Raw genomic sequence first — 144,179 nt, forward strand, 5'->3', positions numbered from 1 at the left:
ACCCGTTGAGAGCTCTTCCGCAGTTCAGAAAAGCAACGTGCGCGACCCGTTGGGAGGGGCGCGACCCGTTGGGGATTTCTCCACAGAAATTTGCCAGTAAGCTGCCAAATGACCCCAAATCTCTTCAAGGTTGCAGGTAGGCCTCTGATCATCAAAGTATTTTGCTTGATAGAGAAAAATGAGCATGGGAAATGTGTTTTAATGCCATCAAGTTGAAATGAGAAGTTCATGTATATTTGCTTTAAAAATGTCAAAATGCAAGTAGAGATAGGGTTTTGTTTTGCTGCTCTCAAGGTTATCCCTTTCACCCCCTGAGGTTGTTCATGAGGAGGGAAGGCCATCACAGTAGCATGATATTCTTGAGACCAGACATGTCAGCTCTCCTCCATTGGTTACTTATCAGAGAGGCCTAAGGGCCTTATTTGCAGCAGCTAGGCGAGTACTATCTCCACAGCAGGTGGAAGGGGTCTCGCCTTCATCATCAGCTCAGCGAGTGTTATCTCCACATCAGATGGAAGGGGCCTCGCTTTCTTCACCAGCACAGGTACCAGGGAGGGGCAAGCAGCCCATGAGTCATGAGGGGCCATCAGGAGTTCCAGATATTGAGCTTGTGGATCTTGAGACCAGTTCTCCTAGCCAAGAGGCAAAGGAGATCATTCAGCATCTCAGAGCTGAGAATGATGCCTTGCAGAGGAAGTTAGAGGGAGCACAATGGACCATCACCTACCTTGAGCAGCGCAACAAGCAGTTGGAGGAGGAAAAAGTCCTCGATGAGCTATGGAGGATTCGTAGTGACCGAACCTTGAACCGAAGAAGGCCCGGTGACCTATTGCCTAAGGAGAGGGAGTCTATGCTCATCCGGGTCAATGCACACTTAGAGAAGCTGTTGGCAAAGGCCAAACAAGACAAGAGGCTGCTAAGAAACATGAAGAACCATTACTGGGCAAGAATGCATGTGTGCAAGGCCAAAATGAAGATGTTTCAAAGGCGGTTGACCGAGGCTCTAAAACGGAGAAAGAGGCCAAATCCCCTCCGTATCTTGGCTGAGGCTTCACTCAAGGATCATGGCACTCATTAGCCTAGCTACAGCTCAAATCCCAAATTTTTTTGAGAATTTTGGGTAATTTTGGCATTTTTTGGAAATTTACAGGTTTTGGCTCCTCAACGGGTCTCACCCCCGGTGAGACCCTTTGTCATCGTAGCTCCTTTTTGCAAAAACTCAGCATTTCTAGATTTGTCATGCAAAGTTACACATGCCTATGGATGGACTTGAGTTTTTATGGGGATTTGGGTTTCCAGAAGGTCAAAATACCGGCAAAATTTGTCTTTCTGCCCCTTTTTTGAGTTGCAGAAGCAGTCTTGGGAGAATTGACTTTTGACTGGGCAAATGACCTCCAAATCCAAAAATTCCAGTTGGGTTGGAAAGTAGACTCAGAGACCTTTCCAACGAGCTATCCTGCACCTAATTCTGACACCGGGAAGGCCTCCAAACAGAGCTCCAAAGTGCGCGACCCGTTGAGGAAATGTGCGCGACCTGTTGAAGAAACTTTGCCAGATTTGACCAGTTCAGCCCAGAAAACGCAGTTTGGCTCCAGTTTGACTTTTTGAGGTGGATGGTGGTCCTCTTGGATGTAATTGTGACACTTTTTGGATATTTTTACTTTTGTTTAACTCTTCTAGAAGATTCTTGCATGTAAAGGGTAAAAATTGAATGTATGAACTGGTTTCCAAGTTTATAGAGGCAAGTTGTTTTGACTGCCTATTTTCTAGTGCTTAGTTTAGAAGTGGTTCAAACAGCTCCTAGGATAGTGAGCTCGACCCATGGAGGCAGGGAAAAATGTTAGATCATCTATATTATGTAGTTTCTTGCTCATTTTCATGGTTGGACTCTTGAGGGAGAAGCTATCACTGTATTATTTCACTTGTATCTCTGCAATTTTTGGCTAAGGAAGACCAGGGTTTTGCAGTCATCTTTGGGATTCTTGTGGACTCATGTGTTGATGGTGTGTTTCTCCATGTTATTGTAAGCTTTGTTATGTGATTCATTTCCTTTCTATACTGCTGCATATTAAACAAATGAAGTGTTAAAGTAAGAATTCATGCTTGCCATGCTCTGCTTTTAAATTTGTTTAATTTCTATGTTTTCTACTGTCTAAAGAGAATTCAAATTCATTGTTTGCTCTCTTTAGCCTTCTTATCTTTCTTTCCTAATCATCCACTTCAGCTAAAGACATCAATGCAGGCTCCTACCTCGCCCCAAAGACCCCCCTGCAGAAACTGTGTCCAATCCCCGCACCCTAAATTGCAGCTCCTCAATTTGCCACCAAAAACCCCAAAAACCCCCAAATCAACCTTTATAATCAGTTTACTAGCCTAATATCAGTGTTACCTTGTTGGTCATCTCATCCCATTGAAGATCTACCGAGATTGACCGGAGAGAGCCTTCTCCTACCCCGTAGGGCTAGCTACGAGGCTGAATGGTTTGATGTAGCCTTGAGGTTTACCTTTCTCAGCCTGAGGTGAAATTTCAAGCGCTAACATGCTTAACATGCTTTAAATGTTCTTCCCACATTTTGCTAAGTATAAGAATGTCATCCAGATATCTGATATACATAACAAAATCATCAAGAAAAGGTCTGAGTACATCATTCATTATTCTCATGAAAGTAGCAGGAGCATTAGTTAAGCGAAAAGGCATAACTAGCTATTCATACAATCCCTGCTTTGTTTTGAAAGCAGTCTTCCAAGCATCTTGTTCTGCAACTCTGACTTGATGATATCCACTATGCAAGTCTAGCTTGGAAAAATAAACAGCTTCCTTTAACTGATCTAATAGATTATCTATGCGAGGAAGGGAATAACAATTTTTGATTGTTATCTTATTCAGTGCTCGGTAATCAATGCACATTCTCCACGAGCCATCTTTCTTTCTCACCAAAACGATTGGTGACCCACATGGTGATGTGCTAGGTCTGATGAACCCCTTCTCGAGCAACTCCTGCACCTGCTTCTTGATTTCTGCATTCTCTAAAGCGGACAACCTGTACATCCCAATGTTAGGCAATGGAGCATCTTGCTGCAAATTAATATCATGCACTATTTCCTTTTTGGGTGGCAGACCTTTAGGTTCTTGAAACAAGACATCATACTCTGAAACAACTTTTTCTAAATCAGCTTGCTGTTTAGCATCATAGCCCTCAAATACATTGGTTTTATCAGGTTTCTTTTCCTTTACAACCATCAGTAAAAATTGTTTGCATGAATTTACAATTTGTTTCATCTACCCTGAGTTTATGAGAGTATAATTATTCTTGAGCTTATGAGCTCTTACAAAGTATTCGATTCCATCTTTAACGAATAGATATTTGTTCTTAGCTCTATAGAAAATAGCTTTTCTATCATACAAGTAAGGACTTCCTAAAACAATTCCACATATATCCAGAGGAACTATATCTAACTCAACCTCATCTACAAATGTTGACCCAAAAGAAAACTTAAGTTTACATTGTCTAGTCACTTGTAGTTGTGCTTTATCACTTAACCAACCTAATGGGTATGGTTTCTTGTGAGGTGTAGTTAGTAATCCCAACTTCTTTACAATTGCTTCAGAAATTAAATTTACTTGTGAGTCACTATCAAACAAAGTGTCAATCTTTTGATGTTTGGAAATAACTTGAATATGGAAAAGCTCATGTCTTTTTCTCTCATTTTCTTCATCATTAATAGATTGTGCAGAATTACTAGTAGATGCTTCAGAATTTTTACCTTTTATACCTGTGGCTGCAATGGTTGTTTCATATCCTGAGTCTAACCCCAAATCTTTCTGAATCGCTGCAACAGTCTTCTTCTTCTTGCCCTTGAACTTCTCAGGTCTCAGCTCTGGATGCAGAATCCAATAGTGCTCATCATCATGTCCATCCTTTTTATAGTGAGTGCATGAAGACTTTGTCTTTTGTGCAATATTGGCCTTTCTTTTTTTCAATTTCTGTTTTCTTTTTTCCTTATTTTAGCTTGCAATGGGTTTGGATGATCCCCCAACTTCAAGATTCCCATTCTTTCCTCTAGGTTCTAGATGCGTAACTTGAATAGATACTTCATCTATACTAGTGGGATTAAACATGAGGATAGTGTGCCTCATGTAGCTGTGTAGACCCCTATGTACTTCAACAGAGTCTAATGAAATTCCTAGAATCAAAGCTCTCTTCTTAAATTCTTGGGTGTAACCCTATACACTTTGCCCTTTCAATTGGCGAAGAGTTTGCCAACTCATCATGGCTTGCTACATGTAAGCTAGTGGATAGAACTGTTTTTTGATTGCAGCTCCAGATAGAAAGAATCTTACCATGTTTCTTCATGTCAGCTTGTGTCCTGCCTTCCCACCATACCAAGGCAGTCCCTCAGAGGCGTAGGCTGGCTAGCTGAATCTTGCTCTTGTTTGAGTCAATACTCTGCACTCTGCAATAAACATCAATTTGTCTGATCCAATTATCCATCTTATCTGCATTCAACTCTCCATCATATATGGGTAAATCAAATTTAACATCTAATTTAATCAAAGATGTCTTCTTTTTATGTTTAGGGCTATTAGGAGTTGTGAGAAAGCTTTCTTCTTTCCCTTTCCCTTTTGAGTGGTCATAGAGGAGAGATTCTTCTTCTCCTTTATCTTGCTTGGAGCCTGATGAATCTTCATCTTTATGTTTCCTAAAGTCTTTATACATTTCCTCTACCATGGACCTCATGGCCAGGAAACTATCTATGAATTGAGGGTTTGGCCCCAAGGGACTTTCCTCTGACATTTTTTTTCTGAGGATAGACTCTTCCAATCTCCAGGTTAGTTTTGACCAACGCTCCTTCTCCTAATTTAAGCTTTGATCTAGTTAGCATTCAACAGCAAAATCTAGCACAAGCTTGTCTAACCTTTAACAACCTAAGAGCTCTGATACCACTTGATCTGAAAATCACTCGTGAATGATCTCAATTAATTAATGAAGGTATTACAAACTCATGTGTTGGGGTGTGTCTATGTTATTTTAGGCAACGGATCGATAAGATTGCGAAATACACAGACACTTGAAACAGTAAGAGAAACATAATAAGCAAATACAGAACACAACAAATTTAATAAGGAGTTCACCCAATCCTCCTGGGCTACGTCTCCTGGTCCAACTTCAGTGGTGGCCTTTTCTATTGTGTCTTAAAGCAAAGATTTTACAATAAGGAGCTCAATTTGAGTCTCACTTAACAGATGATGATCAATAGGGTGGTACTTGGATTCCCCAAGCCTCTAGAGTACACAGACTCCCCCTTACTGGATCTCGACCTCAACTGGTCTCAATGGTATGAGCCCAATTTGGTACTCAATACCGGACAGGTATACACAGAGGAGTTGCTTGAACCTCTCAAGCCCTCTCTCGAGTTCAAAAACTCTCGGACACTCTGTCTTTGTCTGCTTGATGCTGCGTTTGCTTTGTAGGTCAGCTCGGCTTCTCTGTTCTCTGCAATTCGCTTCTTTCTCTACTTTTGTTCCCCCTTTGCTCTGTGTCTGTTCGTGGCTTAAGGCCAATCTGCTCCCTAACTGTTCCTTTCCTCTTCCCGACTCTTTGGATCGCCTGCCTCTGTCCGTTGGAATTCCTTGCTCTGCGTCATCCTCACTGTGTAACGCTGCACAAAGAGGTGGCCACTTGTCGCCTTGCGAACTGAGTGTCAGTTTTCTTCAAACGGTTGTTATTTTCGTTACTCCAGGATTTGCCCGCAAAACTGATTCTTCTGCCAGCTCATCGGTCATGCCGGACCTCAAATCTTTATGCGCTTCAGTCTATTTTCCCGTCGAATCCGGTCATCCATCGGGTTAATTCCCCGTCGTTGGTCTGGAGCCTCCAGATCCTACGGTCTTTGTTTATATCGCGCGGGTAAGTTGCTCGACCATTACTCACGCGATGTAAGTGGTTTTCTGAAGCATAAAACTTCTGATACGCAGAATTATATGTAAAAATATTTTATTAAAAGATGAATAGACAGAGGATGATTGATTACAATGGGGATTCTGGCTTATATACCACCATGGACACCCTTTGGGAAATGGCATGATCTTATGATCGTGCCCTTTCGTCTAACTAAACCTAAAATTAAATAATAACCTAAAATTAACTAGTTTTTTACATGACATTGCCTTCCTCTCGAAAGAATGCTTTGTTCTCAAAGCATACGCAACGACGGATGTTGTTGACAAGGTGCTTCATTCTCCCAAGAAGCGTCTTCTTTGGTAAGTCCTTCCACTTGATTATATATTCCAAGATGATCAAGGTCCCACATTTTAAAAGGTCTTGGAATAATCTTGCAATTTCCGTTTTTTGGTGATGTGGATATCGGTATGGCTTGATGTTGACGGGGTCTGATCTTACCTTGACATCTTCATAGGTAGGTCCTGAAATACTTCTTCATGTTTCTTAATTAGATCTTGTATCTCTGGTGACTCCTCACTGGTCATATTTGCAGATGACATTTCTAATTGGTGACATTGTACTACATAAGCAGGTGCTCCATTTTGACTTAGCTTCATCATCTGGGATGATGATGTAACTTGATTTTCTGGTGCTTGGAATCCGTGTAGCTTGTACTTCTGACCTCCCCATTTGAATTTTATAAATTGTACTTGATGGTTGGCAGCATAAGTACCTAAAGTTCATAGCCTTTGGATACCTAAGACTACATCTACTCTTCCTAACGGTACTGTGAAGAATGGAGGCTCTAGATTAAAGTCTTGAATCTGCAAATTGACCTTATGGCATTTCCCTACCTTTTCAATCTTCTTACCATTAGCTACCATCACTTTCATGTTTGGTAAGGGAAATGAAAAAATATTGAGTCTCCTTGCCACAGTTGCATCTAAAAAATTGTGTGTGCTACCTGAGTCGATGAGAACCACTACGTTGTTATTCTTTATGTGTCCTTTTAATTTTAACGTCTGAGGTTGTGATATACCTGTCATAGCTGATAATGACACTTGCGGAATACTTCCGTCATCTAATTCTGGTGAGAATTCTGGGGCATCTTTTGTGTCTTCTATGTCATAATCTTCACTGTTTGAATCATTGGTTGCTTCACAATTATATAGGTTCTTTGGTTCTTTTCCTTTAGCACATCTATGTTTGGGGTCCCACTTCTCACCACAACGTTTACATTTACCCTCTTTTATCCTTTGCATTTCCATATTAGATTTTTCATCTTCACGATGATGTGGTGGAACATATCTTGTATTATTTGAGTTCACATACTGGGTATCCTTCGTCTTGCATAAGTTTTTTCCGCTTTTGACCAAAATATTGGTTCGGATTTCTTTTCGGCTGTTTTTGCTTTTCGTCTTGCTACTTCTATAGATGTAATGTCATGCATCTCAAGTTCTTGTAAATGGGTTTTGAGTCCTGAGATGTATGACTGAATTAGACGAGATTCTGATAACCCAGGTACTCGTGTTACTAAGGTCTCCCATTCTTGAGTGTATTCATCCACACTTCCTTTTTGTCATAATTTGATGAGTTTTGAAAAGAATTCTTCTTCCTTTACACCTTGGAATCTTTTGAAGAATGCATCTTTAAATTTTCTCCAGCTAATGACGTGTGTTGTCTTTTTCCACCACATATACCAGTTATATGCTTCTCCTTCCATTTTCATGGATGCATGCCTAAGCTTTTCGTCATTGTCAATGTCATATATCTCAAAGTATTCTTCTGCTTTATTTATCAATGCAACATTGTTTTTTTCGTTTCCATCGAATTTAGGCATCTCGACTTTTGCCCTTCGCTGGTATGTTGCTACTGGTTGAGCGAAAAAAGGGTGTTGATTGGTAAAGTTATCCCAGAGTTGCTTGTTTGTAAAGGCTGTGTTACTCGCTTCTTGGTGGGGTGTCGCTGATTTTTTTGGGGATTCAACTTTGTCATGAGAGTCTGTGGACTTAGTTGAATCTGACGAGATGTGTTCTTGATTCTCTTCACCTTCTTTTAGTAGTTGTTCGGGTGTACAATTCGACCTTTTACACAGAATTTTCAGCATTGTTAAGACCTCTCTGATGCTTGCTTCTGTCTGGACATGGTAATTTTCCATCTTTATTTCTATTCGATTTGTCGTATCGTGAAGATTTTTGATATCATCAGCTTGCTCCCCAAGCTTGGTCTGGAATTCATTTAATCTTTTATTGACCTCATCGTGGTTGCTATTTATCCTATGCTGCGCATCCAACAATTTTTTTTGGAAATCCGCCATTGTCATTGTCGACATGGAGCGGGTTTGCGGGGGCGTGTATTTATTTGCCAGCTAAAATATTTTTCCTCCCCCTTTTTTTTATTAGCTAAAATAAATTTTATACATATAACTTTTAATTAATTAAAATAAATTAAATTAACTTTTATATATATATATATAACTTTTAATTAATTAAAATAAATTTAATTAATTAACTTAATTTATATATATATATATATATAACTTAATTAAAATAAATTTGATTAATTAAATTATATGTATTATATATAATATATAATATAATTATACATATGTTATATATAATATATAAATTAACGTTATATGTATATATTTCCCGTTATATATACAAATAAATGCTATATTTACTTGAATATATATTGGACGTTGTATATAGTTTCACTGACCGTCACGTGAATGTTGGATTTCCCACTCAGAGCAGTTACGTCGATTGAATGTTTGATTTTTTTTTTTAACGGTTCAAAACTTAGGAATTACTACCGCAGAGGTGGTCGGACGGCGGTAAACATTGGACAACAGAAATTACAGGCACGGCGGAATGGACCGAGGGTTTGACCTATCACAAAAACACCTTCGAGCAGATACACGGTCGATCTTACACCGTCGACTCACCGCAATGGAACCCACAGATATCACTGCAGAGGGTTCGACTTTTGAATAGGGATTGACGGACAGAGGTTTCGATGGATGATTGACGTTTGGCCGGTGCGAACTGCGAGAGTTTTTTTCAGGATTGGCGGCTAGTTGATATGTTCGTTGGAAAGGGAGATGACAGCAGGGGGTCAGCGGGAGGAATGTGGTTGGAAGGGAGTTGAGGGTGAAGACAACGCGAGAGGGAGATGAGGTAGGTTGAAGGAACGATATCTAGGGATAGCGGCTCAAGGCTCAGTGTGGGAGGAGAGCGTTTGGATGCGACAGGGGAGTGAAAAAGATGAACAATGAGAGAATTTTTTTTTTACAGTGCAAGTGGTTGGACGGGGAATTCAGCGGTAGAATTGGAACAAGGGAAGAGTGGTCAGGGATTGTCGATGTCTTGAAGAAGGGTGAAGTTCTGGGCTAGGGTTTTTGGTTGGAATAATTTCTAAGGTCTGCTGGTTTGAACAGGCAGTCGGATCAACAAAACCCGAGGAACGAACTTGCTCTGATACCAATGAAGCATAAAACTTCTGATACGTAGAATTATATGTAAAAATATTTTATTAAAAGATGAATAGACAGATGATGACTGATTACAATGGGGTTCCTGGCTTATATACCGCCATGGACACCCTTTGGGAAAGGGCATGATCTTATGATCGTGCCCTTTCGTCTAACTAAACCTAAAATTAACTAGTTTTTTACATAACATTTTCTCTCTCATCTGTTGGACACGCGTCTCCCGGTGTATGGCATCGCGCTGAACTCGACCAAACCTGCTTACCGCTCGAAGTGCACGCAATATCCTGCTGGTTTTGGGCACGGAACCCACCTTCTGACGTTTTTCGCACGGTTTCCTGTTTTCCCTAGTGACAGAGCGCTCGGGCCTTTCCTTCTCTGAGGGTTTTTTTTTGCGATACGTGATTAGCGCTTTGCGTATCAGAAACTGCCTCTGTTTTTGGATCCGGGCTTCCGATTGCCAATTTGCGTCCATGCGTGGTCTCCATGGGCCAACGGTCAACGTGCTTTGACCGAGGGTCCTCGTTGTTCCGTGCTAGCCACAATTGCCATTGTCCAGAGGTCATTTCTGATAAGCTTGTTATTCATAAGATGTGATCTGACAGAATTTGAAACAGTCATGAGAAATGTTTAAGGATCCAATTCGGATCAGGAGCTGAATGGGCGCGATATGGGCAAGGGCCGTAGGATCTGGGGGTGCACGATCCAACGGCCATCGCGTGGCGCAGATGCACAGCGGGAGATGGGGGCGGATACTAGCAGGGCCTAGGGGTTAATTATATTTAAGTGTAATTAATCAATGGAGAAATGCAAGGTTATTCTGTAATGTGGGTTTATGGAGTATAACGGATAAAAGTGAATTTGCGGGGTTAAATGGGTTTGGCGGAGGTTTAACTTTATAAAGTAGAGGGAGGAATAATAGTTAGGATAAGAGGTTTTAGTGGGGTTTTTTGGGTTTTTAAGAAAATTAATCAAGGGAAAGTGATTTTTTGCATGGGGAAAGGGTTTCACACTAGGGAAAAGGAGCTTTTTGGGTAGGTGAATAAATTTGGATGGTAATTTGCTAGAGAATGTGTGAAACCAAGGGGGAAGGGAAAAGGGGTTTACATAAGAAATGAAGTGGTGAAAGGGGAAATTAGTAAGTATGTAGTGAGAGGTGAAATGGAATGGGGGAAGTTAACCAAATGAACTTATGAGCATCCTTTTTCTTTCATAACTGCTCCTGCACACTGAAACACATGATTAAACATGATAGATGTGCTTATGCCTCAAATAACTTGTATTTCTGCAACCTTTCTTCTACTTACCCTTTTACGTACCCTAACATTTTTTCTTCATTTTATTGGGTGCACTTAAGCTAGCAAACCCTTTTCTTTCCTTTTTCTTTTATGAAACAAACTATCTACTTCTAACCTTATATCTTCCAAGTGCTTAGATTAAACTGATGAGCTCTTTTTATTTCTCAACCTATTTACTGATTTGCCAAGATTAGATTGTTTGGCTAGATCTTTATTCTCTAACTATAAACATGAAATTCAAATCATGAAGTAGTCAACATTAGACAGTTTGACTATCATGGGTTTTGGCATGTATGACAAGCTGCACACAACCATTATTTTAGACAGTAAAGTAAAGAGTAGTGGGACTTGGACTTGCACACTTTCATGATCTGTTTTTGTTTGGAGTTCATATTTTTTCATTTTTTTGATCTTTTTTTATTCTTTTTGTCCTTTGATATTTCTTTTAAAACATACCTTCTTTACATTTTTTAATTTTAATATGGAAAACATTTGCAGAAAGCAAAGGTATGTACAATATTACAAGACTTAACCTCAACCAATTCAAAATTATGAATCCTTTCACTATAGGACTCTAACATTGGCTCCACATGGTGATGGCATTTCCTGGTGAAATGTCAAGAACTCTAAAAACTAGTAGCCCTTGAATTGTGACTGAAGTTACCTTGTGGACTGTCATTCTGTGATTCTGCTTTATTGATAGCTATTATAGTAAATCCTTCAAGCTTAGGGCCTTCTCTGCGGACTTCAACTTCAAAGAATTGCCATCCAATCCAATCTACACTCTGCAATGTTATGTACAATGATGCAAAGTAAAGTGAACTATTGTGAGTCAGTGGAAAAATAATGCTTCAGCATTCTACCATTAATAGGTCCTCTTGGTAGATCTGATCCATCTATCTCTCTCAAGAAAAAGGCATTGTTGCCCCTGTAGCCATAAATGACATAAGGCCCTTGCCACAAAAAATCAAAATTTCCATGCTTGCCTTTGTCTTCTCTCCTTGAATCCCACTTAAGGACTTTATCTCCTATGTAAAAATCATCTGCTTTAGTCTTTTTATAAAAAACCTTCTTGATTTTGTCCTGGATTACCTGTGATTTTACATATACTTCTTCTTTGGTCTGCTGCAGGTGTATGGTCTGATTTATTCTTTTCTAAATATCATTTGTTTCCACCTGTAATTCCTGGATGATCTTCATCACTGGCATTCCCAAAGATGATGGAAAGACTGCATCCATCCCATATATTAATTGGTAGGGAGATGTGCCAATGGACTTCTTGGTAGTTAGTCTGTCTGCCCATAAGGCATTGACTAACTTCTTGTTCTATGTCTTTTTGTTATCTTCCAACAATTTCTTAGTGATATTGACCAGGCGTTTGTTAGATGACTTTGCTTATTCCATTACCTTGAGGGTAATGGGCTGGGGAGTGGCCAAGGGTGATGTGGTATTTTTTACAGAAATCTATCATTCTCTTGGATTTAGAGGCAACTGCATTATCAGTAATGAGCTTCTCGGGACATAGAAATCTTGACAGGATATTATTATCTAAAAATGAGATTGTGACAGTGTTTGTGGCTTGCCTAGAAGGTATGGCCTCTATCCATTTGGTGAAATAGTTAGTAGTTGTCAGAATCCATTTGTGCTGAGTTGAGGAGGCTGGGTGTATTTCTCCAATGAAGTCTAACCCCCATTGTTGAAATGGCATTTCAGTGGAAATTGGTTTAAGAGGCAAGGGTAAAAGTTTTCTCTTTCCCTCAAATATCTGGCATTTATGATAGGAGGTCACATGTTTCTTAACATCTGCAAACAAAGTGGGCTAGTAGAAACTAGCCCTCAGGATTTTGTCAGCAGTGGTCTTCCAGTACACGTGTCCTCCACAATCCCCTGCATAAAACTCTTGCATGATTTTCTCAACTTCATTTTTCAGGAAACAATTCAAAAGAATACCCCTATTGTCTTTCCAAAACAATGCATTATCTATGATACAATACTTTAATGACTTCATCTTTAAAAATCTAGCTTTAGTTCTTGTTAAACCAGGAGGAGCTTGTAAATTTTGTAATACAAATATAATATCTGCATACTAGGGTGAATCAGTAAAAGGTTCACTGATCGGTGGAGTCACCATCTCTTCCTGATCATCAAGGGCACTAATGAAGTTTATATCAAGGGCCTGACAGTTCGATTCAGCCATGAGTTTGGCTAAACCTTGGCCTTTGATAAGCTTAGTTGGCTTTATCTCTATGTCATATTCCAATATTGTGGCAATCCACTTGCCTCTTTTCCCTTTAGGTCCATTTTGTGTCAAAATGTCCTTAACTACAGAGTTTGGGACATAAGTAATAATGTGAGAATACATAATGTATAGTCTGAAGTCTTTGATAGCCTTTACTAAAGCTAATGCTTGTTTTTCCATAATATTGTATTTGAGTGTGGAATCTCTTAAAGATTCACTAAAAAATGCAATTGGTTGTTCATATCCTTGGTTGTTCTTTTGCAGCAAGATTGTTGCAATGGTGTGTTCTGAAGCAAAAAAAAAAATTATAAAATCCTTGTTAAAATCAAGACTTATCAAGACTGGAGTTTTGGTTAAGGCTTCCTTGATGGCTTCAAAGGATTATTTGGCCTCCACTGTCCATTTAAGTGCTGAGTCCTTTCTTAGCATGTTATTTAATTCTCTAATCAGTTTTACTAGATTTGAAATGAATCTCCTAAGAAAGTTTATCTTGCCTACAAATCACTGTAACTCTCTAATGTTTCTAGTATGGTTAATTGTCAAAATGGCCTCTATTCTAGCAGGATCTATTCTAATCCCATTTTTAGATATGATATGCCTCAACAGTTTTCCCTCTTCCAGACCAAAGAGTGTCTTTTTGGGATTTAAAGAAATCCCAAATTTTCTACATTTGATAAATACTATTCTCAGGTGGTCTAGGTGTTCATTGTTAGATTCAGAGAAGATTGTGATGTCATCTTGGTATACTACTAGGAAGTCATGGATCTCCTTGGAAAAAGCTATATCCATTGCTCTTTGAAATGTTGCACCTGCATTCATTAATCCAAAAGGCATCTTCAAATACATGAAGGTACCCCAAGGAGTAGTAAATGCAGTTTTGGCTTGGTCCTCAGGTTGAACTAAGATCTGGTTATACCCAGAAAATCCAATAGCGAAACCCTAGATGAGCCCACTACCCTCTAGAGTATATGGTCCATTTTTGGTAGAGGATAGTTATCTTTTAGTGAGACCTTGTTTAAATTTATGAAATCTACACAAAGTCTAATTTCACCAGTCTTTTTCCTAGTAGTGACTAAGTTTGAGATCCAATCTGAGTATCTAATGGGGGCTATAATTTGCGCATCAAACATTCTTTTAACTTCTTTCTCAATAGACGACATAAGAATTGGGTTTATTCTCCTAAGTTTCTGTTTGAAAGGTTTATGATCTTCTTTTAGAGGTATTTTGTGTCAGATTATGCTGGTGTCATAAGATTTTAAGTCTTCATAACTCCAGGCAAATACATCCTAGAACTCTTTAAACAGATTGATGTATTTAACCTTTTCCTCTGGAGGTAAGGCTTTTGATATTTTAATGAGTTTTGGTTTATCCTTAGTTCCTATGTTAACCTCTTCTATGTCAGCTCTCAAAGGTTCCATTTTGGGTTTCCTAGCTACATCATTAGAGTCAAACAAATATTCTAAAGGGACTAATCCCTTAGGCAAAAAATTAATTTTCAGATTAAGAATTTCAGGATCATCATTCATAATTTCTTCAATCTCTACTTTCTCTAAACTATCTATTTCTACTCTAGTAAATTTAGTTGGTTTAGCTATATCTAAAATATTTACATCTATGTTATTTTCTATATTATCATCTACTGTACAGTGTGTATCTATCTTATAATTATGAAATTCACCTTTATTGTTTGTGAAATCATAAATCTGGGAACCCGGGGAGAAAATCTGCTAATACTTCAGGTTGTTTGGTATAACAGGCCTATGTCTGACTTCTGCAGTGCATTGATGGTTGGGTTGAAATGGCAATTTACAGGTACTAGCAAATGTGGCCAGACTGTGGGCTTGCATGTTTTGTTTTCTAGGAATTGTAGCAAAGTTTGTTTCAAGGATGTCTTTGATTAAGTCTAGAACAGATTCCCTATATTGACCAAGTCTAGGATTGTTCACAGAGTATTCACCATTAATCTGTTTAAGAATCAGCTCTGAGTCTCCCATGATGGAAACTCTTTTGGCTCCAAGTTTCCTAACCAACTGTAACCCTATAATTAGGGTTTCATATTCAACCATGTTATTGGTACACTTGAAGTTCAATCTGAAAGCATGCCCCTTAGCATGATTATTCTCCATATTATGGATCCACACTCCTGCACCAGCCCCTAATCTATTGACAGACCCATCAAAGTCTAGATGCCATAGTGACTCATGAAATATGTTCTCACTGTCAGCTGTTCTGTATTTCAGGTCTTTAGTTGTGATTTCCTTATTGTCATGTTTTGCATTGTACAAGATAAAAGAGTCCATATCTGAATGCATGGAGTATATGGGAAAGTTTTGTGGTTTTTCATCACTACTCACCATGTATTTCATCAAGGTCTCTCTATATAGTTTTCTTGGTTGGCCAAAAACAAATATGGTGGCATAAGACATATCTAACTGCAAGGATCCCTGCAGTTTTGCTGCCCATGAGCGAGATAACAACATTCCATATTTCGGTGGGTTGTCTACAACTACATTGTCCATTGGAATACTTCCAACAGAATACTCTTTGCAGGGCACTGGACAAGAGTAACACTTAAGTCTTTGATCAAACCAAGGCATTTAACTTGGCTGGAGTCAAAAGAAAACAAATCCTTATATGGTCTAGTAATGTCTAGGTTCAGTCTCTCCATGATTGCCTTTGGCACCAAATTATGGGATGCCCCTGAGTCTAACATAACATTATGCAATATTTTGTCATGAATGTGTAGGCTAATTTAGAAAGGAGGAACTCCCCTTTGCTAATGAATACCATTGGCCTCAGGGCCAAAAAATAATTACGGCTGATTGTCATTTAATTAACAACATCCTCTCCCTCTTCTATGTTTAAAGTCTTAGTTATCTGTGACCTATAGGATTCATTGTTTACTAGTTCGGTCAAGGGAATTGATATCTTTAATTTTTCCATTTCAGTTTTGATGTTGAAAGGGAGCTGAGGTTTGTTTGTTTGATTTAGATCTTCCTTAACATGTGCAGTTTGTGTGTTCTGTTTCTCAGTGTTAGGCATTTCAGTCTGTGTTTTTACTGTTTTGCCTTGATTTATCTTATTTTGATTGTTTTTAGTAATTGTCTCTGTTTGAGTTTCAGTGGAGGTTATATCTACAATCTTAGGGGTAGAAGTCTCCGGTGTTCCCCTCGGGAGGATTTGTAACACTTTGGCAACTGGAGCTTCTTTTATTATCTTAGTCTGGGTCTGGATGGATCTTTTAATGGGAGTCTCATTGTTCTTTTTACTTCTTAAGCTATATTGTTTGTGTACCTCATATATAGTTGACTCATATCCCTATTTAAAATCAAAGGATTCACCAGATTCTAACTGCAACTGCTGCAGCATATATAACTCTTGTTCTTCTTGAGTAAGAAAAACAGTGTCTTCATCTTTGGTTTCTAGTAAGTTAATCTGGGTATCATCCTCTCCTTCTTGGTTCTGTGAATCCTCAACATAGTTCTCTTGGAAGGGGAGCCTAATCTGTTGATTTGGTGTAGCATTCTTTCCAAGATTAGGGTTCTTCCTAAATTGGGGTTTCTTATTGGGGTGGTTATTGATTCTCCTATTGATTTTTCCTCTCCATGTTTTCTAATCTGTCCATTATTCTCTCTAAACTCTTAGCTAAAATATCTACCTTTCCATCCGAAGTCGAAGTTTCCTCTTTAAATACAACTTTCTTTTCATTTCTCATTCGGGCTTTCTTGGCTAATAGGTTGGCCTCTACACTAACAGCGTTGCTTTGCAATTGTTTTAGTGTTTCAGGGTTTCTTTCCCTTAATTGGTATGATATGTCAGCGTCAAAACCATTAGGGAATTTAATTAATGCAAGGTCAGGTGGAGGCTTAATATTCGCTGGAATTGCATTGTAGATACTATTGAACCTAGTGCAATAGTCTTGAACTGACTCATTAGGAGCTCTTTTAATGTTTTCATATTCAGAAAGTATTTGCAATGAGTTTTTCTCTCTCCCATCTATCAATGAATAACCTATGAAAATTAGCTAAATCTGCTATTAGCAGGAAAGGCTTTCAACCATTTCTTGACATCCCCAGTTAAAGTTTGGGTAAACAACCGCATTTGGATATCTGCTTCATCTATCTCATGCAACTCAAAAAAGTCAGACATATTATTTACATGTTGCTGGGCAGTGTAATGACCAGTAGCATCAAACAGGAGGATTTTGCTCTGATAATCTGCGGGCATGACATGGAGTTGTGCAGGTAAAATTAGAGGTGCATATCGGTTTGCCATTGCTGTGATTCTGGCTTGACTAGGGGGTAAAGTTGTGGTGCTTGAGGAAGGGCTTGAAACTGATGGAGATGAACTAGATGATGGTGAAGATGGTTGATGAATTATTGGTTTAGGTGATTGGATTGTGGTAGATACAATTGGTGAGGTTGTGGTAAAAGAAGGGGTATTTATAGTGAGTGAAGTTTGTGCAAAAACTTCAGGGGCAACAGTAGTAAGGGCAGCTATTTCAACAGATTGTTGAAGGTAAGAATCACCTATATTACTTATCAATTTAGAGGCCGAAGCTTCTATCTTGTCAAAAGTCTCTACAACAAATTGATCTAAATCTAAATGAATAATCCTTTTTGATTCAATGAGTTGAACAAACTCAGGGTCTAAGACTGTTTCATGGATTGCATTCTCAGATTTACTTCTAAATAATGAGAGGTCAAATGACAAATCAAAAGGGATTTCCTCTAAAGTTGACAACTCCTCAGGGAGTGAATTGACTCTGACTAACTGGCTACTACTGGCTTGAGTTTCTGTTGTTTTGGGTTTTCTTAGAATTTTGTCTAGGTCATCAACTATAGTTGCAGGGTTTGGATCTGGGTTTGCCCTGGTATAGTGAATCTTTTTAGGAGCCAAAATTTTAATTTTTTTCACTGTTTTTTATGAAAATTTTCAAAATTGATTTCAGAAAATGACCTTAAGGGGCTCAAGATTAAATTTAAGGTTTCCTTAAAGTTTTATGAGATTGAGGATTGAAGTCCCCAGTATGGTCGCTAGAAATGTTATCACTCTGATATTTCTTTTGAAGTTAATGAAGAAAGAAAAGTCAAAGGTAACCACAAACCACTTTTGGAGATTAGATCCTAGCTTTTCTAATGTTCAAAGAGGGCTCTCTCTTTATAATTTAACTTTGTTTTAGTTAAGATGATTTTAGGCTAGTTATTGCTTGCACTTGGGTTTTGTGTTGAAATTGGGTGGTGGGATCACTTTACTTAGATGAACAGAGGTTTGGCTTTTACCATTGGGCTATGGAGTCTAATGTCAGACAAACAAGATTGGATTCAGTTCTAAAAACAATGTCTTCAGGGCAAGATAGATGAGTTACTGTAGATCTCAAAGGCTAAATGGCAGAATGGTTTCAAATTGGATCCAGTGAGCAATTAAGGGTTCCCTAGGTCGAACTCTGCAAGGAATGAAAGAAATCAATCAGGATGGGAGAGCAATTAAGGGTTCTCAAATCCGGGTATCAGAGGAAAACATGTAAATGACAACTGTGCAAAACAAAGTGTACTTAAACAAATCCTGAGTGATATTTCCAGTTAATTCATTCAAATTTAGAACACATTTAAGATTATGAAACACAAAAGATGGTAACAAAATCACACAAAGAAGATACTTCACTGCAAATGGCTCACCCTATGAACCCTGTAGCGAAATGCTTTTATTACTTGCTCTAGTCTGTTGACTTGAAAATGGTACAATCACCCTTATGTTTCAAGATCAAAATAACTCTACAGATGTAAAATAATCCACCCGATGAAGTATTTATACAATAGGAATTACAAAATATCTCAAATTGCATTGAGAACCAATCTAGGAAAAGAAATATCTTCATGCAAGAAGATAGAGATAACTATTGAACTGCTGTTTGGTGTCCTTGTCATTTAGGTTCTGCTGGCTTTGCTCTTTGATCTTTTGCCCTTTACGCTGCTTGGCTGTTTGGTCTTTACGCTAGATGTTCTGTTTTACTTTAACCTTTCACCTGATACACTTTAACCTTGCTGACCTGTCAATATCCTTTTACTGTGCTGTTTTACTTTTTACTGTAGACTTATATTTTACTGTGTTTTTCCTACAGTAAATCATTTAGGTTTCCCCATCTCTCTTCATCTGGTAATTGGATATTGAACATTTTTCTGTTTATCTCATCTGCCTTTGTATATTTGGCAAAAGTAGGCTTACTAATAAATAAGTGTTTTACCTCATGCTGGAGGTAAAACAAATTTTCAAAAGTTTGGTACAACACTTTCCCTGTTGGCATGCCCTTCATGGATGAAATGATTACCCGTTCTTTGGTCACTTCCCTGATCTTCTTGTTGTAATCTGTCTGTGTCATTAGCTTATCATTTATAACTAAGGGATTAGGTAATCCCTTTTCCTTCAAAAGTACGAACTTGGCCATGAACCTGTGAACGGCTAGTTGCATGTTTTTACACTTATCTTCTACTTTTTTGACTTCCAAAATTGTACCTGTCTTGTCAGGTATCTCTAGTTCTTGCAGTTCATACTTATTCTTGGAGTTGAGGAAGTGGATGATTCTTGTTGCTTCCTTTGGCATATCTCCCAGTTCTGCTTTAACCCTTTCAATGGCTTCTGTAGCCTGCTTAATTAAATCAATCTATTAAAAAATGACCTGGATGGATGGCCAAATATCATTGACAGAGTCAATGATATTGGCCCACAGTTGTTCTTTAGCCTTACCTATAGGTTCACTCAATGTCAGTTCTTTCTCCAGGCTTTTTATCCTTTCATTCATCCTTGTAGCCTTTTGCTGCTCTTCTTTATGCATGATCTGGGCAAGTTTGCAATCTGTCTCAAGGCTGGTGACTTTCTCCTTAAGTTTGTTCATCTCATTGGTCTGAATGGACATTTCTTCCATTGCTTTGACCAACCTATTTGCTTCATCACTTGTGGAGGCTGTTGCTGTTGATCCTGTTGTTGATGTAGTCAGTGTAGATGTCGGTAGTGCAGTGGCCATTGGAGCAGTGGGAGCTAATGATGCTACCAAAGTAGAAGGTACAATTGTGGTCACTGTTGGAATGACAGTTGCAGGAGCATTATCAATACTAGCTTGTTTGAGATGAATCAAGCTATCCTGCTCCTTCTCCATTTCCTTTAACTAGTCATTCAGTTGCAGCACTAAGTCCATCATTTCCTCATGATTGGTTTGGCTTTCCAGGATTTCTTGTCTGTATGGGTGCTGCAAATGAGGCAACTTGAGCTGTTTCTTGAGGGCTGCTATGTCCTCATTCTTCTTTTTGATTAGTTTCTCTGTGGCCTTAACATCACTTGGGTCATGGCCCAGTTCAATAACCAAGTCCTCCAAGGACTTTATCCTGGTGTCTTTAGCCTGTGAAGAGGCTTTCTCCAATTTGCACTGAGCTGTTACACTGTCCAATGAATCTTGCAGCTTGTAAGCAGCCATGGCCTTTGCTGTGAGGGTGGAGTAGATCATTTCTCCATCCTGCTTGTGAAACTCTATATGATCAATGGGATGAACATCCCTGGGCAAGACCTCAAAATTAGTCTTCTTGTAGTCTGCTGAGGTGTTCGGTTGCTGTACAGTAGGCTACAAAAATGAGACCTGCATTTTTCCTTCTTTGATGCCAAAGGCTGACATCAGTGTAGTTTGGTTTGGTGGTGTGAGCTTGAGGTATTGGGAATATGTCTTTGCCTGCAGTTTTTCATTCCTCATTTTTATCTCTTTAAATCTGTCTTTGATATCCTTTTCCTTGTCAACTGGCCTGACAAGAAATCTCCATACTCTACTGTCTATCTATCAACTGTGTGTTGGCTGTTGAGGGTTGCTGTGTTTCCTCTAATGCAACCGCTTCTTTACTTCTGTGCCCCATTGCCTTAGTGTCAATTATTTCCTTTGATGCAATGTTTTCCTCCTGTTCAGAGATAGGATTCAACTTGGGCCTCTTTCTTGGCTCAATCAGTTGATTAGTAGTCTCCATGGCAGAGCTAGATGCCTCATCCCTGCTTCTATTAGGATTCTTCTCCTCATTTAGTGGAGTTTGTATGACAGGGGGAATGTTCATTGGCCCTCCTTGTTTTGGAACCTTTAGTAAAGAGTAGTGATCAAATTGTCTTTCCAAATCAATAAGTGTGTTCTCTACATCCACAATAGTGCTGTCCATGTCAATCAAGGTGTTCTCCACCCACTCATCCTGGTTAGCAAACTGTTCAATGTCAGGCCTTGGGTGGTGGATGTATGCTCCCAACTTGACCTTGAGTTTGAGCTTGTTTATGACCCCATGAGGGTCATAGGCCAGATGAAATTGTTTCTGAATTTCATTAGTTGAAGTAACTTGTCGGCCTCTGGTCCAACCTCTCTGTTGTTGCAAATAAATGGGACCATTTGGTTCTTCACTTTGAACTTGGTTTTCTTCCTATAAGTTAGGAAGTGGATCTCATCAAAGCTGATGATTTGTCTGAAGTACTCAAGAGCAAATATCCTCATAGGGAGGTATTTGGGCAACTTATAGGGGGCTAGCTCACAACCATAAATTCAGATCTCAGTGTGGTTTTGGTACAAGTACCAATCTCCCACCTTGCTGTTCTTGGCCTAATTGCAGTACTCTCTTGATCTCTAGGCTGATTCTGGCTCAGTCTTAGAAGTCAGAATGTTCATGACTTGGTATACAAAAGAGCCTATGAAGTCTTTATAGGTGAATGATGTGGAAAACTTGTGGACCAAGGGTGTCCAGTAGATGACTGATCTCTCCTTTCCCTTGGTGTCCAATTTCTGGATCCTCAAAGGGAACTTATCTGTCTGGTAATACAAGAACATATGAAACAACACTGAAGAGTATTTGAAAACTCTTTCAGTGGGCAGTCTAGTGAATTGTTCATGCATTCTGTCTGCAATGAACTAGGCATAATCATACATAATAGCAGGAGGCTTGCCTAGAAGAAAATGGACAAAAAGGCCATGATGATGTCATCCACATGCTTATCTGATGTGTATTCTAGGATGCATGAGAGCAAGGTGATTATTCTCTTGCCAGTCTCTGAAAAAATAGTGGCAGCATAGGGTGGAATGTTTGTAGGAGTATGTCGTTCCTCAATGATGAAATTTTGGAAAATTTGTTTGATTTTGACTGGGTCTAGTGTGATGTACAGGTCCAATAGGTTTCCAATGGACAAAGGAGTCAGATTAGGACTAGGCTGGATTTGCAGCATCTGGTTGATGGATTCAACAGTAATGGTGAATAATAACTCATGGTTTGGTGCCTCAATAGCCCTTTGGCTTGGAACATAACAAGCATGACAAAAATGTACAATGTCTGGGAATGGGTGAACTTCTGGGAATGTATACTTGGGCAAATTGGATTCCCAAAGGTTGATGTCATCAACATGGTTTAGGAACCTATCCTTACTCCAACAGTGGATTCTCAGAAGGTGGCCTGGAGTAGCAGTGTCTTTGATTTGGAAATCCCTGTCTGCCAAGGCCAAATGGTCAATGTCTAGGTGAGGGGTCGAGACCGGTCTGACATCCAAAGAGGTCTGGGCAGCCATCTTTGTGATAAAATGTGGGAATTGGGCTTATACAGCTTGTGGAAATGAAGTCTGAATGTGTCTTGTTCAGAGATAGGGTATTGGCAGTTTGTAGGATAGGGGTTTCAGTATTTTAAGGGGAAATACTCTCAATTCAATGGAAATTTATTAAATTCAATTACTTTAATGTTTGAATTTATTGTATACTTTTGAATTTGAGAGGGCCATTCTGGTTCTCTGTTGAAATACCTGGAATTTGAGGTTCAAGATGTGAACTGGTTTTGAATGGTGGCTGCAGAGGGTTCTGTGGCTTCAGTCGCGCATTGGAGGGTTGGACTGGGCTTCCGGCGCGTGTTCGGGAGGCAATTAGTAGTCAGAACCGGTTGCAAAAGCTCGGGGGCGCAAGAAAACATAGGACACATTCATAGAGAAAATAAGCGAAAAGAGTGAAACTGGGGGTCTGCAGGCTTTTAACCGAGAGTGGTGTAAAATTGGCACGAGATTAAATTAATGAACAGTGAGCGGTTTTTGCTTTCGGCGGGGAGGTGGTTTTGGGAGCCATCGCACCGCTTTTGAGCGATGGGTGGTATTTTCTCGAGAGCACGCGACTTAACGCGTTGCCACGACGTAGCCCAAGGGGGCTCGAGCAATACCGTCCATATCGTGTGCTCTCGGGCCAGTAAAGGTCGGGAGATGAATGGGCGCGGTATGGGAGAGGGCCATAGGATCTGGGGGTGCACGATCCAACGACCATTGCGTGGCGGAGATGCATGGCCGGAGATGGGGGTGGATATTAGTGGGGCCAGGGGTTAATTACATTTAAGTGTAATTAATCAATGGATACATGCAGGGTTATTCTGTAATGCAGGGTATGGAGTATAACGGATAAAAGTGAATTTGCGGGGTTAAATGGGTTTGGCGGAGGTTTAACTTTATAAAGCAGTGGGGGGAATAATAGTTAGGATAAGAGGTTTTAGTGGGTTTTTTGGGGTTTTTAAGAAAATTAATGAAGGGAAAATGATTTTTTGCATGGGGAAAAGGGTTTCACACTAGGGAAAATGAGCTTTTTGGGTAGGGGAATAAATTTGGATGGATATGGAGTATAACGGATAAAAGTGAATTTGCGGGGTTAAATGGGTTTGGCGGAGGTTTAACTTTATAAAGCAGAGGGGGGAATAATAGTTAGGATAAGAGGTTTTAGTGGGTTTTTGGGGTTTTCAAGAAAATTAATCAAGGGGAAATGATTTTTTGCATGGGGAAAAGGGTTTCACACTAGGGAAAATGAGCTTTTTGGGTAGGGGAATAAATTTGGATGGTAATTTGCTAGGGAATGTGTGAAACCAAGGAGGAAGGGAAAAAATGAAGGGAAAAGGGGTTTACATAAGAAATGAAGTGGTGAAAGGGGAAATTAGTAAGTATGTAGTGATGGGTGAAATGGAATGGGGGAAGTTAACCAAATGAACTTATGAGCATCCAATTTCTTTCACAACTGGTCATGTGCTCATGCACACTGAAACACATGATTAAACATGATAGATGTGCTTATGCCTCAAATAGCTTGTATTTCTGCAACCTCTCTTCTACTTACCCTTTTACTTACCCTAACATTTTTTCTTCACTTTATTGGGTGCACTTAAGCTAGCAAACCCTTTTCTTTCATTTTTATTTTATAAAACAAACTATCTACTTCTAATTTTATATCTTCCAAGTGCTCAGATTAAACTGATGAGCTCCTTTTATTTCTCTATCTATCTACTGATTTGCTAAGATTAACTGTTTGGTTAGATTTTTATTCTCTAACTATAAACATGAAATTCAAAGCATGAAGTAGTCAAGATCAAACAATTTTACTATCATGGGTTGTGGCATGTATGACAAGCTGCACACAACCATTATTTTAGACAGTAAAGTAAAGAGTAGTGGCACTTGGACTTGCACACTTTTATGATCTGTTTTTATTTGGGTTCATATTTTTCATTTTTTTGATCTTTTCTTATTCTTTTTGTCCTTTGATATTTCTTTTAAAACATACCCTCTTTACATTTTTTAATTTTAATATGGAAAACATTTGCAGAAAGCAAAGGTATGTACAATATTACAAGACTTAACCTCATCCAATTCAAAATTATGAATCCTATCACTATAGGACTCTAACAGAGTTCACTTCCGATTCGTCATCATCACATCATCGTTTTCTATGACTTCTCCTTCGTATACTCCATCCCATATATCATAGAAGATGAGTGTGTTCTTTATTTTTTTGACCCACTCTGCATGGTTCTCCTTTCTAGTTAATGCTACACCAACTATGGAGTTTAGTGAATAGATTTTGCATAACTTCGGAAAAAACTCCAAATTTCGTCTCCAACTTTATATTTTCATCAAATTTTAACAACCTTTCATCGACTTCTAACAACCTTTAAACTTTATTATTTTAAAACTTCAACTTTGAAAATGGAAAAATATCCCTTCCTTTATTTATTTCTCCCTTTTTTTGTAAATTAAAAAAATACTCTCACCAGGTTCAAAGTTTGCCTTTGGGACCATTATTCATGCTTCATAGTTTCAGAACAATGTGGATTTCGTGGCACAACTATTCATTAATGGCAATCCTCGTGCAGTTGTTGAGTTCAACAAATTAAAAAACGAGCATTATAAAAGCAAGCATTAGGTTTAGTTGATCCGTATCTTGTGCCAACAGAAGCATAAGGTAGTGCGGGTATGAAAGCTAGAAAGAAAGCTAGTCGCATAGGTTCAGGCATTCCTATGCTTAGTGTCGGCTCCATAAAGCATGGGATGTATAAACCCATGTGAATCCCCGAGAATCACTAAAAAAACACATACAAGTGCAAGAACTTAGTTGGTCCAACGAATTTCCTAACCACTCTGAGAAGTTTCCCAATCAGTTCAAGGAGGGCTCTACAGTAATTTGTCGAAGAAGCACAACCATTAAAAAGAAAGGCCACTACTTAAGGCAACAATTCAAAGTACTTCTCGGTAGCTATTCTTAGATGTTGTAGACAAAGATTATATCCGTGTAGGATTTTCGAAAATGTAAATTATTTGTGTACTTTTGCAAAATAGGCACACACTGGGCAACAATATCTACCGCCTAGCAGGAGTTTTCCTCGATGAGGAGCTTTTTTAGTGTTCCAACGGAGGAAAAGCATCTTGCTAAGCAAAGTTATGCAAATACATCTGACTATTAACTTCCAAATCTACTGAAGCTACCTTGTCTATGGAGATCCTTGAACTACTTCAATGCTTTTTCATCTCGTGATGGTCAAACTGCTGAACCAGATACTCGACTGCTTCTTGTGTAGAAATCTGAGCGATCCAATTGGCCCATCGCTTCAGTGCTGCTTCTAGATACTCAACTGCTGCCTGCAATTGCTACAGGAACTTTGCGTAGATGATTACCACAAGGCTTTAATTTTTTTTTTTTACAAGAACAAGCAACAAAAACTGCAATATATATTATATACATGGAATCATTTGGCCACATCTGCAACTCTGCCTGCTACGTATCTTTAATTTTAAAAAATGTGCTATGAAATTTAACCATTCCATACACGTATATTCCCAAACTTTAACAATTTTTCCATTGATAAAATTAATAAATGACAGCCTCATTAAATTAGCATTCGTCCAAGAAATTTCTTACGCAGAATAAATACCACAAAACTAGAGTGCAAGAAAACGAATACAATTACCAACACTAAATTCACAGTTGACATGACATTTATGTGAAGAACACGTTCACATTCATGTTCAGCCATAGACACCCTCTCCTTTCTCTCCTGTGTGGAGCACTCAACTTTGATACCATGTCAGATTGAGGATCGTGTGAAAAGCTCCCATTGAACATTCATTATAATGAAATGCATTTATTACATGGAGAATATGTGTGCACTGTCAGTTTTCCCAACGAACTATTCGTTACTACACCCATTTTCAAACCTTATTACATTTTACCATAACCTCAGAGGATTAAGGTGTCTAACACTTACTAATGATTTTCCAATAGTATATTCAAGCCACTGAAATCATTGAATAATTACACAGAAAATCTCAACAATGAATGCAACAGAAACTATAAAGCTCATAGAAAGACATCCATGCACAATAGACGCAAAATTTCTCACTTGGGAAACCCAACCTTGGGAGAAAACCCAACATCCTTTTCTTGAGGAGAAATTGTCTTACAACGAGGTTTAAAAATAAGAAATTTTGTCTAGAAATTTGTGCCAATAATCCAAGTCAAATACTAGTCAAACTTGGTCAAACAATTGCTAATAAACCAATCAAATCAACTCGGTTAATGTTGGTCAAACAGTCAAACTCTGCGGTCAACTTGGCTTGGTCAAATTGGACCTGCTCTCAAATCTGCATGTGCAGTTGCGGTCAACCTGTGGCCAAACTTCACACGTGCGACCTAGTCAACTCGATCAAATGCGATCAATGCGGCCTAGTTAACTTGGCTGGTCAAGAGTCATTTCTGTCTCACACGTGCGACCTCCAAGAGAGAGAAAAATGATGAAGATGAACCAAGACAACAAATTTCTCCTTTAGCTGAATTTCTCCTCCACTAGAAAAGATTCAATGAGCTTGCTATGTTGATCATTTGCCTCTCACATGCTGTCTATTTATATAGAGCTCTAATATTGAGTGGAGCCCATCAAGGTGGCTTCTCATCACAAGAAACCCCTTCACTAATGGAGTCTACATCACAACTCAACATTAGACTAGAATTGTTTACCCCATTGTTGGGTGAAAAACCTCAATCAATAAACAATTCAAACCTGCTCTATAAAAAATAGATCACTCCATCCTGGAGCACAATGTGAGCATCATGGGCCATTAACCCCTAGCCAAATCAGCATGGCCCCATGGGTGAATGTATCAATCTCCCCTAGTCAAATCAGCATGACCCCAGCCCTTGGGCCATTCATCTCTAACCAAATCAGCATGGCCCCATGAGTGAATGTATCACTCCCCCACTATTCAAATCAACATGACATTGTGGGAGAATGTTGACCCGATGTTGCAAAGACAACAACTCTTCTTGGATGTAGTTGGCCAACTTTTGTCTATTAAGCAAGAGTTGAATAAATTGATTGAAAAGGATATGTATAGACAATGCATTTGGTTCACTTGTATTGCCCCATCCCCCTGAGAGCCTCAACCCTAAGATGGCCTTTAACTTTGAGCACTTTACGCATTTGAGTGATGGTCTTGTTATCAGATATGTGTATACAGAAAGACATTGGATGGCGCAAGGATCCTTCTTTTCTAGTATAGAGTATGCTCTCGCCAAATTTGGATTGAGATAGATCATCGCATCTTGTAGTCGAAGAGGATTTGTTAGCTATGTCACCTGTTGACCACTACGTGTCAACGACCCATAACAGTACACCCCCTTTTTTGCGAAAGGGATAGGGCCTAATCGATGTGTTCGTGCCATCTAGCTATCATCATCAACTTGATCATCATCTTATAATGTAAACTCAGTCTGCATGTGTATAATGTAAATAATTTCAGCAGATCCGTGTTGTGTATGTAGTCATCTAGGTAAACCTACTTTTCTGGTGACGATCTACATTCCAAAAGGTTTTTTGTTTCACCAATCCATTCTCGGATGGTCAGCAGAGTTTTCCTTCAGCCTTACCCCAAAGCCGGAATGGATTTTGTCACTGGCATCTTAGGGGAGTCCTAGTGTTCTAGACAGAGTCTATGTAACAGTAAAAGTGATTTGGGAATAATCCTAACTATTTGGTTAGGTTATTTTATTACAAATTGCTTGATTTGCTAGATTATATTTGTGTCGCAGAACTGGGTAGCCTGTGAGGGTCTTTTGCAAATGGGTTTTTCCCCTTGAGATTTAAAAAATGTAAAAAATCATGATGTAAAGTGTCTTGAGGGTTAGAAAAATAATTTATCCTCTCATAGGTCCTAGGTCCTAGGTAAATTTAAATTTTCCAGAGGTACGTGGATCTTTAAAAAAATTAAATCTTAGCAGGTCCAAGGACTAAGGTTAATTGATTATTTTGCTAAATTTTATGCCTTGGGTCTTTGGGGTTAAGTCAAAGTCAAAATTTTGAGGAAATAAATGCAAAATTTTAATTTTTGAATTTATTAAAATGCATTTAATTGAAAAATTCGAAATTTTTTCAATATTTAAAATTTTGGCGGATGAGATTAAAAGAAATTTTGATCCTCATGAACGGTCGAGATCACTTTGACAAGGATCACTCGAACTAGCCGTTGGAGGATTTATCTTTAAATAGGAGGTCATTTGTCAGTCAGTATCATCCGATTTTTTGATCGTGTACTAAGCGAAAAGCTCTCTTTTGTAATCTTTTTATGAGCAATAAGAAAGACTTTGGGGTTAATTTTTGCTGGTGTTACTCTTCATGGAAATGCTGTAAGATGTATTATTTTCATGCATATATTTTTTTTTGGCCATTAATATAGCTTTCTGAAGAGTGATTTGAGTACAGGTATCTAGCTCGGTCGCTGGGGTTTGAATGGTAATTTAAGTTTTGAATACAATAGCAGATATCTCTATTAAATCTGAATTTTATTATCGTTTTCTCGCTCTATGTTGATGGTTAAATTGAGTTTTGCAGGAAATCCTTGATTATTAGATCATTGGGCGTTTGAGGAAGTTCTCAGCTGAACCAGCCAACTCTCGATCCGTGTTTTCTGAAGAGCCCAGTTTAAATTTGATCCCGGGCTTATCATAAGCTTTTTATTTATTTATTTATTTTATTTTTTTATGTTCTGCTATGGGTGATGCATGAAGGGTTTTGAGCTTAGTACCTCCTATAAAATTGAAAATTTTTTAATTTTTTTTTTGTGCTAAATCCTTAGATCTGGCCTCTGAAAGCCTTAGATCATCAGATTTGGGAGCGGAGTCGGACTCACACTCCCTAGATCTGATAGATCTGCCATTTATGTACATAGATTTGTAATTAATTTTAGTTTTCTGACTTTGGTTTTCAGGGTTTTAGTGTTTTTTGGGTCATTGTGTATATCGTTTGGGTGTTTTTTGTTGTATTGCAGCTACAGATCTGAAGCTGAAAGTTGTGCAGAGTCCAGATCTAGGCCCTGGAGGGTAAGATCTGGGTTTCTGGTTTTCATCAACATCATTTTGGCAGGGATTATGTCCAGTTTTTGCAGTCCAAAGGTTTAAATTTAGTTTTCAGATCTGGAATTTCAGTGAGGGTTTCAGGGTCAAATCTGAAGCAGATGGATTTGATATTTTAATTAAATCTGGAAAATTTTTAAGGGTTTCATTATTAAAGCAGAAGAATTCAACATTTTAAGTGAGATTCCCGAGTTTTGGGCTATCATTTTTTGCAGATTTATTTGCTGCTTGGTTTCAGGGTTTGCTGTTCAAATTTTGATTTTTTTTAAACCCTCATATCTGCACTGCCTGCTCATTGTCTTCAATTGCTGCCAATCTCTGGCAATCATCTTCTGCTCCATTCCGCTATCCTCAGATCCGCAATCCATCCCAGGCTGCCATCGAGCTTGCTCCCTTCCGCTTTCATTCCCGTGGCACCCAAGTTGCTCTCCCATCTCTCTACGGCTTATTCATACCCCTTGCTGCCACTTTCACGCAAACCCTCCTCCGTCCCTCCTTATACGCACCCTACAGCTCCTCATCCATCTCTGCGTCCATGCTTCTACAACTCCTTAGCACGCAGCTACCCCTCATTTTTGTGTACTCTCTGCCTATCTATGCAGCTCCCTTCGTCGACCTCTTCATCCCATGCACGCTGTTCGTTAGCCCGCAGCTCCATTCCCTCACGCAGCTGCCACTCATTTCTGCGTACTCTTTGCCTGCGTCCTCTACTCCTCACGCGAACGTGCAGCTGCAAAACCACAAACAATATATTCCATTTCATTGCATATATGTGTTAATTTGACTTAGTTCTATTTATTATATAAATTTTGTTTTCATTTAATTTCTTTTGTATATTCGTTGGGTTAGTCTAGGGTTTAGTTAGCATTTCGATTTTTCATTTCATTTTTTTTTAAGCTAGGCTTTATTTTCATGTTGGGTTTATGATTTTAATTGTGTTTTTATTTTTATTTTTTAATTTAAAAAATCTAAAACATATAAAAAGGGTTTTCGATTTTGGTTTCTCTTTTTCACTTTGATTTCTTTTTTTCTAAAAAAATTAAAAAATCCTAAAACATCTAAAATATTTAAAATCCAAAAACATTAAAAGATTAAAAAATTCCTTAAAAAAGGGGCTGAAAGGGACTTCACATTACTTGTGACTTTGAGAAATCCTAAAGTATTAAATCAAAATAAGTTTAATTTCTAAGGTTTTAAATTTTTTATGTGGCCTCTGGCCCATTAATTTTTTTTTTTTTTTTTTAAATTTATTAAATCTTTTGCGATTTATTTCGGTCACATTTAGTCTTGCTTAAAATATCAAGAAATTAACCTAAGGAATAATTAAGTTGTCAATCTAAAATTTCTTTTTGGTGTTTTTTGTGCTAAGGTAAGATCTAAAGGTAAATTTTTGTGGTATTTGTCATTTCTCTATAGTTAAATGTGCTTAAATTTTTTTATATTTGAAGATTAACTATTTGAAAGTGGTGAATTGTTAGCTTTTAAATTTTGTGGTTGATTAAGGTATTTGTATCTCTTGAAATTAAATTGCTAAGACATTGTGCATCTAGTGAAATTGATTGTCATTGCTTGAATCATTTAATGCTCATTACATGCTAGACATTTTGCAAATATTTTCAAGCGATTGTTAAAGAGTTTTATCGTGGAATTATATCTCTGTTTCCTAAGCAGCAACAACTAATCAATTACTTGGTTTTCATTCTATCTAGCGAGATCATTAACTCCATAAGGCAATGGTATTAATCATTTAAAGTCTAATCAAATCTTAAGTCTTGTTAGGCCTTAATCAAGTATTTAATAGCCTCGCTGTGTCTCCGGAACTCGTTGGTTCCCAACGAGTTCTCCTCCATTCCATTTTTCCATAGGGTCTACCCCCCTTAGCCTGCTATAGGGAGACAATTTAAATGGAGAGATTGAGGATCAGGGTGACAGTGCCCAGAGCGTTGTCGCGGTGCCTAGACACTCTGTGCGACAACATCACCTACATGTGGTTGGATTGGAGGAGCACCTCATTTTCAGATGTTCCATCTACTATGAATGAAAGGGAGGTTCCACTCCCTATATCAAGACTTGTAGGGTTTCTTCACTACTTTCTTCCTCTATCCAAACTAGTGATGCCTAGCTCTTTTTATCCCTGATGTGTTAGGACACATTGCTCAAGTCTTATGGGGACTTCCTCGAACAAACTCCATGCCAAATTACTTTTTTTTCTTTTGTTTCATTTTCCAGTGGTAGCAAGTAGTAGGTATAGACCTAGGATATTTTCAACTCTAGATTAGTGAGATTGTAGACTTCATCTTGACCTTTGGTTGATAGACTTGCAACAAAGAGGATTTTAAGGAATTCTGGTTTTTGATAAAACTCTGCATAGATCTCACCTTAGGTCTTAGCCACACTCCACCAAAGCATCAACCTATGAATAGGGTTTTTCCCATGACATTAAGTGTCAAGAAAGTCTCAGTGGATTGCCCCTAATTTCCTCCTAGGGTTTCACAGTTGGGATGTCTTGGACTTTTTCTCTCCCCTAATGTCGTTAGACAATGTATTGGCTCCTTCTTTGTGGTCAATGGTTCAACTGGTATGTTGCCTTTCTCTTCCTCCTTACTTCCATGCCCACCATTATTTTTGATGTTGGTGTAAGGATTTCCTCTTTCCCCACCCATTTTGCACCTATCTCTAAATTTTGATATTATGTACCTTTTACCTTCTTGTATATGGGCCCTGGGGTTACAATTTTGGTTACCTTTTATTTCTAATTGTGGTTTAGCTTATTTCATTTTCTGCTTTATCTTTTAGTTTATATGAGTTTCTTTGACCTTCCTTGAGAGTGTTACTACTAGATCGCCCTTTTGAGTATATGACCTATTTTTGGTCATGGGCAGCCCTTTTGAGTATATGACCTATTTTTGGTCATGGGCATGAATAAATTTGTCTTATATTGTCTTTAGTTGGTTTTTTCTTTGCAACAATGAATGTGTCCCGACAGTTTTACCCATAGTTTTTAAAACCGGCCCAGAAAACCGGTTACCGGTCTAACCGGCCGGTTGGAGGGCTGGCCGGTCCGAACCGGCCCTTCTAACCCGGTTTACACCCCAACGTGCCCAAAAATAGGCCCTAACCGGTAAAAACCGGCCGGTTTAGGGCGGAACCGGCCGGTTTATAGCAAACCGGCCGGTTCCGTCCTAAACCGGCCGGTTTATGGACACTGTTCACTGTTACTTCTTATGATCAATAATATTGTTGCTAAAACCAAAATAGGACAGTCAATATCTTGTTGTAACTTGTCCTACATCATTTGAACTTTCCTAATAAATACAAAGTCACCTTCTACAAAAGACTTTCTCAAGATACACTGCTACTTGTCACTGTTAGTGTCACTGTAAATGATGAAAACCCTTAGTCATGAACTGTGTAGTTTTTAAAATTCTCACTGTGATTAAATATGAAATAATAGTCCCTTTTTTGGTTATATTATCAAGATGCTTTTGCTTAATGTTGTTGCCTTTTGACTTGCAAAGATGACTCCAATTGTTCTTAGTATAACTAAAGATATGCCTTCAATTATAATGCTCTGAGCTAAAACACAACACTAAATTCAATCATTGGCTTAGTGCATTTTGATACTTTAAGTTGTTCAACAAGACAATGAGATTGCGGAGGGGGTCAATGTCATATATTCACAATGGGATACCTAACAAAGGTGTCTTTTATTCATATATCACATATGTCACTTCAACACTTGCTAATCTTTTGCTTATTGCAAAGTCCGAAAACTCATAAATCCAGGGCTTATCAAGATTCACCAATGACTGCAAAAGGATAGCTTTGATCTGTTCAACAGTCAACTCAAGGATCCTAATAATATTTATTCACCAATAAGAGTTGAAATTTTTCCCTTAACAAGAGATGTCCTACTCCTAACTTCTATAGATTTGTAGAGAGAATAAATATGCAGACTGAAGGACATTACATCCGGCCGGTTTATAACTTAACTGAAGACTTGTAGTAGGCCAATGGCCTCATAGCTTGCAGCATTGTTTTTGGACTTTATAGGCCATTTAGAGCCTCATTTCTTATGTATTTTGCTATTTTGTCGATGATATGTATTGCACTCGGTGCCATTTTGATATATTCACCTTTGCATGGTATATAAATGAGCAAACTTTGCATATTTTGTCTCTATTGGCTTGGAATCATGGTTTTACATCTTAAAAATAGTTTTGTTTCATTAAAAATTAATTATTTAATGTATTTTTTAAAAACCGGTTCGTTTAGACCAAACCAGTCCCGGTTAGACCGGTTCCGGTCGGTAAACCGGTTCATTCGGTGGACCGGTTCGGTCACCGGTTCCGGTTTTAAAAACACTGGTTTTACCCCCCCATGAATTTCTGTTCAGTATAACATGTTGAAATTTTGGAAATAAATCTTTAACAACCTATTCCCTGAGTTGTTGGGTTCACCTACTTTCTTTCAAGAAATTCAACATTTGCTTTGTTTCAAGAGACGATAAATTAAGTCCTTCAAATTCGTGCTGTATATTTGGAGGGATCTCGTTTTCATAATTTGACAATTAAATTTAATAGTAATTTCACTCCTTTAAAGGGAATTCTCTGAAATATGTTTAATTGTCAGAACTGTAGGAATGCATCAGTCAAATATACAGTTATGGGTCAAGGGTCACAATTTCCGCATGTGCATGCTATTTTTCCCGATCCCTGTTATATTTTTCGATCTACATTGATTATATATGATATTTTGCTCAGTTTTGTTCTTGCAGAGATGGGTTTGACCTTAATTCCGTTGGCAGAAGCATGGCTCGACCTTAACATATCATGTGTCTTGGTGAATTCCATAAGATTCCTGGAGTTTTGTGTGCTCAAAAAGAATTGTAGCATGTACGATTTACCCAAAGAGAAATCAGAATGTGATTGCAGTGAATATCTACTACAGGACCGCTGCCTTACATCTTGATCCCCCATTTATTTTGCACCCACATTATAACATATAACCTATTTTTTTTTAACATATGTTTTTAATGAACATTAAATTTTATAGTCCATTGAACTTAATGCCAAATTTTATTACCAAATTTTTTATTGAACTTAAAAGGTTGTTGAACTCGAACTCAAACTTAAAGTGGGTGATGTAGCCTATTCCTATGTTGTGTGGAAAGAGATTTGGAACCCTCCTAGTGTGTTCACTTGTAGCTTGATGGTTTTACCATTCATGTGAAGCTTAAAATAAAATTTTGCATAACCATACTCCTTCTAGAGTAGCCATCTATTTCAGGTCTTGTTTTACCTAGTTAGTGTATCATAGGGGTTTTTAGGTTCTTTTTGACAAATTGTTAAATTATAGTTCAACTCAAACTTAAAGTGGGTGACGTAGCCTATTCCTATGTTGTGTGGAAAGAGATTTGGAACCCTCCTAGTGTGTTCACTTGTAGCTTGATGGTTTTACCATTCATGTGAAGCTTAAAATAAAATTTTGCATAACCATACTCTTCTAGAGTAGCCATCTATTTCAGGTCTTGTTTTACCTAGTTAGTGTATCATAGGGGTTTTTAGGTTCTTTTTGACAAATTGTTAAATTATGGTATGTTCTATGCTTAAGAGCAATTTATTTCAAATCTCTTTATTAGCCCAATATCAATTTCCAGAATAGCAATCACATCAGCATGATAGTAAAATGCAGATAAAACATAAATGTACACAGTAGAAGACAAGCCAAGACAAGAGACGCAAGATGTCGCACCAGCCAGCGACAAACCCCAATGCGGGGAACCCTTTATCAATTCTTCTTATATTCTTCAATAATTCAGCAGAGAGAGAGATAGTACAATCACACAAATCTGTAATTTTATGACAGCAGCAACAAAAAACTAACCAGCAAAGTCAAAGCTGGTCAAACAGGTCAGAATTGACCTCAAGTCAACCTCAGTGAACTCGGCCTCCAACAGCAAGTACACACAGCCCAAAACAGTCCTGAAATGATGGTCAAACAGCAGTCAACGCAAGTGTAAGTCTGTGTCAACCCTTTACAGTCAACGCTGGTCAATAGGTAGTCAAACAGAGGTCAATGTTTGCTGTCCAGAACCACGGTTTGCTTAGAAGAGGCTCCCCCCTCTAATCCGCAGTCAAAGATACCCTCACGCTGGTCAACGCTGCTGAAACATTCCTCCTGCACCTCGGTCAACCCAAGTCAATGCTGCCAAAACAGATCTGCGTCCTCCTCCTTGCCACGTGTGAGAGACCTGCTCCTCCTACTCATACCCAATCAAGCTAGGAGAGAGAAGAATGAGATGATGAGATGAGTGGTATAATGCCACAAGGTCTCCTTTTATATGCCACATTGAGGATAAGCTGGGGGTGTAAAACACTATTTTTCTTGCTGGCCGACCCTGACAAATTGTCAAGAATACAAATAAACTCATATCTCCATGAATACATGTTGGAGTCAGATGATCGTTAGATCAATCCTACACCTCTCGATGAGAGGAATCCAAGATAAATATTAAATGCCATAAATAAGGTGACTCACATGGAGTTTGGCCCTTGTTGCCAATTTTAACACTCCCTCTCAACTAGGGAGAACTCCATCTGCTAATCCATCTGTTTGTCGGTACTATCTCTGCCATCAATGCACTGCTCTGCTGAACTATGAAGAAGAAGAATTGATCGAGAATGTATCATACCATCCTCTACTAATCCGAAGTCAATCCCAGATAAAGGAGAGTGTCTAATAGCACTCTTACTGACATGAAGTCAGTGCCAATGAAGAGAGTGTGTCATACCACTCTTACTGATCTGCAATCAGTTCCAAATAAAGAGAGTGTCTCATACCACTCTTACTGACCCGAAGTCAGTTCCAAAAGAGAGTGAGTTATATCACTCTTACTAACCCGAAGTCATTTCCAGTTGATCCTAGATCAATATAATCGTAGCATAGGGAGTACGGTAGTTACACGATGCATCCATCAGTACTACTGTGGTCCCTATCCTCATTTCCCTACTCATTGGCCATATGAGAGGTACTTCCCATGCGTCCCAGACTGCATGGGTAGGATGTCTCAGCAGGAGAAGGGTGAACCACTCTTCCTGCCTACATGTCGCCATGGGGTATCACAAGGGAAGGATGAACTACTCACCCTGTACACAACAAACCACTAGGGGAAGGCTAAACCACTCACCCTGTGGTTGCTCATCGCTCCAAGAAGTACCCCAAGCTCCTTGGAGCTCCCAGAGCTCAATGTATGTATCATACAAGACCCTCATAGTAGGGTCTCTCCATGACTCCTAGTCGTTCTCGGAAGGTCAAGAATTTGACCTTTCCCAGGGGCTTTGTCAAAATGTCGGCGACCTGCTCATCAGTCCCAATATGATGGAGCCTTATTGCTCCTCGTTGTACCATATCCCAAATAAAGTGGTACCTGATATCGATGTGCTTGGAGCGATCATGAAATACGGGATTCTCTGATAAACGAATCCCACTCTGGTTGTCGCAGAGGATCACGGTAGTATCCAACGTATGTCCAAACAACTCACTAAAGAGCTTCCGCAACCAGACAGCTTCATAGGAGGCCATACTCGTAGCAATGTATTCGGCCTCAGCGGTGCTCAACGCCATCGACTTCTGCTTCTTGCTCATCCAGGATATCAAAGTAGAACTCAATAACACCCGAAAGTGCTCTTTCGGTCCACCACACTGCCTACCCAATCAGCGTCAGAATAACCATGTAGCCTCACGTCTCCGGCAGTGTATCTCAGTCCATGAGTGATTGTGCCCCAAAAATATCTTAGAAGATTCTTGGCACCAATCCAATGTGAGATATGAGGCTCAACCATATATTGGCTTAACGCATTGACTGCAAAACATATATTCGGACAAGAGTTCACCAAGAACATTAGTGCTCCTATGAGTTGACGATACTCAGAAGCATTTCCCAATACAGGTTCGACAACACTACCGAATAACTTCTTGAAGTTAAGCTCCATCAGGGTAGCCACGGGCTTGCAGTCCACCACCCCAAATCTCTCCAATATCTTCACCATGTATCTTCCTTGAGATAAGAAAATTTCTCCTGGCTTTTGCCGGACCTCCAACCCTAGGAAATAGTGCATCAGTGCTAGGTCCTTAATCTCAAATTCGGAAGCCAACTCCCTTTTACATTTGTGAATGAGAGGGTCTGCACCAATCAGAAAGAGGTCATCAACATACAACACCAGTATGAGAGGCTTATCATCTTCAACCTTAAAGTAAAGGTTCAGATTGACTTCACTCCTAGTGAATCCCAACTTCATCAAATAGCTACCGATCCTCTCATACCAAGCTCAGGGTGCTTGCTTTAGCCCATAGAGATATTTCTTCAATCTGCATACATGAGATTCCCGATTATGAATCTCAAACCCCTCGGGTTGTTCCACATAGACTTCCTCTTTAATCGAACCGTGCAAGAGCACAGTCTTGACATCCATCTGATGTAGGTTCCATCCTTGTGAAGCAGCAAGGGCTATGATCGAGCAAATGGTGGTGTATCGGGCAACAGGTGCAAATATCTCATCGTAAGCCACTCCTTCCTTTTGAGAGAAGCCTCGAGAAACAAAGCGAGCCTTGTACTTTTCAACGCTCCCATCAGCTCCATGCTTGATTTTGTAAAGCCATTTCGAGGTGACAACTGATTTTCCCTGGGGTCTAGGGACCACATCCTAGACATCATTCTTCATGATGAACTCGTATTCTTCATTCATAGGATCCTTCCATAGTTGATGCTTCACGACTTCTTCAAACGATGTAGGATCGTTTTGAATGATGGTGCTCATAATGGTCAAGTATCTCTGATACCTGGTCGACTTCTTGCTTTCACGGAAAGTCCCTCTGGGTGCAATATGTCTCTCGGCATCTTCAAGAGTCCCCCTAAGCCATGAGGGCCTCTTCCTAGAGGAGGAAGGCTCTTGCGGAGGGGGATCAATAGGATCCATAGGTTCTTCAACATCGGGCATTGTTTCATCTTCCTTTTCATCCGGCTTCCTGGTGTCAGCTTCTTTATCTTTCCTTAGAATAGGAAGATTGTCAACCTTGCTAAGAGCCATATCTTCGTCAAAGGTGACATCATGACTTATCTTGAGAACACATCTGGCCAAATTTATTGCAAAGAAAGCATCTTCCTTTCCTTCCACCCTTTGATCCGAGCTTTCCTTTGAAATGACCTTTAGACCTAGAATTATTTTTCCTTTTGGCATGAGAGGAGAAAGCAGTGGGGTTACCTTTACTTGAAGGCATTTTGTTGATTTGGAGTAGCATCGGATGTGCTCTAGCCACGAAATCTGGTGGAGAGGTTGGGGCAGATTCTAAACAGATCAGGAGATATTAAAATAATTAATATTTTTAATGGAGTCCCTAAGTCTAAACTCAGGGAAAATAAAATATTAATGTGTATTAATATGAATCTGTGTTAGAATGGTCCAAAAGACATGGATCAAGCCAGATCTAATCTTAGCCGTTGATTAGGGACTTAATCACGGCCATTGATATGTCAACGAGAAAAGTATAAGAGGGCGCTTGAGGGTCACTTGGAGAGTACACCAGATGATCAATTATTCTATTCTCTAGAGCAGGCTTTGCTAAGAGAGATAGAATCAATGATTGGGAGAGCAGCTGAGGGGCATTGAGTACAAAGAAACATAGAAGGCAGAAATTGTGTTGGGAGAGCAGCGCAGCAGCTAAGGAGGGTGACACAGAGCCAACAAGGGCTCACGCAAGGCCACACAGAGGCAGCCAAGCGCTGCGTAGAGCACCAAAGGGGCCAGCGCAGCTGACGCAGAGGCTCCCAGAGTTGACGCAGGGCCTCCTGGGCTGATACAGGCCTAGAAAGGCTGACGCAGGGCCAACGTGAGATAGAGAGGGGCTGATGCAGTCCAGATTGGGCAGACGCTGGGGTTGTAGGAGCAGTTTTGTGCTAAAGAGCTGCCGGAAGGGTTTTTTGGGGTTTCAACCAGGAGATTTCTCTCAAACTATGATGTATAGCTGCTAAGGAAATTCTTTGTTGGGTAGGCCATTTTCGGCACCCAGATTGTACTCTGATATTGCTTAATAAGAAAACCCTCATATAGCTGCACCGGTTTTCCCACATTGGGTTTTTTCGAGGACATTGCTCCAAAAATAATGGTGTCATGTGGTGTGTTTGTTCTTGTTTCTTTTAGTTGCTGATCTGTAATATGTTGAGCATGCACTGGTGATTATTTTCAGTATTTACTTTGTAAATAACTTGTTAAAAAATAATAACAAGTAGGTAGGAATAAATAAGAAAAAGTGCATGAAGGGTTTTTAAACCAAGTTAGTAACTTCAACATGGGATCAGAGCATGATTGCAAATCACAAGAGGACTAAAAGACATCAGCCGAGCGGAGCAATAGCAGCGGAAAATAGCTGTCCCAAGGTGACAGACGCTGTTTCTAGCAGCATAGAAGCCAAGGAAGTGTGATGTAGAGCTAGCCAGAGCCACGCAGAAGAAGCCGGGAACTGCGTAGAGCCTTAGAGAGGCTAGTGTTGCCGACGCAAAGGGCCAGAGGGCTGACGCAAACCCATCTGGGGTGACGCAGAGCCAGCATGGGGCAGAGAGGGGCTGATGCAGTTCACAGAGAGGCAGTTGCTGGAGTCTAGAAGGCTGCAGGGATATTGCAAAGTGGAGCTGGTGAGGTACTGTAGTCAGAACATTACTTGACAGAGCAAGGCCAGAAGAGTTGCTACCGAGGGTTTCTAGCTGAGGAACCTGGATCAACAGTGCAGTTGCATAAGACGATTAGAGTAGGGGGCATCTCGACAAGCGGCAGAAAGATTTCCAGGAGGGAAACCAGGACTTAGAGGGAGTCCAGAAGAGAACTTCCAGACAGGAAGTAGAGACTCAGAGGAGTTGAACAGAGCACTTCCATGATAGACTGGATGGAGCATCGAACTTCGCAGTCTGGAAGGCCAGAATCTTATCAGTGCTAGACAAGAATCGTGTCAAGAACTTCGCCTTGAAGACGATAGGTATCCCAGTCGACCCAAATGATAATGACAAGTACGAAGAGGCGATGGCGAGGGCCAAGTGCATTATCCTTGACGGGGTCAAGGATCATATGGTACCACATATAGCCAAGAAGGAAACGACAGTTGAGATGTGGGAGGTTCTCAAGAACCTGTACCAACATATTTTTGTTCAGAGAAGAATGCTGCTCGAGAACCAAATGAGGTTGTATCAGATGAAGAAGGGTCAATCGATTGACACCTTCCTTAGAGAACTGAATGAGATTCGAGACCAGTTGACTGCTATAGGAGCGACACCGGATCAAGAGCTTATGGTGAGGACAACCCTGAATGTTGTCTCAGAAGATTGGGAAGTGTTTGTCTAGAGTATCCTGGGCAGAGGGACTCTCCTACCTTGGGACGAGATGTGGGCAACTCTTCGCTAGGAAGAGATCAGACGACAGTCAATGACCGGTAGCAGCAGAAAAGGGATGAAAGTTTAGTAGGAGGAGGAAGATGTGGCCTTAGCATCTTAAGGGAAAGTAGGAGAAACAAAAGAAGAAATATCTCTCCAAGGTCAAGTGCTTCCACTGTGGGGAGATGGGTCACTATGCGACCTAGTGCCCAAGGAAGAAGAGTAAGGGAGAGTCTTCCGAGACTAATGCAACGCCAACATGGGCAGAGAAGGAAGTTTTGACAGACGATCACCGTGCCATGAGTGCACATACACCACTTGAGTGGAAGTAGGCTGACATTCTGCTGTAGTCAGGTGGATTACAAACGATGAGGGGCAGGATCCTCGAGGTACCCAGCCTCTTGGATTAGACCTTGCTACGGAAGCCTCGACGAGGAGTAGCAGGATTGGCTGGGTGGGTAGAGACGGATGCGGATGGAGCGACAGAGAGAGCTACAATGCAGGAGTCCCAAGATAGCGCAGAGCTAGCATGCTACAACAGTGCAAGAGGCACAGGAGTGTTGCACCAGTACAGGAAGGCACAACGAGGTGCGCAACGGTGCGAGATGCAGGGAGTTGTTGCAGTAGCGCAGAGGGAGCTTCAACATCAGAGGGTGTTTCTAGCCCAATAGGGAGGTCAGTTGGGAGATCAGTTACTTACTTCTCAATCACTGAGTTGCAGTGCAGCAGTGGGCAGAACGATGCAACATGATGAGAGGAGGTGCAGTGCAGATGCAATGCTGGGAGGAAGGACCAACAGTAGCACGGATGCAGAGGGAGTTGTCGTACAGATGCAGCAGTGGCGGTGGTAGAACCATGGGCAACAGTACGGGAGGCAGCAGTGCAGAGGATGTTGGGCAGGAAGGCCTAGCATCAACACAGGTACCGATGCCGGATGATCAAAGTAATATTCAGTGAGGAGTATTGCTAGAGCACAATCCTCGCTAAGAGGGAGTGTTGATTTGGGGTAGCATCGGATGTGCTCTGGCCACGAAATTTGGTGGAGAGGTTGGGGCACCTGAGATCTCCAATAACCAGAAAGGGTTTGGGAAGATTCTAAACAGATAAGGAGATATTAAAATAATTAATATTTTTAATGGAGTCCTTAAGTCTAAACTTAGGGAAAATAAAATATTAATGTATATTAATATGAATCTGTGTTAGAATGGTCCAAAAGACATGGATCAAACCAGATCTAATCTTAGCCATTGATTAGGGAGAGTACACCAGATGATCAATCATTCTATTCTCTAGAGCGGGGTTTGCTAAGAGAGATAGAATAAGTGATCGGGAGAGCAGCTGAGGGGCATTGAGTACAAAGAAACAGAGAAGGCAGAGATAGTGCGGGGAGAGCAGCGCAACAGCCAAGGAGGGTGACACAGAGCCAACAAGGGCTCACGCAGGGCCACACAGAGGTAGCGAAGTGTTGCGTAGAGCACTAGAGGGGCTAGTGCAGTTGACACAGAGGCTACTAGAGCTGACGCAAGGCCTCCTGGGGCTGACGCAGGCCTAGAAAGGCTGACGCAGGGCCAGCGTGAGACAGAGAGGGGCTGATGCAGTCCAGATTGGGCAGACGCTGGGGTTGTAGGAGCAGTTTTGTGCTGAAGAGCTGCCGGAAGGTTTTTCTGGGGTTTCATCCAAGAGATTTCTCTCAAACTGTGAGGTATCGCTGCTAAGGAAATTCTCTGTTGGGTAGGGCAGTTTCGTCACCTAGATTGTAATCTTATATTGCTTAATAAGAAAACCCTCAGATAGCTGCACTGGTTTTCCCGCATTGGGTTTTTCTGGGGACATTGCTCCAAAAATAATGGTGTCATGTGGTGTGTTTGTTCTTGTTTCTTTTAGTTGCTGATCTGTAATATGTTGAGGATGAACTGGTGTTTATTTTCAGTATTTACTTCGTAAATATCTTGTTAAAGAATAATAACGAGTAGGTAGGAATAAATCAAAAAAAGTGCATGAAGGGTTTCTAAACTAAGTAAAGTTAGAAACTTCAACACATTTCTTGCTCCACCATCCTTGTCTCTTCTTGAGTGCATCTCGACATCAATTCTTCAAATCTCGGAATTCGATCATTGTTGAGAAGAGTGGTTCTAAAGATATACCATTCGGATGGGAGTCCTCCAAGGGTAGTGATAGTGAGTTCCCTGTTAGGAATGACTTCTCCAATCGAAAGAAGATCATTATTGATCTCAGTGATCTTTAAGGAGTAGGATTGAATATACTCGTCCTTGCCCTTCTTAATATCCTTCAACTTATTTTTGAGGAACAAAACTTGCTTTGCATCACTAACTTTAAACAAGCTTACCAGTCTGTCGTAGATCTCCTTGGAGGTGTTCAACTCAGAACACCTCCTTAGTGTACTTTTCTTTGTAGCAGCCGGTGCATTTGATGGAGGCTCCAGAATTTTACCCCACATAGTCCAACACTTCTTGCTCTTCCAATGTTAGATCAAGAGACATCTTCCATCCGTGATAGTCAGACTTCTCACGAAGCTTGTCATTGATTGGGAAGTGGGATGAGGAACCCGTGAAGCCTTTTGACCTTTCCAACTGTCTTCGATGATTGCTCTTTCACTCTTGCTTGGGTTTTGTCTTAACCTCAGCTCTGATACCATGTTAAATTATGGTATGTTCTATGCTTAAGAGCAATTTACTTCAAATTTTCTTATTAGCCCAATATCAATTTCTAGAATAGCAATCACATTAGCATGATAGTAAAATGCAGATAGAACATAAATGTAAATAGTAGAAGACAAGCCAAGACAAGAGACACAAGATGTGGCACCAGCCAGGGACAAACCCCAATGCGGGGAAACCCTTGATCAATTCTTCTTATATTCTTCAATAATTCAACAGAGAGAGAGAGATAGTACAATTACACAAATCTGTAATTTTATGACAACAACAACAAAACCCTAACCAACAAAGTCAAAGCTGGTCAAACAGGTCAGAATTGACCTCAAGTCAACCTCAGTCAACTCGGCCTCCAATAACAAGTACAGGCAGCCCAAAACAGTTCTGAAATGATGGTCAAACAACAGTCAACGCAAGTGTAAGTCTGTGTCAACTCTTAACAGTGAACGCTAGTCAATGGCTGGTCAAACAGAGGTCAATGTTTGCTGTCTAGAACTGCGGCTTGCTTAGAAGAGGCTCCCCCCACTAATCCGCAGTCAAAGATACCCTCACGCTGGTCAACACTGTTGAAACAGTCCTCCTGCACCTCGGTCAACCCAAGTCAACGCTGCCAAAACAGATCTGCTTCCTTCTTCAGACGTGTGAGGGACCTGCTCCTACTCGTACCCATTCAAGCTAGGAGAGAGAAGAATGAGATGATGAGATGAATGGTATAATGCCACAAGGTCTCCTCCTTGTATATGCCACGTTGAGGATAAGTTGGGGGTGTAAAACACTTTTTTGCTTGCTAGCCGACCTTGACAAATTGTCAAGAATACAAATAAATTCATATCTCCATGAATACTTGTCGGAATCGGATGATCGTTAGATTAATCCTACACCTCTCGATGAGAGAAATCCAAGAAAAATATCAGCTGCCATAACTAAGGTGATCCACATGGAGTTTGGCCCTAGTTGCCAATTTTAACACAAATAGATTAACAGATTTTACCCTTCATTTCAAGTCTCTAGGCAAAGATCCTATGCTTTTTTTATTCTTTCAAATGTTCCCCTAATTTTCCCTACTTTTGGTTTTTTTTGCACTATATTCTTGCTGCTTCCAATTTGCCATTTCTTGTAGAATTATAGAAGCTTCTCGTTGTTCTGGACACCCATGCTTGTGTTTTTCCTAGTTCTTGTCTTCAGTTCTAATGAGTTATTAATTGTTGGCTAACCACCACTTAAAATATTCTAAAAATAACAAGCTCTGAAATGGTCCAGTATTACTAAATATTAACCAACATGTGGATGCTGCTTGTGAAAATTTCAACTATTGTAGCAATTGGAAATTATTCTTCTAACTGTAAATTAATTAGCAGTTTATTTGCTATGACAAACAACGAATAATTCAAAACTACAATTTTCACCAAAATAAATACAGCGGAAGATAAATTGGAAACTGCGAAAATATTGGCGCACAAAAAATATAACACTGTTGTTTTTGAACAAAAATTCCCCAAAAAACCCGATGCTGGAAAACCGGTGCAATAGGGGAGGGTTTTTATTTTTAAGCAGCTGTGAGAAAATTTTGAGTACAATAAATGTCGCCAAACTGGCAAATCTACACGAGAATTACTGGAAAAAATACATTGAGGGATTTTACCCTCTCTCCGAGCAATCCCGACATTGTCTGACCTTTGAAAAGCTAGCCATCCAAACTGGTCTGTGCAAGCTTTGCATCACCCCTGCACTGCTTGCCAAATGCTTTTGCCTGAATCAGCTGCAAATCTAGCCGTCCTGTAGAAATTCCCACTGTAGATCAACATATTATGCAATATACTAACGAAAAATACAAGATCTACTTCTACAACAAATTATGCCTAAGCTTAATCGAATATGAGCAAGATCAAATAGGACACATATAACTAAGAATGAGAAATCAATCACACATGAACACAGAGGAATACTCTGGGGAAAACCTCAGCTAAAAACTCTGATCTCCGTATTATCATATAAGTGGAAATATGTCTGGATTACACAAAGCTTTAGCTCACAAGATATCCTGCTCTCAGTACAATCCCTCTGCTGCTCATAGACAGTCAAAGGCTTCTCAAAAACCTTCTCCTCTGCCCTCCAAGCCTCCTATTCCTTTCGCAATTTTCCTTGGGGTCCAGTGTTGCCACCTATGTGAATTGGCCTCTTCACACACTCACTAACCTTTGATCCAACTGCGCAATCCCGAAGGAGATAATTCCTTCTGCATGGATGAGTTTCCTATATAGGAAAAATCCTCCAACTGATAGCACATTGTCCCTTCCTCTGATCTCAACTGGGTCTGTGACTGAACTGACATGCATGAGTTATTTATGAGAGAATATTTAGTTATCTGGAGAGCAGCAGTTACATGCATGCAAGCATTAACTAACTGAACTCACAATTAATTCAACAAACTGTTTGAACTAATCTAATTGGACTTAACTCAGTTAATTGAGCTAACTAATTATAACTCAATATTACAACTCATCCTTATCTCTTTAACTGAGGGATAAATACCTCAATCAATGGAGAAACTATTGCATGTCCCCACACAGACTTCATGTTTGATTTTCTACAACTAATTAATTCAAGATGAATTAATTAATTATTTCTTGTTGCATTTCTATTTTTAGCATTTCTTGTTGCCATTTTCAACACTCCCTCTCAACAAGAAAGGCATTCAACTCGAACCCGATCCTGAACCTTTGGAATGTTCTGCATGCAACACTTCTTCCAAGTGTTGTTACTCCAGCAACTCTAGAAACAAAAAAAAACTCCCAATTGACCTTCCTGTTGGGCTAGAAACATCCTCTGATGCTGAAGCTCCATCTGCCACTGACAAGTGCTCCCTCTTTGACCTTTGAGTTGCTACAACACTCCATGCATCTCGCATCGTTGCACACCTCTCTGTGCCATCCTGCATTGGTGCAACACTCTTGTGCCTCTCGCATTGCTACAACTTGCTAGCTCTGCACAATCTTGGGACTCCTGCACTGTAGCTCAATGCACCATTAATCGTTATCGGGATAATATCGGCGTGAGAAAAAAATCGGAATTATTGGGAAATAATCGGGAAATAATCGTTTGGTACAAAAATATTCATTCTTTTTCATTTTTTTCAATTTTTTTAATATCTAAACCATCTACAACATAAAATAAATACATTGACACATAAATATGATAAAAGAACTAATATATAAGATGTTTAATATCATTTCTAGTGCTAAAATCACACATAACATTGAATCATGTCCTGAATAGTAAGTCCTGACTCCTGAGTCCCAACTCAGCTTCAAAATATCAACAAAAAATATAATAATGTATCTCATCATGTCATAATGTCATATACAATAAAATGAAGAAAATAACTAAAGTCTAGTCCTATTGATTTCCTCTGTCCCTCTTGCGAGAAAATGCCACAGCTTTCCCTTTCCCCCTAGATGTAGATGATGGTGCTGGTGGAGTTGGCAGTGGAGTCTGCTATGTTTTAGAAGCTGAAGAACTAGAAGTAGGAGCTATAGGAGGTAGACCATGTACTCTACTGGTGGCAGGGGTAGCCTGGGCAGGTGGTGTCACCTGGAAACATTACAATCTCCCAATCCTGAAATCCTGAAAAACTGATGAGTCTGTTGGATTTTGAATGAAATCTAAAATTCTACTTTCTCCATATGAAATCCAATGAGGCTGGAACCACTCTCAAACATCCTGAGTCATTTCATGGTAATGTTAAAAATTTAAGTAAAAGGATGAAAATGAAGATTAAGGAGAATGTCACTTTTACTTTAAGAATTTAACATTACCATGAATAACATATCAATACTAGGGCCTAGACTTGATCATTAAGTTGCCCCACTCAAAAATTATTTGTTTCTTTCAAAAAATTGCATTTCAAACTTTTAACATCCCTTAAAAAACAAAAAAAAACATTATAAAACCTCGTTGCCGGAGACCCCCACGATAATTTCGATTGTTATCGCGATAAATTCGAATTTATTGCGATAAATTCAATAGAAATCGGCAAAAAAAATTTCCGGCGATTATTTCGTATAGTTATCGCGATTTTATTGGGACAGCGAAAAAATCGCGATTATTTCAATTTATCGCGATATTATCGCGATTTTCACAACACTGCTGTAGCTCTCTTTGCCGCTCCATTCGCATCTGTCTCTACCCACTCAGCGAGTCCTGCTACTCGTCGGGGCTCCTGTACCAAGGTCAAATCAAAGAGGTTGGGTACCTCAATGATCCTGCCCCTATTCTAGCCTTCTTGGGACTGTCACTCCACATCGCCCCATCTCCGACCTGGAGGTATGGATGCATGTGATCACTCTGCCCACTTGGCTCGAAATTTCCCCCTACTGGAGGTCTCTGGATGAATGGATGCCTCCACTCGATCTCCTTTTAGCTTCTCTAGTTGTGGCTGCTCCACAATCTCCTGAAGCTGCTTCACCAAATGTGGCTTCTCCACAATTGTCTGAGACTTCTTCTGGCGCTGCATGTTGAGAGGTAGTGTACTCTCCCTCTCAACCACCAAGTTTCCAACAATTGCCTTGCTCCTCAAGGCTTTGCATGCATCTTGAACCTCAAGAGCATACAGGTTCTTTACTCGTGAACCAATCTGCTCCACCTGTCTCGTGGTGATATGTCAAAGGAAAACCTTTCCCTTACTGAAGACTACATCATAGCCCTCGTCTTCCAGCATGGCGATCGACACCAAATTTTTCCTCAGTCCTGGTACATACTTGACATGGGTCAAGGCTAAGTTGCACGAAACGGGGAAACGGGGAAGCGAAACGAAACGTGGAAGCGAAACGAAACGCGACCTCCCCAAATTTTGGAAACGGGGAAACGCGAATATATATAATAATATAATAATATATATATATAATAATATAATAATATATATATATATATATATATATATAATAATATAATAATATAATAATATATATATATATTTAAAACATTTAAAAATTATTAATATATATATGTGCAATCGTAAAGCATTAATGATACATTTACTTAAACATTTTAACATTAAGATTAAATTTACATCACAATGATCACATTTACTCATGAGTCATCACATAATGAAAATAAAAATATAGGAACTGGAAAATCCAAAATCAGCCTTTATTTATATTAGTATATGAGGCTGCAAGTACAATAAAGACTATAAGGCTGCAAGAACTATAGAGACAAGTCACAAAAGACTAATCCTCATCATAACAATCCTCATCAAAAATAGAAGCAGCAGAATGCTCAACAGTGGATGGTGGTGCTGAAGAAGATGATGCACCAATTCCACTTCCAGAATCCTCCTCAATATTCAGGGCAGCAAGAGAGAGATCCAAATCAGGATTTTCTGCATCCACATCCCATTCTTTAGAAGGACCACTGTTGTATTCTGGACCCCTACGAGATGCAAGGCGAAGGTTGGAGTGCACATAAACAAGATCCTCTGCTTTCTGTGAGCCCAACCTATTGCGCTTCACAGAATGAATAAAACCATAAGTGCTCCAATTCCTTTCTGCTGATGAAGAGCTTGCCACTTGTGAAAGAATACGAATGGCAAGGCTTTGCAAATGTACACCATTTGCTCCATGACAAATCCACCACCTAACTGGATTCATGGTGCTTCTCTCCTCCAAAGCTGATATATCTGCATAATCATCTATTCCTGCAGCAAAACTGGCAAATTCCTCCTTTACCTCCCTATGTAGGTGAGAAGGAAACATTCTCATTAGTGCTTTTTTCACCCCAGTAGCCACCTCTCTATCCTTATGGGGTGCCTTCCTCTTCCCATTGCTTTTAGCAATAAGCTCCTCATCATAAAATTTGGGGTTCAAAGCATGTGCTAAAGTGTGCAATGGTGTATTGAAATTGTTCCACCTGTCAACAATGATTTTCTTGATCAAACCAGCAAAATGATCATCAACAAACAGAAGTTGTGGAGACTCCTGCGTAATGATTTCCATAGTTTTCTCAACCATGGAATCCATGCCATCATATACCTCTCCCAAGAAAGGTTGGTCAGTGTCAGCACTCCAGAGAAGCTCAAATGCAGGGGTTGTGAACTTTAGCAAGAAATCTACCTTGCTCCACCAATCCTCATCAAGGCACAATCTACGCACCATAGATCCCCGCTCTGAATCTGCTTGTCTCCACTCAATCCACAGTTGACTCACCACCATAGAAACTAATGCATGCTTAACCTCAACAAGGCGGCGCAACATCACGAAGTTTGAGGCATATCTTGTCTCAGCAACTTTTAACAACTCCAATTTGGAGTACTCTCGAAATATGGCCTGAGACTGGTGGTGGTTGGTGATGAATTTGATAATCTCCCTTGCATCCCCTGTGACTTCCTTTATCCAGGAAACTTTGTTGTCGATCTCCTCTAAGATCAGATTCAGATTATGGACAATGCATGGTGTCCAAAATATGTGGTCATACCTCCCCTCAATAATCAAACCTGCAACTTTGCAAACTGGTGCATTATCCGTGATAACTTGCACCACCCTGTTAGCCCCTATTTGTTCAATAGCTTTTATAATAACATCAGCAATGAACTGTGCATCTTTCACCTCTCCTGAGCAGTCTTCTGCCTTGATAAACATTGCTCCTTTGGGGGAAGTGGCAATGATATTTATCAATGGTCTGCGCCTCATATCTGTCCAACCATCTGAGACTATGGTAACCCCAGAGCTACTCCAGGAAGAACGAATTGGAGCTAAAACGTCCTCCACAAGTTCCTTCTCATTTTTGAGAAGCTGGGTTCTGACTTTCTCATAGTTGGGCCCCTTGTACCCTTGAGGAGCTTTGTTAACTGCCCTTATCATATCTTGCCAGTAAGGAGAGCGAACAACATTGAATGGGATACCACATGCATAAATGCACCTGGCAACTCTGGAATCAGCTTCTTCTCTTGCTTGCACATTCACCAATCTAGCAATTCTGCTATCCTGAACTGATTGGGATGCCCCTGAGCCTCTGGTATGTTTGGGTGCTGCTTGTTCATGTTCTTGACTGTGACCACCTCTCCTCTTTCTTGCTTCAACTACAATCCTTGGCTCAATGTTAGATGTAGCCTGAGTATGCTCATCATGCCTCCTCTTAGTACCATCCGCCTCATCTTGCTCTCTTTGATATGCCCTCCTTACCAACGGATCTGCTGTTTTTGTGCAACCCAGAATCCCCTGTCCTCCTCCATGCAACAGATGCGCCTTCACTCTTGGGTAGGAGCCCTTGTACGTAATATTGCAAAGAGTGCATCGCCATTCCCATGAGCCACCACCTCCACATTTTTGAAGCTTCGTCACATGCCTCCAAAGAGGATAATATTCAGCCCTTGGGTTGGCCCTAGGGTTTGAAGTTGCAGCTGCACTTTGGCTGGAAGCCATTGCTGCAAAAATAAATTAAAAAAACAAATCTGTAAATAATAAATTTATAAAAACGTTTTTCATATTTTTGGCTGTATAAACCCTAGAAAAATTAAAGAAATAGTAAGAAAAAAACTAAGAAATAAATGTGGCTTACCCAAATTAATTATCTGTGGCTGAATCTACCCTAAAATGCCAGAAAAGAGGAGAAATATGGCTGTAGCTGAGCCAAATCTGCTGCAAAAATAAATTTAAAAAACAAATCTATAAATAAAAAACGTTTTTCAGCAATTTAGCTGCATAAACCCTAGAAAATTTGAAGAAATAGTAAGAAAAAACTAACAAAATGAATGTGGCTTACCCAAATTAATTTTCTGTGGTTGAAACTACCCGGAAATGCCAGAAAAGAGAAGAGAAATATGGCTGTAGCTGAGCCAAATCTGCTGCTACAGAAATCTCTTGCTGAAATCTCCTTCTCTTGCTGCTGAAATCTCTTTCTCCCGCTGCTGAAATCTACTTTGCTCAATGCTCAAAACACCAGCTACTGAAACAACTGCCAATCTCCAAGAGAAACTCCTTGCTGAATAGTGTGATGAGAGAATGAGAGGCACTGCTCTTTTATAACTTTAGAAATGGTTTCTAGAAGTGATTAGAAACCCTAAAATAAATTAAAAACTAATTAGGAAAAAAAAAAATTTAAAAAACAAGTATTTTTTTGTGGGAAACGGGGCCCGTACGGCGTGGAAACGAGTTTCCGTCCGTACGGGCGCGTTTCCATTTCGGGAAACGCGCCCGTACGGACGGAAACTCGTTTCCACGCCGTACGGTACGGGGAAACTCGTTTCCGTTTCGTTTCCGTACGGAAACGGACCCTCCCCCTGCGTTTCCTGCAACTTAGGGTCAAGGTAATGCGAGCTCCATGCTCCCTCTGAAAAGAAATTGTGCCTACACCTGAGACACCATATTTTTCATCATTACCCGTCGCTCTGAGTATCTGGAGATCTTTCTCCTCCAAGGTACTGAACAAACTCTTGATGCCTGTCATGTGGAAAGAAGCTCCATTGTCAAGAAACCAACCACTTCCCACCATGGATGAAACCATGCATGCGAAAAGTGTGAAATCCAACTCGAACTGTGAGGCCAGTGCCTCACCTTCTGATCCTTCCACAGATCCCTTCTTGGATTTCCTCAGTGGACAATTTGTAGCAAAATGGCCCACTTCATGACAACGAAAGCATCGCACTTTCGATTTGTCAAACTTCTTCCCACCATGGAAAGAACTGGATTTGGGATGAGAATCCTTCTCCTTCCCTTTCTTTGCCTTACTCGCGAAGGCGCAATTTCTTCATCTTCCTTGGATGAAGATCCATCTCTGGTGCTTCTCCGTATCTCCTCCTGCATCAGATCCGACCAAAGTCGTTCCCAATCTAGCAGTTTCTCTCTTCCGTTTACCGAGTCTTGGTAGCTATGCCAGCTCTTAGGAAGACCCAGGAGAGCAAGACTCACCATGTCATCATCAGCTACCGTGATTCCTACACTTCCAAGCTCACCCTTGCAGGTGGTGAGCTTGTTTAGATACGTAGAGATCGTGTCGCCCTTTTCACACTTGATTTTCTGAAGCTTGTCTTTTAGCGCCAGCTTCCTCTGATCGCTACTGTTATGATATAGATCCTTCAATGTTTTCTACATTGAAAACAGTGTCTCCTTCCCATGGAGACTCAAGACAATGTGGTCTCGAATTCCCTCCAGAGGGATTCTCCTAGCTCTAGCCACACATTTCTTCCATTTCGCCAATTCAGTAGCATTAGTCGGCTTGGGGACTTCTTGATCAATGAAGTCCTTTAGACCGTTATCCTCTAATACTGCTTCCACGCGATCCTTCTAGACTATATAATTCGAACTGCCATCAAGAGCATATTCGAGTCTTAAATCGTTGAACGCCATTGGTGAAATTGAAATGTGATAAGAACTCGACTTCTATATTCAGGAACATCAAATTTCGAACTTCTTCCTTCTTGTATACTATTCTTCTCCTTTGATCACCTTTGCTCTGATACCATGTAGAACTTTTTCTACAAAACCTTGCTCTGATACCATGTAGAAATTCCCACTGTAAGTCAACAAATTATTGAATATACTAAAGCAAAATACAAGATCTACTTCTACAACAAACTGTGCAGAAGCTTAATTGAATATGAGAAAGATCAAATAGAACACATATAACTGAGAATGAGAAATCAATCACACATGAATACAGAAGAATACTCTGGGGAAAGCCTCAGCTAAAAACCCCGATCTCTGTATTATCATACAAGTGGAAATATGTCCGGATTACACAAAGCTTTAGCTCACAAGCTATCTAGCTCTCAGTACAATTCCTCTGCTGCTCATAGACAGCCAAAGGCTTCTCACAAACCTTCTCCTCTACCCTCCAAGCCTCCTATTTCCTTGCGCAGTTTTCCTTGGGGTCTAGTGCTACCACCTATGTGAATTGGCCTCTTCACACACTCACTAACCTCTGATTTAATTGCGCAATCCTAAAGGAGATAATTCCTTCTGTATGGATGAGTTTCCTATATAGGAAAAATCCTCCAACTGATAGCACACTGTCCCTTCCTTTGATCTCAACTGGGTCTTTGACTGAATTGACATGCATGAGTTATTTATGAGAGAATATTCAGTTATCTGGAGAGCAGCAATTACATGCATGCAAGCATTAACTAACTGAACTCACAATTAATTCAACAAACTGTTTGAACTAATCTTATTGGACTTAACTCAGTTAACTGAGCTAACTAATTACAACTCATCCTTATCTCTTTAACTGATGGATAAATTCCTTAATTAATGGAGAAACTGTTGCATGTCCCCACATAGACTTCATGTTTGATTTTCTACAACTAATTAACTCAATATGAATTAATTAATTATTTTACAAATAACTGCTAAGATCAAATTTGACTTTTACTTCTCAATTTTAGTTCAGGGACTAACTAAAACTGGAATCCATCCTGAAATGCTATTTATAGCAATGCTATTTTTAGCACTTCCATTTTTCATTCCTTGTTGCTATATCCAACACTGGTATCTGAGATGCTATTTATAGCAGTGCTATTTTAGCACTTCTATTTTTAGCATTTCTTGTTGCCATTTTCAACACGTCCTGCTTGCTACTGACTGGGAAAATGCTTCTCCAGCCTTTTGGAAAATCTTCCCAGCATCTGGAACTGAAGACGCCCTTCGCTTCAGCTGAATCGAACTTACTTGAGGCTTTGTGCTGCCTCTGCGTAGCCTCTTGGAGAATATTTTCGGCCTCCTCTTTCTGACCCTCCGAAACTGGCAAAGTTCCTCTGGACTCACTGTGTCTGCATCCCCCTCTATGACTCGAACTCTTCTGGTAGAATGCTGCTACTCTTTGGAAAGTCAAATTGCCCAAGGAAATCGATCTCAAGTGTGTTCCTCCATCTACCCATCGACTTCTTCTTATAATCTCCAATTGGGACTCCAACGGCCAAGATTAAATGGTTGAGATCATTTCCTATTCAATCCGGGTGAGTTTTTGAGAAATCTCACCTTCCTCAATAAATTGTTGTGAATTAATCATTTTCCCTAAGTTAGACTTAGGAAAAATCTAAATATTGATTAATTAACTTAATTAAGACATTTCTAGGTGGATTTTCTTGAAACCTTTTATGGGTTCTAGAGTCCTATTGTTTCTTAGCCTCTTTGACCACTGTTGAGACTAGAACACCATCAGATGCTACAAAAACTAACACTCCCTCTTAGTGAGGAAGGTGTTCTAGTGTCGTACTGCTACAACACCCTGTCTTTGCATCATCCTCCATACACGCTGTTGATGTCTGGCAACTGTGATTGCCTGCCACTGCCCACCAACCATTGCACAACTCTGATGCTGCATTTGTGTTGTTGCTGACACTGTTATACTGTTGCCAACTCTGCATCTGCACTGCAACTCCCTCTCAACTGTTGTTGCTGCTACTACAACTGAGATGTATCCAAAATACTGAATCATTTGTCTCTGTGTTGCAATTGTCTCCTGAGCATCTGACTACTACTGGCCTTTGCATTGCCTATTGAGGAATTTACTTTGCTACCGAGCCTCCTGCGTAGCTGTCAACACTGCTCTGCGCTCCTCAACATCTGACTGCTACTAGTCTGCAATTGTCACTTCGGAATTTGACTGCATGACTGATATTGATCCTCCTGCTACTGAACACTGTGGCCCCCCTGTAGCAAGGTAATGATCCATGATGAAACACCATCCGATGCATTCCTCAAGAGACCTTGCCCAAATTTGCGCAACTCTGGGACTAAAGCTTCATATTGCCTTAGCTCTCCCCCGGAGGTATCATTGTAAACATGGCAATGTCTTCCTCGAACCTGGAGGACAATTTGTCTATCTCTACTGATGTTGCCACCTGGTCTTGCTTCTCCTACTTGTCCTTCTTCCTTTGAGGACACTGAGTACTGTAGTGGCCAAACTCGCCACACTTGAAGCACTTGACCTTAGATAGGTCCTTTTTTTTTGCTCCCCTTGTGTACACAGTCCCTGACTGGGACCCTTTGATGCAAGGGCCACATTATCTTCCTCCTCCTCACTCTTCCATCCCTTACAACTGCTTCCGTTGATGGAGGTATTCACTAGTGCTTGTCTCATCTCTTGCTGTAGTAGGCCTGATGACATCCTATCTCACCTAGGTAGATTATCTCGTCCCAAGATGCCTTGGATGGAGATCTCCCAATTCTCTGAGACACTGTTCAGTGCCAAATGGACAAGCTGTGTCTTGAGGCACCTCTCCCACGGTTGCAAGTTGATCTTGGATTTCCTGAATTTTATTGAGGAAGGGATCAATGCCTTCACCCTTATACATGCTGATGTTTCTTAGCTTCTCTTTCTAGATCATCTTCCATTGCTCAAAAGGATTCTGGTATAGCTGTGCGAGAGCATCCCACATTTCTTCGGCGGTGTTCGTGCCAGATATATGTGAGACTATATGGTCCCGGACTCCATAGGATCATCCGCCTCGCCTTCACCATTTCTTTCCTTTACTCTTTCAGTTGATTTGTGTCAATCGATACTACCACAACGCTGTTTGCAAATGTTTTTAGGCCATGCTCATCTAAGAAAAAGGACATCCTGGCCTTCTAGATGACATAGTTAGAAGATCCCTCCAACCTATCTTGATCTTTAAGCCCAACTATGGCCATCTCTGAAATTGGAATGGAAATCTCTCTCTTTCTCCTGCTCGACTATTGATTCTGCTATTCACAGTCCCTTTTTGAGTGAGAAAATATACTTGCAACTACTGCCGGCTACAACTGGAAATTTGGATTTCTAAATTAGAAACCCTCTGAGAGAAATTCCCTGGACACTTCTCTTCCAAACAATGTTGATTCTGCTCTAGCAAAACTACTGCAAAACCTTTTTGCGCCCAAACAAGGAAGCTCAGCAAAAATACTGATCTGCTCTACTAGAATTACTTCCCGACTTTACTACTCCCTGCTGGAACTACTATTGGGCTCTGCGAATTTCTCTTGCCTCCTGCATTGGCAAAATCGAACCCTTTGCCTAGCGGTTCGAACTGCGAAGCCAGCCTCTATGCAAATATGGAAATCAAACTGCTAGACTCCCTCTGAATCTGGACAATTTCTTCCTTTTGCTTCTGAGCTTCCTGTTTGATCAAATTCGTTCTGATACCATGTGAAAATTTCAACTATTGCAACAACTGGAAATTATTCTTCTAATTGTAAATTAATTAGCAGTTTATTTGCTATGACAAACAACGAATAATTCACAACTACAATTTTCACCAAAATAAATACCGCGGAAGATAAACTGGAAACTGAGAAAATACTGGCGCACACACAAAAAATATAACACTTGTTTTTGGACAAAAGTCCTCGGAAAGCCCTGATGTGGGAAAGCGCACACACAAAAAATATAACACTATTGTTTTTGGACAAAAGTCCTCGGAAAAACCTGATGTGGGAAAACCGGGGCAACAACAGAGGGTTTTTATTACTAAGCAGCAGTGAGAAAATTCTGAGTACAATAAATGTCACCAAACTGGCAAATCTACCGTAGAGAAATACTAGCAAAAGTACACTGAGGGATTTTACCCTCTCTCCGTGCAATCCTGACATTTTCTGACCTTTGAAAAGCTAGCCGTCCAAATTGGTCTCCTTGAATCAGCTATCAATGTAGCCGTACTGCTTGCTGCTAACTAGGAAAACTCTTCTCCGACTGTCCGGAAAATCTTCCCGACCTATGGAACCAAAGATGTCCTCCCCTTCAGCTGAATCGAACTTCTCACTTGAGGCTCTGCGTAGCCTCCTGGAGAATATTTTCGGCCTCCTTTTTTTGACCCTTCAGAATTGGAAAACTTCCTTCGGGCTCACTCTCTCTGTGTCCCCTCTCTGGCTCGAACTCTTCTAACATAACGCTGTTGCTCTCTGGAAAGTCGAACTGCCCAAGGAAATCGATCTCAAGTGTGTTCCTCCATCTACGCATCACCTTCTCATAATCTCCAGTTGGGACTCCAACGACCAAGATTAAAACTTAATCAATGGCTTAGATGATTTCCTAGTCGATCTGTGTGAGTTTCTAGAGAAATCTCACCTTCCTTAGTTAATTGCTGTTAATTAATCATTTTCCCAAAGTTAGATTTAGCAAAAATTTAATTACTAATTAATCAACTTAATTAAGGCATTTCTAGGTGGATTTTATTAAATTTTTTGGGTTCTGGAGTCCTAGTGTTTCTTAGCCTCTTTGACAATTGTTGAGACTAGAACACCACCCGATGCTACAAAAACTAACACTGCTCTTAGTGCAATTTGCTTTAGCGTAGCAGTCTCTTGAATTTTAGTCATGACCAATAACCCATGGACTTCAGTTTGCTATAACATGTTGATGTTGTGGAAATAAGTCTTTAACAACCTATTCCTAGGTTGTCTAGATTGAGATTCGAAACTCTTCTAGTTTTCTCATCATTTGTGTGAAGCTTAGAATACAATTTTGCCTGACCACACTTGTTGTATGGTTGGAACTAGAGTATGCATCTATTTCAAGGTTTTGATTTATCATAGGCTTTAAGGTTCCTCTAGGCAACAAGTTTTACCTTGCATCTCAAGTTTGTAGGTAAAGATCCTATGTTTCTTTAAAATCTTCCCCCATTTTCCCTTAATTCATTTTTTTAACTGTATATTTTTGCCACTCCCGACCTGCTATTTCTTGTAAATTTGTGGCAGCTTCTTAGTTCTGGATACCCATTCTTCATCTTCCTAGTTTCTGCCTTGTGTAAACTCATATTACAAATGAATTTAACATTAAGATTTGATAAGTTAATTGTTTCGGTAACTTTTAGTTGAAATGTTCTAAAAAGACAAGCTCCAAAATGGGCCACTATTACTAAATATTAACCAGTGGCTTGTGAATGCTACTCTTAGTGAAATTTGCTTTAGCATAGCAGTCTCTTGAATTTTATTCATGACCTGCTTGAATGGGTCATTCTCTCTCAAATATATGAAAATAGACAGCTCTTAGAGGATACTATAGTCAGAAGATACTCTTGGTTTTTTCAAAGAAAAATTATGTTTTAATAGTTTTTGTTGGCCTCATTAATATAGTGTATTAGTGCTCTGAAAGAATGGAAGAAAAAAATCGGTAATCTGAGTTAGAACTTTGACTGCAAGGACTTAGCATGCAAGTCAAAACTTACTATTGGTAGTTTTAAATTTTGTCAATGTTTTTTGTGATCATTGTAAATTTTAACCGCAGTTTCCACTTTCTTTTTTATCTTTTAATGAAGATGTTTCAGATTTCATTCTTGTTTCTTGTATGTATATTTGATGTTTTCTTTGTACTTTTTGTATCTCTCAATATTGCCACGTCTTTGCCATCCTTTCATGCCCATGGACGTGAATTTTTAATGTACATTGAGACTGTAATCTGGAATCAGTCATTTGGAAAGCTACTCATTTTGTTGGTCTTTTCTTTGCCTTTGCTGGATTGCATTAATAATTTGATACTAATAGGGTATTTTTCAAGCTAATGTTTAAGTGATACTATTCATTTGTTATTTCATGAATGAGCTTTATGTGATATTTGCACCCTTTTGATTGATCATATCCGTCCTTAACATAAAACTTTCCATGCCCTTATTTTTCATGAGGAGGGTTCAGATTCCAGACTTGGCATTCATGTTTTTATTCAGTTACTTTTTTAATAATTATTTTATTTTATGTTTATTTTGTGTGCTTTTATACTTTTCATACTTGATGTATATTTTCCATACTTTGGAGTTTAGATATAATTGTTTAACAAACTTTCTGAGAATGCTCTTGATGCAGTTGGTTGGAAGGTTAGTCATTTTGTTGGTATTCACTTTGCTTTTTGTTCGTTTGTACCACTTTTGTTTGTTGAAGCATTTTCTGTCATATTTCAACATGGGCCTTCAGGCAATGTTATTTGGTTTGAACATGTATGAGGATTTATGAGATGTTTTTCTCACCTTTAGAAGTAATCACCTAAACTTTTCTCTGTGTAGGTGTGTACTTCGTGGTTGTGTCCCCAAAAAGTTACTTGTTTATGCATCCAAGTTTTCTCATGAATTTGAAGAGAGTGGAGGGTTTGGCTGGTCTTATGAATGTGAGCCCAAGCATGACTGGGCCACTCTGATATCTAATAAAAATGCAGAGATAAGACGGTTGACTGGAGTGTACAAAAATGTTTTGAACAATGCTGGTGTAACTCTAATAGAAGGTCGCGGAAAGGTAGAGTGCAAGGCTCTGTTGCTTGGGACATGTCAGTCAGAAATTTACAGAAAAAACACCAAAAATTCATTTACAGTGTTTGATGCTATACCTTTGTTATGTATAATTTTCTTCCATTTTTTCTTGGATGCATAAAGTAGTTTCTGATCCAATAATTGCAATTTGTTATGTTGCCAGATTGTTGATCCACATACAGTGGAAGTTGATGGGAAATTGTACTCTGCAAAGCATATACTTGTTTCTGTTGGTGGACGCCCATCTATTCCTAACATTCCTGGAAAAGAATTTGCAATCAATTCTGACAGTGCTCTAGATTTACCTTCACGACCAGACAAAATCGCTATAATTGGAGGTGGTTACATTGCTCTGGAATTTGCAAGTATCTTCAATGGATTAAACAGTGATGTTCATGTATTCATCCGCCAGAAAAAGGTTTTAAGAGGCTTCGATGAGGAAGTAAGTACAATTTGACTTCTAGTTTGCTTCTGTTTATCTGAAGACTTCGTAAATTTTGTTAACCTTATAACTTCTTGTCCAATAAGCATTTATAAAAAAATATTCTGATTGAACATAGGTGTTTCATAGGTTAGAGATTTTGTAGCAGAACAAATGGCCTTGAGAGGGATCGAATTTCATGTTGAAGAGGCCCCAGAAGCTATAGAAAAAGCACCAGATGGATCACTTACATTGAGGACTGCCAAAGGAGTCAATGCTGGTTTTTCTCATGTCATGTTTGCTACTGGTCGAGTACCAAACACTAAGGTATGGCTATATATCTTGGTAACTTACCAAGATCTTCATGGTCAGAATTTGTTTTCTATTATTTTGTTTTGTTGCTATAAGGATGTACCACCTATTTATTAATATTTATTGGAACTGAATATATTTGTGTGCTAGAATTTGGGTTTAGAGGAGATTGGAGTAAAAATGAACAAGAATGGTGCCATTGAGGTATATACGTAGTGACTTCTATGCATGTTCAGCTACAAGGTTATGGACATTTTGATTCTTGGAACTGAATGTGAATTAGTGCCTTGACTACAATGTGTCATTGATACAGGTAGATGATTACTCAAGGGCATCTGTTGAATCAATCTGGGCTGTTGGGGATGTCACTAACAGGGTAAATTTGACTCCAGTTGCTATAATGGAAGGAGGGGCATTTGCTAAAACTGTGTTTGCCAACGAACCTACAAAACCTAACTACAGGTACGTGGAGTTGTATGCACAATTGAATTCTCTATTTATATGGATACACAAACAGTTTATGATTGGATAACTGTAGCATGTATGTAATAGTTACACGTATTAAACAAATTGCTTCAAGCATTGTAGCACTGGTATGTTTCAGTGTCTTGTTTTGGAGCCCTTTCCGAAAGATAATTGCAGTGATCCAAATGGTTTCTTACTTGGCAAATGGATTTCAATCTGTTGATATTATTTACCAGTGTAATTGGGATTATAACAATTTGAAATGGTCCAAAATGATAATAAAGATGATGAACATTGAAGACCATGATCCCATATGATCATAAAAAATGGTTGGATTTAGTCACTATTAACTGCATGGCATAAGTAGCCTTTTCAGCAAGGTGCATGGAATTACTGTTCGTTTTTTGCCATAGGTTTTGATCCGGTCTATGAAAGCTGTAGGATGCAATAATATCCCAAGGAAAAAATAAGATACAATCACTCTTCAACCAAATAGGCCAAGGACCCTATTCAATTTCAATAATATCCCAAGGAAGAAATAAGATAAAATCCTTGAAAGGGAGAAGCATTATGACTGCTCTTGAACGAATAAGCCAAGGACTGTATGCAAGGAAGGAAGGATCTAAGGCTAGAAGGAAGGTCCAACGGACTACCAAACAGGTCTAGCTGAGCTAGGAAGACTAGTTTCAGTAGGTTGAAGTCAGTGTGCTGTTTTGTGGGAAACCAGGGCAACAAAGTAAGGGAGAAGGTTGGCCACTTGGTAGATCAGTGCGTTAATATTTATTAATGAAAGTAGGGCTGTAGGTGGTTAATTCTAGTGTGTTCATTAGGTTTATAACAGCAGTGAAGTAAATCAAATATATAATTAACAAAGCAAGTGAACTGCTGGAAAATAAGCTATGTTAGTATACCTATCTTACTTCGGTGATTTTCTTAGTCTACTTGAGCAAAGGGCAGGGATGAAAATGAAATGATATGCAGCCCCCTTCAAATCTGATGAAGACAACAAAAACAATCATTAGTTGTAATTCTCTAACATTGGCTTTTGGATTCATTATATGAAGATTTTTTTCAGGTAAACTGCATCCATTTTATTTAGATGAGTGTTTCAGATCAAACGAGTGTGGTTTTCCATCAAGAAAGAAAAAATTCCGAGGAAAAAATGACTTGATAAATGTTATAAATAAGATTAACCTCCAAAGCTAGGTTAAGAGAAGTCGAGGTTGGCTAAAAAATCATAAAAGTGAAACTATTTATATGCATAATTTAAGGCCCTAGATATGGTTTTAGAAAAATGCTAACTTAAATCTGTAAATTAAAAAAGAATATGTTTTTCCTAAGGAAAACCTCGTGGGGAAGCCCAAGGGATGTTGGATATGTGTTGTATCCTTTGCAGGTATACTTAGTCACATCCCAATAGGGGTTCGGTGACAACCCATCCCAGTAGTTGGGAGTGCATGTGGGTTGGCAGGTCCCTGAGGATTTCTTTTTGGGTTTGTTATGTATTATTTTTGATAATGGTTTCAGTCCATTGCAATATAATCCTGAATAAGAGATTATAGTTGTAAGTTGTAACGTGGATTAGGGTTTTGGATGTTGCAGAATGCGAAAATGTAGTATGAATGGTGAAGTTAATACAATGAGATAGAGAGGTGCAATTCTTAGTTAGGTTGGTTTTCCTAGTTAAGAGTTTCTTAGGGTAAATGTTTGTGTATTCTCTACGTGTGCGCCATTGTGAGTCTTATGTTTTAGACTAGTTTGGCATTGCTTTTCTTTCACAGGGTTAACAAACTCATTGTTTCGTATTTGTAATATTCCTAATTAGCTATGGCTAATTGGAATATTTGATTTTGTTCGATTTTTGCCTTCTATAGTTATTTGTAAATAAAAAGTGAGAAAGGGGGAACATAACTCACTTTAAAATAAAAAGTCACTTCCTAGGTAGCACAACGTTGTGACTTAAAGGGGAACCAGGGGGGCCAAAGGGGGACGCAGAAATGGGGCCCACGCAGACACATGGAGGGACTGTGTAGGAGGGAAGGAACACATGGCAAGAAGGGGATCACGCAGGAAAAAGTGAGCCTAGGGATTGTGAGAGGCAGAGGCTATAAAATAGAGAGGAACCCCCTCATTTGGGATCATTCTGGTTATGAGCATTTGTGATAGTCATTTCGACTTAGAGCACACTGGCTGTTTAGCTAGTCTGCAACACTGTTTAGTGCATTGAGTGTCTCTGTTCGGAGATCTCACCCTTAGCCCCGGGGGACTTCGAGTGCCTGCTCGGGCAAGGTATTTCCATTGGCATTTCAGCAGTAGTTCCATCAACGTTTTAGCAGCAGTTTCATCAGCGTCTTTGAGGAACTGTGCAGAACCCCAAGGGGGTGATTTTCGGGGGTCGGCCATTTCAGAAAAGCTTTCTGGGTTTTTCTGGGTTTTTTGAGTAGAGTCCGATTCCAGAGTTTCAGCCTTTTCTGAGGAGGGGAGCAGCCCCAAATCCTCATTCGATTTCCAGCAGCAGCAACAGCACGACAGTTTTCCAGTAGCTGGGACGCAGATTAGTGTGAGGCCATTCCAGGAAAGCTTTCTGGGTTTCTTGAGTAGAGCCCGAATCCAGAGTTTCAACTTTTTCCGAGGAGGGGAGCAGCCCCAAATCATCATTTGTTTCCTAGCAACAGCAACAACACAACAGCAGTATCCACGCAGAGAGGCCATTCTGGTCATTCTGAGAGTATTTCTTCACTTGCCTTGTGCAAGTCGAGGTGCCATCTGTCTAATCACCTCTTGTACTCATTTATTGCTCAGTATAATAAAATGGCTTAGCATTTCTCGCTGCATTTCTTGTGTATCTGCTTATATTCCCGATTTACATTATTATATGTTGTTCCACTGTTATTTTATCACTTCTGGTTTATTATATCATTTGCACATATTTGGTTGGAGTTTTTGCTGGGGTTTGAGGAATATTCTGGGTTGGGATATTACAGTGGTATCAGAGCATAGATCTGGCTCAGCTTGTGAAGCTAGCAATCTATGACACCGGGGAAAAACCCTATATCTGTTACAGAGGTTAGAGATACAGAGACACTGGGCGTAGGTTGGAGAATACCTACGGAGAGGGAGATTGTGTTCCTGTGGTAGACGCAGAGCAAGAGGAACTTGTGGTAGAAGCAGAATAGAGAGAGCCAGTAGTGGACGCAGAGCAGATGGCAGATGAGGACGAGAAGAGATTTGCGGATATGCTCCTCAAATCAGTGCAAGATCTGTCGAGACAGATTGAGGTGATGGGGTAGAGATTCACAACAATAGAGGCCAGACAGTGGGAGAGCCCACAAGTTTTCCAGATCGGTGAGGGATCAGGTGCATCCCATCACTTGCTAGAGCAACGTGATACTGCGCAGCAGGGGGCCTCACATGCCCCTACACGCTTTACCATGCCCACCTTCTTAAGAGCAGACACGGGGGCTGCAGCCCAGCAGGAGGCAGAGCCCGGGCGTATGGGCGATTATTTTACAGAGTACCGGGCCTATGGGCAGAGTTCAGGGAAGCCCTCTCATTTAGCGATTTTGTTCAGCTCCAGCGGGATAGCAAACCCCGCGATCATCACAGAGGGTACTGACATTACCATGATGGCGACACCCACCGTGCAGCGAGCAGATTCCACTTGCCTACGTTTGATGGCTCATCAAACAGTTCAACAAAGTCTTGGGTGGAGAAGCTGGACATTTATTTCCAGCTTAACCAGATGTCGGAGGCAGAGGCCATCAAGGTGGCAATGTTGCATTTGGATGGCGAGGCCCAGGATTGGTGGTTTCATGGGATGGTTACATTGGGGCACTCCACAGTGACATCATATGCCGAGTTTACCAGGAGACTGATGGAGTGATTTGATCGGAGGGATCCAGAGCAGCATTTTGTTGAGCTGACGAGGCTCAAACAGACAGGGGGCCTAGAGACCTACATTGCAGAGTTCTTGAGGGTCTCTGTGATAGTGCCAGACCTCTCCACGACACGGAGCATTTTTATGTATGTTGAGGGGTTAGCAGAGCCACTTCAGGGTCTAGTCCGATCCACTAGACCAGCTACTTCCGACCCCAAAAACTACATGACAATCATGGTTGGGCACACATTCTCCAAGCTATATGCTACAGTACTCCACAGGACACTCTCCCATTTCCTTGAGCAGAGACAACTCAGGGCCAAGGGCCAAGCAAGATTCCGCCTAGACTACCAGACAATCGACCACGTCCTTACTCTTCGTGCGATGATCGAGGAGGTTAGACATCGATCCTCAAAAGTGTACCGCTGCTTTGTAGATTTCCGGAAAGCCTTTGACTTAGTCCTGAGGGAAGATCTTTTCCAGAGGCTAAGAGAGATTGGCATTTCCTCGACTCTTCTGACAGCTATCATGCGCCTCTATGAGGCCGTCCTTGGCCGTCTCTGCACAGTCGGAGGAATGTTAGATTTCATCCGAAGCACCATTGGAGTCAAGCAAGGATGCCCCCTTTCTCCTACTTTATTTGGGATCTATATCGATTGGCTTTAGTCCTTCCTCTGAGAGTATATCCAGGATACAGATGGGTGTCTTCTTCACCAGGTCCTGATTTCCATCCTCCTTTTTGCAGACGATATTGCCCATATAGCCTCCTCCCAAGAAGGCCTTCAGAGATAGCTGGATGCTCTCGCAGCTTTTTGTGACCGGAGGCATCTAACTGTGAATTTAGGTAAAACCAAAGTGATTATCTCCAATGGAGTCAAGAAAACCTCAGACTTACACTTCCTATTTAAAGGAGAGGAGATTAATATTGTCAGCACCTATACATATTTGGGAGTTCAGTTTTCAGGGCCTCGCTTCAGCCTGCGGCCAACCCTTCAACCTCGGATCAACAAAGGGTATGGCTCCCTAGCCCTTCTGGAGAGGCAGTGTTTCCGGCACCATTTCCAAGACATCTCATCCAAAATGAGCATCATGGACACTTTGATTTGCCCCACAGTGCTTTACGGCTCAGAGATTTGGGGTCCCTCTCTCTTAGAGTCAGATTGGGCTTCAGCGAAGCGGGTCTAGACCCTCCTTTTGCGCCGTTTCATTAGGTGCAAGCAGACAGTTCCTCGGCACATCATTCTAGCAGAGTTCAGGGCTCAACCTTTCCGCCTAGAGGTGATATTAAAGTTAGTGTCGCTCCTGCACAAGCTCCGAGGCCTGGCAGACGCGAGGAAGGGTCGTGACAGATACCGATATTTAGCATATTGCTCCTTGGAGAACATCGCCCGTATGCAGACAGGCCGATCCAAATGTTGGTACACCAGTGTGACAGAGCTTCTAGAGGCTTTAGGAATCCAGATTGACAATCTCCCTCCTTTTCAGTACTCTCTGAATGCTCCAGGCCACCTCCTTCCCAATCAGCAAGAGCTGAATAAAATCATTAAGGAGGATATTTACAGACGATACATTCAGACTACAAGGACCAACCCTCCCAATGGGTTGCGTCCAAAATTGGCCTTCTACGCGGAGCATTGCTTGGAGATCGGGGATGGGCTCATCATCAGACCCCAGTACACGTTCCAACATTGGATGCATGCCCTTAGAATCCCCCTCGGGCAGCTCAGAGTTGGGTCTCACAGACTCCGGGTGGAGACAGATCACCACATCGATAGGGCAGATAGGATTTGCCAGCTTTGTCACTTACAGGAGATACAGAGAGACACACTTCATCTTCGGATGCCCTACTTACTACGAGATTCGAGGTCGTTTCCATTGTCTCTTTAGGTCTTCTCAGACTTTGACCAGTGTCCTCAGATATGTTGATCCGAGATGCCTTGCACTTTATCTCTGGGAGGCCTTCAGATTTCGGGCTCGTTTTCTTCAGCCCCCGACTAGATTGGACACCACGTAGAAGATGACAGATTTCTTTAGGGCGCTACCATCAACGCTTGGCAACAAAAGAACCATTGACCGACCCACAGACACTGAGACCAGATTAGTGCGGTTTCGGGGGGGGGGGGGGTCGACCCACCAGACTGCACTAGCGCTCCAGGATTGGATCCACCCCTGGGAGGCGCCTTAGAACCTCCAGGCGACAACAGCGACAGCCCAATATGCCCACAGGACAACAGACTTTGACAAGCTTCTCTCAGTTTTCTTCTCTCGGCCTCAGATGTTAGGAGTAGGAACTGGAGAGGGGACTCCTTCCCCCCCCTTTTCCCTTCTTCTTCTCCTTCTCTACTTCATCATAGTGCTTTTTTCGAAGCCAAGAGCTTCTAGCTTCTACATTTACATTTACATGTGTTTTCTGCTTTTTAAAAGAAATGTTAAAGGGGACCGTTTGGTCCACCGGCTTGGCATGACGTAATCATTGTAACCGACAGTCCTGTTGACCTATTATGGTCATTTGTTGGACATTAGTAAAATTATCTTATCTACGAGAAATTCATTCATGAGCTGCCATATTTTAACACTCCCTCTTTGCCAAATTTTAATACTCCCTCTCAGCTAGGGAGAAATTTCTTTCTCCATCGAAGATCTCTACTTCCTCTGATCTCTTTCATTCATTTCAGCTCAACTCTGCTCTGTAACATCTGTAACAATGAAGTCACAATCTAAAGAAGAATCATCCACTTGACACAAATTTGGAAAGGAAAGGATTGTCACATGTCACATAAACAAGGATTACACTCAACCAATTTTCATTTAAAAAGTTAGGTGATAAAACACCGACATCACATAGACAAGACTCAAACAATTAACACAGACAAGTGTCAAGTGGTGGAACAATTGCATCCTAGACAAGTCATACAGACAAGTCTCACTACACCTATTGGCCATATAGGTGGTCTCCCAGACTTTGGGTCAGATGCATACTAAGGCCTACTCTTGTGGCACACACTACACAAGAGGTCCCTCATCCTCAGGAGCTTTTCGACATCATTCCCTAATTCTGTGAGCTCTGATAGGGGGAGAAGACAACTCAGTTTTCTTAATCAGCTATGACCGTTTCTCAGAAAGGTCACGTCCATAAGTCCATGTTGCTTTCTAAAAACCAAGAACTTTATTTTCGGTAAAGGCTTGGTGAGAATGTCAACTATCTGATCATCATCAGAGATGTGATGGAACCTCACTGCTGCTCTCTGCACCATATCCCGAATATAGTGAAACTTGATCTCAATATGCTTGGACTTGTCATGAAACACAAAACTTTCTGCAGAACGAATCCCACTCTTAGCGTCACAATATATAACTGTTGTGTCTAGAACTTGCTCAAATAGTTCCCTAAAAAGTTTTCTCAGCCAAACTGACTAAAAACTAACCATTCTAGCAACATTGTACTCAACTTCAGCTGTACTCAATGCAAAAGACTTCTGCGTTCTGTTCATCCAAGAGATCATGGCAGATCCCAAGCTAAAGCAACACCCACAAGTGCTCTTTCTATTAGCAGAGTTACGAACCCAATCAACATCAATATATCCGTGAAGTCTTACATTTTTAGCATTGTATTTCAATCCTAGATTGATAGTTTTGTTATCACTCCAAAATTTCTTCTAAGTTGTTAGAAAAAGAAATGATAGAGGTAACCACAAACCTACTTTTGAGACTAGTGTCTAGCCTTCCTAATGCCCAGAGAGGGCTCTCTCTTTTTAATTTAACTTTGTCTAGTTATTTTATTTTAGGTTAGTTATGATTGTGCTTGGGTTTTTGATTTGAATTTGGGTGGTGGGATCAATTACTTGGATGAACAAAGGGTTACTTTTACCATTGGGCTATGGGGTCAAAATGTCAGATAAACAGGACTGGATCAAGTTCTAAAAACAGTGTCTACAGGGCAAGATAGAGGAGTTACTACAGATCTCAAAGGCTTGATGGTGGAATGGTTTCCAATCAGATCGAGGGAGCAATTAAGGGTTTCTTAGGCCAGATTATGAAGAGAAATGAAATAGGTCAACCGGGATGGGAGAGAAATTAAGGGTTCTCAAATCTGGAGATCAAAGGAAAACATATAAATGATTAACTGTGCAAAACAGAGTGTACTTAAACAAATTCTGAGTTAAATTTCTAGTTAATTAATTTAAATTTAGATAACATTTAAGTTTATGAAACACATAAGAAAGTAACAAAATCAGACAAAGGAGATACTTCACTGCAATAGCTCATCTCATGAATCCTATAGTGCAATCTTTTTATTACTTGCTTCAGTCTGTTGACTTGAAAATTGGTACAATAACCCTGTTGGAAATAATACTGAGAGGGGGGGTGAATCAGTATTATCAGATCAATAAAACCTTTTCAATTTCAAACTCAGAAACATATACGCGACTTCAGTTAAGTGAATCCGCGTGTACACGCGACTGTGTCTAAAGCAACTAGCGTATATGCAGATATCTTATGATTCAGTTAATCTTATCTTCAGTAAATGCATCAGAACATTATTAAGCAATTTAACAGTAAACAGGTGCAGTATAACAGAACAGAACATCACACAAGAGCCACACACATGAACACCATGATATAAGGTGGAAACCCAATGTGGGTGAAAACCACCTGCTGCAATTCGTCTCTTTCTTCTTTAATGAGAAACTTCTTTTACAATATACTGGTGCAGTCCTTTACCAGTATGCAGGCTACAACCTACAGAGGGCTACAACCCTCTCTTTCGTTTTCCAACTACTTCTGGAAGGGAGCTACAACTCCCTCAGCTCTTGTACTAGCTGATCCATTTACTAGTACGTAGGTGCTGACCCTACAACCTTCAGGAACCACGTTTCATCAATTTTCAGACTGGATCCAAGAGTACAAAGCAAACATTACCGCAATACAATCATCAACTTATACTTGCATCATAATTCATTAAACAACCCAATACCGAATCACTGAAACCCTGTCATCAAGAACACAGAACCCAAACCAGAATCTAGAACTCTGCAACAACCACCAAAATCAGCAACAACCTGAAATATCAACCCTTATCATGCATACGCTACTTCACTGTACCAAAACCGCGTGTATACGCGCTTTCTCCAAAGGCAACCCGCGTGCAGATCTAGAAATGATTACTTCTGCCTTTGTTGTCAGATCCGACCCTTGCCAAGCGTCCCGAACAAATAACCAGCAATACCAGATCCTCTCACTGCGTCAGACACCCACACACATCTCTTTGCCTAGTGATCTTCTCCTTATATAGCCTTAGGCCTTGTTCAATACCAAGAGCCAAAACCATAGAAACACAATACCATCAACTTCAAAACTAGGGATCGACACGCCCGTCGAGACACAATGGTCCGAAACCATAGGCACAACTTCCAAGGACTAACCGCCATGGACCAAAGGTACTTTTCCACATACACGCGCTTTTTCTGAAGCCAACCTGCGTGTACACGCGACTTGGGCTTAACAAACCTGCGTGTATGAACTTCCTTGGTAAGCTGTACTAGGATCTGTCTTCTGATTAAGTTGCCATTACCTGTACCAACTTCTGAGCATCTGTACCAACCTCTGAGTGAGTTGCCATCAAGGACAACACTTGAATCATAATGCCAACAATCTCCCCCTTTGGACTTGATGGCAACCACTACACCAAGTCACTCTCCCCCTTTGACATCAAGGGCAAAGGGCGGACCAAGATATTCTCTTCTTTGGTATACCTTCTGCTGTCCATACTCCCCCTGAGTACTTGCTGAAATCTCCAACTGTGCTCCCCCTTTGTGTATGCCAAAGTGTACCAATCTATCCATCCTGCTCTTGTTGAATTGTGCTGTTCATGCTCCCCTTGACTGTAGGCAAGATCTGCAAAAGATGTTCTTCAAGAAGAACAAGGACTTATACATCATAGAAGACCTTCCTATCACCAAAAGACTCAACATACATTCATCATTCATCCCAGGCACAGTGGGGAAACCAACATAGGCCGTTACATGACCTTGACACCATAAAAAGAGATATCACAAGAGATACATGACATAGAGACGAAATATCTAGACCAAGACTTATGAAAGCCACCAACAGCATCATGATCTGTACCATAAGCATCAGCCTGCAATCCCATTCCTAAACAGTAAGATGTATCATTTAGCTTCATAGACTTTATCAACAACTTCTAACCATAATGCCAACAATGCATTATTTGAAGAATATTCTCCCCCTGAGTGTGAGCCAACCATGTCTGAACCATTTCCTGAGTCTGTTCTGCTCCTCCTGAGCCTGAGCCAACCATGTCTGAACCATTTCCTGAGTCTGTTCTGCTCCTCCTGAGCCTGAGCCAACCATGACTGAACCTGGGTCTGTTCTGCTGCCCTTTCTCCATATACGCGACTTTGCAGCCTGTAACTCGCGTATATACGCGACTTGTCTTCATTATTTCAGCGTATGCAGGATGGAATACTGAATCTCATCACTTTCAGATTCCCCTGTGTCTGTTATGTCAGCTGACTGAGTTGTCCCACACCTTTCTGTCTCTGTCTTCTTCAATTCCTGCAACTGTGATGATGTATGGTCCCCTTGTCTTGAATTTTGAAATCTGCTCCTGCATTCCCTTGCTTTATGCCCATAGTTGTTGCATGTATAACACCTTATATTTTTCATGTTCCTTCTATCACAATCAATTGCTTTGTGTCCATATGCATTGCAGGCAAAGCAATACCCTCTGAAATACTTGGGATGCGATGATCTTTCTTGAACCATTCTACTTCTGCATCTGGCTGCAACATGTCCAAGATTATGACATACATAACATTCAACATTATTCAGCGGAGGAAATAATCGTCTATCACGTCCATAGTTAGGAGTAAAGGATCTTCCTTGAGGAATTTCTTTCCTTGGTTGTTCCTTGAGCATTTCAGATTTCTCATTAGAGTTTCTTGCCTCACCTTGTGAACTAGATTCACCTTCACCATATTCATGAAAACCAAGACCAGTCTTGATAGCAGGAGATCTTTGACTATTAAGAATATCATCCAAGACTTTAGAACTATCTTGAAATCGTAAGAGCTTATCCTTTTCTTCTAGTTTACCTTTCAAGATATTTACCTCAACCTGATGTTGTTCTTCCTTTTTCAGATACTGCTTCCTTAGGTCTTCTTCAACTTTTCTCCCTTCTTCCACTTGTCGCTTTAGTTTGATCACTTCATGTTCTTGATCTTCAAGATCTTCTTTTAGAGAGAGGATCTTTGATTCAAGTCTCTGAATAGTTGTGCTCTGATCTTTTGCTATATCCTGCAATCTCTCCCTTACCCTGGTTTCTGTTTCCAATAGTTCTTTTAATTTGGCAGCTTCTTCAGTTTCTGCATTCTTCTCTTCATGTGCCATGAGACTTTTAATATCCTCGCTATTATTGAATGAAGCATTCTTCTTCTTGTGCGCCATGAGACTTCTAATATCTTCACTATCATTTAATGAACTTTTAATATGGGAATAATAGCTTCTACCATCTTCTTCATATATCCTTTCTTTGTTATGAGGACATCTAGCAGCATAGTGACCAACTCTACCACATAGAAAACATTTGAAAGGCAGCTTATCTTTGAACCGTCCAGTTCCCCGTTCAAGATTCTTGACAAAATTTACCTCATCTTCTTCCTCTGACACTTCGAATGCGGCCTCTGGTGGTACCTCTTGTCGCATTTCAAAAGCAGTTAAGATCCCGTGAAGCTGTGACATGGTAACTTTCCGCACATTCTCCTTTTCTTCTATGGCAGATACTTTAGAATCAAATTTAGTAGACAGAGATCTCAAAACCTTTTGAACTAAGACAACTTCCTCAAATTCTTCACCCAGATCCCTCATACAATTCACAATCTCATCCATACGCAGGAAATAATTAGCTACGCTTTCATTACTTCGCATCTTAAGAGTTTCATACCGGATTCTGAGAGTTTGAAGCTTCGCTATTTTTACCTGATCATCTCCTTCGTAGCTTGTAACGATTTTGTCCCATATTTCCTTAGCTGATTTGAGATGCATGATCTTCATAAATTCTGATTGAGTCAAAGTACTCAATAGGACATTAACTACTTTGGCATTGAGCTCATATTGCTTTTTCTCTGCTGGATCTGTAGGAGTTGCTGATGGGAATTTGTATCCTCCTTCTACGAGTCCCCAAACTTCTGCTCCAAGAGACTGTAGATATGCAGTGGTTCTTATCTTCCAGTGAGTAAAATTGTTCCCGTCAAAGACTGGTGGCCTGATGTGTGCCTCTCTTTCTGGATTAGCCATTTTGATGGATCTTTTCCTTCAAGCGATCAAGCTTCCTCTGAAGGACCTGCTCTGATACCAATTGTTGGAAATAATACTGAGAGGGGGGGTGAATCAGTATTATCAGATCAATAAAACCTTTTCAATTTCAAACTCAGAAACATATACGCGACTTCAGTTAAGTGAATCCGCGTGTACACGCGACTGTGTCTAAAGCAACTAGCGTATATGCAGATATCTTATGATTCAGTTAATCTTATCTTCAGTAAATGCATCAGAACATTATTAAGCAATTTAACAGTAAACAGGTGCAGTATAACAGAACAGAACATCACACAAGAGCCACACACATGAACACCATGATATAAGGTGGAAACCCAATGTGGGTGAAAACCACCTGCTGCAATTCGTCTCTTTCTTCTTTAATGAGAAACTTCTTTTACAATATACTGGTGCAGTCCTTTACCAGTATGCAGGCTACAACCTACAGAGGGCTACAACCCTCTCTTTCGTTTTCCAACTACTTCTGGAAGGGAGCTACAACTCCCTCAGCTCTTGTACTAGCTGATCCATTTACTAGTACGTAGGTGCTGACCCTACAACCTTCAGGAACCACGTTTCATCAATTTTCAGACTGGATCCAAGAGTACAAAGCAAACATTACCGCAATACAATCATCAACTTATACTTGCATCATAATTCATTAAACAACCCAATACCGAATCACTGAAACCCTGTCATCAAGAACACAGAACCCAAACCAGAATCTAGAACTCTGCAACAACCACCAAAATCAGCAACAACCTGAAATATCAACCCTTATCATGCATACGCTACTTCACTGTACCAAAACCGCGTGTATACGCGCTTTCTCCAAAGGCAACCCGCGTGCAGATCTAGAAATGATTACTTCTGCCTTTGTTGTCAGATCCGACCCTTGCCAAGCGTCCCGAACAAATAACCAGCAATACCAGATCCTCTCACTGCGTCAGACACCCACACACATCTCTTTGCCTAGTGATCTTCTCCTTATATAGCCTTAGGCCTTGTTCAATACCAAGAGCCAAAACCATAGAAACACAATACCATCAACTTCAAAACTAGGGATCGACACGCCCGTCGAGACACAATGGTCCGAAACCATAGGCACAACTTCCAAGGACTAACCGCCATGGACCAAAGGTACTTTTCCACATACACGCGCTTTTTCTGAAGCCAACCTGCGTGTACACGCGACTTGGGCTTAACAAACCTGCGTGTATGAACTTCCTTGGTAAGCTGTACTAGGATCTGTCTTCTGATTAAGTTGCCATTACCTGTACCAACTTCTGAGCATCTGTACCAACCTCTGAGTGAGTTGCCATCAAGGACAACACTTGAATCATAATGCCAACAAACCCTTAGGTTTAAGATCAAAATAAATCTACAAATGTATAGCAATCCACCCTCAATACTTCGAATTATGAAGTATTTATACAAAAATATTATACAAAATATCCCAAACTATCTTGGGAACTAATCTGGGAGAAAGAAATATCTTCATGCAAGAAGATAGAGACAACTATTGAACTGCTGTTTGCTATCCATGTTATTTAGGTTCTTCTGGCTTTGATCTTTTGATATTTTGCACTTTAATCTGCTTTGCTGTTTGGTCTTCATGCTGGATGTTTTATTTACTCTGACCTTTCATCTGATACACTTTCATCTAATACACTTTGATCTGGCTGACCTGTCAATATCCTTTTACTGTGCCCTTTTACTTTTACTGTACATTTTACATTTTTACTGTGTATTTCTACAATAAATCATTTAGTTTTTCCCATGTCTTAGCATCTGGTAATCGGATATTGATCATCTTTTTGTAGATCTCATCTGCCTCTCTATACTTCTCAAAATACCTGGGAATTTGTGGTTCAGGCTGCAAACTGGTTTCCATGGTGACTGTAGAGGGTATAGTGGCTTCAGCTGTGCACTGGATGCTTGAATGGGGCGTTCGGAGCTTGTTCGGGAGGTAATCAACAATCAATTTCGGTTGCAGAGGCTCAGGGTGGCGCAGGAAGGCTTAGGTAGCATTCACAGTGCAAACGAGCGAAAAGAGTCGAAATGGGCTTCTTCGGCCTTTTAACCGGCAACGGTTAGAATTTGGCGCGAAATTCATAAATGAACAGTGAGTGGTTTTGGCTTTTGGCGGGGAGGTGGTTTTAGGGGCCATTGCACCGCTTTTGGCAGGCGGGCGGTATTTCCTTAAGTGCACGTGATTTCACTTGGAGCTGCCACATAGCCGAAAAGGGCTCGAGCAAAACCACGAATCTCGCGTGCTCTTGGGCTGGTAAAGATCGGAAAAAGAATCAGCGCGATATGGATGTGCGTCGTCAGATCTGGGGGTGAAAGATCTCACAGCTGTCGTGTGGTAAAATAACACGGAGGGAATAGGGGTGAAGATTTGCTGGGCCTGGGGGATTAATTACAACTAATTGTAATTAATTAATGAATAAAGTGGGGGTTAAAAATATAATGAACGGGTTAATGGAGTGGAACTAGGGTTAAATGTGGCGGGGTTTTCTTTAACTGCACCAAGGGTTGGTGGGTTAATAGGTTTATGTCGGGGACATATAAATCGAGGAATTAATTAAATAATGCGGGGGGGGATATAAACTTTTTTTTTGTAAGCTTAGGTGGGACCTTCTCATTTTCGAGTTTTTACATGTCCGTTATTCACCCCATTTCCAGGGAGGGTAGCACAAGAATCGAACCCAAGATCTCCGGTTCGGTGAGACTTCATTTCCACGGCCATTGCCACTTGAGCTACCCCATGCGGACGCGGGGGGGATATAAACTTAAGATAAAGGGTTGTTATGGGTTTTTAGGTAAAATAGGGAAATTAATAAGGGAGAAGGTGATTTTTTTTAATGGGGAATGAGTTTCACACTAGGGAAAAAGGTGTTTTGGATAGGGAGATGACCTTTGGAGGGTAATTTGCTAGGGAAATGTGTGAAACCAAGGGGTAAGGATCAAAATGAAGGGAAAATGGTATTTTCATACGAAATGATGGGATAATGGGGAAATTAGTAAGCAAGTCTGTAGTGTGGGTGAAATGATATGAGGGGAAGTTAATCAAGTAAGTTTGTGAACATCTTTTCACTCTCATAACTGCTCCTGCACACTGAAACATAGGATTAAACATGATAAATGTGCTTATGATTTAACGACCTTGTATATCTGCAACCTTTCTTCTACCCACCTTTTACTTATCCTAACATTTTTTCTTCACTTTATTGGGTGCATTTAAGCTGCAGACCCTTGTTTCCTTTTATTTTGACAAGCAAACTATCTAATTCCAACCTTATAACTTCCAATGACTCAGATTAAGCTTTTGAGCACATTTTTATTTCTCTACCTAGCCACTGATCTACCAAGGTTAAATAGTTTGGCTAGATCTTTATTCTCTATCTATAAATATAAATTTAAAGCATGAATTAGTCAAGATTAAGCTATTTGACTATCATGGGCTGTGGCATTGATGACAAGCTGCACACAACCATTATTTTGCACATAAAAGTAAAAGCAGTGGCACTTGATTTTGCACACTTTCATGATCTGTTTTTGTTTGGGGTTTATATTTTTCACTTTTTTTTCTTTTTCTTTTTGTCCTTTGATTATTCTTTTAGGACATACCCTCTTTACATTTTTTAATTTTTAATATGGAAAACATTTTGCAGAAAGCAAAAGTATGTACAATATTACAAGACTAACCATAGTCAATTCAAAATTATGATCCCTATTATTATAGGAACCTAACAGTGGCTCGACTTGGGGATGGCATCTCCTTGTGAGGTGTCAAGAACACTGTCGACTGGTGGCTTGATCCAGTGGGCCGATCCCAAGCCTGCACCTGCTTTGTTATATAATCTCTGTGACTGAAAATCTTGAACTGAAATCTTAACATTTTCTGCAAACTGAAAGCTGACACATGCTGTACTGAAATCTGATCGGAAATAAACTCGCTGTTGAGAAACTGAATTTAATCAAACTGAAATCCTACCTACTTACTCTAGTTAGCTGTCCAACTATTGGTTAGGTAAAATGAAACAACCAATGCAACCATTCAAGCGTCATATACATTGGTGGATTTTTCTGCTTGTGCTTGTTTGTGATTAAATATGAGGTTCTACAACCCAATATAACCTTGTCAACAAATGAGAAGATAAGGAAATACTTGATTTCCTTTGTTGACTCTAAAAACTGTACAGAAGGATCTTCCAAAATATATACACTACTATTCAACTAATTTAAACAACTGTACATTTGTTCTGGATGGCCTCCATGCCATGAAACTGAAATGTCATTTTTATCTTTATCCCCCTGCAGATTTTCAGACAAGCTTTGTGATGATATTTCTACTAATTGAAATGTTTGACTGATGAAACCTTTATCATCTTGATCTTGAATCTCATAGTTAGTTAATGAATAAAAATTCTAATTGCATTCATTATCCAACATATCAACGATTGGATCATAAAAGACTTGGAAGGATTGCTGCAACTTATTGCTCATAGGTTTGAATGGAACTTCATAGATTTCTACAAGCTTCTTATCCTTTTCTTTAGAGATTTTATACCACATTTTCTTTAAAAATTGAAATGATTCAAAACATAGTGGTATAGAACTTTCATGTGTCATTTGATCAGGTGTTTCAATGAAATTTGATAATTGTAATTGTGAAACCGAAGAATCCTGATTAAGATTTTCACTGTCTTCTTTGTTGTCAATATCAATACCTAAAGATTGCTGATTTTTGATTGCTGTAAAGTTTTCTCTGATGAACCGAAATGAAACTTAAACAAAGAGGCAAAGAACCTTCACCCATTTCCAAATTTTCCGCACTTCCTTTCTCATTCTCATATTTGATATGTATAGGCTGATCACTATATTTAATTTGCTGAAACGGAATTTCCTCATTGTCCAAACTAGTTTCTGATTGCTTTGTAAAGCTAGTTTGAGTTCGAAGAACATAATTATCATCACACTGATCATACTTCGGCAAATCATCAAAAGGAATGTTATTAAACATACACATTAAATCATTGGATTTCTCTTCCACATATTGATCTGTAAATCCATTTTCTGATCTATGGTAGTTGGAATTAGCAAGAATTTGTTCATGGCTATCAACATCTTGTTTTTGTGAAATAAATGTGTCACGGTGATTTTGAACAAAATTTTTATCTTTCATGGTGATCCTTTGTATCCTTTCCTCTATTTTTCTCACCAAAATGTTGAATTCTACCCCTACAATGTTGTTCTTCTCTGCTTTTGCTTTCAACTTTTCTTTTCTAATTTGCAAATTATCTTCTACATCTACTGCAATGTTCTACATCTGTTCAAGAGTTGTCGGGTTTCTTTCTCTTAGCCGAAATTCTATTTTTGGATCAAATGCTTTTGGATAATGCAAGAGCGCTGAATCAGGAGGTGGTCTTATATTTGATGGCATTGAATAATAGATTTGATTAAATCTGTCAGAAAATTGTTGTATTGTTTCATTTGGCTATCTTTTCAACTGATTATATTCTTCTATGATCACAAAAATATTGACTTTGATTATCCATCTATCAAGGAAAAATTTGACAAACTATTAGAAATTTGAGATGCTTGCAATAGGTAGATTCTTGAACCAACTCTTTCCTCTACTTTGCAAAGAAAGAGCAAAAAGTCTGATTCTAACATCATCTTCATCAATCTCAAATAGGTTTAGATAATTCCCAAAACCTTGAATATGTTTTTGTGCAGTGATACCATTCTCTCCATCAAAAATGGGGAAATATTTGTAATAGTTATCAGGAAAATCATGGAGTATAGGAGGTAACATGAGGGTCTTATATCTACCAGGAACTTTACAAGGTACAGGAATATGCACTGGAATTGTAAGATTAGTCTTCATTGTGAGGCTTCTCAATCGGAAAATGATCATCATAAGATTTAGAAGAAAGCTGATCAAATGGATAAGGAGAATTTATATTTACAATCTTCCAAGGAAAATAATAAAAAATTAATCTAAGAACTTCACTAAAATACAATATACATTGAAAAACCTTCTTGATGAGAAAGAACATGATGTCTTGGATTGTAATCCAAGTTAAAGGCCTGATCTTTCCATATTGTTCTTTTAGGTTCATTCCTCCAGTGGAGTCTTGATTTGGGGTTGGAGTCGCCAGGTGGATGATTTTAACCTTTGTGTGTCTGATCACTGTCCACCATCATGGATTAGATCTGGTCTTTGTATAATTTTTCTAAAGAAAATGTTCTCGTTCCCCAGCATAGTTGCCAATTATGTTATCACTCCAAAATTTCTTCTAAGTTGTCAGAAAAAGAAATGATAGAGGTAACCACAAACCTAGTTTTGGGATCAGGATCTAGCCTTCCTAATGCTCAGAGAGGGCTCTTTCTTTTTAATTTAACTTTGTTTAGTTATTTGATTTTAGTCTAGTTATGATTGTGCTTGGGTTTTTGATTTGAATTTGAGTGGTGGGATCACTTACTTAGATGAACAAAGGGTTGCTTTTACCATTGGGCTATGGGGTCAAAATGCTAGAAAAACAAGACTGGATCAAGTTTTAAAAACAGTGCCTACAGAGCAAGATAGAAGAGGTACTACAGATCTCAAAGGCTTGATGGTGGAATGGTTTCCAATCGGATCCAGGGAGAAATTAAGGGTTCCTTAGGCCGGATTGTGAAGAGAAATGAAAGAGGTCAACCGGGATGGGAGAGCAATTAAGGGTTCTCAAATTCAGATATCAGAAGAAAACATATAAATTATTAACTGTGCAAAACAGTATACTTAAACAAATTATGAGTTAAATTTCTAGTAAATTCTTTCAAATTTAGATAACGTTTAAGTTTATGAAACACATAAGAAAGTAACAAAATCAGACAAAGGAGATACTTCACTGCAATAGCTCATCTCATGAATCCTGGAGTGCAATTTTTTTATTATTTGCTCCAATTTGTTGACTTGAAAATTGGTACAATAACCCTTAGGTTTAAGATCAAAATAACTCTACAAATGAATAACAATCCACCTTCAATACTTTGAATTATGAAGTATTTATACAGAAATATTATACAAAATATTCCAATCTGTCCTGGAAACTAATCTAGGAGAAATAAATATCTTCATGCAAGAAGATAGAGACAACTATTGAACTGCTGTTTGCTGTCCATGTTATTTAGGTTTCGCTGGCTTTGATCTTTTGATATTTTGCACTTTAATCTGCTTTGCTGTTTGGTCTTCACGTTGGATGTTTTATTTACTCTGACCTTTCATCTAATACACTTTGACCTGGTTGACCTGTCAATATCCTTTTACTGTGCCCTTTTACTTTTAATGTACATTTTACATTTTTACTGTGTATTTCTACAATAAATCATTTAGTTTTTCCCATGTCTCAACATCTGGTAATCGGATATTGAGCATCTTTCTGTAGATCTCATTTGCCTCTGTATACTTCTCAAAATATCTTGAAATTTGTGGTTCAGGCTACAAACCGGTTTCAATGGTGACTGTAGAGGGTTAGTGGCTTCAGCTGTGCACTAGATGCTTGAATGGGGCGTCCGGAGCTTGTTCGGGAGGTAATCGACGATCAATTTTGGTTGCAGAGGCTCAGGGTGGCGCAGGAAGGCTTAGGCAGCATTCACAGTGCAAACGAGCGAAAATAGTCAAAATGGGCTTCTTCGGCCTTTTAACCGACGACGGTTAGATTTTGGCATGGAATTCATAAATGAACAATGAGTGGTTTTGGCTTTTGCCGGGGAGGTGGTTTTAGGGGCCATCGCACCGCTTTTGGCAGGCGGGTGGTATTTCCTTGAGAGCACGTGATTTCGCCTGGAGCTGCCACGTAGCCGAAAAGGGCTCGAGCAAAACCGCGAATCTCGCATGCTCTCAAGTTGGTAAAGATCAAAAAAAGAATCAACGCGATATGGATGCGGGCCGTCAGATCTGGCGGTGAAAGATCTAACTGCTGTCGCGTGGAAAAACAACACGGAGGGAATAGGGGTGGAGATTTGCGGGGCCTGGGGGATTAATTACAACTAACTGTAATTAATTAATGAATAAAGTGGGGCTTAAAAATATAATGAGCGGGTTAATGGAGTGGAACCAGGGTTAATGTGGCGGGGTTTTCTTTAACCGCACCAAGGGTTGGTGGGTTAATAGGTTTATGTCGGGGAATTAATTAAATAATGCGGGGGGAATATAAAATTAGGATAAAGGGTTTTTAGGTAAAATAGGGAAATTAATAAGGGAAAAGGTGATTTTTTCAGTGTGGAATGGGTTTCACACTAGGGAAAAAGGTGTTTTGGATAGGGGGATGACCTTTGGAGGGTAATTTGCTAGGGAAATGTGTGAAATCAAGGGGTAAGGATCAAAATGAAGCGAACATAGTATTTTCATAAGAAATAATGGAATAATGGAGAAATTAGTAAGCAAGTATGTAGCGGGGGTGAAATGAAATGAGGGGAAGTTAATCAACTAAGCTTGTGAACATCTTTTCACTCTCTAACTGCTCCTGCACACTGAAACATAGGATTAAGCATGATAAATGGGCTTATGATTTAACAACCTTGTACATCTGCAACGTTTCTTCTACCTACCCTTTACTTATCCTAACATTTTTTCTTCACTTTATTGGGTGCATTTAAGCTGGCAAACCTTTTCTTTTGACATGCAAACTATCTAATTCTAACCTTATAACTTCCAATGGCTCAGATTAAGCTTTTGAGCACATTTTTATTTCTCTACCTAACCACTGATCTGCCAAGGTTAAACAGTTTGGCTAGATCTTTATTCTCTATCTATAAACATGAAATTTAAAGCATGAATTAGTCAATATTAAGCTATTTGACTATCATGGGCTGTGGCATTTATGACAAGCTGCAGACAACCATATTTCGCACATAAAAGTAAAAGCAGTGGCACTTGAATTTGCACACTTTCATGATCTGTTTTTGTTTGGGGTTCATATTTTTCACTTTTTTGATCTTTTCTTTTTCTTTTTGTCCTTTAATTATTCTTTTAGGACAGACCCTCTTTACATTTTTTAATTTTTAATATGTAAAACATTTTGCAGAAAGCAAAAGTATGTACAATATTACAAGACTAACCATAGTCAATTCAAAATTACGATCCCTATTATTATTGTAACCTAACAAGTTCCATGCTAAGTCACCTGACACGGGGATTCGGGACACGTAGGATTCGGGATTCGTGGTGTCGGATTCGGGACACGCTGACCCCCCGGAACAGGACACGTTATATATTATTTTATTAATATATATATATATATATATATATATATATATATATATATATATATATATATTAAAAATTAGATATTATCATATTTCTTACACAAATTTTAATTAATGATACAAATTTATTGATTTCAAACATAGATCTTCATCTATAGCTATTAGCATGCATAGTACATACAAAATTCAAATAAATGTCAGTGGTACTGGTCACATAAATGATAAATCTATTAAAAATTTAAATCATGATTCATAATTCATAACTGAAAGACAACTTACAACTACAAGATAGTAAGATAAACACACTGACAACTGTAGTTTTTTCATTAAGTCATCAAATCAAAATGTGTTACATAGGTAGTGTTGGTGCAATGCCAATGGCAAATAGAAATAGAAAATATAAAACAACTACAGGTATACAAGCCTCAAGGCATCAATCAGCATCAGAATCAACATCACTGTCCCCATCATCATGGTCCCCACTGCTCTCCTCTACATCCTCCTCCTCCCCTGTATCCATAGTCGTCTTTGCATCTGCTGGTATGGAGGCTGACCCCTCTAAGTCATCAAATCTAACAGGCTCTAGCACTGGATCATTGAGATCCATGTTGGCCAATGCCAACTCAACAATGGTGTCCAGACCCATATCATCAGGAACAGTGTTACTTGGGAGCGGGAGCGAAAGCGGGGAGCGGGAGCGAAAACGGGAGTGGGAGCGACATATTCAGAAGCTCTTGGTTTGGTGCTCTTGATTAAATACGAGTTCCATACCCTAATACATGACAAAATTCAATGGAAACATTGCAATCCCCCAATCCTAAAATCCTGAAAAACTGATAAGTCTGCTGGATTTTGAATGAAATCTAAAATTCTACTTTCTCCATATGAAATCCAATGAGGCCGAAACCACTCTCAAACATCCTGAGTCATTTCATGGTAATGTTAAAAATTTAAGTAAAAGGATGAAAATGAAGATTAAGGAGAATGTCACTTTTACTTTAAGAATTTAACATTGCCATGAATAGCATATCAATACTAGGGCCTAGACTTGATTATGAAGCTGCCAAAATGCTCTACTCCTTGCTGCAACAGCACAAATCACTTACCAAATGAAAATATTAATGAGCAAACACGCCCTTTTCATACCCGCGCTGAGCTTAGCGAGTCCTGGAAACCAGACACGTGTCCTAAAATCGCGACACGCCCCTGAAAATCGCGACACGCCCTCGGACACGACGTGTCCTGTGATTTGGACACGAATCCGGACCGAATCGTGTCGGATTCGCCGGATTCGGGATTCGCAGGGGGTTTAGGACGAATCCGGTTTCCTAGGTTCCATGCAAGTATCTGAGTACATGTTTTGTAGCAATCCAGTGGGCATGAAAATGACCAATCATATGTTGACTTAAAGTGTTTACAACAAAGCATATGTCAGGCTTAGTGTGTACCAAAAACATCAAAGCACCATTAAGTTGTCTATACTCTATGGGATTTGACAAGTTAGGTCCTACAACTTTGCCACATTATTTCTTAAAGTTCATTTCCATAGGAGTATGCATGGACTCACATTCTACCATAGCAAATCTTTCAAGAAGCTTAACAAGATATTTTCTGTGAAAAAAATAAATTTCACCAAGTCTTTGCTAGACCTCTAGACTTAGAAAGTAATGCATCAAACCAAGGTCTTTCATTTCAAATTCAGAAGCTAACTCCCTCTTACACTAGAGGATAAGAGGTTCTCCCTGTCTTATGAATAAATCATCAACATACAATACCAAAATCAAAGGTATACCTTGGACTGTCTTGACGTAGAGGTTTGGGTCTGCACTGCTTATTGTGAAACCAAGCTTTATCAGATAGCTATCAATGCAAGCATACCAAATTCTTCGAGCTTGCTTCAACCCATATAAGGCTTTCTTCAGTTTGCATACATGAGTTTCCCTGTCATTCAAAGCCTTGTGTTTGTTCTCCACAAATACTTCTTCCTTGAGGAAGACATGCATGAAAGCAGTTTTCACAAGGCAACAACAGATTGAATAATAGTATATCGAGCTACATGTGCAAAAATCTCATCATAATCTATTCCCTCTTTTTGAGAGAATCCTCTAGCTGCAAATCTAGCCTTATATTTTTCAATACTACTCATTGCACCATGTTTAATCTGAAACAACCATTTGGAAGTGACAAAAAACTTACCTTGAGGTCTAGGAACCATTTCCCAGACACCATTATGGATGATGGACTCATATTCTTCAGTCATGGCATCTTTCCAGACTTGTTCTTTTGCACCTTCTTCAACGTTGCATGGTTGTGTCTGAATGATGTTTCTCATGGCAACAACATACCCTTGAAACCCACTCTTAGGGTCCTATATTTCATAAAATGAGTTGTTTTGACTTGATGATTTATATTTGAAAAATGTAAATAATGTTTCATGTTTGAAATTTATTTCAATATATATATATATAGAAAAAGAAAAAAGAAAAATAAATTGTAGGGGACATAAAAAATAGAATAAAGAAAGAAATGTAAAGAAAGAAAAGAAAAACAAAAAGAAAAAAAATATATGAAAATGTCCCCCTAGGTGAGCAAGTCTAAATGCCACCAAGAAAAATCAGAATTGTATACTTCAAGAATTTTTGTAAATAAGTGTGCAACTTGTTTAAATGCCACATTGTAAATAGGAGAATTAGAAAAAGCTAGTCTAATCACATTGTTTAAATATGATTAGTTTGAAAATAAATTTAATTAGGTGAGAGAATAAATAAATCACACAGTTTAATTGTGATTGAGCTTGATTAGCGCAGTTAATTACACCATTTAATTGTTGTTAACTGACATAGAAAAGATAATAAAAAAACCTTAGAAAAGTGAATAAATGGGCTTGCAAAATCAAATGCGCCCTAGATTTGATTAATTTCGTTTAAATTAGTTAATTTGATTTTGAATAAATTGATCATGTGTTTAAACATGATTAATTAATTGTAATAGATTTCGGAGGCCAGCATATTAGTTTTATCGACAGGATTATCAACTGCGCAAATCGATGGTTGAGATTTTCCTCACCCAGATCAACGACGAAGAAGTGTTTTCGGCCCTCCTCGAGCTCCATTCCACTTTAGCCATGGGGGGGGTGGTTCCGAAAGGCCTGCTACGTGTCACCCCCACATCATTTCTCACCCCCCCGCCTTTTCACTCATTGCGCCCCCCCACGAAAAGTCGTGCAACATTGACTGCTCGCTCCTCCGCCATTCCCTATCCGCCACGACACCATTCCCCGACTCCAGTCATCGTCCTCCAAATCAGCCTTGTGGACCCCCTTCTCACAACCTCCCCTTCTGTTTAACCTATCCCGAGAATTCGTCCCACTCCCAATCAACGACTGCCATTTGGCACTCCCCCGTACACGTCAGTAGACCATTACGCCTATTAATTTCTCCCGCTCCCTTTGCAACGGATCCGCTCCCTGTAACAGTAAAAGAAAATGGTAATTTAAAAATTACCTTATTAAGCATGGTTAAACCGCAAATTCCTTTCTTTCGCCTGTTTTGCACGACCTGTACAAGCTTTCATCCTCCACGCTATCGCAGTAACCAGACAATTGCCCAACGATAGTGTTCTAGTCGCTATTAGAGACCCAACTCCAACATTCTGCAGCCAGTTTCCTTTTCTAGGTAATCTTAGTGTCGTCGTCCCCTTGCTTTTACTTTTCAAGATCGACAATGCCTCCTAAGAGTAGAACCCCTAAGGACAAGGGAAATAAATTAGAGGAAAAATCCATGCTACCCCTTCCTATTGATCTGGATCATCTACCCTGAGTTGATCTATAGTACAAAATCGCTGAAATAAACTGTGAATTCGACTCATTCGAACTTCACAGTTGGTTGAAGTAGACATTCTTAGATCAAAGTGAAGAATTGAATCTATGGGAGTCTACACTCCCTCAATTCATGTTCCCAAAGATTAATCACTTCCTTGAACTAGTCTCCTGGTGTCAATTGAGCTATGTATCCTCCCAAAGAGCGATCATGAGCTGAAATGGTGACATTCTGATCACCATCACAACTGAAGCCATATCTCAAATGCTCCAAGTGACAACTCTGGAGTTTTCTAAGCCACTTTTAGTAGACTCTTACACAGAGCTCTACAAAAACTTAACCTTCCTTCAGAGAGCAAAAATATTCGAAATCTTTCTTCCTGAAGATGCCCAATTACCTAAAACAAACCCTCCATACTCATCTTCTATGTTCCCTGAGGTAACCAAATAGATCATCAACATCATCTCATACCTACTTGGTTATCACTCTGATCAGTGGGTTGATGAGGCCATTGTTGGCTTCTTGTCAATTTTTACCACTGGTGAGAAACCTGTTGTTTTTAATTATAGTGAATTTATTGCAAAGGCAATGCATGAGCAATTCATGAAGTTTCCTACAGAGGGAGCTTTCAAATATTCTGTTGTGTTAGTTTATATGTTTATTTATCATCAAGCAGATAGCTTTACTTTGTAGAAGATGGATGAGCAGGGTAGTGCTCAATCAGTCATACATTGGACCTCTCTGGTTAGGAAAAACTCCACAAAGTTCACTTTCACAGACTATGTTGATCAGTTTTTGTATACAGTTATTTGTTTGCTACACAGTGATTTGGAGCCTAGGATAGGAGCAGATATTAAGAAGGTTTTGCATCTTAGTGACCAGGTGAAGACAGGTGACTGGTATTTATACCAGAATTACACCGAGATCAGAGTCTATGGGTGTGAATTGCCACCCTATAGGCTACCAAAATTTGTTCCCATGAGACTGTTCTCATTAGAATACATCAGAAAAATGATACATATGGATGACCTGCATTTTGTGGCAGCTAAGAAGAAGGCACAATTTAAAATCAAAGCACAAGTAGGACCTTTTGTATGCAATACCAGAACAATTGGTAAAGAAGCAGATTTGCTGTTGAAGGGGAAAATGCAGGTTGCATTCCTTGAAGCTAAAGTTCCAGCCCCAAGGACACTAGCAGATTATAAAGAATCTATTTTCAGTTTTGATACACAGCAAATTCATCGAATAGATCAAATGGACATGCACAAACAGACTAGTGAAATGATGTATTCTACACTAACAAACACTGCTATGTCCGCTTCTAGGTTGTAGGTATCATTAAACAACACATAATCACAACTAAAGTTGGAAAGGATTTTATCCTTAGCTAAGGATACCAGGATCAAGTCACTTGAAGACTTGGTGTTCAAATTGGGATATAATCCCAAAGATGTAAAGGTAGCAGAAGAGCTGGTGAAAAGAAAGGATGTTGATATAGCAACATTAAGGAAACAACTAAAGTTGCCTACCACAGAAGAGCCATAAGCTAAGGAAGTCGGAGAAATAGAAAAACAGAAAGAGCATATATTCAGAATAGTGATTGAACAGAACAACCATATTAGGGACATGGAAGTAGAACTGGAGAAACTCCTCAAAGAGAAAGAGCAGGCAATGCAGTTGGCCATAGTTCCACTTACAATAGTCCCAATCTCAGTGACTGCGACCCCAGGAGCATCTACATCAACTTCAACACCAGCATAGGCATCAGATTCTGCAAGTGAACTTATTAAATCCATGGATGATCTATCCATACAGGAACAAGAAATTGTGAAGTTAAAAGCTCAGCTCAAGACATTGTCAGAACAAAAGTTAAATATTGATAATTTTTATGTAGCAGAGTTGCAGAAAACTCATCAGCTTAATCTTAAAATTCAGCAGTTGCAGAGTGAATTAGTTATGGGTCAAACTCTGGCCCAAGCCAGAGAAAACATATGGACAAAAATCGGTGAAGCCATCACAAAAATATGGCCTTCCATATAGATCATTTTTGAGCAACAAGAATTGATACAGAGGTCGAAGGAGGTAGTAAGAAAAATCAAAATAGTCTTAGGACAGAAACCCGGGGATGAAACAACACTCATCAAATTCCTGAATTCCAAAAACAGAGAAGAATTAGAGTAGCTGGGAATTCAAGACAGGACATAAACTATTTTAGAAGTGAGGAGGATGCACACCAAGAGGAACCTTATGCTACAACTTGACAATAAGTGTCAAAGTCTAGAAACCAACATACAGAGATTTCATAAGAAGATGCATGTGCTGAATAGGAAAGGTCTACCAAAATTGATTGGTAGGGAAGATAAACTTATGAGCTTGACAGAGTACCAGGAGAAAATATCCACTATTGCCCAAGATAAGTCAAGATTTGCAAGTATAAAGGGGCACATAATAGGGAAAGCATTCCTGGAGGCCTTAGATTTCGACTTGTTCATCAGTCATGAGCTCAGACATTTGTTCATCATCAAACCAACTTTCTAGAAGTACACAGATGTCGATGAGGCCTATAGAAAATTAGTTAAATTTTCTATCCCTACTGAAGATAGATGGGACAAGTTGTGTGAATTACTTGAGTAATTTTTATCTTCGACAGCAAGGCAAACAATGCAGCAAATTTGGAGGCTCAGTCATCAACAGTCATCCTCAGAAATAGGGCCAGCAGTTCTAGTAGTTTGAAGATTCCTAGATTTTTGTACTACTTTTGTAATTAGTTGTTAGATATTTTTAGGATCCTATCTTGATATTTTGGATCAAGATATTTTCTAATATATTCTATAAGTACTCCATAATTCGAATTATGAAGGGTTGGGCCCTGTTTTGAAGAAAATGACTTCTATTGTAAAGCAACTCACAGAGTCACCATTGATCATATTTTCAGTAATATAGTGCAATCATTACAGGATTCTTGTGTCATTTTTATTGGTGAAGTGCATCTCTCTTTGTCAATTTGTTTTCTCTTTATTATCATATGTGATTCTAAAATCTAAATTATTCTAAGAAGATAAAGAACAAAATTTGTTTGAATGTACACTCTGTCTCTGGCTTAAGAATAATTTTTATGTTTTCCACTGAAGATTAAAATCAGAATTCTTAACTGCTCTGTTTTTAATTGGATTTCTAAATCTTTTCTTCTCTTTCACACCATAAATCTTAAAGGATCCAGTGAATTTGCCTAACCTTCCCTGTAAGTTTAGCCTGTAAACTTTGTATTTGATCACCTCAAACCTGTGACTCCATTTGCCCAATGGTCTTTCTTCCCAGTTTCAACCCAACAACACAAAAAACCCAAACCTAAACATAATAGCTAGCCTAATACCTTCACTAAATCATAAAGAGAGATCCCTCTCTGAAACTGGAAGGGCTAGATTCCCAGTTTCCAAAGTGGTTCTATGGTTACCTCTGTGATTTTTTCCACAACCTCAAAAATTACGGAGTGATAACATCGACTTGGCTTCTTTCTTTCTCTAAACGTTCCTCTTGGGGCAACATTATGTTCAACATCTTGCAAGGTATCTCACAACCATAGTGGTCTCTTTCTTGTAGGAGGATCATGTGGTGGAAGATCTAGAGGATCCATGGAACGCATTGGATTATCAACAATCTGATTCTCAGGTTCCAGTTCAGACTTCGATGCAACCTCTTTTTCATTAACAACTAGTCTTTCAGCAATGGCAAGAGGAGGAGAGCTTCTTGCTTTTCTAAGAGCTGCACCTTAATCAAAGGTTACATCTCTATTAAACTCTATAGTACTTTGACTAGGTACATAAATCCTATAAGCTTTTGAATTAACACAATAACCAACAAACTTACCTTTCTCACCTGAAGCTTTCAGTTTGTTCCTTTTTTCCTTTGGCACATGGAAGTATATAAGACAACCAAAGATTTTCAAATGACTCATCTGAGGCCTTTTACCAGTGAAGACTTTTTCAGGAGTCTTATTGTTTCAGGCCCGATGAGTTCTGTTTTGCACATAAACAACAATATTTGCAGTGTCTCCCCTTAGAAACTTTGATAGCTTTTGATCAAGAAGCATGGTTCTGACTGCTTCCATAATGGTTCTATTCTTCCTCTTAGCCCCACCATTTTGTTGTGGATTGTACGACACCACAGTTTCTTTCTTTGTTCTGACATCTTTGCAAAGGTTCTTAAAATCATTGGAGGTGAACTCTCCCCCATTATCAGATCTGAAAGCTTTGATCAACTTTCCGATTTGATTTTCAATCAGAGCTTTGAAATCTTTGAACATATCAAATGCTTCCTCTTTCTTTTTCAAAAAGAATATCCATGTCTTGCGAGAAAAATCATAAAAAAAATCATGAAATATAAGTAGCCACCAAGAGAAGTAACATGCATAGGTGCACATAAATCAGAATGTATGAGCTGAAGTACCTGATTAGTTTTTTGTTATGCTTGAAGGGAATGGTCCCTTTATATGCTTTCCACTTGCACATCCTAGACAAATTGATCCATTCTGATCTCAAGCATTCTAGAAACCATCTTTCTTACATGAGGCAAGGCTTTATCGTGTAGCTGAGAAAATCTTCTGTGCCATAGCTCACATTGAATATCGGTGTCGTGGACCAATGCATGAATGGGTTTATCATCGACTTTGTAAAACCATTCACATATTGATCCAAGAGTGAAGACATCTCTCACACTTGAGTTGAAAGCCCAGGTTAGAACTTTTCCATTAATAAAAACAACTTTCATTCCGTTATCTTCTAGAACAGAGATGGATACAAGGTTCTTTTTCAAACCGTGAGTACATACAAAACTTCTTGCAGAAAAATAGATTTGCTATCATCTAATTCAAATGAAACTGAACCATAACCTTTAACTTGGTGAGTAGAATTATCTCCAAGGATAATATTTAGATTAGTCTTCCTCTCAATTAGATTAGAGAGTGCTTCTTTGTAATTAGTAAAATGTTTGGAAGCACCACTCTCAACTAACCAACTATCAAATGAATCTGCAAAAGAAGAACTGGAAAGAGCAGAAACAAAAAAATATTCTGACTGAGTTTCCGTTGCATTACTTCTATACTTTGAATTTTTTGTTTTCTTAAGATGATTTTTTCAATCTAGGTGCTCTTCTACTTTCTTTACAGTCACGAGCTAAGTGACCATGATTTTGACAGTTAAAACATCTTTTTGATATGTCTAGATTCCCTTTATTTGATTTGAAAACAAATTTCTTTTTATTCCTTTTCTTTCTCTTGTCATAGGTTGAAAATGTAGTAGATTCTATTTCATGATGTGAAAATTTCCCTCTGGAGAACATTCTGGCCTCTTCTTGGATACACTTTTCCAGGAGCTCATAAAATGTGGGAATAATGTTGATATTGTTGATGGTGGTGATAAAAGTCTCCAAAACAGGACAAAGGCCTCCAAGCGCAATGAACACCATTTCTTTGTCGAGTACAACTTCACCAACTGTTGACAGTTGATTCCTGATTTTGGTCATTCTTAAGAAGTATGCTTGAACCATCTCTCCTCTGTTCATCCTGATGTCTTTCAGCTGATTGTTCAAAGCAATAATCTGGTTCAAGTTACTAATTGTAAACATGCCAATTAGTTTGTCATACATTTCTTTAGTTTTCTTCAAACCAAAAACATAAGTAATGAGATGATCACTAAGAGAATCAAAGATAATTTTTCTAGCTTTGATTTCACCCTTTTTATGTTTGGATTTGACAACAACACTTGAATTTTCTGGTGGATCAGCTATTGTGCCTTCTATATACTCCAAAACTTCGTGTTCTTCAAGAGTGACATCTAACCTTGCTTTCCATGGACCAAAGTTTGAAGGATCATTCAATTTCCCCTCTACCTTGAAGTAGGACAAAATCATCTTGATCAAAAAACTTTCGTAGCAAGTGGAGTCTCTTTAGGTGATCTCTAGTCTCTTTGGACTTGTCTCATCAAGGCTCTAATACCATGTTAAAATCTGAAAGTTCTATGCAGAAATTTAAAATTTCTTTGCAGAAACTTGAAAGTTTTATGCAAAAAACTGAATGTACTTTGCAGAATGCCTAATATATTTTGCAGAAAACTGAATGTTCTATGCTGTTACAATTACTTAGAATGCAACTTTTTTTTTCAAAAGTTTTCAAATTAACAATTGTAGATAGAACATAAACTTAAGGATTATATGAAGACAACCAAGCACAAATATAAGACACTGAGAGTTAGGTCCAATGATCAGGCCAAAACCCACAAGAGGAAAACCCAAATGATTCTTCTTCTATTAGATTTCATTCAATTGTTCAAAGAGAGAGAGAGAGAGTCACAAATGTTTGATCAACTTGCAACTGAAGTGCTCTTTCTCTTTGCTTGAAGATCTCTTTCTCTTGATTAGATCTTGTTTTTCACACTTGTTCCAACTCTTCCCTTGCTCTCACACTTATCTTCTACACACTCAACACTAGCTCTCTTTCTTCACAATGAACATGCTACTCTCAACTTTCACTTTCTCTTGCTTAAATAGTTGAGAAAGGAGAAGAGTTGCAAAATGAATTCATGCCTTGAGCCAATAATAGGAGAATCAAATTCCACGAGGGAGGAGTTACTTGAGGAGACGTGTAACTCATCCTAAGAATAGAGAAAGAGATAGCAAGCTAAGTGGGCTTGATTGTGGGGAAAAACTCCACAGTTAAGCGCGCTTGAGCCAGAGGAGTTCTGGGATGGGTGACCTCCTGGGAAGTCCTGGTTACCGGGTGCAAGCCCCGGAAGTGATGATTGATGCTATGTGATTCGTTTTCCACATTTCACTAGTTTCAATCCCACTTCTTCACCCCTGTGAGCATCACCCGATGCAATGAGTGCTAAGTGAACTATTCAAAAATCATGAGAAATTAGTCACTTTACGACTACCTCTCATGGAAATGGTCATACTTTGAATGACTTACTTAACGCAGTTGAATCCCAAAAATGATATCTAATAGAGATACACTTGTCTGGAGAAGTTACAATTTGAATTAGGGAGAGAGAGTTACATTTAGACATGAGAGAATATTTGGTGAGAGTTTGAATGAGGGAGTTACAACTACATTTAATGAGAGTTACACTTTTGCCATACATTGAATTAGTGAGGGAGAGTTACATTCTCTTGTGTGGAGTTACTATTTTATTCCAAGAGAGAGGTTCAACTTGGAATGTAAGAGATTATCAATTTAATTTACTTATTCCATGAGAGAATTTGTTTTCATTGATCCATTAAAGGTGAATGACTTTTGATTATTTTATAAATAATAGTATCATAATGATAATAATACTATAAAGGATAAAATATTAATTCTTGACTTGTATAATCATGATTGATTTGATTTTAAAGTGGATTCCATATGTTGAGATCATCCTTGATCATTTAGACATGACTTTCTATTTTTGGAAAGTAACTTTCAAATTGAAATCTGACTTACCATTTTTGGAAAGTCATTAAAATTGTCAGAAATGAAATTTTGTTATAGGTGGTTCAAACAAAACTGAAGGATATGATTTCTTCTAGGAGAAATTCATCCTCGATCTGCCAAATTTTAACACCACCGGGGTGCAAAATTTGGACTACATAACTTTGATAATTTTTTGAATGATGATGTTGACCTTTGGATGTCTGATAGCTCGAACATGATGGAATGCTTTGAATAAAATGTGCACTACTATAGGGTAGTTACAAAGTGTTCAACAATTGGCAAATCTCAAGATGTGTCAGCTTGCACAACAATCTTTGGTGTATATGGGCTATGCGATAGGTTGAGGAGAGTTGAAGATAGATCTTTTTAAGATGGAGTTCATCATTAAGTGGCCAATGCCTATGACTGTATCTAAGCTTAGGAGTTTCATTGGGGCAACTAAATACTTGAGGAAATTCATAGCTTAGTTTTTAAGAGTAGCAACACCACTCCATGCCATAATTGTGAGTGGCAAGAGTTTTTAGTGGGGAAAGGGTAAGTAGAGGGCCTTTGAGGAGTTAAAGCAAAAGATCCGTCAAGCATTGCTTCTGGCATTACTGAACTTGTAGCAACCCTTCGAAGTGAAGATAGATGCTAGTGGGTGTGTTATGAGAGCGGTGATGATGCAGGGAGGAAGGCCTATATGCTACAATTTTGAACTATTTCATGGGGCAATTCTTAACTATTGTACCTATGACAAGGAGAGCTATGCCCTGGTCCAAGTAGTAAAGAAGTGGAAACGCTATTTTTGGTGGAAAGGAGATGGTAATCCACACAAATTAGCACCCACTACATTTCCTGCATGCCCTAAGCAAACTACAATAGACCAGGCATTTCAAGTGGATGAGGTTTTTAAAATAGTTCCATTTAGTGATTAAGCATAAGAAGGGCAACACAAACAAGTTGGCAGACATGCTTTCAAGGTCACCCACATCAAAGATCACATATTTTTGATCTTTGATCTACATGGAGTCATTCACCCATTATGCATAACAAGAGGCATATTGAGAGGGTGAGGAGTTCAAAGAGGTGTTTCAACAATTGCAGAGCCAAAGTCATGTGCACGATGGTGATAAGACGATTAACTACCATCTCTAGGATGGGTTACTTTACATGCCGGATAAGTTATGTGTTCCTAAAGGTGAGCGATTCTAGCTGATTAGAGAGGTTCAAACCTCTAAGGTTGTAGGGCACTTTGGTGTAGGAAAAACAATGGCCAACTTGCAAAGGATGTGTATTTGTCCAAGATGCAAGAACGTGTAGCTAGGTTCATGAGAGGATGCATGCTTTTTTGTACCAGGGTCTATGTCATCCATTTCCTGTACCAACTTGTCCTTGGGAAAACATTTCATGGACTTTGTGGGAGGTTTACCAACAACTAGGAAGGGAAATGGTTACCTTTTTGTGGTAGTTGACATGCTCAGCAAGATGTGTGTTTAAATGCCCTGTAAAAAGACCATGAATAGACAAGAAGCAACAAATTTGTTCTTTGGACTTTGGGATATCAAGGAGCATCATTTTAGATAGGGACACAAAATTTCTTAGGGCATTTTCGACTACATTGTGGGAGAAAATGGACATTGTTAAATAGGTCTACAACATTCCATCTGCAGATAGATGGGTAGACATAAGTAATCAACAAGACTTTGGTGCAACTTTTGAGGGGTTACAATCAGAGTCATCTTAGGACTTGGGACACAAATCTAGTATATACGCAACACTTTTATGGCAGAGTAGTCCACACTTCTATTGGGAAGTTCCTATTTGAAACTTGTTTTGGATAATTTCCACCTTCATGTCTGGATATTGCATATGGAAAACATGAAGGAGTGAGGGAGGATCTTATCAGGGATGCCTCGAGGGAAAAATATTTTGTTGAAAAGGTCATGTAGATCAATCTACAAGTACAAAAGGCATTGCGAAAATCATAAGAAAAATACAAGATTAGGCATGATCAACACATAATAGAGAAGTCCTTCAAGGGGGGTGACAAAATATGGTTACAATTGAACAAGGAGAGGCTACAGGGTCTTGGTAAGAAAATCAAGGCTCTGCGATATTGCCCATTTGAGATACTGGAAAAGGTGGGAGATAATGCCTAGACTCCGTCCATTCGTATACATGCGCATTTACTCAATGGTGAATGTAGAGAATCACAAACTCTATGAGCCTTCCATGTTTAGGAAGAGGAATAGGTCCTAACTTGTGTAGAGGATTTGGCACCAGATGCTTAGGCAAAGTTGACAGAGGATATAGTTTTGCAGAGTAGGGTCCGAAGCTACAAGACAAGGGCAACATGGCCTCTTGCAGATTGGGTTTAAAGGCTAGATTCTAGACAAGGACAAGTAGTACACTTGAGAGAAGGTGGAGGAAAATTTTTCTCACCTCATTCAATAGAAGCTTTTGGGTACCAAAAACCTCCCAAAATGGGGAGGGGTGATCTAGATTGTATCATTATATTATTTGTCATCCATCTTGAAGATTTCATAGTGGAAAAAGTGGAGAAATCAACGCACAAGACCATTTTTATTAATGGGTCCTAGTTTGGAAAATTGGGGTCTGAAACCTTCTAGAAGCAGTTAGAGGTATCAAACAACATTTTTTGGGTTAAAACTTTTCCTCTTAAGCACAACGCCCCTTGACGCTATTCTACACGTAGATACCTTTCCACATTGCCCCCGATGCTATTCTACACATACGTACCTTTCTATATTGCCCCTTGGTGCTATTCTACACATAAATACCTTTCTAATGGTGTAAGAATCACCTGAATTAGAGTCTATCTGCAAAAGTTATGCCACTTGGAAGTTGACCTTCCTGTTTTGACCACCATAATTTGAGAGGATGCCATGTTATCCCCCATTATTCGTGGAAAAAGGGCTAACTACATTATCATGATGAAGAAGACTCTAGATGTGTCCATATTGTAACTCTAGTTAAGAGTTGGAGTCAAACTTAACCAATAGTACGCTATTGGGTTGTGTTAGAACTAAGTCACTAGGAGGAAACAAACTCCATTTTATTCGAGCGCATTTTGTTCCATATGTGAGTAGAGTAGCCGATAGTGGGTACAAAGAGGGTTTGTGCACTATAGCAGCCGACGGGCCAGAGGCCTCACTTTTTTGTACTTCCATCCTTTTTCCATTTAGAGAAAGAGAGTAGAGCAACCTCACTTTCTAGTTTGGTTTTCTCTCGAAAGGGTTTCCGAAGTTATATGTTGTGTTAATTTGTGGTCTATGAGTTTTATTTCACTATTCTTTGTTTTTTGCGAAATTATAATTTGCATGCATATGCAATAAACAATAATTAACAGATCTAGAAATATGAGAAATAAATCCTCATAGTGTAGATTTCAAATTTTATAATATAATTTAGTAGATTTGTTGTGACGAATTTTGCAGTGGAATATCCACCCCAGTTTACTGATAAAAAAATCTTCTTCTAGCTTGATTCCACTCAAACTCTACTCGAGGACACTTAAGCTTGTGTTGACTCAACTACTCTCTAGTTAAACTCAGAGTGCTTGGGCACTTCACTCTACTCATTCTTCAAGTCAGTAGAGTTCTCCTTGCCTTGGACTAGAAGCAACTTAAGTCAGATTGTCAATTCACTAATCAATGTGCATGGGCTATTATTGCATGAGGAATTAAACCTCTCTCTTTGTGCATAGGGGAGGATTATTATATACATGTGTTGGCTAATGGCTTAGTTGGATCTTCTTCTTTGGTAGTAGATTATTTTCTCTTTCTCTATGCTAGCTTTTAGTTTGTTGTGCAAGGACATCACAATATTGGTTTTGTAACTATCTTCTTGGCACAACCAACCTCCTATTTTTTGCACAATAAAGCTCTATTTTGCTCTTATTTGGCTTTATAAGTTTGTTGGCATTTTGATGACTTCTTGTGCAATAGCTTTGAAGTTCTAAGCTATTTTTCTTGGTAACAAATCTGCCATTTGAAGTGCTTTCTTTCCTACGTTTTGTTTTGCCTATTTGAAGGTAATGCTGAAGACAATTACATGACTTTATCTACAAATTATTTTATAATCTCTTTGGCTTCTTAATTGCTCCTCAAAGGAACTATTGCATGGTTGTTTCATGTGTTTATTTTGCAGATCTTCAGGGAAAACATTGCATGGAAGGATAGTGACACCCCCTATTGTTGGCAAGAGATAGGAAGTGTGAACTTTATATATATATATATATATAAAGGTTACATAGAAAGCCATATATTTTATAAAGGGTTAAATGGAATAAAAGGGAGAAAAAAAGAATTATCAAACAAAAAAAGAGAGAAATTATTTAAAGAAAGAAAATATTATAATAGTTGTTATATCATAAAATATAAGTTATAAAGTTGATTTTTTTTTAATAAATCTCAAGGAAATATACTTCAAAGTCATCAAGAAATGACGGAAGATGAGTTCCACGCACACACCAACATTTTGGACTATATGTCCATTTTGTGAAACAAAAACAAATTGCAAAATATGTTGTCCAACATGTGGGAAATTATTTAGTACGGAAGAATGCCAAGGTAATGAGCTGATGCGAATGAAAAGATTAGAGGAAGAACTTGGAAAACTTGAACAAGAAATTGAGGTATCAAAAAAGAAACATAAAGACCTCGAAGATATGTTATATAATGTGTCAAAAGAAAAAGACAATGAAATTTTGCGTCTAAGTGACCATGGTAAAAAATTACTTGCAAAGGTGAAGAAGTCCAAAGATGCAAAGAAAAAATTAGAAAAAAGAAAGAATGTCTCGAGAAGAAATTCAATGAGAATCTATCGAAAAAGGAAGAAGAAAATTTGCACTTAAAAACCCTTAATCTGAGATTAATAGAACAAATTAGATATTTAAAACTTGAAAAGCTTGAACGTCAAACACTGAGAATAATGCTGATGAATAAAAAATCGAAGAACTCTTACGACTCCGAAATCATAAACAAAGTCTACTCACTCAAATTAAGAAACTTAAAAATGATAAGAAATCATCGAACAAATTTGAAGAACTTATCGCAAAAGAAGCATCAAATTCTTCGGACATAACAATCCAAGTTGAAGAAAAAAGAACGAATATTGATCCGGTCAATATCAGAACTCAAGAAGATGACAAACCAATTGAAGCAAAAACATATTAAGATGTTGCAGTTTAGACAATGAAAATTCCAAGTGAAGATTTTGTAACCAACTCAATAACATGAGTGCCTGAAGTACATTAAGAAATTGCCATATGCATGATAAGGGAAAGTCAAATCACAAGAACTCCATATCGACATCCAAACCATAAAAGCAGACATCTCAACTAGTGTGCAGATCCATAACATTCAGACTAGAAACAAATGACTTATGCTCTAGAGAATGTCGATGTCACCACAATTTAATCTTGTGATAAAAATCCATCTCAAATTTCCAGTACCGCAAGATTCTCCAGAAGATTGATTTAGGATGGTCAAATCCTTTCTTAGTTTGACAATTTTATTTATCACTCCGAGGATCCTATCATCTTGTATCAACAGATATGAAAACTCCAAGAATTCAGAAGGATGCAGACAAATTACAAGACAAAGAAGCAAATGATACACTTTCTCATTAGTAAGATTTGAGGGAAAAGATTTTCTAAAAGGGAAGACAATGTTATGAATAAAATACATAAAGATAATATAAATTATATAAATAATAATATTTATAAATAATGACAATAATTAGTTATGAAGAGGCATGTCTCTATGGACTGACCGTTTGTGAAAGGGCACCTCCCTAGGTATATAAGCGGGCCCTTATTTGTAACAACTCTATTGTCTCATATATTTTCTGTATCCATATATATATATATATATATATATATATATTATCCTACTAAGTTACCAAAAACGTCAGCCTGAACTGGTAGAAATGTTGTTTCGAGTTTTCGAAACAGAAACATATATGATATGCGTAAGATCCGCCTTCAAAACGTTTTTGAGCCTGTTGTCGCACAAAGTGTCTAGGGACCGCGACAACGCTCAGAGTAAGGGCTGTCACTCTTGATCCTTACTCCATTTAGACTCTCTCCTAGGCAAGTCAAGGGGGGTAGTCCTTGAGGTAAATGGATGAGAAAACCTATGGAACACGGGCTCTAGGAGATTTTAATGATGGACAACTTGATGAATGTAAACGAATCTTGATTAACTTAGATGAATAGATTAAGCACTATTGTAACCAAGACACGCCCACAAGATATAAATAGTTATAGACCAGTGCCTTCAATTTGAATTAACCATAGACAGAGTAAAACAAGTTATCCAGAATAATTTTCCAATATGTGAGGAATAATGACAATCATGAATAATAAATATAAACGCCCAAAACTATATCACGCAAGATATTCCAGATTTAAAATAATTTTCACTTAATGACCCAAATCTAGATTCAATTAACTTTCTCAGACAATAAATGTTTATCGCACCTTGACCATAGAGAAAAAACGCATTTAATCACCAGATAATACTAAGGAACTTCAAATTTAAAATTTAATTATTCCTTAGGCAATAATTTTTAATGGTAACTGAAGAAATTAAAATCTTTTAATGCGACGAAAAAATGAATCAAAGGGTTAAAAATAAAAATTTTAATGGGCCATAGGCCACATTAATTTTTTTTAATGTTAAACCGCAAATCCCTTTTGTTTTATTTTGAACTCCTTAGTCACCAAATCTTTTTAGATTTTTTTTTTAATCGTTTAAAATTTTTTAATTTTGAGAATTTTAAATTTTTTAGGTTTTTTAAATGTTTTAATTTTTTAAGATTTTTAGATTTATTAATATTTTAGATTTTTTAAGTATTTTATATTTTTTAGGATTTTAGATTTTTTAAATGTTTTTAAATGAATTTAAATGTTTTAGAATTTTTTTTGAAATCAAAACTAAAATCATAAAATCAAAAAAATAAACAAATGAATCTAAATTCTACGTATATCAGTGTTGCGAAAATCGTTATCGGGGTAATATTGGCGAGGGAAAAAATCGAGAATGGAAAAAATCGTAAAAATCGGGAAAAAATCAGCAAATACAATTTTATTTTATTTTTTCAATTTTTGTAATATCTAAAGCATCTACAACATAAAATAAATACATTGACACATAAATATGATAAAAGAACTAATATATAACATGTGTAATATCATTTTTAGTGCTACATCACACATAACAGTGAATCATGTCTTGAATAGTAAGTCCCCACCCTTGAGTCCCAACTCAGCCTCAAAATATCAACAAAAATTATAATAATGTATCTCATATCATGAGTCATAATGTCATATACAATGAAATGAACCAAATAACTAAAGTTTAATACTATCGATTTCCTCTGCCCCTCTTGTGAGAAAATGCAATAGCTTTCCCTTTCCCTCTAGATGTAGATGCCGGTGGACTTGGTAGTGGACTTTGCTGTGCTCTAGAACCTAAAGAAGTATGAGCTAGAGGAGGTAGACCATGTCCTCTATTGGTGGCAAGGGTAGCTTGGGTAGGTGGTGTCACTCCTTCAACTAGTTACTTGATTTTACTCTAGGACTGGAAATAGCAAATTTGCAATTATTCTTAAGAGATAAAATGCAATTTGTTAAACCAATCCTAAAATAGGTAAGGAAAGTAGAGGGTGATACCACTAATCCAGTGGATCTAAGTAGATGCACTAATTTAGTGGATCTAAGTAGCTAGCCTTTCCATGTAAATGAATCAACACTAACTCCAAGTTTGAAGCACCAAAATATTAGCCAAACATGAAAAAGAAAGTCTCCAAGAAATCCCGAAAAATCATTTTATGCTTGAGTATTCAACAAATGCTCTCTCAAATATCCAACCAACAACAAAAATAGCCAAAAAGGGGGAGCCTCTTATATAGAGTTCTAGGCTCAACAACCCTCTCAATAAAATAACAACAAAAATAGCCAAAAGGGGGAGCCTCTTATATAGAGTTCTAGGCTCAACAACCCTCTCAATAAAATAAGAATGTTCTTGGTTAAAATCCTAGATCTAGTGTAGGAGAACATAAACAACCATTAAAAGCCTTATAAAAGAATTCATTTTTTTCCTTATAAAACCCGTTGTCCGCCACCCCCACGATAATATCAGATCGAGTCGCGATTATTACGAACTTATCGTGATAATTTGAAGTTAGCGAGATAATTTTGCGATTTTTTGAGATTTTTTTCTTTTCGTAGTAATCGGGCGATAATATTGGCATTTTCAAAAACTCACGATTTTTTATTTTTATCGCGATAATATCGCGATTTTCGCAACACTGACGTATATACATATAACATAAAAGAAATAAAAACAAACTAACCCAAAGTATGTAAATAAAAACTAACGTCTAGACTAACCTAAACCCTAACCAAATACAAAAGAACTAACCTAAACATAATGCATTCATAAAAAAATCGAAGTGTTTTTTTTTGTTGTTGCCGCTGTGCAGGTGAGACGGAGGGAGAAAGCTCGACGACGGAGAGGGAAAACGAGAGGTTGGAATGCGGATGCAGGTTAAGGAGCAGCGTGAATGTGAATGGAGGATGGAGCTAGGGACGCGGACAAGATTGATAGCGTTTGCGGAATGGAGCGAGGCCCTGGGAGATGTGGGGTTATGGAAAACATGAGGATTTTTTGCACACTGCGAGCTTTGCGTGAAAGGAATGGAGCTGCGAAGGAAGGGATAAAGCAGCGGATGGAGAAAGGCACGGGGCAACAGATTTGAAAGGCTTCACGTAGATGTAAAGGGTAGCATGCAAGGGGAAGCGTGAGGACTGATCTGTAGGTAATGAAGGATGAGCGAAGAGCTGAGGAAACGCTGATGGGCAGAGCGAGATGGGTAAGTCGAAGAAGAATGGACGGACAGGCAGATTCGAAGGGATGGAGCTACGTAGATGGGAGGAAGGGTTTGCTGCGTTGAGGAGTAGCGTAGGCAGCTACAGGGCAGCGGGATGAAGGCAGATGGGTAGTTTTTTGGAGGTTTAAGAGCAACAAGGGCTGCAGGGATTTCTTTAAAAAAATTTAAATTTTTAGCAAGAAGAAAAAAAAGTAGACAGTGCTGCTAGGCAAAGAACAACAACCTTAAGAAACCCAAAGCAAACCCAAAAAAATCAAACCCTCATCAATATATTTTTATGGCTCATATTTATCAGTGAAACCCTTGAAATTTTCTCCGAATCTGAAAATAAATAAATTTAAACCCTTGGACTGCAAAATCTGGATATGATCCCTGCAAAAAATGATGCTGATGAACACCCCAGAGATACAAATCTTACCCTCCAGGGCCTAGATCTGGACTCTGCATAGTTTTCTTCTTCAGATTTATAGTTGCAAGATGACAATAAAACACCTAAACGATATATACAGAAACCCAAGAAAAACCCAAGTCAGAAAACCAAAAATAATTTTACAGATCTATGTACATAAATGGCAGATCTATCAGATCTAGGGAGTGTGAGTCTAACTTCGCTCCCAAATTTGATGATTTGAGGCTCTTAACAACCAAATCTATCGATTTAAAAAAAAGAAAAAAAAAAGAAAAAAAGAAGAGGAAGAAGAAGAAAGAAAGAAAGAAAAAAAAATAAAATTGAATTTTAAAGGAGGTACTGAGCTCAAAACCCTTCATGCATCACCCACAAAAAATATCTTATGATAAGCCCGGGATCAAGTTTAAGCTAGGCTCTTCAGAAAACACAGATCGGGAGTTCGCTGGTTCAACTGAGAACTTCCCTGAACGTGCGATGATCTAAAAATCAAGACTTTCCAGCAAAACTCAATTCAACCATCAACATAGAGCAAGAAAACGATAATAAAATTCAGACTTAATAGAGATAACTGTTATTGTATTCAAAACTTAAATTATCATTCAAACCCCTGCGGTTGAGAAAGATACCTGTACTCGAATTGCTCTTTAGAAAGCTATCATCAATGGCTAAAAAGAAATCTATGCATGAAAATGACACATCTTACAGTGTTTCCACGGAGAGTAACACCAATAGAAATTAACCCCAAAGTCTTTCTTTATTGCTCATAAAAAGATTACAAGAGAGCTTTTCTCTTAGTACACGATCCAGAGATCGAATGAACTGATTGACAAATGACTTCCTATTTAAAGATAAATCCTCCAACGGCTAGTTCAAGTGATTCTCGTCAAAGCAATCTCGACTGTTGATGAGGATTAAATTTTTTTTTAATCTTATCCATCGAAATTTTAAATTATTGAGGAAATTCGAAATTTTTAATTAAATGCATTTTAATTAATTCAAAAATTATTTTTTTGAATTAATTTCCTCAAAATTTTGACTTTGACTTAACCCTAGGGGCCAAAGGCTTAAAATTTAGCAAAATAATTAATTTCCCTTAGTCCCCGGACCTCTTAAACATTAATTTTTTAAGGACCAACAAATTTTGCCTTTGGAGAATTTAAATTTATCTAGGACCTAGAATTAATCAAATTTCTAGCTTAGGATTTTAATTAATTTTGGCCAGAAAATTTAATTAATTAACCTATGAGGGGACAAATTATTTTTTTAACCCTTAAGGCACTTTACATCATGATTTTTACAATTTTTACATCTCAAAGGGGAAAATCCATTTGCAAAAGACCCTCACAGATTACCAGTTCCGCGACATAAATATAATCTAGCAGATCAAGCAATTTGTAATAAAATAATCTAACCAAATCGTTAGGATTATTCCCAAATCACTTTTACATAGACTCAATCTAGAACACTAGGATTCCCTTAAGATCCCAGTGACAAAATCCATTCCGGCTTTGGGGTAAGGTTGAAGGAAAACTCTGCGGACTATCCAAGAATAGATCAGTGAGGCAAAAAACTTCCCAGAATGTAGATCGTCACTAGAAAAGTAGGTTTACCTAGGTAATTACATACACGACACGGATATGTTGAGATTATTTACATTATACACATGCAGAATGGGTTTACATTATAAGATGATCACGCTGATGATGATCGCTGGACGACACGAACATGTCGATCAGGTGTCATCCCTGTTGCAAAAAAGGCGGGGTACTACTATGGGTCGTTGACACGTAGTGGTCAACAGAGTCATTTCAAGAAATTGGAAATGCTAGGTCCCAGAATGGAAATGTTATAACCTTTTTTTAATTTTTTTTGCATCTGTTTCTGGATCCAAAAAGACAATGAAGTACCTAACCCGTCACAATGAATCTGTACTCGCCGGGTGGTGTATGAATTTGCAGACTTGCAATCTTAGATAGAGAAAAAGGTATAAATGGTCGCGCTCAAAATGAAGGACGAGATGGAAGAAGCAGGTGGCGCATCTTTCCTTACATAGTTTAATTGATTTTTTTTTTTAGTTTAGGGAGGGGTTCGCATTTACTATATACACAGCAATCCAGAGCATCATTGCTGCCTCTCTGTAGGGTCGCCTTTAATATTCTCAAGTGGATGGGTGCCAGAAACAATTGGTTCCTATTCCAAGCAAACACCCACCAACACCCCTGCCACCTATTTAACTGCCCAATGGAATAAACTGCAACAAGTCAGGCCAACTGCCCAAGCTAATCTCCAACGTACATTTTGGACTGAAGTTCAATGCCTCATACATTAACGTCGTATCACATGACCGCTCTTTATATCTTATGCTATAAGCCAAAGGATTCTCAGCATTGTAGCATTCTCCGCGTTGGAGCATAAATAAAAAAGGGAAGCACTTGGCACTTGCCTGCCAGCAAAGCTGCATAAGGAAAAGTGAGTTAAAATATATATGTTAAATATTATATACATTATGCTTTTTTTATATATAATATAAAGTAATGCATGTTAAAAACATATATAGGGAGCATTATATATTATATTATTTTAATGTGTTGTTATTAATTAATAGATTATATAATTATTAAATTTTAATATATATATATATATATATATATATACCAACATAATGACGAAATGGAGTTTTGTGAATGGTAATACAAAATTTTTAATATATATACCATTTCCTTGCCGTATTGTATCCATTTTTTTTGGAAATTTGCCGTATCTGTTTCAAACCCCGTATCTGTATCCATTCCCGTATCTGTTTCAGTGCAACTTAATTATCCTATGATGGATATTTACATACACCAAATATTCCGAGTATTCCGCTGCGTATACAAACTGTGTTTGTAACACCATCCTAGCTGACATTTGGTTGATCCAAATTAGTTGCAAAGAGTGTGTTTGTTTGCTGTTGCTTTCCTTTGGAGAAAGGTGATGCACAACTTTTCAAGAAAACAATTCCCACCTAAGGTTTTGAGAGAATCTTAAGGGCATTCAAAAATGTTTTGGTGCTCCATGTCAAAGCTAAATTGATGTATACAGTATGCTTCCCTACTATCCTCACCTAAGGCATTCTTCCTCCTACAGGTCCTCACCTACATGTCCCTGTTTGCTTTGCATTGCACTTCCTAGGTCGTCTTCTTGCCTTTGACACCTTGGTTTTCAGGATGTTCATAGTGTGTTTAGTTACTTCTGGTTGCTGATGTTGATTTGCACCTGTTTTCCAAACACAGCTTCAGACTCGTTGATACAGAACTTCTGTTGGGCCCCAGATGGCTTGTGGACTGGAGCTTCCAAATGTGAGTTGAAACTCTTTCCCATGTCTCACTAGTGCTAATCCTTAGCCTATCTGCTTTCATCGACACTTCAATTCCCTGTCTCACTTTGTCCTTTGTTGACACTGAGCTGCTGACAGTGTGACACTTGATCATTTAGCTTGATTTCATCACTGCCTTTATCATCGTAACTGTTCAGCTGACAGCCTGCTGCTACCACGCTGTCAAACTTCAAAGATTGTGGGTTGCCCCAATCACACTCATTTCTCGTTGGGATTATGGATCAGTGTGATCTAGGTTGAGCCCCTAAATCACCTTTATTTCTTCTATGGATGCCTAGGATGCATGCAAGTTCATTTCACTACATGTTCTAACCAATTCTGACAGAAATTTGCAGGTTTGCTCTTTTGTTTTGCTATTAAATTGGTCTGCTGCCTGCTAATTTTAGTTTATTATCCCTCAATTTACTGTATGTGAGTGAAGTCATCTATTACTTGCGTTTCTGAATGAGTCTGCCTTGTAAACAATACTTGCATTCTTCAAGTTACCTTCTTTTAAAGGGTTGGTTTGGGTATCAAAAGTAATTGGCACATAGTGGCTCAGAAATATGGATACTAGTTATTATCTCTTTGTTATCAAGTGATTTGTTTTCATCGTATCATTGTCAATTCCATTATGTTGAGAAGTGTGAAAGTATAGAAGATCTTCTAAGTTCATATTAAATTTTGGAACCCTCTGGAATTTATAAACGATAAATATATGTTAATAGTCCTTTTTGAATAAATGAAACTCCTTCGTCAAAGAATTTAAATAGCTGGTATAATGAGTATGGTACCACTTATTTGCTAAAATGGTTGTTGAAAGTGGCATGTTAACTGGTATATAGAAGGTAGTGACATCGATGCATTTTATCTATTTCTTCCCATGAACTGGTTGAAAATACTTTTTAAGTTAGTGGGTTTGTGTGTTTTCTTAAAAGCTACCTTAACAGTTGGGAATATGTTTGATAATGCAATACAGAAATATACCATCTGCAGTGTTCACTCAACCTCCAATTGGAACAGTTGGTCTCAGCGAACAACAGGCATGTAATTATTCGTGTTTTCTATGAAATGTTTTTTCTGTGAATCTTGATGTTAACGTTTTAGAATAGGTAGAGTTATATTTGAATTTTATTCTGTTACACTTGTTTAATTGCTTACATTACATATTAAAAATTTGGGCATACATTTTTGACTTGAACCACGACTTTTTTCCAGTCGACCTTAAAGTTTTCCTAATGCCATTTTCGTGGATTCCATTTTTTGTCTTGACATATTCATTCATGCATTTCATTACAGGCAATCGATCAATATAAAGACATTGATGTTTACACAGCTAGCTTTCGACCTATGAAAGCAACATTATCAGGCCTTCCTGATCGAATTTTTATGAAATTAATTGTGTGCGCAAGAACAAGCAAGGTTGTAGGAGTTCACATGTGTGGGGATGACACACCTGAGATTTTACAGGTATTCGTGATGCTCCGGTCCACATATCTCCGTATTGTTTTCTTTCTACTATTATTGCAGTTGCTTTTTTCTTTGGTTGTGAAATTTGTATTGTATTTAACATTGACCTAATTCACATTTAATTCCTTGTTTATGAATTCCAACAAAACATTCCAGGGAGTTGCAATAGCTGTGAAAGCTGGCTTAACAAAAGCAGATTTTGATGCAACGGTTGGAATTCATCCCACAGCAGCAGAAGAGTTGGTAACCATGCGAATTCCTACTCGAAGAATTCGTCAAAGTGATGCTCATGCTGAGGTATGATTTCTCCTTGCATGAATGCTTTTTGTCCTCGCTGTTTCTGAGCATGCATTAGGTTTGAGAAGAACATACAGCTTGTTATTTTCAAGTATTTTAATTTTTTATACATGCGCAGATATTTAACATCAGCTTGCAACTGTAATTTCACACTTGGCCACAGTCAGGATGTTTATGCTTGTCCGAAAGCATTTCCTTTATAATTGATGGTTTAACCATGCAGGTAGAAGGAATGTCTACGGCTTCAACACCTGGAAGCAGCTGAGGGTGGTTTGGAACTGCTAAGATGACGATAACTATTCCCGTATGCAAATTCTGTATGTTATCTACAAGATGGATTTTGTCAGTCTTGTTTCATTAGACCGTATCGATAGATCCATCTTTTGGCACTTTACCTATCAATCTGAAGCATTTTAGAAGTCGGGGTGCAAATAACCATATATTCCATTATTGTCATGTATTAGGTCTTCCAATCTGATAATTTCAAAAGTTGTCTCTTCATATGTGATAGTCTTTTTTGATTTTATTTATGTAATTAGTCCTGAATTTTTTTAGGCGGGATATTGTATTATTTGAGAGGATGAATACCATGCTTCATGGAGACATATTCCACATTTTTCTGTTTATGTTTGGAGGTCACATTTTCCTAAGTAGTACTTTCCCATGAATCATTCACCAATGTGTTGCATCTAACCCGAGCTAGCATAATGTTTCTCAAACAATAATATGTGAATAATCGTTATATTATAAAACATCTCAGGGCCAATTGTTTCATAATTATTTCCAACTGAAGAGTGGGGGCAATGCAATTTCCACCTGAAATGTTTGAGCGTAATGATCACGTGCACTCACGCGATTTGATTTGGTTATTGTATAGAGTTTGGTTACCGCTCATTGTCCTTGTTTGGTTGCAAGTATTTCACTAGTGGACATGAAAATCAGATCGAAACAATTTAAGCAAAGTTTCTTTGTATTCATTTATTAAACTATTGCCAATGAGAAGAACGGTTGTTATTTTGAAAGTTATTAGATTTATTCTTGTAGTCTCATGCTTGTAAATAACTCTGCTTTTGTGAGACTATTCTCATTGCGTTAGTGGGCCCTTTACTAAGTTTGATATGGTCAATGCTTATGTCCAATTTATGAAAAATTAGTAATTTACTGGATGCAATTGGCATTAGGATATTTCGAGAACTTAATGCCTCTATCAACAAGATGGAGATATTAGCAATTTAAAATGCCATGGTTGCATTTTACATGATTTTTATAAATATGTGATGTTTATAAATATATGTATTGTATTTTGACACTGATGGGATGTATTTTAAAAACGATGCTTATTAATACATGTATATGATGTTTATAAATACATATATTGGATTTTGACATTGACGGGATGATTTTGGTTTGCTCTTGTGCAAGTTTTTCATCACTGAATGCTTGTTAGTGTGTTGGTTTTTCATCACTGAAATAAGCGCAAGCAGATGTTTATAAATACATATATTGGATTTTGACATTGACGGGATGATTTTGGTTTGCTCTTGTGCAAGTTTTTCATCACTGAATGCTTGTTAGTGTGTTGGTTTTTCATCACTGAAATAAGCGCAAAGCAGAAATAATTAGTTCTTGAGTTGATGAAATTATGTTTCTCCATAATGTTATGACTTTTAGCGTTTTCCTTATCCTAGATTGGGGAAGCATTCATAATATTTTTGTAAGGGTTTGATCTTCAAGCATAATTATACTGAAATTACATAGAAAAAATTCAAAATATTTATTGATAACATAAAGAAAACCCATTGATAGTTACATAATTGACGCGGGCAGGGAGAGCTAATAAACTTATATGTGAGGTGAATAAACAAACATGTAATGTTATGATTTCAAAATTGTTTCACTCCAATCTTTGATTTCAAAATTGTTTCACTCCAATCTTTAATCTAGTTGACCACAACAAAGTGTGGGGAATGATTCTCCATCCAATTGACCCCTCATTCAAGATAATTGAGAGCTCCGGAGACTTTAATCAAATACATCAATGCGGGTCTAGTTTTCGCCCTTCAATAATTCTCTAGGAGGTGCAAACTTGTGACTTTAATGGTTAAATACATGTCTCCTCCTTGGAGGTCATAGGTTCAAAACCAAAGAGTGATAGAGGTTGTACATGTTTAATTAATAGTGACTTGCTATGACGAGGCTCAAGGTGTAGACATTCCCCTAGTGTGAAACACTCAAATGATTATTGGTGGGAGTGTATTTGGAGGCCTCATTTCTTGCTGAGTCACAAGACCTTATTAGTATCGACTCCCTCATTCAAGATAATTGAGAGCTCTGGAGACTTTAATCAAATACATCAATGAGGGTCTAATTTTCGCCCTTCAATAATTCTCTAGGAGGTGCAAACTTGAGTGAGTTTAATGGTTAAATACATGTCTCCTCCTTGGAGGTCATAGGTTCAAAACCAATGAGTGATAGAGGTTGTATATGTTTAATTAATAGTGACTTGCTATGACGAGGCTCAAGGTGTAGACATTCCCCTGGTGTGAAACACCCAAATGATTATTGGTGGGAGTGTATTTGGAGGCCTCATTTCTTGCTGAGTCACAAGACCCTATTAGTATCGACTTGAGGGCTATTGATGCTAGCTCCATTCAATTTTTGTTTAAAAAAAAGTTAAAGAAAAATTATGCTTCACATTATTTTCCTATGTTATTAAATAGAACTTTGTTGTCCAAAAATGGAAAACAAAATTCCATTCATATGAATCACTTAACAAGCAAATTTTTATTTTCTTAAAACATTTTCTTATGTCTTGAAATTAACTTTTGGTTAATGTTACTTAAGTTTTTGTTTATTGGTATATTTCATTAGATCTTCAACATTTTTTCTCAACTTTTGAAATCTATGTTTAAAGCCATCTCTATCACTCATGGCCCCAAGGCTTTAGACCTCATTTGCCTAATAAGACATACAACTTAGAACTTACATATCTTAGACATCTTAAAACACAAGACTAAATTCTCCCCACAACTCGCTAAGGCACACAATCCTAACCATCAAAGTCCAATCATACAACTCCATTGATGAACAACACTTCAGTCTTATGGATTTTGACAACAACGCCAATTTTAGGCACATTACTAATGCATCCAACTTTTTCAAGATGGTCCCATGTCCTCTTGAGAATTATACAAGAATAAAAAACATTGGCATAGATGGTTGTAACACACACCGCTTCACCATCCCTAGACCACACCATAGATGTAAGGTGATTGTTACTATGACGAACTGACCTCTAAAGTTTAGTTACAAAAATGGGGTCTAAAATTTTCAATATTTTTTAACTTCCTCAAAAACTTAAATGGACTGCATTGTTGCGTTCGTAGACCTTTCCATCGATATAAAATTTGCCTCAATTCGACTCCCAGATCAAAAGATATGGATGATTAAAGTAGGACATATCAAGTCGCGACACATCATCTGACTTGCCACATGGCAACCATGTGGCTATCAGGCCATGGCCATGTCACTAACCACGTGGTGGTCTACCCCAGTTGCCAACCCCTTCATGTCCGGTGTCATGTTACACCTTTCCATGGTTTGCAAGACCCTCCTAAACTAATGTATATATAACATATGTGAGGTATGCAGACGCAGACCCCTCCATGGTCACATCACTTTCGGAATAAGTTTTTAGCGGGTTCCTTTGCAGTCTCGGGTCGAAACTGTCGGGGGAGAGCTTCCATGTGGAAGCCGCCCCGTTATGCTGCCACACCAAACTGTTGGGACATGCATTTGAACCAATCACATGAGATCTTAAGCCCATCATGGACCCCTCCTACCGGTTTCTTTGCCTTCACAATTACACGTGGGCTTTGCCACCTCACCCTAAGAATCCCAATAGATTTGCACCTATCTCTAGAAATCGTTGGGGTAAAGGCACTGAGGTGACACCATCAACTTTTATCTCTAGATTGACATGCCACCCTCCACATGGCTCCACTCCGGGAGTGCCATGTGTCATTCATCTACAGGTCGCTTGTGTTAAAGAATCAATAGGGTAGCTATTAAAAACAATTCTCCTATCCTTAATAATTGCTTGTGAACTTTAGTTACCTTCTTATTGTTCTTTATTAGATTCTTTTTATCGAACAATTATCAAGACCATAAACCATGAAGATCATAAAAGACAATGGACACAAGAAGTCGGCTCCAAGCCAGGGAAAAACCCCTCCAAGGGGAAATGAACCGAACAAAGTTCGACCTTCAAGTTAAATACTCTAGAAGACTTAGAATATGAAAATGTCCATTAAGGATATAAACATTATATATTAAATATATGAATGAAAATGATGATACAATTGAGAGTGCGGGGCTTGCTTATAGACCAAACATGTCCTTTTATGAACACTGATGTCTTCTTAGACATGCCTTTTTGTTTAACTAATTATTACTTATTTGCATATTATTATTTTTATTATTTATTATCTATATTTATTAATTTTACATAATTATATTCATAACATTGCCTTCCTCTTCAAAAAGATTTGTCCTCAAAGCTTATTATTGAAGGGGTTCGATCTCTTTTTCTATTACGAATGTCTTCTCGTCTTGGGACAATTATCTTTTCCAATACTAGTTGATATGATCCTTGAAGTGATATATAAAATTATCGCATGGAGGAAGGATCTGACCATCCTAAAATAATCTTTTGTGAAATCTTTTGATTACTAGAAACTTGTGATGAACTGTTATCACTGGACTGAGTTGTGCACACTTCAATATTTTTCGTAACATAAGTTTGTTGTTTATATTATGAGTGATACATGTTCGCAGATTGATTGAAATGTATGTTCTTGTGATTCAGATGAAGATAAAGAGTTCTTTTGGTTTTGCTTATAAGATGTTATGATTTACTTCAAGTTTTGATGTCGTCGAGTTGGTTACAAAATCTTTACTTGGAATTTACTTAGTCTCAACATTTGAGTGTGTTTTTCTTTAATTGACGTGTCTTCTTCTTGAGTTTTGTTATTTACTAGATCAAAATTCATTCCATTTTCTTCAACTTGAATTTCTTTATTTGAAGAATTCAACGCTTCTTTCTCAATAAGTTGTTGTACCTTATTTTCCAACGAATTTTTCTCCTTCTTAAGCTTAATTTGTGTTAATAATTTTTCACTATGGTCTTTAAGCCGATAAACTTCTTCATTTTTGTCAGCAGTGATATTGTCAGCTTCTCCTTGCATATTTTGTAGTACTTTTTTACCTTCTTGAAAAATTACTTTTGAAACATCTTGTCTGTCTTCCGGTGCTACTGAATTTGGCTTAAATGTAACATCTTGTAGTGTTAGTTTTTTCTTTTTGTATGAAAATATCAAAAAATTATTTTTTCGTAATTGGGATGAAGGAACCAAGGGTTTCCATCCATGATGATCCCAGAATAATGTCTCCTTGATCATTCCATAGGGACTGAACAAAGAATTGCGATATAAATGTATAATCTCCAATGTTTAATTGTAAATCAGTTATTTCGTATTGTTTTTTGTCCAAGAAGTCTAATTTTTCAATTATATTTAACTCAAGAATCACCAATTGGTTTGCAATTTTAGGCTTTATATAATTTTTACTTTCAACGAGAGAAATAGAAATAGTAACATCTTTTCTTGTGAGCATTTCCTTAATTTTAAATAACACTTTAGCATAGCTGGGTAAGGTTTCTAAAATTCTTCCTTCTTTTATTTCCCTTTTAGACTCCATTTTTTCTTCCATCGTTTCACTTCCACCTTATAATAACCTCTTTGTAAAATGTATTTTTAATTCTTTTTCATAAGTTATAAAGAAAGCTATTTATTTTTAATAATAATACCACCCTTTATATATATATATATATAAATATATATAATACCTTTTCCTTTTAATTTTATATACTACCTTTATTTTATTAACACTACTGAATGCTTTATTGGCTTCTCTTTCAATAATACTAATAAATCAAACTTTTGATTTGATTTTTAATTTAGTGACTTCTTTCCCTTTTCGTACAATGATGACTTTTAATTCACCCCAACTTCAATTTTTTTGATGCTCTGATTTAATAATTAAATAACGGTTTATTTTAATTATCAAACGTTGCAATTTTTGGAATTTTTGTTGTTGTTCCTCTTAGAGTTTGATTTAGATAGACTTAACTTGTGGTTAGACAGTAGGAAACCTTGGTGGTGGGAGTACGAATCAATGCGATGAATGGAAGGCAGTTTGCATTTGATTCTCAGATGGTGGTTACGATGGTGTGCAAAAGTCAGAGAGGACCTGTGACGATTCCCGGTTAGTTGGCTGTGGTGTTCATCTGAGAGAGGCGCTTTGCTACTAGCGGTCTGTAGCTACAGATAGGGTCGGGATCCGATGGCGGTGTGATGGGACCAGCGCTGAACACTTACGACATATCATTAATTGGATGATTGCGTGGATGTTTTTATTTGTTGATTGGTTTTATGGTGTGTACTGGCAATTTAATGGTGTGAGGACAACTGTCCTGTCCTCGGGTCTCGCTTCTCCTGCCTCTTACTATGCCCAGGAAACCCTAAATTCAGTCACTTCGCCGCTGTTCCGGTGCTCCGTTGAGGTGAGGTCTTTGGTTCTAGTTTAGGTTGCTGCTCCTCGAGGGCTTCCGCTATCCTGTTCTCGGGATGATTCTCTGTGAAGGTTTCTGTCTGCAAGCTCTGGTTATGCTGGTGGTTAGCTGTCCGCTAGTCTTTCCTTGGTCGTATGGCTCGACGGTGGCTGCGATGTTCCTCTGTTTGTTGGTTCTGTGTGTCGGTTTGAAACTCAGCTTCATGGGCATGAAACCCTCGACTTTTGTCCTGTGTTGGCCGACTATCTGGTGGCTCTGCGGGCGCTACTTTAGCTATAGGGTTTCTTTGGCTCTGTAAATTTGTCTGTCGTTGTTTGCTTCTGTCACTAAATGATTCTGTTTGTTTGCTTCTGTCACTAACTCTTCTCGCTCCTTGTGAGCACTGGGCGCTCTGGCGACTGTGGCCTTGGTCCATGGCTTCCTCCCTCGTTCGCATGGGCTCGGCTCCTTTGGTAGGTGGTCTCACCTTAAACCCTTGCCTCTGTTGTCATTACTTGTTTTTATGGCTCTGTTTGCTGGGTGCTAATGGCCCTGTTTGGTGGCCATGCAAGTAAATAGCTAGGCTCATCGATTGCTGGTCTCATGCCTTGACACCGACGCTTGTATCAGGTAGGGTCACTCCTTGTTGTTTCCCTGTCTGTCTATTCGAAGCATTTGCTGTTGGCAGTCTTCTCTGGGTCTGTTGTCGAGGGTTGTGGCTTCAGCCTCACTGTGTCATGGCTTGTGTATTTATGCCTCCGGGTTGTTAACTTATGAACTGTATTTATGTCGGCTCTATGGTGATTGTATTTGGCACTGTTACGGAGGACCTTTGTGTCGTAGCTTGTTTTTATAACTGTATCTTGGACTGTAAATTTTTGATATCTATATATACACAGATTTTTGAAAAGTAAATGGTAATTGGAAATGTTACGAGTTTTGTGGGTACCTGTAGATATTTGTGGTGTTCGACTCTTTTGCAACCCTTTCTGTTTGTTTTTTGGGACTCGACTGCATTTTCTTCTTACCACTGTGATAATGTCTGCTCTTTGTCGCTGTTAGGAAATGGATATATGAATTTAATTTAAATAATTGTGGGTTGCAATTATATGTATGGACTCAGATTTTCTTCTCCTCAAAATGTTTGCATGCTTTTTTTTATTCAATACTATGATGATCCTTATAGTGGCTTTTTCCTTTTTTCTCTTAAAGATCACTGTACAGTTATTTAAATTGTCAGTAGTTACATTTTAGTTATTCATTGATAACCGTTCATTCTTGACTGTATTCTAAAGTAGATTTGAAACAAAAATAAAAAGAACGTTAATTAAAATAACCAGTGGGCTGTGACAACCTTAAACTTAACATAAGGTCCTAAATGCTGTTAACTTAGATTTAAATGGAATTAAAAAAAACTAACTGAAAACTTCTTCTGGTCTGCAAAGACAAATACTCCAGCCTTGACCTCCCTTAGCTGGATGCTCCTGCATCAGGCTCCCGGGGTAGATGAAAATTCATGGCTCCGGTCCATGAGCTCCTCGATAGAATACCCTGTACCTTGTATCTGACCTGCGTCAAGCCATGAACTGTCCTCAATGGGGTGGTTCTTCCACTTGATGAGGTATTGTAGGTACTCCTTTCTTCGAGTCCGCCTGGCCACCTGTGTATCGAGGATTCCTTCGATTTCAAGTGGCTGAGCTGAAGGCATTTGTCTCATCCACGAACTACTCTCTTCCTGGGTATCCCGTCCTGGCTGCGCCGAACTATCCCCTTCAGGATTGGCAGTGTATGGGAATAAATCCGCCACATGAAAGGTGGGCGATATTCCTATACCTGGAGGCAATTGCAACTCATATGCATTTGCAGAAAACTTACGTAGAATTTTGCAAGGTCCAATTTTCTTAAATTTCAACTTATTTTATTCGCCCTTAGGGAATATTTCTTTGCACAGATGCACTAGGACTTGATCCCCTACGTTAAATTGTACCTCCCATCGTTTCAGATCTACTTTTTGTTTGTACCTTTGACTGTTGTCCTATAATTTTGACTTCACTTGCTCATGTAGGTCGTTAATTTCTCTTGTGAAATCTTCCCCATTATCATTTCTTCTTTCTAACTGTCCCAAATCTCATAACTCATGCACTCCTCAGGGATGCATTCCATACAAGATCTGAAAAGGACTACTTCTCGTGCTTCGATTTGGTGAATCGTTGTAAGCAAATTCCGCTTGGGCAAGTACACGATCCCACATTTGTGAATTTTCCCCAACTAGACTCCGTAGTAGGTTTCCTAAACTCCTGTTCACCACCTCCGTCTGCCCATCGGTATGTGGGTGATAAGCGGAGCTAAAGTTTAACTTTGTGTCCAGCGTTTTCCACAAGGTGCGCCAGAAATGTCCTGTGAATTTCACATCCCTGTTGGAAACAATGGACTTGGGTAAGTTGTGCAGTCTGACGACTTCAGTGAAAAAACAAGTGTGCTACATGGGTAGCGTCATTGGTTTTCTTGCAATGGATGAAGTGTGCCATCTTAGAGAAACAGTCCACCACCACCATGATGGAGTCAAAACCCCGATGTGTTTTTGGCAAACCCAGGACAAAGTCCAAACTGGCTGAGTCCCACACTCTGTTTGGAATAGGCAAGGGTGTATACAACCCCGTGTTCTAATTGTGCCCTTTCGCCAACAGACACATTTTACCCCTGGTTACATATCGTTGCACGTCTCTTTGCATCTTCGGCCAGTAATAAAAATGACTGAGCTGATCCAAGGTCTTATCAATGTCGAAATGTTCAGCTATACCTCCAATATGCTTTTCCCGGATGATGTTCTCCCTCATCGAACATTCTAGAACACACAATTGTCCTCCCTTGAATAGCAGCTCCTCCTGTAAGTTATAGTCCAACCATGGACTATTATTCCTCAGCAAGGGATTTTGGCAGGCTTCATAAGCCTCCTTGAAATTTGCATCTGTTTGATACAAGTCCTTTAGGTGTTCAAAACCCAACACTTGTATCATGCTCTCCTGTAAGAGTAAAAATCTTCTGCTTAGTGCATCCGCTACATTGTTGGCTTCACCACTGATATGCTTCAATACAAATGTAAAACCCTGCAAGTACTCAACCCATTTTGCATGTTTATGATTCAGCTTATGCTACTGCATAACATACTGTAACGCAGAATTATCAGAAAACAAGACAAACTCATTACCCAACAAATAATGTCTCCAATGCTTCAATGCTTGGACGACAACATAAAACTCCTTGTCGTAAGATGTGTATTTTTGCCTGCTTTCATTTAATTTTTCACTAAAGTAAGCTACTGGTTTGTCTTCCTGGCTGAGTACGGCTCCAATGGCTGTACCACTAGCATCACAACGAACTTGGAAAAGTTTGTTAAAATCAGGCAATCTCAAAATTGGCCTTTCAGTGATCTTCTTCTTCAATATCTGGAAACTCTTCTCTGTAGCTTTAGTCCAATGGAAAGGCTGACTTGCCTTTTTGATGGTATCCAACATGGGTGTGCAGATTCCATTAAAATTCTTTATAAACTTGCGATAGAAACTTGCCAACCTGTGAAAACTCCAAACTTCGAATAGACTCTTAGGGGATGGCCAGCTGATTATAGCTGCAACTTTTTCTGGGTCCATTTTAAACTCATTTTCTGCAATCACCAAACCCAAATAGACTAACTCCTTTTGAAAGAAAGAACATTTTTTTAAATTTATTAGCTACCTATTTTGCTGCAACTTCTCCAAAACATATCTAACGTGTCGAAAATGTTCTTCCTTGGTCTTGTTCAAAATCCGTATATCGTCAAGATACACAATTACGAACTTCCCAATGAACTCCTTCAACATCTCGTTCATCAGGCGCATGAAAGTGCTAGGGGAGTTACTCAATCCAAATCGCATCACCAGCCATTCATACAGAGCTTCATTGGTTTTGAAATCTGTTTTCCATTTGTCCCCTTCTCTTATTCTAATCTGGTCGTATCCGCTCTTTAGATCTATCTTCGAAAAATATGCTGCTCCACTCAAGCAGTCCATCATGTCATCCATTCATGGCAATGGAAACCTGTACCTGATAGTAATTTTATTTATTGCTCTCGAATCTATACGCATCTGCCACTCGTCTCCTTTCTTGGGAGCTAAAATTGTCAGAACTGCATAGGGACTTAAACTTTCCTGTATCAACCTTTTGTCCAACAATTCCTGTACCTGCTTCCTGATCTCTTCGTTGTCCTTAGGACTCATCCGGTAAGCATCTTTGTTTGGTAAACTAGCACTGGGGATGAAATCTATGTGATGACAGATACTGCGCTTTGGTGGTAACTTATCCGATAAATCATCCACCACAATGTCGTTGAATTCTTGCAACAAATCCTAGATTTCTTCAGGTAAGTCAGAAATTTCAATATGCAACATCACTGCTCTTGGTCTCCTTACAACGACATACTTTATTTCATTGTCTTCAATCTGTTTTAAAAATTCTTTTCTCCCCATCAACAACACTTTTGTCCCACTAGTCTCCGCTATTTCTTCTTCCTTGATGGGTACTAGTGTATGCTTAATCCCCTCCTTGACAAACTTGTAACAGTTTGTCTTTCCGTCATGAACAACTTTTCGGTCATACTGCCATGGAGCAGAATATGACACACGTCCATGGGCATGATATCACAAATCACCTTGTCCCTATACTTGCCAATATGGAATTCCACCTCACACTGCTCATCAACTAGTAGTTGATGTCCTTTCTGTAACCAAGACACCTTATAGGGAGTTGGGTGCTTTAACCTTTTCAAACCCAATTTCCCCACCATCTTTGTTGCAACCAGATTATCAGTGCTTCCACTGTCTATAATTAACTTGCAACATTTTCCATGTGACTTACACATAGTCTGGAATAATGCCTTTCTCTGGGTTTGGTCAGCTGTCTCCTTTGCCGGTTTCAGCAGTACCTTATTTAAGACTAAGGCCTCTCCTGTCTCCGGTACATTCTCTACCTCTTGGGGTGGTGCCTCCGCTTCCTCTGTTTGAGCAACATATGCTCCTCTTTGTCCAGTCTGTTCACCTTCAGGACACTCAAAGGACCTGTGCCCCCACTTGTGGCACTTGTAACACTGGTAGGCAGCTCCTTTGCCTCTGCCATTACCCCTTCCTCGCTAGTATGGCCTTCCTCCCCTAGTGCTACCTTCCTTTTCTGCTGTCCCTAAGGTCTTTGAACTGCTGCCTTCTTCACTGTTGTTGGCAGTCCTTCCTCTGCCAAAGGATTGTCCTTTCCCTCTGCCAGATCCACATCCTCTTTTGGCATTCTGCTTCCTCGCGATCTTTTCTTCTACCTTCAAGGCACTCTGGTATGCTTCCTCTATGGTTTTTGGAGAAAGAATACTTATCTCGTCTAATATCTCCAGCCTTAGGCCATTCAAAAAACTTGCTGCTTTCTTTGGGGTGTCTTCAATGTAACCTACTCTCAGATTCACCCGATAAAATTCTTCGGTATATTCTTTCACCGTCATTCCTCTCTATTTCAAATTCTGCACCTGTTGATACAGAGCAATCTGGTAATCTTTGGGAAAAAACTTACCCTTCATCTTGGCGACCATTCTGGTCCACTTTTTAATAGGTAACTTATTTGATCTTCTCCTCTCTGCTTGGACACTGTCCCACCATAAGGCCACATGTCCTTTCAACTTGGTGGCAACGAATTTAACTTTCCTATCTTCGTTGATCTCCTCACATTCAAAGTATTTGTCTAACTCACTAATCCAGTCCAACAACACTTCTGTGGACAAACTACCATCATAGTTTGAAATCTCAAGCTTTGGCTTACTGCTAGCCAATAAAACTAACCTTAACAATTTGATTTCAGGTCCATCCTCATCTGATCCATCTGTCGTAACTACAGCTTCTTCATCACTGTCATCTCCTCCTTCCGGATCCCTCCTCCTTCCTGCTTCTACTGCTGCCAAATGGGCATTCAAGATCCTAATCTCTTCCCTCAATCCTTCATCTACTACTCTTCGAATAACCCTACCATGACCTCTTCTTCCGACTTCCATTTCGTAAAAAAAAACAAATTAACTCTAACCTGCTCTGATACCAAAATTGATGGGACCAGCCTTGATCACTTACGACATATCATTAATTGGATGATTGCGTGGATGATTTTATTTGTTGATTGGTTTTATGGCGCGTATTGGCAATTTAATGGTGTGAGGACAACTGTCCTATCCTCGGGTCTCGCTTCTCCCGCCTCTTACTATGCCCAAGAAACCCTAATCTCGGTCATTCCGTCGTTGTTCTGGTGCTCTGCTGCTCCGTCGAGGTGAGGTCTCTGGTTCTAGTTCAGGGTGCTGCTCCTCGAGGGCTTCGGCTATCCTGTTATCGGGATGATTTTCCGTGAGGTTTTTTGTCTACAAGCTCTGGATATGCTGGTGGTTAGCTATCCGCTGTTCTTTCCCTAGCCGTATGGCTCGACGGTGGTTACGATGTTCCTCTGTTTGTTGGTTCTGTGTGTCGGTTCGAAACTCAGCTTCGTGGGCATGAAACCCTCGACTTCTGTCCTGTGTTGGCCGACTCTCTGGTGGCTCTGCAGGCGCTACTTCACCTATACTTCTGGGTTGCTTCGACTTTGTAAATTTTTCTGTTGTTGTGTGGTTTCGTTTATGCTTTCATCTTCAAGGCTTTTGCCTCACTATTTGACTGTAAGTTTGTCCTTCTGTTGCAGGTCACGGTTGTGGGGTGGCTCGACTCTCAGCTTCCATCCGACATTCGAGTAGAGGTAAACTCTCCCTCCATGTTTTATGATTCTGTTTGTTTGCTTCTGTCACTAACTCTTCTCGCTCCTTGTGAGCAGTGGGCTCTATGGCGACTGTGGCCTTGGTCTGCAGCTTCCTCCCTCATTCACACGGGCTCGACTCCTTTGGTAAGTGGTCTCCCCTTAAACCCTTGCCTCTGTTTTCATTACTTGTTTTTATGGCTCTGTTTGCTGGGTTCTAATGGCCCTGTTTGGTGGCCACGCAGGTAAATGGCTAGGCTCACCGATTGCTGGTCTCGTGCCCTGACACCTACGCTTGTATTGGGTAGGGTCACTCCTTGTTGTTTCCCTGTCTGTCTATTTGAAGCGTTTGCTGTTGGCAGTCTTCTCTGGGTCTGTTGTCGAGGGTTGTGGCTTCGACCTCACTGTGTCATGGCTTGTGTATTTATGCCTCCAGGCGGCTTCTGTATTTATGCCTCCTGGCTGTTAACTTATGAATTGTATTTATGTTGTCTCTATGGTGATTGTATTTGGCACTGTCACGGAGGACCTCTGTGTCGTAGCTTGTTTTTATAACTGTATCTTGGACTGTAAAGTTTTGATATCTATAGATATACACATATTTTTGAAAAGTAAATGGCAATTGGAAATGTTACGAGTTCTGTGGGTACCTGTAGATATTTGTGGTATTCAACTCTTCTGTAACCCTCTCTGTTTGTTCTTTGGGACTCGACCGCGTTTTCTTCTTACCACTGTGATAATGTCTGCTCTCTATCGCTGTTAGGAAATGGATATATGAATTTAATTTAAATCACTGTAGGCTGCAATTATATGTATGGACTCAGATTTTCTTCTCCTCAAAATGTTTGTATGCTTTTTTTTATTCAATACTATGATGATCCTTATAGTGGCTCTTTCCTTTTTCTCTTAAAGATCACTGTACAATTATTTAAACTGTCAGTAGTTACATTTTAGTTATTCATTGATAATTTTTCATTCTTGACTGTATTCTAAAGTAGATTTGAAACAAAAATAAAAAGAACGTAAATAAAAATAACCAGTGCGCTGGGACAACCTTAAACTTAACATAAGGTCCTAAATGTTGTTAACTGGACATTTAAATGGAATTAAATAAAAAATGACTAAAAACTCCTTCTGGTCTGCAAAGACAAATACTCCAGCCATGACCTCCCTTAGCTGGATGCTCTTGCATCACGGTGGCTCAACGTGGTCTGCAGTGTCAAACACAAGAGTTGCGCGGTTGGGAATCAACGACACTAGTGGTGAGATGGGTTGTAGGAAGTCGGCGAGGAGGCAGAGGCAGGCTTGACCAAGATAGTGGTACCGTGGATCAATCGGTTGCGGCAATGCAGGTGCAAGATAATGGAAACAGGCTGCAGAATAGGCAGTTAGTTAGGTGACATTTGTGGCTATGTTAGAGGTAGCAAGGAGCGACGACAACTTCAGCGAGGAGTGAAGTCAGACGCAACATGTAGAGTTTAGACTCGATTGCATGCGGGCTTTTGTTTTATTTCTTTACTTATATACATTTTTTATTTTTATTAAATATATCTTTTTCTTTTAATATATAATGTATTTTTTTTAACCCCCTTATATATATATATGTATATATTATTTTTAATTTTTTTTTTGTTCTTCTTTAAAAAAAATGGCCAAGGGCCTCTAACGAACTTAGTAACGGAGAAACTCCAAAAGTGTAGCGAAACACTTCAATCTTGAAAACAATAATGTTGACGAAACCTTGATGGCCAAAGGCCTGGATTGAAGAGCGTGGATTTGTGCAGCGGTGGATCGACGAGAGGATCGAACCTGTCTGATACTAAATGAAACAAACAATGTTTGACATCAAGTTAAATACTCCAGAAGAATTGGAATATGAAGATATCCATTGAGGATATAAATATTATATATTAAATGTATGAATGAGAATGATGATACAATTGAGAGTGAGGGGACTGCTTATATACGAAGCAGGTGTCCCTTTATGAATGGTCATGTCTCCTTAGACATGCCTCTTTGTTGAACTAATTATTACTTATTTACGTATTATTATGTTTATTATTTATTATCTATATTTATTACTTTTACATAATTATATTCATAACATAAAACCTAGAAAGAATCTCTTCTCTTCTTATAGAATCAAATCAAATGAGAAATCCAAGACCCAAAGACCAAAGCCAAGAACTCCTCTAAGCACCAAGTTAGCCCTCCAAAGATTCCTTCTTAAAACAAGCTCAAGTCAACATGGTCAACAAAAGTCAAACTTCAAAATTTATGGTCGAATATGAGTTTCGACTCTCTATTTTAGACCTACAGTTCAGAATTGCAATTTTTGGCTTGCTGTAGTCACCCAGAAACCCTAATCTCGCACGTGTGAAAGAATCCAAGCATAAAAACTAGATATTCCTTTTCTTTGACTCTCTCTTGCTTTCTTGATCTTCGGTCCTCTTGCTTCTTTCTTACTTTAGATTAAACTTGTGTGTGTCCAAATGAGTCGAATCGTCTTCCTTTATATACCCTTCTCAAGAGGTCGAATAGGCCTCTCCTAGGCAGAATGTTCACTGGAAGGGACGACTTGGTCTTGGAGCTCATTTTGGCTTTCTACACTAAAAAATATTTTCTCTTTCTTGTTACACATTTTCCAAATGGGTCTTACACATATGACAAAGACTCTCTTGACTCAATAAACCCTAGAAGCATGAAGAACGTGCTTGGTGTAGATGAAAAATCATTTTGAGCATGAAACCTATGCTTAAAATAAGAATTATTTGTCTTCTTTTTACAAACATATACATTGTCATAAGTACAAACGAAATTATGAAGACCAAATCTCGTTACATTCTCCAAGAGTCCCTCTTAACTAGGGAGATATTCATAATTACATAACCAAAACAAGGATTTTCTCAAACTAAAATATTCTCATAAGAAGATTCGGATTGATAAGTGATCTTTAATCATCAACATCATAACCAACAGTGTCAATAGAGCAAGGTCTTGACTAACAAGCTCTATCTCGCCACTGGATAAGAGCACAATGCTGGGAGGCTATACGTGAGACACCACACTACCTCTTAATGCACATACCCCATCCAAATGTTTACTAGGTATGTCCTTTTAGGACTATTATTATCTTGGATTCCCATTCCTCAAAGAATATTGGTCTTCTTCGATCACTCTTATCTTGGATACCCCGTCTCATCCTCAAAGAGTGTCGGTCCATAATAATTATTCCCATCTTGGATTCTCTATCCTCAAGGAGTATCAATCTCAAATTCTTATCCAATGCTCCATTATCCTTCCTAGTGCCTTCACTTAGAGTTACGATAGTTAGTCCTGGTCTAGTGCATGCCACATGAAGAATATGATGCCTAACATTACTCCCTCTCAATCAGAGAGGAGATCCTCGTTCTTTCTTGAATAGGGAATAGATCCTTGCTCCTTCTTAAACGTTTAAGGAGACTTCTTACTCCCTCTCAAGTATAAAGGAAATTCCTTATTTCCTTTCAATTAGGAAGTCATAACCACAAGCTCTTTTGGGTGTCTTCATCAATACATCAACTATTGGTTCTTCATGGAGATCTTCAAGTAGTAGCTTGTTGTTGCTGCTATAACAACCTCCAAAATTTTGGCCTGCACCAAATTTCAGAGCCTACCTTGGTCTTGCATATTGTCGTCGCAAACATTGCAATCCATTGTATGTGTTTTTTGTAAGTGTTTGGGCCCATTTTGCAAGAAAAGCAAAATGTTTCCTTTTCACATGTTAGTGTCCCATGATGTATATAGGCTTATTTTGATGGGTTCAAGGGGTTCTCTTTGAGTAAATGAGTTGATTCTACCATGTAAACATCTTTCACACTCATTTCCAAAGTTTTAAGAATTATCGCACAAGTGTCGTCACGGTCGTCGCAAAGTGTATCTTTAGTGTTGCACTTGTTGTAAGTCATTGCAAAGTTGTCACACTGAGGTAAATGTGTTGTTCATGAGTATTGTTGTTTCGTCAAGTGTTCTAAGTGTGTGATCACAGTCAAGTCATATCAATGTTCACATCAGCTTCATTGGCTCCACACTTAGCCAAATTCTGGAAAAAATTTCCAACAACTTAGCCTCATTCGACCCTCCTAAACTACAAATTGCTCAGTTCCAACCCTAAAGCTGCAACCCTGCCTCTTGACACTGCGTAATGTGCAGTTCTTGCCTCCTAGGACTACGCATTGTGTAGTTTTAGTGCTCAAGCCCAGAGCTTGGCCTCCAAAACTTCACAATTCATCTCTCTCGGATGGCCCCAACTACACATTGCGTAGACTTTGAGCTCAAGCCTAGCCCTTGAGCTTCTGAACTACGCAATTGCGTAGTACCCAACCTCCCCTGCCTTCCAGAGTTGCACAGTGGCCTGAATTAGTGCTCAACCTTTCAGTCCGACAAACTGAGCTCCCAAACTGTGCAATTTTCTTCCTCAGTTTAGCTTGCACTGCACATTGCACAATCTCAAGGCTCAATCTTCACCCCTGACTTCCTGAGTTGTGAAATTGCACAGTCACTAAGCCTCTCCCTCAGCCCGCAACCTAGTTCTTGCTTAGTCAGTGGATCAACATTCATCATCTTAGCTTAGGGGGTTATTAGACATATGTCATCTTGTCATGAATCAGTTGCAGATGTAGATACTCTATCAGTCCATGACAGGATGATGAAGAGAGAGATGGAGAAGGGAAACATGCCGAAAGACATAGTTGTATTTGATTACGCAAGTTGATCAATCAAGAGAAAGCAAAGGGACACCAGTTTGCGACCGTAGCTCAAGATATGATATCATCGAAGACTCCTTACCTCTAAGCCATATGGAGGTGAACAGAAGAACATTCCCAAGAAGATACATAACAAGGATCAACAAGAATGACTTGAAATTGCCATGTCATCAAGAAGTCCATGTCAGTAGTGTCGTGTCATGTCATGTAATGAGTCGTCATATGCCACATCATTATTGTGGATTATGTAATTTACTATTCAAAAATGTATTGTAAAGTGAAAGTCTAATGGACATGTACAAAAGATGAAGGGTCATGTAAAGTTGAAAAAGTCGTAGGAAGTCAAAGAGTCATGAGGGTAGTCAAAGAGTCACAAGGGAGGTGAAGCATCACCCCCTTGGTTATATAAACACCCTCATTGTATGATAAAGTGACTTTTCACCTTGGCTCCTCCCGCAAGGCATCAAGAGACAAGATAACTCTTTTGGGGAGCAAGTAGTGGCTTCAACGCTCCACTATTGGAGCTAGTGGTGTTCATTGTATACATGTGTCTTGGAAATTTTACCTAATTTATGAAGCTTGATGGATGGCACATTCTTCATGCATGGATTATGAATGTTTATGAGACTATTCTGCAAATGTTTGTGATTCATGTTTGTTTTCTCCTATACTAAAGTAGTTGAACTATTTTGGTTATTTTATTGCCTATGATATTGAGAATGTGCTGTAAGGGTTACAATGAATGCCACATCTGTGTGGACTATTCGGCTAGATGTTAGGCAGACATTCCTTGTTATGTTGGTTACAATGGCTGTCGCATCTATGTGGACTATTCTGTTGGATATTAAACAAACCTTTCTTGTTTGCGTGTGTCTCTACTATCTCTCTTAGAGGCTCACTTCATTTTCCCTCCATAGTTGAAGAACCTTGACACACCTACAATTGAACATTCACCTGACACACTCGCTTTCTTTTCGAAGGTACATGTACATTCCTCTCTCGTGTTGATAGTTAGAGCCAAGGAAAATATTTTAGACAACAACGACGGGGCCATATTTCATATGGGCTCCTATCCCAAACAGGGTAAGGTTTAGTTGGGACCATATATATGGGAGACCCCTTGAGTATTGGTGGGTCCAACATAGTCAAAATTTCTTGCGCTAGAAGGAGGGCAGCGATATTTTTTTGGCTGATAACCTCACCCACCCTAATATTACATCTCTGGTCAAGGCAACAATATTCCTAGAACCTCCTATGCTCATATCTCTGAAGGTGACAGATCTTCTCAACCTGGTATTGGACAAACATGTGAAATCTAATACGAGCATATCTTGGCCATTCGTCCCATAACCCGTAAATTTGCAAAGGCTATTGGATTGATTCATGGAGTACACAATCTTCCATATTTTCCAAATAAGAACACAACCACTTCTACTGGGATATTGGTTTCAACAGTTGAATATCTGGTTCTCGCCACCCTTGAAGAGTTAGTAGAGACTGCCAAAAGCACAAAGAAACTAGAGAAACCTCCATATTTTAACAGAGGTGACACATACAATGTTGTACTCTCAGAAGATACTTTTCGCGGGTTAGGTCGTGAAGAATAAAAAGAAGAAAACCCATCAGATTTCGGAGAAGAAGAGGAAGATCCATCAGATTCTGATGAAGAGGAGGAGCACAAAGACGAAGATATGGCAGACCAAGTTCCGGAATGGATGTCTCAGGGCCCACTTACATTGCCGGGTGTTCTACACAAGATGTCGAGGCACCCAGAGAAGCTGTTAACGAATTATTACCCTGACAAAGCAATGAAGGTGGAGGACCACTTGGACAACTTCTACCTACATCTATAAATGCTTGAAGTATGTTATGATGATGTTGCATGTATACTTTTACCTTGTACCTTAAACAACTGTATCAAATATATGGTATCACAGTCTTCCTCTAAACTCAATCCATAATTGGAAGAGGTTTAAAAATATTTTTCTTGAAAAGTTTGCTGATGACAAAACCCCCACCATGTTGTTAAGAGAGATGGGCAATCTTAAGATGGAGAACAAAGAGAAAGTGAAATATTTCAATCAGAGTTTTAATCATATATTGAAAAAATTTGCTATAGATACGAAACCTCATGACTCCATCACTATTTATTACTACACGTTTGCCTTACCAACAAGCATCGCGTAGTTCGTGAAAATAACTGCAAAAGCGACTCTTGCAGAAAGTTATGAAGAAGAAATCACAGTTGAAAAGTACTTGTGTGTAATCAGATTCATCATTGACGATGAACCATCAAAGGACTCCAAAGAAACGAACAAAAGGTCTTAGGCCTCCGTAAGCAAGGCCAAGGAAAAGGAAGCTACCAATCTAGAGAGCTTGACCCACACCATCAAGCCTCTGTCTAATGAGTTGGAAGATTTGAAACAAAGGTCAAGTGAGACTATCGTGAGAAGAAAGCTTGCTAAATTCAACTTTCTGAGAAGGGATGCCAACTTCGACAGTAACAAAAACCAGTCGGCCAAGTCGGCACAAAGCTCGAATTTCGTGCTGAATGTTGAAAGTATAGGCATGGATCAATACTATTAGTTTCATCAAGAGTATCATTCAAAAAAGACATGTTTGCAATGGAATCACAACATGAATGTTCGTGCTGAACACATTATTGATACAATATATATATATATATATATATATTTTTTTTTTTTCTTTCTGATGAGCAGACTGAACTGAGGGAAGAAAAGGAAGCAACCATTGTAGCCATAGAAACTGTGAATGTTGGACACGCAGTGAATACATTCAAATTTGTTTACATAGCTGAGAAGAAAAGTGCCGAAGAAAAACCACTGAGTGAGGTCTAGGCCCAACAATAGAACAATCATTACAAGTTGAGAAGCTAAGGGCCAATCTTCGAACCAGAGTTGACAAGGCATAAATTGAAAGAGAATTTGCTAAGGAAGATCACACTGTCCGTCAACTCATCCTAGAACACTCTGAGCAAGTCTGGAAACAACCCTACAATGAAAAGTACTTCCACAAAAAACAAAATTAATTCTACCATTCCGGAAGTAGAAGACCAAGTTTCTCCTCCAGACACTTGGGTAATGTCTCCCACACTGGATCACAACATAGTTGTAAACATGAAGAAAGCTCGCGCGAACATCTCACTCTTTGAACTTACAAGGATCATGATCCAACGGGCACTGCTTATCCTCGCTCTCGAACATTCCGCTTCAGGTAACAACGTTTCTTTGCAGAAGGGATATGGTAAGTCCTCTGCTCCCCTAGAATCTTTACTCAATGCTTTAACTTTGGATGCAAATACACTATGCCCTCTATTTTTGTTAACAATCAAAATTTTCAATTATAATGTACACAATTGCTTAGTTGATTCTGGTGCATCGGTGAATGTAATGCCACTATATGTAGGCAAGAAAATAAATGCAAAATTGGATAAAAGAGATGCACAAATCATTTAGTTGGACAAGACCCTTGTCCATTCTATAGGTGAACTCAGAAACGTGCTTATTCACTTATCATCTGACCAATGAGTTCATCAATGTATAAATATAGTAATTGTGGACATCTCGAAAGCATACGATGTATTGTTGAGTAGAGACTGGTCCAACAAATTACAGGGGTATTTTTCTATGGACTAGCCAGACTTATGGATTCCATACAAGGGAAAAAACAATCAAATATGGTTAAACTCAAAGCCTTACATGAAACATACTATCACTCCCTTCGAGGGAAAAAATGAACCAATTACTTTCGCAGATCTTATCTTTGGAAATTTACTTTTAGAAACTGACCTGTTGATCCAGATTGGATCATTACATTATTTTTCATCCATCTCGATGCAATTGGAGTGGAAAGAGTGGAGAAATCATCCCACGGGACCGTTTTTACCAGCGGGACCCTGTTTGGGGAAACGAGGTCTGAAACCTTTTGGGAGCATTTTGAGGCATCAAACAATGTTTTTTTTTTGGGGTAAAACTTTGTTTATTGAGTGCAACACCTTTTTATGCTTTTATATATGCATAAATCTTTCCAACGACGCAAGAATAACATCAATCGAAGTCCATATGCAAAAGTTATGTCACTCAAATGTTGACCTTCCTGTTTTCACACCTATAGTTTGGGAGGATGCAGCGTCAACCCCCATTATTCATGGAAATGGGGCTAGCCACATGTTTGTGATGTAAATGAATCTAGAAGAACCTATTTTGTAACTCTAGTTAAGAGTTGATGTAGTGAATCTTAACCACTAGTAGGCTATCGAGCTATGTTATAAGCGAGCCACTAGGAGGAAGAGACATTCCATTCATAGTTGAGCAAAGATAACCACGAGAGATACGAGGTAGAGCACACTGAGAAGATCTGTGCACTGTAGCATCCCATGAGCCACAAACATTACTTCTTTGTATCTGCAGCCATATTTCTAGACAGAGAAAGAGAGCGAAGCGACCTCACCTTCTAGCTGAGTTTTATCCCGATAGGGTTTCCCAGAGAGCATATCTTGTGTATTATTTATGTGTGAGATTATTTTTTAATTCTATACTTTTCTTTTTGATTTACTTTTACATGCATGCACTAATTATAGTTAATTTTACAGATCCAGAAATTAAATAAAACTGTAATAGTGTAGAATCTCATATTTTTAGTATAATATTATCAAATTTGTTGTGACAAACTATCTAGTGGAATATCCATGGAAGTTTACAGATCACTTGGGGTGCTATCTTTCTCAGTGTTCCCCAGTCACACTTGACACATAGTTGGAACACCTTCCTAGTTCAACTGGTGAAAATGACATTTGTACAGTAAGCAACAACAGTAGTAGTAGTACTAGTGTAGTGCATAGTCCTTGTACATATGATGTTTTGACATTGTATTTTGACAGTTTGAAGACGCAGGAGGGATCTGAAGATATTTGTGTTTTAGTAGACCCATGACAGAGAAAACATCTAATCTCAGGCTGCTTCGAATTTGAGTGCACGCATAAAACTGCATAATACGAAACACTCATCTTGGGCTTACAAAGGGCCATTAACCTCAATGTTGGAATTATCAACGCAATAGGTAACTCAGAAATTTTCGTACGACATATACATAATACTATACATAGTGTGTCACCTCATCTGAAAGGTTATCAACAAGAGGTATGGAGTTTGATTTCTCATTTCCAAGATTTCAATATTATTTTTGTTCCTAGAATGCGTAATGTAGCTGCAGATGCATTAGCAAATTACTGCTAGGAAGAACCATTTCAACAATGGGACCTAGATGTGATTGGTGATATATTTCTGCACTCATCAAAGAAACATCGCTATATTTTTACTGCTATAGACTACTTCATGCGGTGGACAAAATTAGTGCCACTCAAACAGATGAATGATAAGGAAGTCATAAGCTTCCTTAAACATAATATCATTTCTAGGTTTGGCATTCTGACTTCACTTGTTTTTAACAATGCAAAAAAAATTTCATCGTTAATATTATATGATTTTGCATTAGAAAATGGACTTGTATTGAAAAATTCAGCTAATTATTATCTGCAGGGGAATGGCCTTGTTGAGTCTGTTAGAGTCGGTCTTGAGCCCTCCATCAGCGATCAAAACTCTCTGCATTTGCATATGTAGGTGTCTCATAAGTGTCAATATTTTGCATCCCATTAGGCATGCCAAAAACCTGATGGAGGAGCTGGTGTGTTTATACCCCTCTTGGCATTGCTGGCTCAGGTCATTTCAGTCATTAAGCTCTTTTAAGCTTGTCTTGTCTTGTCTTGAGGTCAATTTCCTAGGTCTAGGGTTTTGGTCAAAAATGTCTACAAGGTCATGTTTTGAAGGTCAATAAGTGCTCAACAAGCCAGAGGGATGATTGTAAAGATGTTTATTCGAGATTTTTAGTCTTGTACAGTTAATTTTCACCTTGGATTTAAAAACTCTGTTTTTAAAGCCAAGGTCATTTTTCAAATGTTTGTAAAAAGTGATGAAATTTCAAAAGACTTCAGTGGACAGTATGCAACCCTGGTCCCCTTGCCAAGATCCCTCAGATGATCTACCTGCAAAAAGAATAAAGTCAAAGCACTAAATGAGTCAATTTCAGGACAAAGGAAACCAAAAAGTCAATTTTATAAAGTGTCAAAGAGAAACATTAGAAAGTGGGTTTGAGCATGAAATTTTTTCAAATGAAACTTATGAAAGCTCAATCTCCCTCCTTTCACTCTCATTGTGCATCCAAAATACTTGCAAGAGAAGTTTGAGTGAGTGATAGAGTGAAAGGAGCGAAAGCAGAGCAAGTTCGGGCAAGTGACAGGCGCGCGACCCGTCAGGCTAGGCGCGCGACCCGTCAGGCTAGGCGCGCGACCCGTCAGGTGTGCGCGAACCGTCAGAGGGTTCCCCGCAGTGTAAATGTTCAATGGGCGTGACCCGTCAGGCCCGCGCGACCCGTTGGGCGAGGTGCGCGACCCGTCAAGCTGTCTCCCTTCAAACCTATTTTAAATTTGCTCAAACGCCCTCCAAGCCATCAAATCGCTTGAGGTAGGTTCTCTAAGCTTGGAATGATTGCTGGTTATGGTTGATGGATATTATGAATGTGTTTTTAATGATCAAAATGTTCAAGAGCAAGACCTCCATATGGCTGTATGTTACATTGCAAAAGAATGCTAGGGTTTAGTGCTGTTTCATGGTTTTTTCCCTTGTAATTATTTTCCTCATTCCCATTTCATTTTCCCTATATTTCTATGTCCATTTCCCTTTTAAATTTGTAAAGCAAATGAACCCTATCCCCTTTTCCCTTTAAAAATAAAAATGAAATCCTAACCCTACTTCTCCTTATGCCCATGTAAACATATGAAATTTGATGATGTATATGCAATGATGTTTATAGTGTATATCCCTAAATTCCCTGCTGTATACATTGTTTTCCCATTTTCCTTGTAAAAATACCCCTCCCCTAACATTTCCCTCATGTTCCTTGTCCCCTTGAAACAGCATACAAATCAGCATTTTATAAAGCAGAAGCAACAGTACATTTTGTCCACTTTGCTCCTTAAACAATGTCAGAAACCGAAACTTATGAGCAAAGTGATGACCAGTCATCAGCTTCAGAGATTGAGGTACAGAGGAGGCCTCATAAAGGTGGAAAGGGTGGACATCATAAGCGAGAGGAGCCCACCTCTTTAGCAGAGTTACAGGCCTGTCCTATGGCAGTCACATGTTTTCAGTATATGTCTTGCTATGAGTTTTGTGAGAGGATCTCTCGGATTCAGCACCACAGAGAGTTGGCTCGCCTTTTTGTTTTACACTTGCATGACGGACATGTCAACCTTGCAGGGGTGGATTTTACATTGACACCCGAGGTGATCTCACATGCCACTGGGATACCTAATGTTGGGGAGGTGTGGAATAAACGCAAGGTGCTGGATAATGTTCACTTTGAGCCTTTTGTCCGGCCACCATTCATGAGACATTTGGCAGGTGTGTTTCCATTCAGGTTTCTCAAGAGCGAGTATGATCCCATGATGAGGCTCATCATGCATTATTTTACTTGTGAGGGCAGATTTTCACAGGTATATTCATATCATATTCGCCTCTTGATGCACTTCACCCGAGTGAGGATGATGAACATCCCTGTTTTCTTCTATCAGAACATTCAGAGGATGGTGCCCATGTTACAGAGGAAGAGCTCGGCACAGCAGTACAGGAGCCTTTATCATTATGGTTTGATTCAGCTAGTAGTATTGCATCAGTTGACTCAGCAGGGCATCTCATGGGAGGAGTTCATCTCTCGTGAGTTTTTCACAGCACCACCCTCGCCACATCCTGAGATTATTCATGAGGAGGGAGGACCATCACAACAGCATGACATCCCTGTCACTAGACATGTCAGCTCCTCACCTCTGGTCACCTATCAGAAAGGCCCGGGGGCCTTATTTGCAGCAGCTAGGCGAGTACTATCTCCACAGCAGGTGGAAGGGGTCTCGCCTTCATCATCAGCTCAGCGAGTGTTATCTCCACATCAGGTGGAAGGGGCCTTGCTCTCTTCAGCAGCACAGGCAACACAGAGGGGCAAGCAGCCCAAGATTGATGAGGGGCCATCAGGAGTTCCAGATATTGAGCTTGTTGATCTTGAGGCCATTTCTCCGAGCCAAGAGGCAAAGGAGGTCATTCAGCATCTCAAAGCTGAAAATGATGCCTTACAGAGGAGATTAGAGGGTGCACAATGGACCATTACATACCTGGAGCAGCGCAACAAACAGTTGGAGGAGGAGAAGGCACTTGATGAGCTATGGAGGATTCGTAGTGACCGAATCTTGAACCGAAGAAGACCCGGTGACCCATTGCCCGCTGACCGAGAGTCCATGCTCATCCAGGTAAATGCACACTTGGAGAGGCTGTTGGCTAAGGCCAACCAAGAGAAGAAATTGCTGAGGAACATGAAGAACCACTACTGGGCAAGGATGCATGTGTGCAAGGCAAAAATGAAGATGTTTCAAAGGCGGTTGACCGAAGCACTAAAACGGAGAAAGAGACCCAATCCCCTCCGTATCTTGGCTGAGGCTTCACTCAAGGATCAAGGCACTAAATAGCCTAGCCACAACACAAATCCCAAGAAATTTTGAGAATTTTGGGTGAATTTTGGCATTTTTTGGCAATTTGCAGGTTTTTCCCATTAACGGGTCTCACCCCCCGCGCGACCCTTCATCATGGCAACTCCATTTTGAAAAAACTCAGCATTTCCAGATTTTTCATGAGAAGTTACATATGCTCATCAATGGACTTGAGATTTTATGAAGTTTTAGGCCTCCAAAAAGTCAAAAAACGAGCAAAAATTGACTTTCTGCCACTTTTTTGAATTGCAGAAAGCAGTCTTGGGAGATTTGAGTTTTGACAGGGCAAATGAACTCCAAATTCAGAAATTCTAGTTGCGTTGGAAAGTAGACTCACAGACCTTTCCAACAAGCCTACTCTTGCCCAATTTGGACACCTGAAAGTGCCCCAAAAGTGGCTCCAAAGGCGTGCGACCCGTTAGGCAGATTTTTCCAAAATGCACTGTACAGCTCAGAAAAACGCAGTTTGACCTAGTTTGACTTTTTGGGGTGAATTATGATTCTCTTTGATGTAATTATTGTACTTGTAAGACACTTTTACACTTATGTAACACTTCTAGAAGATTCATTCATGAAAAGGGTGAAAATTAAATGAATGAATTGGTTTCGTAGCTTATAGAGGCAAGTTGTTTTGACTGCCTAGATTTTAGTGCTCAGTTTAGAATTGGTTGAAACAGCTCCTAGAAGGATGAGCTCGACCCCTAGAGGCAAGGGAAGAGGTTGGCTTACCTATATTATGTATTTTCTCAATCATTTTCAGAGGTTGGAAGGTTGGACTCTTGAAGGAGAAGCTATCATTGTATTATTTCACTGTATCTCTGCAATTTTTGGCTAAGGAAGACCAGGGTTTTGCAGTCCTATTTGGGATTCTTGTGGACTCATGTGTTGATGGTGTGTTTCTCAAGGTACTTGTAAGCTTGTTATGTGATTCATTTCCTTTCTTTTACTTCTGCACATTAAACAAATGAAGTGTTAAAGTAAGAATTCATACCTGCCATGCTCTGCTTTTAAGTTTGTTTAATTTCAATGTTTTCTACTGTCTAAAGAGAATTAAAAGTTATTGTTTGCTCTCTTTAGCTCCTCATCTTTCATTCCTGACCATTCACCTCAGTTAAAGGCATCAACGCTGTCTCCTACCTCGCCCCAAGGAACCCCCTGTAGAAACTGTGTCCAATCCCCGCACCCAAAATTGCCATCCCCTCAATTTGCCACCAAAACCCCCAAAAAACCAAAACCAAACTCTTTGATCAGTTTACTAGCCTAATATCAGTGTTACCTTATTGGTCATCTCATCTATTGAAGATTTTACGAGATAGACCGGAGAGAGCCTTCTCCTGCCCCGTAGGGCTAGCTACAAGGCTAAATGGTTTGATGTTGCCTTGAGGTTTACCTTTCTCAGCCTGAGGTGAAATTTCAAGCGCTAACATACTGGCGACCATACTGGGGAGAAAAAACTTGTTTGTGGATTGATGTGTTTGTTTCATAAGTCTTAGACGGAGCCTGAAGTTATGCCAGGTAGCCTTCGAAACGCTTTTGCTTTGCATAAGTGGAAGTAGATAAACGCTGCTTCAGTCAATCTCTGTGAGCTTGTGAATACAACACTTCATTTGCATTTTACCCCAGTACATGTATCAAGTTTAGATCTGATCGTTGATGGTGAACAACGATCAGGCACTTGAAAGGCTGAAATCATTCACTTGGCAACTCTAAATCAGTTTCGAGATCAGATCCAAAGACTCCACTGGAGGATGATCCCGACCAGCAAAAACATGAAAGGACAACATGGAAAGATCAGGTATTCAAGTTGGAATTTCATCCAAGACATTTTGTTCTTTGTCATAAATTATTTCTTCTCTTTTCCCAAGAATGTCAAGAAGGCTTTGCAAAGTATACTATGCTTGAGAAAAGATCCTCGCCCTGTAGTTGATTCTTTCCCTTTGAAGATTGTGAATACCAAAGATTTGCATGCCTTTGAGCTTGATCAAGATCCTTTTTCTGAATGTTGTGATGACCATCTTCAAATTGATGAGCCCCAAGCAACCAAGACTGATTCTATACCTCCTGTACATACCCCTACACCTTGTAAAATTCCAGATTGGTATAAACCTCTTGTTTTACCTTCTGTTCTCCATGCTTTCCCCAAAAACTATGATCTATACTTGCCGAGGTTTGATGGTGAATGTAAGAATGTCAACGCTGAGCAACATGTGCAAAATTTTGAGAATTTTCTAGATCTTTTTGAAGTTGATGAAGAAGATGTTAGTATAAGGATTTTTGCTCTTTCTTTGCAAGCGAAAGTGAAGAGTTGGTTCAAAGCCCTGCCTGATGCAAGCATTTCAGATTTCCAGCAGTTTGTCAAAGTTTTTCTCGACAGGTGGATGATCGGACAGAACCTTTTCTTGATTGTAGAAGAGTATAACCAACTAAAAAGAATGCCCGGGGAGACAGTACAACAGTTTTCAGCCAGATTTAACCAAGTTTATTATTCGATACCAGTTGATATAAGACCTTCTCCTAGATCTGCTCTCTTGCACTATCCGGGTGCCTTTGATCCGGAGATGGAGTTTCAGCTGAGAGAAAGGGATATTGCAACACTTCATGAGATGCAAAACAGTGCAGTAAATGTAGAGGCTCATCTGCTGATCCGAGGGGTAAGGTTGAAAGAAGAAGAGATGAAAAACATAGATCCGGCCGAATCAACATCTCTAGAGGTGAAGGTTGATATTTTGGTAAGTGCAGTGGAAAAGATGATTGACAAGATCAACGTGAGAAATGATTATGATGTTCAAGCTCATGGCTCGCTGATTGAAGAAGAACAAGTTGCTGATCCAAAACATTTTGTTTCTGATCCTAGTTGTCATAGATCCGATAATGATTGTTTTATAGATCATAGTGAAGAAGAGAGATCTGTTGATATGACATGTATGCTTGATGATATGTTTTATAGTGATGATTCACCTCGTTTTGATGAGTATGATAATGATTATGTTCTCCAAAAAGAAGTTAATCTTACAGACAAATCAACAGCTGGTTTGTGGGAGGAAGAAGTTCATTTTCAGCAGTTTGAAAACAATGTTCAGCCATCACATATCAGCTATGATAGTGACGAGGAAAGTACAACAAAGTTTGAAGTAAGTGAAGGATCTTTGCCTTTTTGTTTTGATTCGTTTCAGTTCATCAGAGATAACTACCATGCAATCAGAAATCAAATGTCAACAAGTCTTGATTTGAATCATCTTGAGAGCAATGGAAATTTTGTTCAAGACTTCTCATATTCAGATTTGCAACCCCCAAATGCCATTGATTGTCAAGTTGCAGTCGAAGACTTGGAAGTGCACACACATGATTTAATGATTCAAGGTGACTCCGTACCATTTTGTTTTGAATCATTTCAGTTTTTGAAAGGTAGATTGCATAGTAAATCTTCAAATGAACAGCTTATAACAAATCAGCAATCTCTCAGTGTTAATGTTGAGGACGAGACAGATAACAAAATTCTTGAGCAGCCTGTAGCATCAGATTTACAGCCACCAAATGAAATTGAAGGGCAGATTACAGATGAAGTTGTGGAGGACGAATTACATGATTTGATGATGCAGGAAGATTCTATACCCTTTTGTTTCGAAGCATTTCAATTTATAAGGCAGAATCTTCATACATTTTCAATGGATACATTGCAGCAGTCTTTTCAATTTTTTCATGATCCAATAGCTGATGTTTTGGATGAGGTTTGCAGTCAAAGTCTTTCTCCATTGACTACATGTGAGCTTGCAACATGTATTGATACAAATTTGATCCGACAGCCGGTTTCTTTGTCATTTTCAGCAGAGGTCTCGTCACAAGTTTTAGATCAAAGTTTGCATTCATGGTATGAGGAAATGAGAAGTAATCCATTGCATGAGCTAAGTTCCAGTGTGCTTGAATTTCAAGATCCTTATGCAGTGTTTTTGGAGGTGGATAGAGAATTCATATCATTCAACGGATCTGTTTCTAAGTTTTCATGGGAGTTGCCTTTCAGTAGTTCTCTCTTGTTGGACATAAGTGAGCACTTGTGGAGAATTCAAACAACAGACAGGATACTTACTTGGTTGCATTGGTTGTTTCATTTCACTTGATCAGGTGATGAATGAAACTGTTAGAGTAGGTTTTGATGAATAAGCTCCCCTTTGAGCATCATTTTCTGTTTGTCGGTTGTGTTCAAGTATCGAGTCAGTTTTTAGTTGAGTGAGAGTCAATTTATGTTGTCAAGTCCTCTGTTTTCAGTCATGCATTTCAGCTTGAGTTTTTGACTCCATTGCCCAATGATTATAAAGCACTGGTCTGCTCTCCCAGAGGTATAAGGTTCTTGGTACCTCCAAGGAGCTACCATCCCCATTGGAGCCAATGTTAGAGTCGGTCTTGAGCCCTCCATCAACGATCAAAACTCTTTGCATTTGCATATGTAGGTGTCTCATCAGTGTCAATTTTTTGCATCCCATTAGGCATGCCAAAAACCTGATGGAGGAGCTGGTGTGTTTATACCCCTCTTGGCATTGCTGGCTCAGGTCATTTCAGTCATTAAGCTCTTTTAAGCTTGTCTTGTCTTGTCTTGAGGTCAATTTCCTAGGTCTAGGGTTTTGGTCAAAAATGTCTACAAGGTCATGTTTTGAAGGTCAATAAGTGCTCAGCAAGCCAGAGGGATGATTGTAAAGATGTTTATTCGAGATTTTTAGTCTTGTACAGTTAATTTTCACCTTGGATTTAAAAACTCTGTTTTTAAAGCCAAGGTCATTTTTCAAATGGTTGTAGAAAGTGATGAAATTTCAAAAGACTTTAGTGGACAGTATGCAACCCTGGTCCCCTTGCCAAGATCCCTCAGATGATCTACCTGCAAAAATAATCAAGTCAAAGCACTAAATGAGTCAATTTCAGGACAAAGGAAACCAAAAAGTCAATTTTATAAAGTGTCAAAGAGAAACATTAGAAAGTGGGTTTGAGCATGAAATTTTTTCAAATGAAACTTATGAAAGCTCAATCTACCTTCTTTCACTCTCATTGTGCATCCAAAATACTTGCAAGAGAAGTTTGAGTGAGTGATAGAGTGAAAGGAGCGAAAGCAGAGAAAGTTCGGGCAAGTGACAGGCGCGCGACCCGTCAGAGGGTTCCCTGCAGTGTAAATTTTCAACGGGCGCGACCCGTCAGGCCCGCGCGACCCGTTGGGCGAGGTGCGCGACCCGTCAAGCTGTCTCCCTTCAAACCTATTTTAAATTTGCTCAAACGCCCTCCAAGCCATCAAATCGCTTGAGGTAGGTTCTCTAAGCTTGGAATGATTGCTGGTTATGGTTGATGGATATTATGAATGTGTTTTTAATGATCAAAATGTTCAAGAGCAAGACCTCCATATGGCTGTATGTTACATTGCAAAAGAATGCTAGGGTTTAGTGCTGTTTCATGGTTTTTTCCCTTGTAATTATTTTCCTCATTCCCATTTCATTTTCCCTATATTTCTATGTCCATTTCCCTTTTAAATTTGTAAAGCAAATGAACCCTATCCCCTTTTCCCTTTAAAAATAAAAATGAAATCCTAACCCTACTTCTCCTTATGCCCATGTAAACATATGAAATTTGATGATGTATATGCAATGATGTTTATAGTGTATTTCCCTAAATTCCCTGCTGTATACATTGTTTTCCCATTTTCCTTGTAAAAATACCCCTCCCCTAACATTTCCCTCATGTTCCTTGTCCCCTTGAAACAACATACAAATCAACATTTTATAAAGCAGAAGCAGCAGTACATTTTGTCCACTTTGCTCCTTAAACAATGTCAGAAACCGAAAATTATGAGCAAAGTGATGACCAGTCATCAGCTTCAGAGATTGAGGTACAGAGGAGGCCTCATAAAGGTGGAAAGGGTGGACATCATAAGTGAGAGGAGCCCACCTCTTTAGCAGAGTTACAGGCCTGTCCTATGGCAGTCACATGTTTTCAGTATATGTCTTGCTATGAGTTTTGTGAGAGGATCTCTCGGATTCAGCACCACAGAGAGTTGGCTCGCCTTTTTGTTTTACACTTGCATGACAGACATGTCAACCTTGCAGGGGTGGATTTTACATTGACACCCGAGGTGATCTCACATGCCACTGGGATACCTAATGTTGGGGAGGTGTGGAATAAACGCAAGGTGCTGGATAATGTTCACTTTGAGCCTTTTGTCCGGCCACCATTCATGAGACATTTGGCAGGTGTGTTTCCATTCAGGTTTCTCAGGAGCGAGTATGCTCCCATGATGAGGCTCATCATGCATTATTTTATTTGTGAGGGCAGATTTTCACAGGTATATTCATATCATATTCGCCTCTTGATGCACTTCACCCGAGTGAGGATGATGAACATCCATGTTTTCTTCTATCAGAACATTCAGAGGATGGTGCCCATGTTACAGAGGAAGAGCCCGGCATAGCAGTACAGGAGCCTTTATCATTATGGTTTGATTCAGCTAGTAGTATTGCATCAGTTGACTCAGCAGGGAATCTCATGGGAGGAGTTCATCTCTCGTGAGTTTTTCACAGCACCACCCTCGCCACATCCTGAGATTATTCATGAGGAGGGAGGACCATCACAGCAGCATGACATCCCTGTCACTAGACATGTCAGCTCCTCACCTCTGGTCACCTATCAGAAAGGCCCGAGGGCCTTATTTGCAGCAGCTAGGCGAGTACTATCTCCACAGCAGGTGGAAGGGGTCTCGCCTTCATCATCAGCTCAGTGAGTGTTATCTCCACATCAGGTGGAAGGGGCCTCGCTCTCTTCAGCAACACAGGAAGCACAGAGGGGCAAGCAGCCCAAGATTGATGAGGGGCCATCAGGAGTTCCAGATATTGAGCTTGTTGATCTTGAGGCCATTTCTCCGAGCCAAGAGGCAAAGGAGGTCATTCAACATCTCAAAGCTGAAAATGATGCCTTACAGAGGAGATTAGAGGGTGCACAATGGACCATTACATACCTGGAGCAGCGCAACAAATAGTTGGAGGAGGAGAAGGCACTTGATGAGCTATGGAGGATTCATAGTGACCGAATCTTGAACCGAAGAAGACCCGGTGACCCATTGCCCGCTGATCGAGAGTCCATGCTCATCCAGGTAAATGCAAACTTGGAGAGGTTGTTGGCTAAGGCCAACCAAGAGAAGAAATTGCCGAGGAACATGAAGAACCACTACTGGGCAAGGATGCATGTGTGCAAGGCAAAAATGAAGATGTTTCAAAGGCGGTTGACCGAAGCACTAAAATGGAGAAAGAGGCCCAATCCCCTCCGTATCTTGGCTGAGGCTTCACTCAAGGATCAAGGCACTAAATATCCTAGCCACAGCACAAATCCCAAGAAATTTTGAGAATTTTGGGTGAATTTTGGCATTTTTTGGCAATTTGCAGGTTTTTCCCATTAACGGGTCTCACCCCCCGCGCAACCCTTCATCATGGCAACTCCATTTTGCAAAAACTCAGCATTTCTAGATTTTTCATGAGAAGTTACATATGCTCATCAATGGACTTGAGATTTTATGAAGTTTTAGGCCTCCAGAAAGTAAAAAAACTAGCAAAAATTGACTTTCTGCCACTTTTTTGAATTGCAGAAAGCAGTCTTGGGAGATTTGAGTTTTGACAGGGCAAATGAACTCCAAATTCAGAAATTTCCGTTGGGTTGGAAAGTAGACTCACAGAAATTTCCAACAAGCCTACTCTTGCCCAATTTGGACACCTAAAAGTGCCCCAAATGTGGCTCCAAAGGCGCGCGACCTGTCAGGCAGATTTTTCCAAAATGCACTGTACAGCTCAGAAAAACGCAGTTTGACCTAGTTTGACTTTTTGGGGTGAATTATGATTCTCTTTGATGTAATTATTGTACTTGTAAGACAATTTTACACTTATGTAACACTTCTAGAAGATTCATTCATGAAAAGGGTGAAAATTAAATGAATGAATTGGTTTCGTAGCTTATAGAGGCAAGTTGTTTTGACTGCCTAGATTTTAGTGCTCAGTTTAGAATTGGTTGAAACAGCTCCTAGAAGGATGAGCTCGACCCCTAGAGGCAAGGGAAGAGGTTGGCTTACCTATATTATGTATTTTCTCAATCATTTTCAGAGGTTGGAAGGTTGGACTCTTGAGGGAGAAGCTATCATTGTATTATTTCACTGTATCTCTGCAATTTTTGGCTAAGGAAGACCAGGGTTTTGCAGTCCTCTTTGGGATTCTTGTGGACTCATGTGTTGATGGTGTGTTTCTCAATGTACTTGTAAGCTTGTTATGTGATTCATTTCCTTTCTTTTACTTCTGCACATTAAACAAATGAAGTGTTAAAGTAAGAATTCATGCCTGCCATGCTCTGCTTTTAAGTTTGTTTAATTTCAATGTTTTCTACTGTCTAAAGAGAATTCAAAGTTATTGTTTGCTGTCTTTAGCTCCTCATCTTTCATTCCTGACCATTCACCTCAGTTAAAGGCATCAACGTTGTCTCCTACCTCGCCCCAAGGAACCCCCTGCAGAAACTGTGTCCAATCCCCGCACCCAAAATTGCCATCCCCTCAATTTGCCACCAAAAACCCCAAAAAACCAAAACCAAACTCTTTGATCAGTTTACTAGCCTAATATCAGTGTTACCTTATTGGTCATCTCATCTATTGAAGATTTTACGAGATAGACCGGAGAGAGCCTTCTCCTGCCCCGTAGGGCTAGCTACGAGGCTAAATGGTTTGATGTTGCCTTGAGGTTTACCTTTCTCAGCTTGAGGTGAAATTTCAAGCGCTAACAGAGTCTACAAACAAAAACCTTATCTACTTTATCAAGAAGACCATTTTCTTTGAACAGAGGAATTGACACTCTAGTTTGATGAATGCCTTATGGAATGATCGAGTCACACCAAAACCTTCTCTGAATACCTCTCCTTACTTCTCGGTGTATGGAAAAGAAGCCATCCTACCACCAATCATCTATTTTCATGCCCTTCAACTTTCACAAGAATCCCAGGGAAAGCTGTGCCTATTTGTTCAATGTAGGATAACCACCCTCCACAAGCTACAGGAAGAAAGACAAAAGGAAAAATAATT

The 144,179-nt window shown here is 39.2% G+C and overlaps 2 protein-coding genes across 2 annotated transcripts; both read left to right on the plus strand.

Moving 5' to 3' along the window:
- Positions 1–21,934: 21,934 nt before the first annotated feature.
- LOC149191418 (glutathione reductase, chloroplastic/mitochondrial-like) lies at positions 21,935–60,420 on the plus strand. Its single transcript, XM_089406648.1, has 4 exons — positions 21,935–22,006; positions 59,527–59,537; positions 59,724–59,949; positions 60,127–60,420. The coding sequence occupies exons 1-4, from the start codon at positions 21,935–21,937 to the stop codon at positions 60,418–60,420; spliced, it is 603 nt and encodes a 200-aa protein (XP_089262774.1).
- Positions 60,273–109,007, plus strand: LOC149191419 (glutathione reductase, chloroplastic-like). The gene is made up of 8 exons (XM_089404253.1): positions 60,273–60,405; positions 60,535–60,711; positions 60,847–60,900; positions 61,010–61,158; positions 107,570–107,633; positions 107,890–108,060; positions 108,217–108,357; positions 108,581–109,007. Exons 2-8 carry the CDS (start codon positions 60,559–60,561, stop codon positions 108,620–108,622), a joined length of 774 nt encoding a protein of 257 aa, XP_089260379.1. The 5' UTR covers positions 60,273–60,405; positions 60,535–60,558; the 3' UTR covers positions 108,623–109,007.
- The last annotated feature ends 35,172 nt before the right edge of the window (positions 109,008–144,179 follow it).

Source organism: Pinus tabuliformis, chromosome 2_2 (genome assembly GCF_031772625.1).
Source record: "Pinus tabuliformis cultivar Carrire ecotype Pingquan chromosome 2_2, CPIR1, whole genome shotgun sequence".
Classification (NCBI taxonomy): Eukaryota; Viridiplantae; Streptophyta; class Pinopsida; order Pinales; family Pinaceae; genus Pinus; species Pinus tabuliformis.

Excerpts from the sequence above, each read along its gene's own strand:
- LOC149191418 (XM_089406648.1), top strand. The coding sequence starts at position 21,935 with ATGGACAAAAAGGCCATGATGATGTCATCCACATGCTTATCTGATGTG. Across the intron at positions 59,950-60,126 it reads TAATAGAAGGTCGCGGAAAG|ATTGTTGATCCACATACAGT; the intron begins GTAGAGTGCAAG and ends TTATGTTGCCAG.
- LOC149191419 (XM_089404253.1), top strand. The coding sequence starts at position 60,559 with ATGGCCTTGAGAGGGATCGAATTTCATGTTGAAGAGGCCCCAGAAGCT. Across the intron at positions 107,634-107,889 it reads TTGGTCTCAGCGAACAACAG|GCAATCGATCAATATAAAGA; the intron begins GCATGTAATTAT and ends ATTTCATTACAG. Across the intron at positions 108,358-108,580 it reads AAAGTGATGCTCATGCTGAG|GTAGAAGGAATGTCTACGGC; the intron begins GTATGATTTCTC and ends TTAACCATGCAG.